This window comes from Drosophila subpulchrella, unplaced genomic scaffold (genome assembly GCF_014743375.2).
Source record: "Drosophila subpulchrella strain 33 F10 #4 breed RU33 unplaced genomic scaffold, RU_Dsub_v1.1 Primary Assembly Seq354, whole genome shotgun sequence".
Taxonomy (NCBI): Eukaryota; Metazoa; Arthropoda; class Insecta; order Diptera; family Drosophilidae; genus Drosophila; species Drosophila subpulchrella.
Genome location: NW_023665577.1, coordinates 9,499,808 through 9,627,849, shown reverse-complemented (window position 1 = coordinate 9,627,849; position 128,042 = coordinate 9,499,808). Strand labels below are relative to the sequence as shown.

The following is a 128,042-nucleotide window of genomic DNA, read 5'->3' as shown; positions in this document are numbered from 1 at the left end:
AAAATAGTTTTGAAAATGATTTTATTTGTGGGACTTTCATTATATAGCGTGAGTGGTGTTAGAGTTAATGGTTCGGTGTGTTGTGATGAGAGTGAAAGTGATGGATCCTTAGGATTACGTACATATGCAGGGCGGTACACCTAGTACAAAATGTGCACATCCCATCCGACACGCGGGTCTTAATGTTAATGGTTAGTAATGGCTGATCTGATCTGGAGTCGGAGTCAACATGAAGCATAAAAAGCCAACCGAGCAACAAGTACTAAAGTATCCCTATATCCCTAGCTGCTGTGATTTGTAGCTTCGATCTGTACATTGAGTGTAAATATACAAATATGCCGTTTTGCCTGTGTATATATAAAGACGCAAAATATATCTATTTATGATCTGTAGTTTGTGTGTGTTCTCTGTGTTCCCCTCGCTTCGTAATCGTACTGACTTCCTCTATTTTTTGTATGTCTAAAAATGTTCGCGCGTAAAACGTTTTCCGTTAGTTTAGTTGCTTTGCAAAAAATATAGTCGCCCCACACGCACACTAGCCCGCCGCAGGATGTGCAGGATGTGTGTGCGTGTGTGCGCACTTTCTCTATCTTTCAGTTTTGTAGGTACTCGATTCTCACCAATGTTTAATTGAAGTGTTAAACATCTCTGCTGCTCTGTATTTTGGATATTTGTTATGTTTTTTTAAAGTGGTAGGGGTCACCAAGTTAGGTTTAGGGGTCACCAGTGATTGGGTTGTTTTTGGATCCTCGAGTTTTTCGCTGCTACTACATTAGTTTCGGTGTGGACTTAAGCTTGTTTCACATTGAGACAACGGTACGTATGATTAATGCACACCTATGTATGTTTGGTTTCCTAGGGCATATGAACAATCTTTGCCGTCAGAAGGGAGTTCTTGTTCTTGCTCTCGTTTTCGTTCGCTATTCATAATTTCGGTTAGATATATGTATGCATATGGTTATATATATTATCTGTATTTAAATATATACTGTATACATGTATAATTATATGCTTATTTAGCACCTGCTGCTGCTGTATTTTTAACATGGAATATACACGACACTTAGTTGCTGGTTATTTACTTGGTTTTCTCATATGGTTTTTCGTTTGGAAATGCAAAACTCCGTTACGCTATCTCGTAATTTAAGTATTATCTGTATCTGTATCTGCTTCTGCCTTCTGTATCTTTATCTTTTTCTGTGTCTGTGTGCTCCTCTGCTCAATTTTCACCTGCTCCAGGCCTTAATTTCGCCTCTGGCTAATGGGCGTGGCAGGGGGTGGGCGGTTGCCGCCCCAATTGCGCCTCTTTTGTACCTTGTTATGTGGTGATCAGTGGCCGCACGGCGATCCTTGCGACCGCCGCCTGCCTTTAAAGTATGCTCTAGCCTAACTTCGCCGACTTCGACTTCGACTTCGACGACAACCAGTTCAACTAGTTGGCTAGTCCAAGCAGAACCGAGATAAGTACACAGTGGGGGTAATAGAATCATAATAGATCATTTTGTAACAGCAAACAAGTCAACAAGGTGAAAACAAAACAAGGATGAATCGATCTGATTGGGTAAGTTACTTCTATTATAGAAGTTCTATAGATGTAGACACAACAACAAGTATATATCATATATCATGGATTCATCTCGTTATTACGATCTTACGAACTACACATAAAAACACGTAAAGTTTGAAGGTGATAATGAGTGGTTTTTGGTGGTGGCTGTGTGTGTGTGTGTGCTGGGGGATGCCCCTAATGCTAGACATACAAATACAAATACAAATGTGGTGGGAAGTTGGGGTGTGGGAGCGTCTAATTTTAATCAAGTCGAGTCAAGTCATTCAACGTATCTCTCATATCTCACATCGCCTAGATCCTAATAAAGTCCTCAGTTAGCCCAACTAAACCGATTATTGTTACATATTAATTGTTAAGTGTTAAGTTATAAATTGTAATTTGTAATTTTTTAATTTTAGGATTTTCTTGACGCCCGGCTCCGTTCCGATTTTTCCATGGGCACTACTGAGTTCGCCCCGAACAAAAAGTCTTTTGAAATTAAGGATGCATTTAGACAATTTTGAAGACATCTAGTGGTTTCAGTTGCCAGCCAATCAATGCAAAATAATTGAATACAATTTCGGCCGAATAGCTCTCTCATTCTCACGCTCACACTCGCGTCCTTTTCAGTTTCAGTTTCAGTTATCAAATCAATTGTCAATTGCCAATTATCGTAAATTTAAATTGTAAAAAAGTTACAACAATTCTTGGGTAGAAAAACTTATTTAAAACCTATTATTGAAATTATGCCTTCGCCTAACTTCGGCAGAGGCCTAAGTAAGATGATTTCACGAGTGATATTCGTGATATTCACTACACATAATCTCGCTTCGTATTTTGGTTTTGGTTTGAAGTATCAGTCAGTTCACAAGAATGCTCTAATGTGTTGTGCATGATGCATGATGTACTTGATTGTATAAACAGCTTATTGCTTTCCTCGAATTTGTGTCTTGTTTTTTGTTTCTAAGCAGAATGTGATGAGTGAATGCGAATGTGAATGCGGTTGTGGTATTTGTTGCTGGCAGTGTAGAGCTTTCGATTTCCAACAACTTTTTCCCCAACTCCCAGGGGTATGCTACGAAAGTCGGCACCCCCAGGATATCCTATTTTCCCGCTCTTCTGTTCGATTCTCATCGATGAAATGGTTTGATGCGAATGGGGGGGGGGGTTTCCATGGGATTCATGAAAACGCAGCCAAATAAACGATGCGCAAGTCTTTTGCTGGATACTCACTAAACTAATCGACTTAATGCACTTAATCTTAAATGGAATTCAATGTCTAGCACCGTTAGCTGCCTGGCTGATATGCGTGGGTGTGCGTGTGTGCCGTGTGTGTGTGTGGGTGTATGTGTGTCTGAGTGTATATATCAAAATGAACAAGTCAAATAAATCAGCCTTATATTGAATGCAATTTTGTTTTAAAACTAATTTCGCTTTCCAATTATCCAAAAAATGAACACCAACACACACACAAAGACGCCCAGGCCGCAGCCACGGTCGCAGAGCTCCGATTCTAGCAAGGATTCGGAATGGGAATCGGAACCATATAGATAACATATCCATAAGGAGTTCCGCTCCAAAGTCCACAATAATCGCTCAGACACTTTGCCCCTAGCTACACACCTAAATGTACTGTATATATGTATATAATGTATCAAGTATAATTACTTAGTTATCGTTTAGTGGATGCAACATACCGCGCTGAACCAGCATTCGCTGCGTCGGATCTGAATTCCATTTCGAAGTCCAAATCCAACCGCCAGCTGCCGTGAGATTTCTAATTTAAACCGAACTCGATCCGATCCTCCTTAAGGGACTACTCCGAATCCATCTTAGCTTAGTGTTAATGCTATGTTTACACATCAATAACGACGATAAATATCAGAAGAAATATCATAAGTATCCATCTACATGCATATTCTGCTTACACGTACACGGGGGCAAATAAGCCCGATAATATCTGTATGTATAGCTAGTTTTAGAGATAAACACACATCGATCTGTTGCTGCTGTAGCAGTGTTATGTAAGCACCTCCTTGTCTGTACAACTGTCTTAGGATCGGCTTAGATCAGCGGAAAGGACAACAAAAAAAAATCGAACTACCAAGAGAAGCGGTAGAAAGTTGTACATTTGTATTCCCATGCGATCTGTTCTACGTCTGAGACCCTGGGAGAAACCGTGTCTGTTCGAGAAATGCAATCTTCTTCTTTCGAGGGAGAAGTGTCCGTAATTTCGTAATTCCGGAAACCGTTCTTTCCAAAACAAGGTATAAGTGAAGCAACTGAAAAGTCAAATCATAATAAAAACAAAGTGGTTGGTTTTTGTTTTGTTTAATTATAAATAACAATTGTATATTTTTTAATAAAATGGGTGTTCTTGTTGTTGTTGTGTTGTATTCTTTTCAAGAAAAAAAAATTAAAAAGAAATATTATTTTCGCTATTGAATGAATCTAGCATTCATGTTCGATGGATTAGAGCTTTGACCTTTACTGATATTTGCTGTTGATTTCCCTCCGTTTATCATTAATCTTCGTTAAGCATTAGTTTTCTGCTTCATCCGTTGTCACTTTGCGTTTGTTTTTCAGGTCAGGTCAGATCCCCGATCGGGGTTTTGAGGATCCCCGAGGATCGAGGAGGTTTAGCTTGCCCTGCATTTCTTGCTCTTTTCGTGATTATGGTAATCGTACACATAAAATAGTAAGAAATATTAGCGATAATTATATAATAATGGATAGTTTTCTTTCTTTCTTTCTTGGTTTTTGTTTGTTTAAAAATATCACTTAAGTTTAAATAATTTCCAGAACGCAACGAAATAGATCGAGTGTACGTACTTAACTACGCTTGTGTGGGGTGTTTGTTGTGTGTGTTTGTGTGTGGTGCACGAAAATTAGCAAGAAAAACAATAATAATGATGACAATAATCATACTCGTAATCATAATTGTAATAAAGAATAGACGCCCCGACGGGCGACAGACAAAGGTAAGTAAAATGTATTGCATTTTCTCCGTTTTCAGTTGCATTTTACTCGGTTCGTTTACAATCGTTCATGTTGTTCTTGGTTTGATTAAACTTATAGTTAATAAAAACGAAATACAAGTGTAAAAAATGTTGTTAAACTTTTTCGCATTACACAAAAATGGCCACCATTATGAATTTCATTCAAATCACGGCAAACAGTTTCAATGAAATGTTCGTTTGCGTGTTTTACTCCTTCGTCCTTCAACTATTCATTTTCCCTAACTTTCCGTAACTTTCCCATTTTCATTTTCAAAAACTTTTTAAAGCTGCTGCCGCTTAAGCTCAATTTTCACATCTCTCATCTCCTCTCGTTTCCCATCCACTTTACAAGGATTGCTTATCCCATTGCACTGCTCTCCCTCGTCCTTTTCGTCCTTTTTTCTTTCAGTGTGGTATGGGGGTTCTATATTTACATATTCTAGACTTTAGTTTGTACTTCCAATTTGGTTAAGAATTCCTTGTGTATTTTCATTTCTTCTTCCGTAAATTCTCCTGCTCCTTAATCTCATCTCTCTCTGGCCATCTATCGATAGACTCCATATATCATATATAATATATCATATATCTCCTTATACCCTCGCAAACCTCGCTGGGTCCTTTGTGACGTCATTGTTTGTATATGTATACCGTAATTTGAACAATTCACAACAGTTGCACAACGCAAAAAGTTTTTCTTTTTTGTTTAAAAATCTTAGTTTTTAGTCATAAGTTCATTACAAATTAATCAATAGACGAATTTAGCTCGTTTTTCGTTTATGTGTGTTTTAGAAAATATCAACTTAACAATGTATTAAAAATTTGAACATGTTCGAAAGTGTTTTCCTTCTGGCTCCAATAGAAAATTTTGACGGTTCCCTTTAATTCTCGATAAGGATTTTAGATCTATCTCACAATCCATCTGTCTGTTTGTCTGTCGGCCTGTCTGTCTGTTTGTTTGTTTGTTTGTTTGTTTGTTTGTTTGCTTGGTTTGTTTGTTTTAAAAATTCACTACATTTAAGTTTAAGTTGCTCGTATGTCTATATGTTACATTAGCGTGGTTTTTGGGTTCGGATTTGGGTTCGGGGTAATTGTTCTATAGAAGTTTGAGAGTTTTTGGGCTGGGGTCTTGGCTGTGTGGTGGTGGGTGGTGGTTTGTGGGTGGTGTCTGGGTGCTTAATTAACTAGATTATTTAGCTGTGTGTCCATCTATTGCCGCTCGTATGCATAAAGTCGATTAATACTTAACTCTTAGCGCTTAACACACACTTACAAATTGGTTTTAAACGGTTCTTGGATTTGAGTTACACATGATTATGCAGTAATTTAACTATTTTTTGTTTATGTCTATTTAATGTGTAGATGTAACGCCTTGAATATTTAATATGCATATTAGGTTTTTCGTTTTGAATATTCTGCTTTATAGTTTCATTTTTCATTTTGATTTGTTTGTTTGAGTTGGTTTACTTCGTTTTCTATCATTTCATTTCATATCGTTTTGTTTTATTTTCTTCGTTTTAGAGCGAGAAGTAGAACAGAAATTGCACTTAATACTAGGAAAAAATTTACTAGAGTTCTTACAACTAAAAAAAATCAAATGTATATTTGCTTTAAATATTGATGTTTGTTTGTTTGTTGGTTGTTGTTTATGCTTGAATTGTTTTTTGCTGTTTTTTCTTTTGCATTTTTTTGTTATGTTTTATGTAAAACAGCTGGCATACGTATTTTATCTGTTTTCTTTCACTTTTCTCATTTTTGTGTGTAAATATAAAAATCTGCCAACTGCTTGCTTGCTTGCTTGCTCTCTAACATAAGAATTAACAAAGTCATTTTAGAAATAAATATGTATATGTATATTTACGCACTGCAATAATAGTTATAGTAATAATAATAATAATAATGATAATAATTAGATTATTGTAGATTGCAAATGTTGCCCGGGCGCAAATGTCAGCAACATTTGCACGGCAGTTGGCAAACACCTGCACAACAACAAAAGAGATACCGTTACGTGTTTAAGGTGCACAATTCAATGCAGAGTAAATAAGAAGAGACCATTTTTCATTTGCATTTTTGCGTGTTTTTGCGATTTTCGTCGTCGGCTGGCAACAAACAGCGGGGCAGGACCAACTGGGGGTCAGAGGTTAACAGTAGTCGGGTGGTTCCAGTGGTTCCAGTGGTTCTCGGCGGGCTCAACCCTGCATCAGCACGGCCTGCGCCTGCTGCTGACTGGCGGCTGCCCGGCTCCAGGCCAGCAGGCCGTTGGCAGCAGCCACCTGCGCCTCCTCCTGATCCTCCAGAGCCTCCCGCTCCTGCTGCTGCTGCAACTCCATCTCCATCTGCATCTCCTCCCCAGCTTGCTCCTCCTCCTCCTCCTCCTCCATTTTGGCGGAGGCCATGGGCGCCACAATCACCGAGGTGGCCACACTGCGTATACGCACTGGCCTGTTGCTGATTGTGTTGCTGTTGGCGCTCACCGCATAGGGATGTTGCTGCTGCTGCTGCACCTGTCCTCCATACCGCTTATTGGTTTTGATGGTCAGCGAGGAGGGCAGCTGCTTGCCAGCAGCCACCTCGGCCGCCAATCGCACCACCGTGGTGGTCATCTTGGAGGAGGATGTTGCTGCCGCTGGACTGGGAGTTGCTGCTTGGTTGGGAGTGGTTGTTGCTGCTGCTGCTGCTGCTGCTGTTGCTGCCGCCTTGGACTGCTGCGCCGACGCCTGGTTTGCCGCCTCCGTCGACGACTTCTGTCGCTTTCAGTCCCCAAAGCGAGTGCACGCCTTCTTCCACCGGCACTGGGTGCACCACTGGTCGCGCTTCTCCATGCCATAGACCTTGCGACACTTCTTGTTCTCCCCACGCGTCCTCTTGCCTGGCGAATGGGGCGTTTGCTTGGCCACCGCCGGTTGCGCCAAGTGTTGCTGCTGCAGCGGATTGCTGCTGTTGTTTTGGGCAACCAGGTTGCCGGCAGTTGTCTGTGGATGTTGCCGCATCGGCTGGTGGTGTTGCTGCTGCTGCTGATGTTGCTGCTGCGCCGGATGGTAGTTGGGCGTGATCGTCACACTGGACAGGAGGTGCTGCTGCTGTTGCTGCTGCTGGTGGCTGTGTTGCTGTTGCTGTTGGTGGTGATGTTGCTGCTGCTGCTGCTGCAACTGTTGTTGCTGCTGCTGCTGCTGCTGCTGTTGGCTGTGGTGTGCCGTCACCGTGACATTCTGCTGTGAGAGCTGCTGCAGCATGTTGTTGGCACTGCTGTTGCTGTGGATCACCGGACTGCTGCTGCTGCTGCTGCTGTGGCTGCTGTTGCTGCTGCTGCCGGCGTAGTTGTGGTGTTGCGTGTGGTGGTTGTTGCTGTGGTGCTGCTGCTGCTGGACGTATGTCGGCGATGGATATGGCGCTACCGAGTGGGACGGACGGGTGGACGACGAGCGAGCGTGCTTGCCCAGCGGCGAGGATGACAAACTGGAGCTGGATCCGGATGCCACGAGCCCCGTCCCCGTGGATGAGGAGATGCCGCCGCCGCCACCGCCCACCGCCGCCGCCGCTGGCCAGGTGTAGTTGTGGTGGGCCAGGTGCGAAGTGGGGATGCAGCTGGTGTTGTTGTTCTGCAGCTGCTGCTGGTGGGTGCTCGGGATGTTGCTGCCACTGATGCTGCGTCCATGGGGCTGCGTTAGGTGGTTATAGTGGCTGCCTGCCCGTCCTTGCCTGTTAAAAAGAATGGATAAGGGTTAGTGGTGAAATCCACAGCCTGGATTAAGGGAAACCCACTTGAAGTTGCCCACAATCTGCTTCTGGTACTCCGGATCCTCGTGCGGCGGACGCGCCATGTCCCGGTGACTCAGCGTCGGCTCGGAGGCCAGGCTGGGCTTCACCTGCTCGTCGTCGTCGTCCACATCCGTGTAGTAGAAGTCCTCCTCGTTCTCCTCGTTGTCATCTGCCGAACGACGGGCCTTCTTCCTGCAAAGTGGCGAGTTGATTAGAAGGATGTCTCGGAGTAGAGATGCTGTCTTAAGTACCTAAAAGGACTGCTACTACTCTTTAACTACAAAGTTTATTTTTTTTAAATTATGTTTCTTTCCTATTCATGTATATGCCTACAATTGTGGATAATAAAGCAATATCGCCCATTTTATATTTATTAAAATCTAGGTACAAGAATTCCGTACTCAACATCAATTTTGAAATACCGTTTCTTAGTTCTTGGCTTTATGTATCGCGTTGCCAACTAAATAGCAGGTACTAAGGCCCCGGCACAGCGGAGACACCACCCTTAAATACCAATAATAAACCACCGCTTAATCTTCCCGCTATCTCCTATTTTTGGTTTATTTGAATACTGAAAACTAGGGATAAAAGCCATCCACGGCCACATTGAAGCAAAAAATACGCACGTTCCGTTGTTCATCGTTCCGTTCGGAGAGCAGAGAGCACATCTTGCATCTCATTTTTACTGACACTTACGCTGAGGCTATCTCCCTTTTTTACTGACACTTACGGTGGCTTATGTTACGTACTAAAGCCCCGGCACAGCGGAGACACCACCCTTAAATACCAATAATATACCACCGCTTAATCTTCCCGCTATCTCCTATTTTCGGTATATTTGAATACTGAAAACTAGGGATAAAAGCCATCCACGGCCACACTGCAGCTCGAACACTACTTTCTGCAAAAAAAATACGCACGGAACGTGGAAATCAATACGAAATCAACAAGAGCGATCGATTTTGAGCAGCCGTCCCAGTCGCAGAGCAGCGCGCCTTGAAAGCCAGCGCGCCAATTACCCCAGCTGCCCCATTCACGAGCCATTTTCCGGTGTGGTGGAAAATTCGCATATCGCAGAGAGAAAAAATTTGCGCGTCTGTCTGTCTGCATCTCCTTGCCTGCGTGTGTGTGTGTGCGTGTCGGTGTGTGTGTGTGTATAGCACGGCCTACATTGTCAATTAAGAAGGGAAAAAAAAGAAAAAGCCAGAGGTCCTTTTGATCCTTTGCTTGTTTGCCCTCCAACAAAGCCAGCCAAAATGTCCAGCCTGCGACCCGAGGAGCCCCGGAAACTGGCCACCGCCGCCTCCGTTTCCCCGCTGAGCAATTGCCAGTTCAGCGGCGTGGTAATCAGCGCGATTGCCGACGAGCAAAAACTGGAGTTTGCCAACAAATACAAGGGCAGCTGTACGCTGCTCTGCAGCTACGATTCCCAGGGAGTCGTGCTCCGCGTGGTGGCAGGTGAGGATGCCCCTTGGAGTAGTCCCTAGTAACCATTTAACCCATTTAATCTCCCTTCCCAGATGAGGACCACGGCCACGTGCTCAAGGAGTACATGATAGCCGCCGACACGGATGCCGCCCAAATGGGCAGACGCAGCTATGCCGTCTCCCTGGACGCCGATAATCTTGTCCTGCGCTTCGCCAGCGACCAGGACCAGCAGCTCTTCCGAAAGGTGGTGGAGAATGTGAAGCATCTGAGGCCCAAGTCTGTGTTCTCCCAGCGCACCGAGGAGTCGTCCGCCTCGCAGTACTTCCAGTTCTACGGCTACCTTAGCCAGCAGCAGAATATGATGCAGGACTATGTGCGGACGAGCACCTACCAGCGGGCCATACTGGGCAATGCGGTGGATTTTCAGGACAAGATCGTCCTGGATGTGGGCGCTGGCTCGGGCATTCTGTCCTTCTTTGCCGTGCAGGCGGGTGCCGCCAAGGTCTATGCCATTGAGGCCTCTAACATGGCCCAGTATGCCCAGCAGCTGGTCGAGTCCAACAATATGCAGAACAAGATCTCTGTGATACCGGGCAAGATCGAGGAGATCGAGCTGCCCGAAAAGGTGGACGTAATCATATCGGAGCCCATGGGCTACATGCTTTACAACGAGCGCATGCTTGAGACGTATCTGCACGCCAGGAAGTGGCTGAAGCCGCACGGCAAGATGTACCCAACGCACGGCGACCTGCACATCGCCCCCTTCTCGGATGAGTCCCTGTACTCAGAGCAATACAACAAGGCCAACTTCTGGTACCAGTCGGCCTTCCACGGCGTCGACCTGACCACGCTGCACAAGGAAGGCATGAAGGAGTACTTCCGCCAGCCCATCGTGGACACCTTCGACATCCGCATCTGCATGGCCAAGTCGGTGCGGCACGTGTGCGACTTCCTCAACGACAAGGAGGACGACCTGCATTTGATTGGTGAGTATTTATACTTGTGCAGGGTCAAATGAGACAGCAGCTAACTGCTGACCTTTCACAGACATCCCCCTGGAGTTCCACATCCTGCAGACTGGCATCTGCCATGGACTGGCCTTCTGGTTCGACGTGGAGTTCAGCGGCAGCAGCCAGAACGTGTGGCTCTCCACGTCGCCCACGGCGCCGCTAACGCATTGGTATCAGGTGCGCTGCCTACTGCCCATGCCCATCTTTATCAAGCAGGGCCAGACGCTAACCGGTCGCGTCCTGCTGGAGGCCAACCGGCGGCAGTCGTACGACGTGACCATCGACCTGCACATCGAGGGGACGCTGATCTCGTCAAGCAACACCCTGGACCTGAAGAATCCGTATTTTCGGTACACGGGGGCGCCGGTCCAAGCGCCGCCGGGGACTAGTACCCAGAGTCCATCTGAACAGTACTGGACGCAAGTGGACACGCAAGGATCGCGCAATTGTAAGGTCAGCCTAGATATTTAAAAGCATCTTTACTTATACAATGTTTTCCCACAGCTTCTAGCATGCTAAACGGCGGGCTCAGCGTGAATGGAATGGGCGATGGCATGGACATCACCCACGGACTTATGCATCCGCACTAGGACGGCTGCGAATCGAATAACAATACATCTTTCTGGGAATTCTCTTCGCTCCAAGTCCGCTCAACTTTAACGATTGATTCTTTTTTGTCAACTCTTGTTTTGTTACAGTTTATGTTTAGTTATTTATTGAAAAGTGTAAATTATTTCCCCTACTCTCGAAACTCAGTTGCGTTTACGTTATGCACACCTTTTGCACCGGCAGTTCTACCTTCTTTTCATACGACCTCCCAACTTTTTTAACCCTTTTATTTGATCGGACAAATCGGAGGAAACCCAGCATCCCAGCAAGCAACCAACAAACAAACAATCAACAAATCAAGGCAGACTAATGTAGTTGTTTAGAACACGCAGCATATTAATAAGCCTAAGCTAATTTTAGCCCATAGTAATAGTGTTTTTAACGTATGTGAAAAGTAATAACGATATTTAACCCATGCGGGACTGCGCTTCAGGAAGTTTCTTAGTTAATATGCCGATTGCCAATTGCAGTTTTTGCCGAAAGCTTTGAACAAACCAACAAATTCAGATTGTACTGTATCTATTATGTGTGTTATTATATTATATTGAGTGTACCTCCAGCTAGTTTCAATTTTTGTACTTGTCGGCCGTGTTTATGTTTAGTTCGTTTCAAAATGTAAGAAATTTGCTCATAGGATTTAGTGCTAAGTTACGATACCACATACTAAAGGCCGGCCCGCGCCGAGAGATTATACATATACCCGCATACGATTACGATTAATTCAGTAGTAGTTCTGTTCGGTCCTAAGTTTCGCACCCCAGATCCGGTCATAGATCCTACTGTATCGCTGCCAGCAAGCCGAGCGCCCTATAAGCATATACACCTAGATATACACCTAGTAGCGTTCACCAGTCAACCTATACACACAACCCAACATTCTCGCGTTCGGTGGGCTTGTATCCTGTATGCCGACTGTACTTTATAGAGCAACAAATAAAAACACTCCAACACACAATACACTGCAAACATAAATATAAAGCATATACATTTATATATATATACGAATAGATATACCGCATATATGCAGAAGAGAGAACAATGTCAAAGCAAAAGCAACAAAAAACAAAGCCCCAAAGCGTCTTTTATTTACGAAACCCCCTGCGAAAGCCCCTTGATTTACATAGGAAACGAGATTGGCAAGTGTCAAAGCTCAGCGCGGATCGTGTGTGGGCGATTGAAATCGGAATTGGAATTGGACCTTGGCCTCAAAAGCGCACCGCTGCACCACCGCACCACCTGCTCCTCCAACTCCCACCAGCCACCAGCTGGCCTGCAGGTGCGCACAGCAAAGTAATCTGCGTGATGGAGAGGGGCTCTTTATAGCTATACTCGTGCTCGTGTGACCTGCTTACTGGGCTCGAGTGCTCCACTTTTGAGCTGCCCCCCTTTGGGGGAGGTCCCAAAGAAGGTCGGTGGCTAAGTCAAGGCCCCACCCACTTGCTGCTCACCACTTAATCCTCTGATAGTAGTGCAATTTCTTGTTCACTTACCCCAAATGTGTTTTCCTAATGTGACGAACGATTTTATTCTGGTCGGGTTCCACATAGTGACAGCCCCGATAAGTGCAGCGGAACTTTTTGGACTGCAAAGAGAGGAGAAAACGGGGTTATTAGATGGTATATAGGGTTATTGATAGGGAAAAGTTATATAGGGTGTTTGGAGACTTAAAACTATTTTAATATATTTAGGATCAGGAAGTAAAATCTCTTTAGTTCTTGGGAATTAGGGTTTTATATGGTATGTGAGAGTTATATAGGTTTTTATAAGAAATTTAAACTATTTAATTTTATTTAGGATTTCAGATCAAGGAGTAAGATCTCTTTCGTACTTGTCGGAAACTTCACATTGAGAAGACAAAATGGGGTAACTAGAAGGTATATAGGGTTAGTGATTTTAGGATTTTAAACTATTTAAATTTATTTAGGATCCCAAGAGGGTATGAAATCTCGTGCGTACTTGGCGGGAATACGGCGGCATCAGGGAATCCTCGGAAGACGACGAAGAGGAGCGCGAGGAGCAGTCCCCCGAGGGACTGTGGCTGCCAAAGCTTTCGTAGTCACTGCGCTCCACATAGTAATTGAGTGCCATGGTATTCATGGTGGCGATACGAACGCGACGGGGTTCTGTTCTGCAGGAGCAGTTGTACTTTGCGGTTTCACTAGCGAATGCAGGAGCAGGAGCTGGAGCGATTCGAACCGGTGCCGGCCCGGTGCCAAGTGCGACTGTGTGGGTGCGGACAATGCAACTGGCTGGCTGGCTGGCTGGCTGAAAGCCAGATCCAGAGTCCTTGGACTCTCGCCCGAGCGGCAAACGATGCCGCCCGAACGAGCTGGCCATGCTCGATGCCGCCTGCACTGATAACAGAGCCCGGGTCCGGTCCGCGTCCTTGCCAGCTCCGCCTGCAACCCGGCCACCCAGCCACCCAGCCACCCAGCCACCCCCTTATTTACTGGGTCACCTTGCGGTCGCTTTGCTTCGTTTGGCGCTCGCCTTGACACGCTTTCGCCGCCCTTATCGCCCAGCTCCTCCTCGCTTTTTATGCGCCTGCATTTATGCTGCGTTTTTATGCTGAAGGTTAGGAGAGCGCTGCAGCAGCGACGCCGGCAATTGACCCAGTTTAAATATGCTGGCTCACTGCATGTACCCATATGCATGTACCGTATATAACACAGATACACTTGCTGCACAGTTTTGGGGGCACTGCAAACAACTGATTGCGTCCTTGTGCCCGCAATTGTTGTCCTTGTGCGACTGCCGAACAAATTGAAAACTCAGCTTTCGCTTTCTCGTTTTTGGCCTTGTGCCCCAAGTGATTAACGATTTGTTTACAACTTTGTGGTTTGAGCTCGCCAACGGAACTTTATTTGCCATGGATTGCAGTTGTGTGTTCGGCACTCTGGCATTTTGGCCCACTTAGGCTGGATTCACGGAGGGCGCACACGGCGTATGTGTAATTTGAGATGTGTGAGAGGGAAAACGTTAAGAGGCGTTCTTAAGGGAGGAGTCTGCGAACCGCAACGTAATCATAAACATAAATATCCCGCGCTACTTAAGCTGCGTAAATTGTTAACGCACGTGGTGGGCACGCATCTACACAAATGTGTGCACAGAGAGAAATAATTAAATATTTATTATATGATATAGCAAATACCATTTTGGGATAAATTCAACTGAATAATCTGATGTTCTATATAATTGTATTTAAAATAGAGTTTATAAAGTTAGGAACTCATATCCAATTGACTATTTCTCTATTTCCGGTGTAGTCTTAACTGCAGGGAAGCGAAAACGTCCTGCCTAATTAAATATTCTATCATATTAATGTGATTTTCTAAGGTTAAAATGATATAAGATTATAAAACACAGAGATCATTGAGCTAGGAACGCATATTAAATTGATTTATTCTTTATTTCCGGTGTAGCCTTAACTACCAGACTGAGGAAAGCGGAAACGGCTACACACTTTTCGTTTTAACTTGCTGCAATTAGTGGGCGGCCGTAATTCGTTTGATGCCAGACTTCTGGGGCCAGGATATGCCGCATATCCTGCCTCATAAATAAGGCCCTGCGAATACACACGCCATTGTTGCCAGATGTGTATTGTGTATACTGTGTGTGTGTGTTTGCCAACCAAGTGTTTTCCTGCCGATTTCGCCATTTGCAGTTTTTCGGAGTTGGTAGCCTGCGTGACTGGCATCTTTAATGTCTAAATGTCTGAAAAGGGGTTTATTAATGCCTCGATTTGGTTCCACTGGCAGATAAGCACGGCAGCCCGTTTGTCAAACGCTGCGTATGCGTAATTTTCAATTCCCCAGCTGATGGACCGCCATTTGCCTTGCAATTATATTCAATTAACGCCGAAACGAGTTGGAAATCATTTTGGGCTATCAATTCAGGGTGTTTCTATTTGGTATTTCCAGCCCCCGCCACCTGCCAAGTCCCTCGAATCCGAAAGTAAATTAAAGCAGCTTGAGTTATGTCCTTTGCCTTCAAAGTGTAGTGGTGCGTGTTAATTATCCTGCTCTAATGAGGGACTCCCATCTCCCGGGGTAAACGCCTGTTTGCTAATGAAAGAAAACTCCAGCTGGAAAACTTTCCGGCCAGATGAGAAAATAAAATTCCACCCCGGTCCAGGAGTGCGTATGACTACCGCACTGAGTCCTGATTTGGCAGGAAAACAGCGGGTCCGGGAAAACATAAATATAAATAGCCGGTGAGTGAGTGGGGCGGCGGCCCAACATGAATCTTCTTAAAGGGAATCTTCTTTGAGGGAAAATGCCAGGGAATTCCAGGCTCCTTCCCCATCTCGTCTTATATATACACTCCAGTATTTACTCGGGGGCGTACTTCATGCTAATCCCTGCGCATATTTACTCAAGACTTTGGCCGGAACAGATATATTTTGCGATTTCGAATGGAAGTTGATCAGCTTTGCCAGCACATCCTTATTAATTTCGACGACTTAATAATTCCCCCTAACTGCAATCGATTTATTTGACGTTATCAGTGGAAGTCCTTCGTTGCCATGCAATTTCCCACTGCCTTAGCCTTCAATGAGAATTTACTTGACATCTTCCGGGAAAACTCACCCACCCACGCAGCCAGTCGGGCTCAATACGTGCGTGGGGTAAATAAAATAAAAGTTTTCCTGTTTTCGTGCGCTCTCTGTTCATCTTGGAGTTTTCCGCCTTTCCCGCCTTCCCACTTTCCCGCTTTCCCCATTTTCCGGGCAGCATAAACAACCCCAAACCCCAGAGAGTCGGACCGAAAATACACAAAGCGGAAATGCGAACCGAAATCGAAACCGAAATCAGAACAGCTGTGGAAGGACGGCCGCGAAATTGGGTCAACTGTATATAGGTAGTGGTGTGTATACAACAACCCCCTTCCGAGTTTTCCCTTTCCCGGATGGGGGTGGGGGTGGCCATGCCCCTGTGCTTTCCGCTCTCTCGCTCTCTTTCTCTCTCTCCTTGTCCGTGCAACATGAAACGTCACTCGCAGAGAGCCATTTTGCCAATGTTAACTGCCCCGAAAAGTAGGCCAAAAAGAGCGGCCACATAACATAACAGTGAAAGAGAGAAAAACCAGGGGAAAAGAGAGCTACAAAGAGAGTGCTTTTGGTTTGGGGGACCTCTGTTACCGAAATTGGGTCAATGGAAGGCCAACATAATGCCCCCCGCTGTAGGAAAAACATAGCGAAGGCATAAATTATTGACTCCACTGGGGCGACCGAAAATAGAACAATTTGCCTATATCCATAGCGATGTGGGAATGAGGCATTATGGCCCCGAAAAATATGTGTGCCAGGCGTTAGAGGCATCTGGCGTCTTTTCGCCTTGTGGCTAATAACACTGACTTGAAAGGTTCGCTCCCTAATAGGTCTTAATACCCGTCGCAAACCGAATTGCACTCGCGGCGCCGTTTACATCCCAACGCCCTCAAAAGTAGGCAACGCAAATTATGTTTGCGCCCAAAGGCACAGGAAGCTCTTCTTTTACCACCCTCCAAATCCTCCTTTTTCGTCATGGCAATTTCTGCAATTTGCATTGGCTGTACATATATCGTATAAATATTTTTTATACCACTTGCCGCAAATCGAATTCGTAGCACTTTGCATGTGAGCGGTTAAATTTTAAAGTCTTATCGCCGTGTCTACAGACAGCGAGAAAATTGGGTCACATCGGATAAGGGTGAAGCTTTCAACAAACTTTTCGTTGACTTTATCAACCTCATCAGTGGCACCCACAGCCCACCCACTCACAGTAAATTTACTCGGGAAATGCTATTTTTGTAACAAGTTGCAAAGCAAATTGGGTTTTCTTTTCAGGGGTTGTATAGTTGTGTTTTGTAATTCGTATTTTGTTTTGGACTTTAACCTTTTGAAGGGAATTTGAAAACTTGATTACCTACTGTGCTGATGGCCTTGCCAATTGGCTAGGCCCTTAATTTGATGGCGTTTAAATAAAAAACACACGCACATACGCATTCGCATTCGCAGACAGTGACAGAGTGGAGTGTCATAAATATATGAAAACTCAAACACACATGCATAACTGATGTGACAAACACACGCGAAATTGTCATTGCCGCTGGGAAATCGCAGGGGGTTGGGGGAAAAGGCAGGGAAAAACCAGGGGAAAAGCTGGAAAAAGGCTGACAACGATGGAAGCTGAAATTGAGGTTGAGTGCTCACTCATTCAGCAAATATGACAATGGCGTTGATTTTGATATTTTGAGCGGGCAGACAGAAGCACAATAAGCGACTCGTTCTTGACATGGCCCAAACGGCTAGATATCGCGGCTCAAGGGTTGAGCTCAGCCTGGAAATGCACGGAGAAAAATGTAATCATCATTATGGGATCCTTGATAAAACATTTCCTATAAATATTACATGCCTTTCCCATCCCTTTGTCTATTAAAATTCTTAAATGGCCTTGTCAATTTTGTAATATCCAGCCCCATTTGATCTTAGAAATTATTAATATTTTCTTACTGTGCAGATGCTGACACGTTTTGTGTGTAAAATTTATGCGAAAAGTTCGTGAAACACTGAAGGCGACTTTATGTTCGCTTGAGAGGAAATATGTTGCCAAAAATGAAACCAACTTGAATGTGTGTAACTCGTGCTGACTTAAAATTGTATGTGCGCCAAATTAGATCAAATGAAATGCAGTAAACAGGAAAATGCTTGGGGAAATTGCAGGACAGCCTGAGAGTATGCAACACTAGATCCTGAAAGCCATAAATTTGTTGCCCTTTTACAATTGATTTAGTTAGTGGACGTAACAGGAAGTGGCAATGAGTTTAGTGGGGTCCAACTTCCTGCCCATCTCGTTTTACTATACTTTATGTGTGTATATATTTACTATATGTGCCACGCTCAATTTACCACAACGTAGAGCAGGACACCCTCGGGGCATTAAAGTCCTTATCAGTGAAAACGCTCGAGTTACAGGAGCGGCGTCCTCGGGCCAAGTTAATGGCCACCGCAGACGATTCAACCCCTACTTTAAGTCCCCCTTTTCCTGCCACTTTCACCACCCGTTATCACTGTTCATTGTCACATCTCTCTGGGAGAAAGGCAGCACAATGGGCCCACAGAATCCAATTATGACATAAAAATTTTCGTAAATTGTAAAATGTAAATTTTCAACAGCTCCAGCTCGAGTCGAAAAGGGATTTTCACTTGGCCCGAAGATAAGCGGCCAGGACAACGAAATTATTATTTGACACACGTAAATTGCACAAGGGCTGCTAATAAAATGTGTGGCTGGCTGCATTTGCCGTTGACTTTTATTGCTGCGGTAATTGCCAAATGGAGCTTGAATGGGTTGCTCTCGCCCATTCCCCCGCCCCACCCCTCTGGAAACGGTCCTAATCAACACGGACTTTAACAAGATGTGTGGTTGCCCTCTGGATGGATAGTGGGTAGTGGCTAGTGAACAGGGCCTGAAAGACTGAATGTCGGTCCTTAAAAGTATGGGGGATGTGTCAAGCCTTGTGACAGGCGAAAGCATACCACTCAGTTTAACTGTACCTTCATCAAGTATACCTAAATATGCGTTATAAAGAACAGTGAAGGATCCACTTGGGGTTTTGAGCCATCAATCCACTTTAATTTTTAATTTTCAATTATATCAAACACACAAAAAAAATGTATGTGTTGGATAAATTTACCAATAGGGATAGTTATCTAACTATATAAATTTAATTAAAACTAGTAATATATATTAACTATCATAAAAATAATCATAATCATAGTCAACTTGACCAATATAACTAGACAGTTATAGTTATACAAAATATAATAATTACAAAATTTCTTAAAAATAGCAGCAAGTCAACTTGACAATTCATTGGATTGTTATCAAATGAAATGAAACTATTGATTTGGTAAATTTGAACAATACATTTTTTTGTTTTGTTTAATTTTAATATTATTTTTTTTGTGTGTAGCTTTTTATTTGATCTTCAGTTGAACATATAATAATAGCAATGCAATTTATTTAAAAGGTTCTAGCCCCTCACACAAAAATCCCCAAAAATAACAGAAATATTTATTTTCCCTCCGTGTAATTGAACCATATTTATGGGGCCAGCTGGGGCAGCAGCTCATCTATTTTCATTTGGGCCCGACTGGCTGCCATTTGGCCGAGTGGAAACTGCGTTTGTCTCCGGCTTAAACTGTACTGCGATGCGATGGCTGACCCAGAATCTCTTGGCCGGAATGCAGGCCCAGTAAGCCAGGGGTCCCAGTAACTGGGTCACAGAGCATCTGATATATACACATAGAGGGGGGTTCACTTGCGCCTGGGTGACCTTGCGAAATTGCAACTGCCAGGCTGCCGAAACAAAAACGATGCCAACAACAATGGCATCAAGGCCTGCGAGCATACATTCATGGCAGTAACTGTACTTGCCGCAATTTATGTATGCTGCAAAGAAGGGGGAAAATAGACGGAAAAGCGAGGAAAACCCTGCCATTTGCCATTTGAGTTGGGGATGCAGAACTAAACCAGGTCAAGCGTATTCGACTCTATATACGCCACTCGAGATGCCTGGATATATAGAGCAGGCCTTATGTGCCCCCAGCGATGTCGTACTGTATCTGGTATCTTATGCTGCAGTTTGCGACTCTAAGATCTATGTAAATTGGGAAATATCTCAATTTAAACCGACCGTGTCGCGTTTTTCCTCAATGGCGGGCTCATAATTCAGGCCCTTCGAAGTGCGATTTGCGTCTCCCGAGGAACATTTCAATTTGGCCCCCAAAGGCAATCGCCTCGTAAAATGGCCCTGACAAAAAACACACTCAATGGCTGGAGGGGCACGTGCCGGAAAAATGTCCATCTAATAATTTTCGAGCAGAAGGAGCAAACTGACAGCAAAAAACTGCGCAAAACGGCAGAAGAACACTCCAAATGACCAAAAAGGGAAAATACAGAGTATAATCAACTTGGCGGGACCGAAAAAGGCAGTTTTTTCCAGGCTTTTCGGGTTGGTGGGTCTATCATTTCCCCAAGGACAGCCGATATCGGTTCGTATAGAGGGGGTCACATTACTTTTCAGGTATTATGCGCCACTCAAAAGTTGTCGCTGTCGTTTAGGCAGCAAAAAAATAGGTAAGGGAAGGTCTGAGAACCTTGTGTGTTTAAAATGCCGTTTTAATATGTCCAGAAGGGGCGTAGAAAGTTGGTAAGCTGCTTATGGCCAACAAATTAGACATGGCGGCAATCGGCTTTCGAGTGTCGAGTGTGGAGTGCCGAAAGCGGAGGCAGATGGCTCTTGGATTCATACGGAGTGTGCAACATGTTGGAGTCCTAATCCCCGCCGAGGTAAGGCAACAACTTATGCATTCGGCCCAAAAATGGGTTAATACAGACTTAGGCAAATGCTGAAGGCTGCCAGGCTAACAAAGTGCTCGCAAAAGTCCTTCGAATCGAATTGTGGACTTGGCATACTTTCGGCCTGGGTTCCAGATGTTCGGCTGGCTGGGGAAGCAATCAAATCGAAGGATAAACTTTGGACCCCAGTGATTATTTATATATGAGGGGGGTACTATCTATCTCTATATGCCCCTGGCAGCTGCTGCTCCAAAGTTTTGATTTAGACTGGAAATTGTGCAAGACCCGCAAATCCAATTGCCAATTGCAGGTTACATAAACAGCGACAACAGCCGCAACAAAGTAGAAACCAAAACCGAGACCAAAAACTCAACTTCGGTGGCAGACAGAGAGGGGAAAGAGACGGATAGAGGGGCAGAGAAAGAGACAGAAATAGAGACAGAAACAGAGACAGAAATACCCGCAGGCAGGGTGAATTTCAATTTCACTTCCATTGCACTTGCAAATTGAACACGCACGCAGGCCAAGAAAATAAAACGAGAGAAACAGCAACAGAGTGGAGTTGGAAAAATAAAAAATGTAAGCAAATTTGAAAGCAATTTCTATGTCCCAAAAAAAAAGGGGGAAAAACATAGAAAAGCGCTGCATTAAACATAATTTTGTTTCCATTCTATTTTCTTTGCATATTTTATGCGGCATGTGCGGGGCAACCCTTTTCAATTTGCGGCATGCAAGGATTTGAGTGCGGGATTTAAATATTCAATTTGCAGCACATAGACGCCCACAGATGCTACCATCCAATTTGCCAGGGACCAGAACTCCAGAACTCTAGAACTCCAGATAACCCACTGAACTTTCCACTTTTCACCGACTGGCCTGCTGGAAAACTTAACAAGTGTCGACGCTTCTAATTGCGAATGATAACGGCAGCAGCAGCTTTAAGCTGAAGTTTTTCGCCCCCTCAACTTTTCCTTTTGTTTTTTCCCCCAGATTCCGGGGTGGCTTTTTAATTTCTTGCCTGACCCAATTCGAAAGTCTTTCCATTGTGCAGCAAGGACTCGGGCGAAAGTGTCGCCTGTTCTTCGCCTCCGGGATTTTCTTTGCCAGCTTCCTGTTTAGATAAAATGCCAAATGCCGGAAGATTTTTAATTAGAATTCTCCTTCTCTCACCTCTTATCCTTTGCTATTGACTCGAACAATAACCCCGAAACTAAAAGTTAAGGCGGGGAAACTCCAGTCACCAGGAAAAAAAAGGAAAAGAAAGTATTGCTCAAGAAATTTGGCTGCTTAAATCATTTTAATAATTCTGTCTGGCTTAGCGGGGCTTTAATTGCGACCTGAGCTTAGCTTTTTCCCTTCTTTCTCCTGATTAATTCGGCTTTATCATCTGGTTGCCCCTTCTTTTTGGTAATATAATACACGCTTCTTAATCAATTCAATTTGCTTGCGGTTGAGTTTCTTCATCACCCCTCCTGTTATATTTTTTTGCGGCTTTCCAATGTCGAGCAATTGTTATTTGATATGCCGATGCGGGGTTCGTGACCCCTAGGAGTTAGCCGGAGTTGTCATAATTCGGTGGTGCGATGGCTAAATGCGTTTTATGGGGAATCAAGTTCCCCCAAATAATAGTATCCATTTATAAGGATGGGGAAACCCCAGAGCGACCCCTATTCGATACCAAATCTATCGGTCAAATCTATAAGCCCCACCATCGAACAGCGAAATTTAATTGAAATTCAACGCCGATAGAAGGAATATCCGCTGAAACATTTGCATTGACAAGTTGACAACTGCTGGACATGGAAACATGGTAACATGGCAGCTTGGAAACCGGCGGAATGCAAATGGTCTGGTCAAAATAAACGGCCAGCAGCTGCCGCTGGCTGTCCCATTCGAGGCAATTGGCAGGGAAAGTGAATACATGGCACATGGCAATTTTCATAAATTTTCCTCGGCCGAAAGGCAGTGCCGAAATTTCCGCATTTTTCCAGCCGTTCAATCTGGCTGATGTAATGGCCAGTTCAAGCAGTTCGCATGAATAACTTTCGTAATGACTGGGGACCCGTACTCCATCTCCATCTCCGACTTCAACTGCAACTCCAACTCCCATCTGGCTGGACTCAAAAAGTCTGGCCCTGCAGACGCGGCGTATACGCGATGTGCACAAAAGGCGCTTAAATTGCCTTTTTGGCTTCGCTCAATGGCTCGATTTTCGTTCGTTAACCGTTCAATGGTTTATTTTTTTTACGGCAAACTTTGTAAACCCCACTCTCTGCATATATATACCTACAATTTGTGTGTGTTTTTTAGCCCGGCTTTTTGTTTCTGTTATTGTAGCTTTGGGCATTCGAAAGCGGTTTAAAAGTTAACTTACAGTTTGGCTGGTTTTCGGGCTAATATACTTCATGGCACTCACCTAAAAAGAGAGAAAACGTATAAAATTAATTAAAATTTGTGCTAAAACTTTTTGCTAAACGAAATCAATATATATTTTTTAGGGGAAAAACCAGTTAAAGCCCTATGAGTGCGACATTTTTCAGGTATTTCTACTGCCCGCTGTTTTCTGGTTTTCCTGGTATGCTGGCATTGAACACTGAGGCCAGGGAAAAATGTCAGAAACTGGCACACCACCCCAAAAACCGACCCATTCGCATGTGGCAAGGACAGAGGAGCCACAGAGATATAGCCTCGTGTTCCCATTTCCAAGTTTACCATGTCGGGGTCAAATTGTTAGCCGACTTTCGTGAGCAAACAAATTGAGACCAGCACTGCGGTGGATCGCCCGAAAATGCAATGCATTTTCTTTTCGATTCCTATCGCCGGGGTTTTCCTCTTTTACCAATTTTCATGTTGGCCAGCCAGCCGTTGATTAACGATAAGTGCGAGGCATTGACATGATTTCACGAACTGCCGACTGGCAGCCCTAATTGGCCGTGTTAACTGCGGCTAATTACGGGCCTCTTGCAGGAGTTTTCAGCAATGTCGGCCTCCATTTCTGGGAAATCGGACGGGTTTTAATTGAGAGCCGGGAGCGCCCAAATGCATGACTAAGATGCCGGGGTCCGAGTTATAAATTTAGTTAATTGAATGACTGGCGGAGATGGCGGGCAAAAACAATTACAAGTGCAGTGAGCGTCAGCCATTTGTCATGCATGCGCCGTCATTAATCAAAAGTTGAATAACCCATTCGAAACGTCGGAAAAAACCCCCTCGCCCTTCGATCTACCTCCCCTTACGAGCCGACAAAATAAAGGCTTGCGATTAAATCAGCTGGCTACTTTAGCCAATTGTTATTAAAGATGCTCGTGGTGGCCCACCGACTGAAAATCAACCCAAATTACTCATCATTAGGGGAAGGTGAGTGGGCAGTCGCCCACTGGAAAGCATTGCATACGCACGGGCGTTGGCCAATGATGGATTGCCTTGGCCATTGCCATTGCCCCGGCTGAGATAATTGACCTCTAAATATACTTGGGCGCCCCCGCATGTCAGCGGGGTCAGCGCCGCAAAGTAGGCTAAAAATATGGCACAGCATGGGGCCGCCAAAAAAACTAGAGAGGGACGAGTACTAGGGGTCCAACAGCCTCGATTCGCCAGTGCCATTGACACTGGGCCAAGGAGGCTGGGGCCCCGAAGCCAGGAGACCCAGAAGACCGAGCAAACCCAGAACCCAGCTGGGCCAGTCGGCCAAAACAAAAATAATAAGAGATACACACAGGAGAGACCAGGCCAAAGTCATTGAATGAGTCCAACTCACGCACTTTAGAATCTTATGAAGAAGCTGGAAAAGTATGCGACTGGTTGTTCATTTGGTAAAAAATTCCCTAAAGAAATTATATAGCGTTAAAATACTTAAGCCTTTAAATTTAAAGAGCTCTTGAAATGGGAAATGTTTTACCTGCTTATATAATCGTACTTTAAGAATCCTTAATTTGTGAGTCCTTTAATCTTATGTTCATATTAAGTGCCTAATTTTGTTAGGCTGAACACAAAAAATATATGATATGAACTTGAATAGTATTTATGAATAATATTAAGTATTTTGCGTTATTTATGTGGAATATACTTTATTAATATGGATTTTTGTATATCAAAATTACTGACTAAGTGATTAAAAAAAATGTTGCTAAAGATCCTTTTTTTCAGATATACATAAAAAAAGAGCATTTTTTGGTTTTCAAAAGAAGGTCAAAGTTTTTGTTAGCCAAGAAGAAGGTATCTCTGAGTCGTGCCTATTTTTTTGGAGTCTGCCAACCACAGTTTCCTTTTGTTTTTCTTCTCTCAAGCAAGTTTTTGCCTGTGCTCCCGATTATCCCACCCAAAACCCATTCAACAAACCCCGCTCCCCATCCGCACCCGTTTTATGGCCCGAAGGCAGGCGGGGATGGCAAGGTGCGTAGGCGTCTAGGACTCAGGACCTGCGTGCTAGTGGCTCGTTTCAAGGATTCCTAGCCCGCCGCCGGGGAAGTTGCCTGAGGCAACTTTTATTGTGTCATTGGCACGCATCGAGGGCAAAAAGTTAAATCTTAAATCATAAAAAGCCTCGCAGGCAGGCTGGGCAAACATTAACACCGCTGCAGGTGGCGGGGGGGCTAGAAAAAGGATTTGCCTGTTTATTGTTTTGTTTTGGGGAAGTTTAAGTTTTAACTCTGGGTGCGCAGGGCTTAGTTTTGGCTAGCTGGCGGCGTTATGAGCACGGGCGTTATAAACATCCGATGTTTCATGGCTGCGGCCGGGTAATTCCCTTATCTGACTGCCACTAATTGCTGCCACCGATAAAAGTGAAACTGGCGGGGTCGTGTCCTTGCCACGCTCGTAAATTCAACCACCCAAAACCCACCCACTCCCACCCACTGGGTGGCAAGTTGAATAAACCCTATGAGTTTTCAACAGAATCACGCATTATTTGTGTCTGAGTATCTGTGTGTGTTTTTTGAGTGTGCGCCTGTATTTTGTGTTTTGTCAAATACGTCTAGACATCGAAGGTCATTTGCAGCTAACGGTTTGGGTTCCAGTTCGAAAAAAAAAACATTGAAAATAGAAGAACAAGCACGTATCAGCAATGACCTCTATAAGGAAATTCTTTGGGTTCCGATTTCATTCCATATTCTATGCCATTTGCCTTGCAAATTGCCATTTTTGTGTCATTTGATTTGATTTGTTTCTGTCCCATTTCGTTTGCTCAGTTTTTTGTCGCCTTGCTCTTTTTTGTAGCTATACTATACCATACTATACTACACTATACTATATGTTTTATTGGCTTGTTGTTGTTTTTGCAGCCTTGTTTGCCGGTCAGTCGAATCAAGTGAACTCTGGACAACGTCTGCTGCAAAAACGTGACTAACAAGCGGCTCGTAAATAATCTTCAGCCGATCGTACCTCTCTTTCGCACATCACTCTAACTGTCTCTTTCTCTCGCTTTTTTCGCATTTTAATTGCAGTGTTTGCCTAAGCGAGTCAATGAAACCCTGATTAAACCCACTTAAACGGGGATTTTTGGGGGTATCAAGAGGTTAGGCAGAGGGTTCAGAGAGCGAGAGGAAGAGAGAGATATCGATATGTCAAATGAAAGAGATAGCAGTATGACTGTAGAAAGAGACAGCCGCCTCGATCGCCACGCGTTTCAATCTCATTCCGTAGCGAATCGCTTTGTTTTATTTTCACCGCTGTTTGTTTTGCCTTAAATTAAATTTCTTTGGACGGCAGGTGCATTGACTCCTCGCTTTGTGATTTGAATGTTTATAATTTAATTAAACTAAATTTAATTTGCATGCTAACGCAGTTAATTGTAGTGTAAACTGCACATGTCCAGTGCAATGAACTCAATGCGATTTGTTGTTTTTTGTATTCGTCTGGTTCCAGTTCATTATTTTTGCCGTTCTGGATGAGCTTATCAAAGTTCGTCTGGCGAGAGGCGACTTCTAAGTCTAAGTAGCGATTTTCACACTCGACTGGTGAAAAAGCGCCCAAACGACCTTGGCGACAATGAACTCAACCCACCCCATTGCCAGCGCCATTTCCTTTTCCATTTCCATTTCCATTCCCATTCAACATTTCCATTCAACAACAAGGTATAAATATAAACATTCTGTCATGCGATTGTGCGAGTTTTTCAGTGCATATAAAAACATCTACTTTATGGCAGGCCACTGATAAGACGGTCCCCAAACAATTTGCATCGTAAGGCGAAGAGCAAATATAACTATTCCGATTGTTTACCCACTGTTTGCCCGGCTGCCAAGAAGTCTGCCAAAGGTCTTCCGCTCTGTGTAGGACCATCCCACCCCCTATATAATCGGATTTGCGATAAGTTTCTTTGTTTGATTGGCTCTGCTTTTGTCAATTTCGAAGATATTGTATCTTTAGAAAAGTTGGCTTACTTTCATTTCCAACGTATTTCAGCACAAAAGGCGAAAGCCGGTGCAGAAACGCAGTTCTTCCCAAACCAAAGGTCAAAATCAGATAAGAGCGCAGTAAACTTCGCTTCATTCGTTCTTATCACTGCCAGTAATATGTTTTTTTTTAGCAGTTCAATGTCTGATTAGAAAACTTTGGGTCTTGCCAGTTATAGAAAGGAGATATAGGTAGGGGCATGGCTGATTGCAGGTGGGTGCTCCCCATATATAATTAAAATTAATAATCAGCTCCCACCCATTGACAGGCGAAATGTGAAATGGAAACACAAACTAACAAAAAAATAGAGGAAAATCGGAGAAATCCTCCTCCTGGCAGGCATGTCAGTTAATAACAGCGTACAAATTGTGGCAGATGACAACAGCAGGCGGGCGGTTAGGTGGAAATGATTGCTGCAACGGGGAATGGGGAGCACTGTGCCATAATACTAGAATGGAGTACGAATACGTATAGGAGTACGAGTATAAATGCATGGAGGCGACTCGGCACCCTGGCACCTGGCTCCTATTACATGCGCACTGCATTATTACAAAAGGCTCCGGCCAGCACACAAAAACACAGAAATTGCAAATAAAAGGTAATATTAAAAGCGGCAATTTTCCGCGGCAACAGTAACAATTGCTCCGGGGCACCAAACCCAAACTACGAAAAAAAAAAAAATACAAATACATTGTACGATGGAAAAGCTGCCTTCGTTTTGCGTGCCATATGCGAGTTGGAAAGGATTTCCGGTTTTGTGCCGTGGCCTTTTGTAAATTGTTTTGTTATGAAAATGCAGCGAGCGTCGATCTCAACTAATGGCCGGCTCAATATATTATTTAATATGCAGCGGTAATGGTCATGTTTTATTTAAGCCTTGCCAGTGGGTGGTAGCAGAAAAAAAAACACTGGACTGAAGTCTGGTGCCTGGGGATCAGGACCCTACAAGTTGTCCTGGAACCCAAAAAGCATAGATGCAATAAGTCAAGGCGTTGGGATTGAAAAAGACGATGAAGCTTAGGTAAACAATAGCATCCCATGGTGGACTTTTCATTTTCATTGGCCCCCTGGTGTATGCTTTGCGATTCGCATTCATACATTTGAGATCAGAAACTCAGGACCTTATTGAACTCGATTCATATCGAAGGAATTTTAATAATCCGGCCAAGGCAAATGAAAACTGGGGGAGGTCCTGCCGCCGAAAAAGCGAAAAGAAAAGCCTGACTGCCATTCAACTCGAACATATGGGGGTTCCATTGGGGATGGGTATAGGAATAGGGATGGGGATGGCAAACAGGATGCCGACTGGAGTGGCAAATGGGCGGCGTGCATGTCGAGTATTTGTACACAGGTTTGCCCCGGCTCAACTCAGTTTGGTTCGGTTCGGTTTCTGGCTGCCTTTAACCTCAAGTGCAGCATGGATCTACTGCCACTTTGCCCCCTCCTGACCCATCCCTACCCATCATCATCATCCTACCATACCACCATCCCAACATTTCTGGCCTGCTCCTGCTTCTGGACGTTTTAGCCATGGCTTTGTTTTCGGGTTTGCCTTTGCTTGCCGCCTTTTTGCAACGTTTACGTTTTGTGCTCTTGCCCCAGCGAAGTTAATGCCGGTTGTTGTTGTTCTATATATACGTATAGGTATATATAGTACTATATGCTAGAGTGGTGGTGGATGGTAGGCTGCCCGATGTTGCTGTTGCTTATCCTGTATGTCATTGAACCCAGTTAAGAATCGGCAGGGAACTCTCCACATGTACCTGGGATTGCATGTCAACCTAGGCAAAAATAAAACAGGGGAAGTAAGCAGCAGGCTCACTGGCAGAAAAACATAAACGGTCTAAATACCAGAAAAGTAATCTGAAGTCATCTACACCTTGAAGTGCAAATGGGGGTTTATTATGATGTTATTAAACTAGGAATGGATAAAAGGGAATTTATTTAAAAAGTTTTAAAGTGTATCCTGTTCCAACATATTTTAGTTTGGAAATAGGAATTCCTAAGATTAAACAATATTTAAAATTTTACTTTAGCTAATTAAAAGTTTTAAAGACCCATAAAGTTCTTAAAATATTTGTTTCAAATCTAGTAATTTTAATTAAATTCCATTTAGAATGAACTTTTAACAAATATTTCTTTTATTTTTAAAAATAAACTAATTTAAGTATTGTCCATGCATAACAACTATAAAGAACATTCGCTTGAAGATTGTCATTCTTCTTCAAAGGAATACATACTAGTGTTTGATTTATGGATCCCTTAATCATAGGTTTAATTATTAAGTTAATAACCCTTTTTTTTCTAAGTGCTGGCACCGAAGGGCTGGATAGAAAAGTTGCTTTTCCCCTCTCCCGCCGCACTTGACTTTATGCGAGGTGCAAGCGAGGAGTTCGGGGGTTCGGAGGCGGAGGGCAGGACATGCCTTTGACAAGTTTTTCGCTTAATTTCCACAGCCAGAGCAACAACAACAACGAGGACGTGGAAAACAGGAGCAGGAGCTGAAGCATAAGCAGAAGCTTAAGCATAAATGCCAAAGTGGGGAAAAGTAACACAGCAGGAGAAATGTAAACAAAGTGCAGTTCCTAGTTGTTGCACATTCACCTCGATATTGTTTGCACCCGGCGCCATGGCAACACTTTTTCCTTCGGCACACACATGGCAACCCTGGCGGGGCATGAAAACTTTATTGGAATTACTTTTAGCCTTCTGTTGATAAAGGGCCGAAAGCAGAGGGCTCAATCATAACTACTAAACTTGCACTTGTGGGCCTTTCTTTCTGCAGCATTTGCATTGAGACCTTTTTGCTCTATTCAATATCGATATACGTTTTCCCTGGCACAAATTGCCGGCTAATAAGGATGGCAATGCATCTGCCAGATAAACGGAGCTGGGCTGGCAACTTTGTAGCCATAACCGGCGGCCAATTCGTGCTTTAATGCACACATCACGATGGAATTTGGCAAACCTCTTTGCGAAAGGGGTTTCATAATTTTATGGCCGAGCTGGTGGAGAATAAAAGCAGCATCTATTCAGCACTTGTCCCGGGGCAACGCACAGACACACTCGCCGAGAGTGAGGAGTATCTATGAGGTTGCAACTGCAACTGCAACCCATTCCCATTTGCCGACATGTAAAATGATGCGTAAACAATATTCTGACGCATCATTAAAAACGCCTGAACGAGGAGAAGGGGGCTGTGGAATTATGAGGCCGGAGCCATGGAGCTGATGATGCTGAATCTGAATCAGCAGCCGCTCCATGTCCACTTGGGAAATTGGGTGGGGGGGGTAGATTCGGGGGGATGTGTAATGATCATGTTTTTTCCACACGGCGAACGCGATGATGATGACGCATGTGGTCAAGGAACTGCCCTGCCTCAACAACAATAACAAATTCTATTTTGCGGCCCCAGAAGATCGGGAATGGTATGGGTATGGGTATAGGTATAGGTACATATATATGAAGAGAGAGGGGACTGGAGGAGGAACTGGAGCCAAGTGGAGAACGGGATCGTCATGTCCACCTTCACGCGCTGCAATCGAGTTCAATTGCCTCGGCGAGTACGCAAGCGTTCTGCCCTTTCTCCATCTGTGTCCCCATCTCACCCTGCCACCCATCCCCATGCCCCATAACCCATCCCAATCCCATGCCCCATTCTGTGCCCCATCTCTCTCTCTGTGGGGAATACACGAACATGGCTGAATGTATCGCTTAATCGCTCGTTCGTTCCTCCGGCTGTGGGCTGTTGTTGTCTGAATCTGCCCCAGCGTCATCCACTGCCTCTTCCTCTCGATGATGTTGCAGTTGCAGTCGGAGATGGAGATGGAGCTGAAGCTGGAGCTAGAGCTGGAGATGCTATAGAAGCTGGAGGAGCCGAGCTGGTGGTGCGGCGTGCTCACTGCTTATTTATGCTGATCTCTGTAATGAGATATAATGCCGGCCGGCCGGTCAAAAAAGACAGCAACAATGGTGGAGAAACAACAGCCTGGCCAAGATTAAGACCGAGCCGGGGCAGCCGGAAAATGGCTAGCTGGGAGCTCCCAAAAGGCACAGCCACCTGACCAAAGGACAGCGAACCCAAAAAACCAGGGAAGGGAAAGGGTTGACTATGCTAGAAAAAGAGAGGGGTTCCTTAGAGATTATCTGCTTTTAAATTAGCTTCATATGTGTATAGAATTATTAATATTAGAGATATATTAACCGATTTCCTAAGCGCAGTCAGCTTGAAAAGATAGTAAGCCATATGAAATAATGCTATATAGGTACAGATCCATTGTGCTTGCCCTGGAACATCATTATCAGCATTTGGGACACAGCAACAGCCACAGTCGCACCATCGTCATCATTACCAGTGTCATTATCGAGCTGCATTCGTGATTGTTGTCGCATCGGCTGGAGGAAAAGAACCTCTGGCAAGTAGCTATAGCAACAGAAACCGAGTTGATAAGTCGTGCTCCGCGGAATCGGCGACACAAACGTAGCAGCCCCTTGAGTTCTGGATCTCAAAAGGTATAGCCACTCACGTATGCCAGCAGCAACATCACAACAGCAGCAGCAACATCACAACGGCAACAGCAATAGCAACAGCAACAGCAACAGCAACCTCACAACAGCAGCAACATCTGCCCATATTTTGTTGGAACTGACCTGGACAAGAATCGCTGAAGAAGACGACGCTGGAGTGACGAAGCGGATCCGAATCCGATCCTCAAGACGCTGACAGAATCAGCAAACAACAAATATTATGCATACAGCTGATTCAGATTGGAACGAATCTCTGGGAGGGGATAAGATGGGTTGGGATGGGCTGGAGTGGCTGTGGATGTGGATGTGGGTGGAACGACGAGGGACGTGCTCCACCGAACTGAAGTGAACTCCATGCGTGGATATTAATGACCGGCCTCGACCCCGAACAACAACAAAAAACAACGAACGTGCCCAAGTAATAAAGAAATCTTTGCAATGTGGCGCGGGGGCGGTTGGTTGACTAGATGGCTGGATGCCGGCTGCTTCTTGGAAAAAAAAAGAAAAAAAAGAGGGTAAAAAAAAAACGAAAATAAAGAAAACGCAGCGCGAGGAAGCAATTGGCAAGCGCGTCGAAGATTCGCATAAATTACGGATACAAAACCACGTTCACATCGAAGTTGAAACAGTGGCGCTTTCCGGGGGTGGAAATCAAAACAAGCAAAGTGCATTAAAATGTAGATAGGAAAAAATATCATTTCATTTATTATCAAAAGCACAAGCCCTAAGTTAAATTTAAAATATAGAGTAGTACAAAACGGAATACTTTTGAAAATAAACTACTTTGTTAAGATCATAATATTTAAAACTCTATCATAAATTACTATCTTTGTAAGAAAGACATTTATAATTAAACTTTTGTTTTAATCAGAAAAATATTGTTATTAAAAGTGTAAAATCAATCATAAGGTACTTCAAGATAATAAGATCAATCAAATTTGAGGAATAACATAAACAAATTATTTTTACGGTCTCTAATCTTAATACATACAAATATCTTTGTAGAACTGTTAAAATAATCCACTCTAGACAAGCCCCCTTCAGTAATAATTTTTGAACCCGCCCCTGTTTTAAATCACCAGTTGAGGGAGGGAGATTCTTGGGCAGGAAATGCTGCGGCTTCTTCTGCTTCTTCTTCTGCCTGGTTGACATTGCCCCGAACTCTTGGCGAAAACACTCCCATCAGCTGATGCAGAAATTTTGCTTAATTTTTTAATTGCCCCAGCGGTGTTTTGTTCTTTATTTATTCCCTTTTGTTTTTGTCTGGCAGCGCCAAGTTGGCAATTAAAAATGCGTAACGCGGTTTCTCCCAAGCCGCCTTTGTTCCTGCTTGCTTTTTTTTTTTTGCATTTTGCGACCTAAGCTAATGAGTTGATTGCCAGTGCAATTTTCGCAACAACAACAAAAATGAAGCAATAAAGTACCTGGTTGAACAATTTTTACGCTCCTTGTTTCCTGTCTCATTGAGAATTGTGATTTCCACAAAAAACAAAAAATATATAAGGGGGCGCACCCAGAAATTCAGAATTATGAGGGAGTGGGCAATCATATAATTTACGACTTACGGTTAACCAGATTTTCAAGCATCAGAGGGAAACTCACCTGAAATTATAAGAAAAGAAAATGGTATCAATTAGTATGGAAAATATAGTAGGATGGGGATAATATGTACAATATACCCCGGTTGAGAAAAAGAAACCCTTTAACTAAGCTGCTCTCATATGTGTCCATGCATATATATGCATATATAACTTTTGTTTATCTTATGAAAGTTTCTTTTCATGGCTTTGGCCATGTTTACCAGCAGCAGGAAAAACAAAAACAAAAACTGTTCGAGATGCATCTAAATTAAAGCAACAACAACCACAATGACAAGAGCCTTAACCAAAGGCAACAACTGAAATAAGCAGCTATGGACAATAGTTGTTGGCCGGATTGAAGGCAGGAGAATTGTCCAGACCAAAACCAGATGATAATAATGACGATGGTCGAGTGGAGTGCAGAGGAGTTCTGGGGAGCACAGAGGAGTACAGGGGAGTACGGAGCCCATTGGAGGAACCTAGCCCAACATTGTTTTTGTTCTCGCTATCCCCAATCCACAATCCCCAATCCGCGATGTTGCTGCTTTTCAGGTCGCTTTTCAGTTGCTGCTGCTGTTGTTTTTCGGTTTTATATCTGCGCCTCAGAATCATGTCGCGGAGCCAGTGAGCAACATGTTTGTGCAACTTGCGAGTGCTTCGGCACTCGGCACAGCAGCCATATCAGTCCCTACTCAGAGAAAAAAGTGCACGTCTTCTATAATATAAATAAAGAATCCCGTTGAACTCCCAAGACATCTGCATTAAAAATCATATTTATGTAAACTATAATGCGACAAAAAAGAAATAAAGTTATTGTATCTTATTTTCACATCAATCAATCAAAGCAAAAACAATTTTTTTTATGTATTTGTAGGTTTTTTGACTATAGTGACTACTAGGCTTACGTTGGAAAGTATTGCTTTCCTCTTATACATTTTTACAAAACTGGTCATAACATTCAAGAGCAAAGATCTTCTGCCCTAAATTGTTAAGAAACGGGTTCAACACCCACCGCCACCCTACACATTTTATTATATTTTATATTTTGATATAAAATTTAGATTTTATAATATTTAAATTGTTATAAAATATATTTTTTTAGTGTAGCCAGCTGCTGTTGCCCGTGTGCCACATACACTGCCCCGTGTTGTTGCCGCTGCAGATAAGTTGTTGCTGCTGCTGCCGCTGCCACTTGCCATTGAAGTTGCTCATCAACTTTAGCTTACCACCACAAGCGAATGCGAAAGTCGCCGCTTGTTGCATTTAGTCATCGCATAGTATACTATATAGTATCCCCCGGATACTCCTACCTCCCTTCGAAGCCCCCTTCCTCCAATCATCCTGCTCATTCGCTACGTTCCACTTCAACACCCGTCGACCCGGCACATTGCCTTTCCCACAGTGGCCGTTGAAAACCGTAGAGTGCAACAGAGTTCGTTCCACTCGGTGGTGCCCCTCTTGCCGATGCTTTGTTTTGATTTCGTGCAGTTTGTTTTGCTTTTCATATTTCTCCGGGATTTTGTATTTTGCTCATCGTTCGCGATGCACTCGGGGCCCCGATAATTGCAGTCAGGCGAGAAACGAGAAATGGGAAATGAGGATTGAGAAATGGGGATTGGGGATTGAGAAAAACTGGAACTGGATTGCACTCGTGACGTCACCGCGAGGGCATTCACTTTTATGGCAAAAGCAACTGCAGCAGCAACATCAGCAACTGCAACAGCAGCAGCAGCAGCAACAGCAACAGCAACAGCAGCAACATGTTGCCGACAACAATCTGTGGCTGCCACATTTGTCTTTCACCGCCGCCTCCATTGTCCGCTTTATGAGCCACGAAATTCAAATTTACACATCGATAGCGAAGCTCGGGAGCTGCACTCATTGTCACGATAAATCAATTGGCCTCTTTGCCCCCTTGCAACTGCAACATCGGCCTTACGGTAGCAACATGCAGCTGACACTTACGTATGTTAATGCTGACAAAAGAGTCAAGACGAGAGCAACACAATGGCCCCATCAATTCGTGGGGGAAAGTGCAGCAGATTGGCCATATACATGGCCACATACATATATGTGCAACTCTACATTTCTATTTTTTTCTTTTCTTGGAACATCAAACTTGTTTCGGCCGCTTGACCCCTTTAAGTTGAAAAAAAGAACCCCCTCCGCTCCTTAAATACAGATTTATATGCGGGTCGCATGCAAAGCGCCATGTCAACACACACATGCCACGCCCCCCGCCCTCCGCACTACGCCCCCTTCGTGACGCGTCAGTAATGCAATTATTTTGATTTTTGTTAAACATATTTCGCAGTAACCTCCTGCCAAAGACAGGCAAACTTAAACATGGCATGGCTAGAGCAAATAAAAAGCACCTCGGCTGACATTTTCATTGGAGCGAACTCCTGGCCATTTGCTGTTAGCCGTTTTCCGTTTGTGGGGATCATTAGGCGCACCCCGTGGGCCATTAATTTGAGCCAGGCCGAAAAGTGTTTGCCAATATACGAAAACACGAAGCTAAAAAGGCCAGAAATGTGAGGTTAGCAGAGGGGGGGAAGACAGCCAAGTAAACGCAGCATTTAAGATAAATCCGCGTCGATAGCTGAAGTTGGCTAAAAGGAGTAAGAACAGGGGAAGCAGCAAGGGCCTAGAGCCCAGCAAAATGGCCATCAAGTTCAATGTAACGAAAAACAAGAACTGGAATGAGAACGAAAACGAGAACTTGGCCAAGTCTTCTACTTTTTATACCCCTCTTCAAGTGGGCATTACAAACAATGTATAGGTGCAGTGTGCATAGGGGTTTTGAAAGGGTATACCGCATTATCTTAGCAAGTTCAATGCTCCATTTAGTCGGTGGACAGTTGCACTGGGCGGTAAATCAGAAAAATCAACACATAAAAACTAAACAATCGCCTCATTAATTACAATTAGAAGTGTTTATTGCACAAGCGCGGCCATAAAACGGGGCGAAGCGAGCTTCTCTTCAAGGGGCTTGCGTCATCATCAATCTTTCGCGGAGAGAGAGAGTTCGAGGAGAAGATCGTAGAGCCAGTCTTCGGGCAGAAGACTGGACCTCGAAGACGGCGACACCCGTGGGGCAGCCTCGGGGGCAGGCTGTAGGATTCATCAATCAACAGCTGTCACAGCCGCCGGCAGCCGGCCGGTTCTCTATGTCTCCGTTTCTGTCCCGGGATCGGAGCTGTCTTCTGTCCGTTGTCCTCTGTCTTCAGTCTGCAGTCTGCAGTCTTCTGTCTTCTGTCCGCAGTCTTCTGTCCAAACTGGGCTGTCACTCGGCGCGGCGCATGCGCAGCAGTTTCAGCTCCCCAGTGAATCTGCGAAAGAGTCTTGGCCAACTCAGCTTCAACTTCGGCTTCCTGTTGACCAAGTCAAGCGACCAGCTCTCTTCTGAGTGGAAAATTGCACTCGAACGGCTGACGGGCGTCCGCTTTTTATGCAAATGCCTCGCGGTAATTGTTGCACGAATATTGCATAATCATGACACATTACAAATGATCCGCCGATTTTCCAGCATGCCCGAGTCATCATCAATGTCACGCCTCATTAGCAACTGAAATCGCACAATCGGAAAAATCAGAAGCTCGCTTCTGTCACAAGCGATTTGTGTGTGTTGCAAGTATTGTTCAGTGTTCGAGAGGGAGTCTAGTACAATTTAATCTTAAAGTTAGGACCATTTCCAGGCCATTTGGCTTTGTGTCACGCCCAACATTCTATTTTCAGGCCTTCTATTTTCCTGTCTTTTTCATCCCACGAGTTCGTATCCTGCCTTCCATTAACCGGGACATCATTTATTTTTACCTTTTGACCAACACCTAACAGCAACTGGGCATTGGCTTTTTAAATATTTAAGCACCTGTCGCTTTGACAAAACGCTTTTCCATGGCAACGCCCCTGTAAGGGGGCGTGGCATGGGTTCAGGAAAAACGTGAATAAGAAAAAAGGGCAGCTGACCAGGAGGATTTGGCTTTCTGGCTATTCCACATGTAAGCTGCGGAGAAAACTCACCATATATATTTGGGATGTCTGTATCAAATGACAGGGGTTCCGGAAGGCTGAAAATGTCAGCGAGTCCCTTTCCTCACGGAAAAAAGAGAGAGCATCCTTTGTGCCGTGTCAGCAAACTAGATTCGCAATACACAGCCATTTGTATCTGTGGCCCTGCCACCGTTTTGATGCCTTATTTCCGTTTCCGGTCCTGCGAGCGGCATTTTGTTTAGCCATCGAGCGAAAGATAGAGGGGCACTTTAATGTAATTGCGAATCTATGTGAAATATTCCTATTCCCTGCTGTCGCTCCAATCGAAAACTTGGTCAAGAGCTCGTTTCTTCCCCTTTTAGCGATTGCATTTGTGTATTACTCAGTATCAGAGTTGTGAAATTGCATTGTATGAGAGCGGGGGTTCACTATATATATGTGTAGTTATTTCCCCCGATTCCGAGCCAACCGGTTCTAGATTATAATGATCCCTCGCCGCCGCCGCTTGGCACATTTCACTCATCTAATTGGCCAAAAGAACAGCCTCGAGGGGCTCGTGTGCGACATGTCAAAGTAACATTTAACGGCTTTGATGTTTGTCAAATGGCATTTTAAACAAATGCAACTGGCACAGGGCAATAAAACCAGGGAGCACCAGTGGCAGCATAAATAAATAGCGCTATAATTTACGCTTTTCAGGTGGAAATGGCACGCAATGTCCCCGTTTACCCGCTTTTCCCCGCGTTTTCTTCACATTTTCTGTAATTATTTACTGCACTAGTTTGGGTGGGATTTACGAGTTCTGGGTTCCGACTCATAAAGCAATAATTAGCTGGCTCACTGGTAAGCGAGATAAGAGCTAGAAAAAGAAAACCTAACTCTGGTTATATTGGCAAGACCAAAAAAATGGATATGCTTAAGTTAATTATGGCACATGTTGTAAATAATTAGATGCAAATGCAGATACAGATACAGATACAGATACATGGCTAAAACCGAGCTGTTATTGTCGAGTGGAAATGCATGCGAGTGAATAGTGAATGGCTGGAAAAGCCGTTCGACTCAGACAGCTTGACGCCAATGGCGGGCAAAAAGCTGCAAAAAAAAAGCGCTAGTGTAATGATGATGAAGCTTTTTGCAATGGCTACAATGGCAATTACAGAGTGCAGTGGAAATTCCCGTTGTCTGGGCAAAAGTTTAAACAAAGGGGGTAGCACTCGAAATTGCTGCGGTTGAATTTCACAAAGGCGTCTAATAAAATCATGGATGGGGAAGTGGAAATGGAAACGCAAAATGCACATGACAATGACTAAGAAACCGCAGATCAGGTTGAAGCCAAACATTTTGGCAAGCGGCTTACGGGATTCAAAGGCCAATGGCAGGTGCCAACTCATTCGCCATCAATCTCCAGCGTTGTTGTTGCTGTTGACTTGTCAAAAACGTTGACACGCCATCTAGCGTGCGGTCGAGCCAACAGCAACAGCAACAACAATTTGTAATCCTATTAACCCCTTGACTGCAATTAATCAATATTTTGGCCGCAGCCACTTGACCGTTCAAAACACGATTAAAAAACCATAATTAGGAGATCGGATTGTATGCAATTTGCCAGAGTTAATTATTATAATACTTGAATAATATATTTAGGGCTTTATTGCAAATCAATCAGCTTATGAAACGCTATATGCTCATCGGGCCGATGCAAATTGCCAGTTAATCCCCGATACTATTCACATTTTATGCATTTAATGGCTGCTTTTTCTGGCAAATTAGTGGCTTTCATTATAATCTTTTTTTAATTTTATTTGCCAATTTTGTTTTGTGTGAATATTTTTATGATATTCACTGTGTGGTGTGTTATTCGTTGTTTTTTTTTTGGTTGTTTTGCAGCCAAATCTTCAAGGCCATGCACATTGAGTGTTTTCGCTTGGCGATTTTGTATAATTTTTTCCCCTTTTTGCTGGCTTGCTGTTTTGTTTGTCGGCTATTGCAACCTGTCGCAAATATTTCGACGCATTTGTTATGCTTAGCTTATTTCATTATGATATATTTATAAATGCTGCAGTCATTCATCATGCCTTACCAGCCGAGCACCTGAGCACCCGAGCAGTTGAACACCTGAGCTTCTAGGCAGCGGCGCCCACATGCAGGTTAAACCGAACAGGAAGTGGGCCTTGAGCACCGCTGGCCAAATACCATGAGCCATTAGCCATAAGCACTCTAAGCCAAATCACATTGCAAGGCCAAAAAATGAAATGTAGGTACCCCCACTTGAGTCGTATTTTTGGTCTGACCGATTGCACACGGCGTCAAGGTTGCTCGCTTATCTTTCGGAGAAAGCGGTTCTACGGGCCATAAAATACTTAATTCCTCCAGCTACCGAGCCCCATCATCAATTGCAACCTGTTCCGAAGATGACGTGATCCCAAACACACACTAAGTGGTAATTTATCATTCGATGCTGGCTAGTCAAAAAAAAAAATGTTTAAAAAAACAGGAAACATAAACAGGTGAAAGGAGGGCCCCAGTTTAATTGGAAATTATATACTAATGTGAGTTAGGTACTGACTGCAGTTTGTAATATGGCAAAAGCGAATGAACCCGCTCGCACTTAGCATTTGCCATCGGTTGAATGCACTGTGCCCTGGAAACAGCAGTCAGAATTCGAATCTGAATTATTTATGTCTGGGGGGCAGCGCCGAAGGATCTGGGGATCTGGGATCTTGGGCTGTGAGTTTTTCGATTTTTTTAAGTTTTTGGAAGGGGTTGTCGGTTGTTGGCTGGTTGTCGGTCGGCCTGACACTTGTTATGCAAATGCCATTCAAAGGTAAACCGGCGAAGAGCGGATCTCGTGTGTTATTTTTGTTTTGAAATGTATCCAAAAGATACTGAGCGAACTCAACTGAACGGCTGTCGTCATTGGCAGGCGGATTGCTTGGTTGGCGTCACAACGCCGCTCTGACGACGTTTGCTATTGCTTTCCGGCATTGCAAGTCGCGCACGGGCAGCAGAATCTACAGCTACCGACACAGAGATACAGATAAATACTACTCACAGATACAGATAGAGCACCGAGAGATACACCTACAGCTACAGATACTCTGGCCAGGCAAGCGCATTTTATAAATAGTTGCTGCTGTTGTTGATTTTCGAAATGTATGAGAGCAACAACAAGTTGTTTGCTGGCTTCTCCGCCGATATTTTTCTTTTGTCGTTGCAAAATACGAAAATACAAATAAATACAAATTTTTAATACGGAATACAGAGGCAAAATGTAAAAAAAAAGAGAGAGAGATTCGGAATTAAACGCAACGGGAAAGAGATAGCCGCTGAGCGATCGTTTTCACGACGCCGGCGGCGGCATTGACCGCTAGAATGCAATCAACCTAGTCCAAGGCCAAGTGGCCAGCGGTTTTTATTTTATTATTATGATTATTATTAGGCCCCGGAGGTGGGTGAGTGTGTGAGTGAGTGTATGCGTGAGTTATTCGCGAATTTCACGCCGCTGAAAAATATTCAGCTCGCAATGGGAGGTACTTTCTGCCCCATGACTAATTGTTTCGGGCATTGATTAAAAATTCCAGGAACTGCACTCGCAATTCGGTTGCCAGGCGGTAAATAAAACGGGGAAATTTCTCCAGTCTTTTTTCACCCATTAGATAACCAAAGTTTGTGCTTGCTAAGCAAATAGATTTTATTGCATTGTTTGCACAAATTTTTGGTGGCCAAACATTAGTGATTTATGCTCTTTGCTTAATTGAAAAGCAGCAGCAAAAAGCATTTTCGCACCGGAATCGACTACCCTGATTTATGTATCTCTATATACTTTTCGCTTTAAGTACTAAGACTCGTATTTCATGACAACTGAAGTAGGGCGTTTAAACCGAGAATTAAACTGGGATTCAGCGGACTCTGTCTGTCTAGACACAGCCAAGTATCATTATGCTAATTGAAACAATCGAGGCGGGCTGGCTGAAGGATCAAGCATACTTTTGGGAGCGTGAACCCCATAGATGGGGGCAACTTTCCAATCCGGTCGAATGGCTGGGATTGAGACACCACCATTCGTTTGCAAAACTCGACGCTGACATGTCAAGGTTTTGCTGCCCACACGGATATGTTCAATAATAAAGTGGATAAATGCAGATAAGTGGCTTTTGGTATACGCGTTTCGCTTTTGCATTCTGTTTCACAGAAGTCAATTAACGACATTAGCCTGTCCAAAGCGACAAATTACTCGCCTGCAATTAGAAGAGCTAAAAGGAGCTGTGAGATGGTAATGCGGCATGGCAATTTGAATAAGAAATCTATTTGCATTTTGCATTGGAAATGCCGCTTTCAATAATTATGATAATAACTGGTTTGCAAGGCCCGGGCCTTTGTGCTGGCAAAAATCAATATATAAATCAAATATTGCTCATACGCCACGACAGCCAGTCGCCATTTTAATACAAACAATCACCATAATGATGATGGCGCACGCAACGCAGAGGTTTTTTACTTTATTTCTTTTCCTTGGCCTTACTTAGCGCGTTACTTTGGGGTGCATCCGGCGGGTCGACAAGTTTTCCAATTACCCGAAAAATACATTGTGGCCGGGGGAAATGTCACGCAAGCTAACCTTGAAACCCTATCGATTTGCTGGCAAACTCAATTTGCAATTCGCTGTTGTTGCTGCTGCGTTTAATTGGCCGGTCTTAATTACATGCGAAAGTCTAGAGAGTTGGAGAGCGTGGGCCGGGCTATAATTAAAAGCATTCCCGATTTAAAATCCGCCTGGCCAAGAAAAGAAAAGGCTGGGAAAGGAGTTTCTCAGAGAGAGAAAAAGGGACAGAGAGAAACATGCGCAGGGTTTTCTCTCTCTCTGCGGGAGAGTGGAAAATGCGCGGGAAACCCGAAGCGTTATTTATGACGACCCACTGAACCACTCTGATGACGTTACTGCTCCTCTTCTCCGATTTTCGCTAGGGGAAAACCAGGAAGGGGATAGAAGGGAAAGGGCTGCGTGGGTTTTTCGCCGCAACCCTTAAAAGTGTTGCCCATATTGATTTTCCCGGGTGTGTGTGTGTGTGTGAGTGGGTGGCCCTCTGTCGCTGCCTCTGCCGCTGCCTCAGTCGGCTTTTCTCGTTTTTCATGTCTGCCCTGACCTTGAATACATTTGCAATTCCTTCATGCGCTGCCAACTAATGTGTGTGTGTGTGTTTCGGTTTGTGTGTTTGTTTGTCGGTATTTTGCCGCTGACTTTGCCCAACTTTTCCATTTTCACCCCCTTTCTCCCTCTGTTGGCCACTTTGCCTTTGGTCAGGGCCCCATTGATGGAGCCTTCTTCGGCAGCTGTGTATTTGTTGTCATGACAAATTTGGTATGCAAAGAATAAGCAAACAAAAAACGCAAAGAATGGGATATTCTGTCATGTTTGCCTGCTTAGGTGGAAATGAATTGGCTGTGACTTGTTGCAAACATTGTGGAGAATAATTTGTTTGGCAAGATGTACCGAAATGTGTTGATTTGCGTGGTGAATGAGCTTTAAAAATATAAATTATGACCGCACTGCCTTTGGCTATATGTGTATGGGTATGTCTCATGCAGTCTCGTGATTTATGGCGAGCGAGAAACATATATCTTGACATTTTTCTCCCTCACAGCCCAAAGTGTATTTGTTGAGCTTGACTTTTCCCCCGTTGGCCATTACATTAAGCCAAGTGCTCCGCACTTTCTGCCCTGACATTGCCGGCATTTGAATTTTAATGCAGTTCTGCTGCTTCCCGCCCACAATTGCCTCGCTTCAGCGAATGGGGGTGGCACTGGTGGGGGGGTAGGGGTTATATATATGGGTATATGTATATATCCAGAATACGCAGAGCACATGCTCGATGTAACGACGCCGAGAATTTTAAGCTCTGAGGCGTGCCAACGTCGTTGCTCTGCTTTAATTAAGCCGGCCTCCCACTTTGCCGCCCCTTCTGATCCACCCCCTCTGATCCGCCCCCCCTGACCCGCCCCCAAATGCAAATGTCAACGAGCTGTTGCTGCCTTTTCCGCCCACGACTCATAGCGCTTGTTGCGCACACGATAAAAAGATCCATCACAAATAAAAATCATATATCAAATTTGCACTCTGCTTTGCATTTTAATTGTCTTACAACTCTCTGGATTGTGTTGTTTTTCCTAGAAATGGGTTTTATATTAAACATATTATAATACTGTAAACAAATATAATATATGTATATTCTGTAAGAAGGATGCTTAAGGTGTTGTGTAAACTAAATTATTATTAAGAATTTAAGGCTTAAAGGCTTTATTGTATGGTATGAATTCTCTTTATTTTTAATAAAGTAATAAATGCCACGTGCCCTGAAACCCTGCCATAATCTATCACTTGCTAAAGCCACAGATGAAACAAAGTGCACAGGTGTATGTTATATAGATCATTTGTTTGGCAAACCCCCGCTCGCCAATCGCTGTTCACCTGAGTGATGTAAGCAGGGCACTTGGCGCTCCATTGTTTGCCGGCTGCATTTGTTTTCCCACTCGACAAACACCCACAGCCCACTGCCACCCCCCCAGCGGTGCTATAAGGTAGTTACAATAACACCCCGCCCCGATCAGTCAACTAAGCGTATAATTAACGAAGATTGCCATATCAAAAGGCAAAACAGAAAGCAACAAAACTGCGCCCGAGAGCGACTTGCAAATGAAATCACCTGGCGGCCTGAAGTCGCTGCTGCTGCTGCCGCTTGTTTGGCTTTTAATTATGGCGACTGCGGCGACGCCAACAATAAATTTTCGATATATTCATATTATATATATATGAACATACTGGTATGCCAAGATATGTATGTTTGCGGGAGGCGGGTTGCCAGGGGGGGGGGAGGGGTTGGCAAACTCGCACGTTTGCATATTCATGGCATTTCGCGTTATTAATTCATTTTGCGCAATGCGAAAATTAATTAGCCATGAAAAGTGAATCGACCGCAAAACAATTCCAACGGCGATGCATTCACATTTCCAAATTGTTTATTATACAATTAAGAGAAGGAAAACCCAGTACCAAGAGTCTTCACTTTTGCCAAAGTGAAACGTTTAGATTTATGGTCGATACATACATGTATCTTCAATGGTTTGTTTGCGAATGTCTCACTGAAAATAAATGGAAATTTAAGTATGAGCGAAAATACATGTGTTGTCATTAGCCAATGATTTAGCCACCGAATAAATCTCATAAATATTATTTGCTCTACCTCGGTGAATGCAGCTCATTATGAAGAGGTTATTTCGATGGGGGAATAAATTAAGACATTTGAAATTAAGTGGTTTTCGGAAATCGATGGCTTTGAGATAAAAGACCGGTGGGAAGTGGGCTCTAATTGGGCTTGATAAGGAGTGACATCAGCGGGAGGGGGGGGGGCAGGAAATTTCATATAAATAGCTGTGGACCCATACAATTTGTGGCCAGAATTGCCGTACACCATTTGCCATTTTCCGTTTCCCGCTATTGACGACGTCAGAGAAGCAAAAGCAAAACGAAAATCAAATGCAAAACCAAACTGCATTGGTGTGCGAACACGTGCCGTTGCACCTCCCACCCCCCAACCCCTTTTTTCCGACAATTCTGCGTCATCCCCACTTATCTCCCTGTGTGTGTGTGTGAGTGCGGCGATTTGAGCGGAAGTTAGTGAACTAAGCAACTGCGCATGGCGAAAACAAGAGAGCACAAGAGAGGGAGAGAGGGAGAGCGAGCGAAATGCACTTTCATGGCTAACGGTTGTTGCGCAACATTCGCTTTTTGCCGGCCGGCGCAATGTATTCGCTGCAACAGTGTGGCATCCGCGTCCACATCCGCATTCGTTGCCTCTGTGTGCGTGTAACCTAGAAAACCGTTGCAGCGCGCCTGTATGGGTGAAAAAGTACAGCCACGACAACAGTTGCAAGGGCCGCCATTTTGTTGTGTACCGTGCCCCGAAACTAGGCCAATTCGCCGGGCTGCTGCCCTCTTTCGGCTCCTTGCACTCCCATTATTTTGCTGATCTAATTGTGACCCCTCGGAAAAGTCTTTTGTGGGAAAAGCGCAAAAGTGGGGGGGGAAAGTGCTGTTGTTGCTCGCCTCTGGCAAAGTGAAATCGAAATTAAAGTGCAGTGTTTGTGAGTGTGTTTTCCCCTGGCTCGTGGCAAACAGTTTGCCAAAAGATGTTTCGCAAACATTTCGATTGCATGCCTTTTGACCACAATGTAATTCGCTCAGAACAATTTGTACTTGTCGGTGGCTGAAAATGGGGACATGGTATTTAAATATGGCACATAAGGCATGTTCTATAACATAGGTGGTGGGCATAAAGATGTTTCAAATGCCAAAACAAATTAGAAATGAGTAATATTTAACAAGATATATATAAAAATGATTTTATTTTGAAAATCAAATCTAAAGTACTAATATATTTATTTAAATTAGTCTTATTATGAACAATTATTATACACATTTTATAAAAGAACCTAAGATCTAGATCAGTGGCACATTTTCTTGGGGGACTGCCACAATTTTCAAATGGCAAAACAAATAAGAAATGAGTAATACTTAACAAGATATACATAAAAATGATTTTATTTTAAAAATCAAAATTAAAATAATAATATATTTATTTAAATTAGCCCTACTATGAACAATTATTATAAAAATGTAATAAAACAACCCAAAATCTAGATCACTGGCACATTTTCTTGGCGGACTGCACTGCTCTTCCCTGTTGATATTTATATTGTATCATGCAAGTGCACATATTGAATCTGGCCATAAGCAGAAGGCTGGCAAAGTGTGTCAGAGGCGCGGGCCCCGAGCCCAATGCCAAATTCCGCATTCGGCGAAGCGTTTTTCTTTTTCTTAATATATTTTTTTTTCATTTTCGGGCTCTGCCAATGCGGATGACAGCGGTACAGCGGCACTTACACACGCCAAAGCAGCGCTAGGGAAAACTTTACTTTGAGGTGGTCTTTCCCTGATTTTCCCTCTTTTTCCCACCCATGCTGCGCCGAAGTGATGACAAATATAGCATGAAATGGCCAGGTTAAAACTGCAGCAAGCCAGAAACAGAAGCAGAAACACTGGCACAAACACAGGCACACAAAAGCCAAACGGAAACGAGGCCAAACGATGAGCTGAAGCTTTTGGCTCGAGTGTCCGCTTCGTTTTGTTTCGCTCGTTTTTGTCACCTTGAACATGAAAATTGGCGCTGCATTTGTTGCTCTGCCCGTTTTCCGCTTTTCAGCTTTTCCGTTCGCCGTTTGCATTTGCACTTGGCACAGATCTCGACCCGTGGAAAAGCCAACTACTGAATATTCATTTTTCCAATATCGCCGCTAACTGCGTATGTTGAGATATTTTTATTGCATTTCTGTTTTGCTCCCCCACATTGCCATTTTCCATTTGCCATTTGGCTTAGTCACATTTGTGCAATTATGACAAATTTATGAGTTCGTTTCTCCCACACGCACGAGTGCTTAATGGTATGTGTGCGGATCTCTGGGCACTCCTGCAACTGACTTTTGACGGATTGCCCAAACCATTTCCTTAGCTTGTTGAATGCAACAGACGTGAGACATTTGTCAATTTAAGCGATAAGTGTAAATGGTTTAGTTTTAAAAATACCCAACTATTTTTACAGTATAATTTTTCGATAGACCATAGTCACATTCTTTTAACCTTTGTCATTTTTGAGTTTTTAGTAATTTGCTTGGGCGCTTAATGGCTTTTCGTTGTCTACCGATGGAATTCCAATATATATCGTGCTTATAGTAAAGGCTAAACTTATGATTCATCCTCTATTCCTCGCTAGCTAATCGGTTACTAATTTTACAAGAACAAAGATAAGACTGACCATGATTTTTTGCTCTGTAACCCTTTGTTTTTCCCCGGCCCTTCCATCGATTGCAGTTTCTTGAGCTTCGAGGTGTAGGCTGCCCTGCTGTCAGTCAGTTGCTCTGTCATTTATTCTGCTTAAGGTGTAATTACATTTGTGCCCAGCTGGTTCGCCTCTCAGTCATTACTCATACGCCCCGTGCCCGTGCCCGTGCCCCCAGCCGAGTTTACCTAATCTACCAACGCAGCCAAGATGTCGACACTTTGGCCAAGTCATTTGCAATTGTTAATGCCCCACAAATTGCAAATCGAGGGAGGAGATGGTGGAAACTGCGAAGGGGGGAGGGGGCATCCAAATGGCTTTTAGCAGCACAATTAACTTTTAATAATAACTCAATAAAGGCGAGCGGCAAATGCGAACGAAAGGCGAGTGCCAAAGCGAAGAAAAATGACTTGTAGATAAATTTAAATCGCTTCCTAATCAGAATTCAAGGTTAACAGCCATATGAGTGAAATTAATACACACGACTGCGATGCTGACGTCGATCTATGGTCTTTGTACAAAGTGCCAAAGGCAGCAATTGCTGCCTGTTTTCAGTGCTCAGTGTTCAGTGTACAGTTTTCTGCTTTCAGATTTCGGATTTCTGTTTTCTGAGACTGTGAAACTGAGGTGCTCGAGTGTGTGGTGTTTTGTGGTGAGTGAATGTTGACTCAAGGTTGCTGCAGAGCCCCTCAAAGGCACTTGTACCGATTTTAATTAAATTCTGCCATATTTCTGCGCTGTTCTCCTCTGGTTTTCGGTTTAAAAATAAATATAATTTGCAGAAAGTTAAGCGAAGACACGCGAAGGAAATAAGGCAAAGCCAAAGCGCAGGTGAGGTGTAAGTGAAAATCATAAATAATACAATTTAAACTTGTTAAAGAGCGGCAGCTGTTTAAAAATAAATGCAAATGCAAATGCTGCTGTTTGCTGCACTCGTAAAAAATTATGCCCAAACATTAGAAAAGTTACATAAAAATTGTAAAACTTAGATCCAAAAAAATATATTTGTTTTAGGTATTTTCTATTGGAAGCAAAATATACAAAAACATTTTTCTTAAGTAATCTGTATTAATATTATCAAATTTACCTCTATATATACAGAAGTATTTAATATTAACTAAAATAAATGTAATTAGTGGTTTTTCCTATTTTAAATATATTTAAATACAAATTGCAGGCCTAAAATATATTTCTAACTGGTTATGAGTAATACCCTTCTTGTGTTAGTGAAACTCTACTTTTGAAGGCAACATGTAAACGCAAAGAAATATTCTAAATCGTTATAAATGATATCACTCTAATATGTTTGGTACTCTGCTTTTGAAGGCTTGACTCTAACGTATTTCTTAACTTTTGGGTTTCGTTTTTCGAAGAGTGTGCCCCTTCAGCTGCCAGCTGCAAAACGCGCGCACATTTGTCAAAAAAAGGCCAAAGCAGCTAAGCCAAGGCTCACACAGACACGTGTGCCGCGCCATGTTGGCTGGCCGCGAATGCAGTTCCGCCGCCCTCCCGCTCCCCCTCCTACCCCTGCCACCGTTTTTGTTTGTGTTTCAACTGTCAGGCATTGCGAAAGCTTAATGCCAGCTAACCGCAACGCCAGCCGCTCATCCGTCCCCTCCTCAGCCGCCCAGAATGAAAACCCCCCTCCATCGCCGCCCCTGAATCACCCGCCGCGCTGTCTGCTCGGTGCACTATAATTTGCCTGTTTGCTTGGGCTTTGCCGTTTTTGTTGCCTTTTGATATTATAAAACAAATTAGTTGGAAAAAAAACGCAGCAAAATTATAAACTATGCCATACTGTGAGTTGGAATTTGAAAAGTTTATACTAGAGTGGAGAGAACATGGCGTGTGCAATTAGCCGCATCTACAAAGTGAATGCTGTTGCTGATGCGGCTGAAGCTCTCAAAGGGTTGGCCCCCCAATTAAGTTGGAAAATTTGAAAATTCAGGGGAAATTCTATGAGATCTAGTCGAGTGGAGTTTGTCACCGCGAATTGCCGGTTCTGATTGCACTTTTAATTTCCCCTCCAGGATTGACTTGTGGCCTTCCCACTCGAGCTTTCCCTTGGCGGCCATCGCGAACTCCATATGTGTGTGTGCGCTTGGGAATTAATGGGAGAGGGTTTAACCACCCATTGCGGTTGGGGGTTGGCTTTGCCTTGGGCTCGCCTTAATGGAAGTGCAATTGCAAAAGGGCCTTGATTAAAAGGCAGGCTCCGTTGGCCCTGATTGTCACGGCTGGCGGTAAATGGTAAATGGCGAATGCACATAAATCTGCATTTTAAATAATAACCCGCACGACTGGTGACGATCTGCAGTGAGTCGACCCTCTTGGTGTTTCACTACAGTTTAAGTCTATATAATATCATTCCATTTGAGTTGCATGACGATGGGGCTTGAGCAACGAAGGTTAATCATCGATGCATCTGGCAACACGCGCCACGGTGCGTATGAGTAATGTCAGCTGGATGCCATTACGTATGCGCCACGTGGCCGCCTTGAAGATCTCCACCGCCCGGCTGCTAAATTCGAGTGCATTCTGATGCGGCACATCACACAGCTGACAACTGACAATAATTGCGCACAATTAGACATTAATTGCATTCGTTCTCAGCAATCGTACTTCTATCCATCTATCTATATCTATTCATCCATCCAGCTGGCTTGTGTTTTCGCTGGCCAGCGAGATTCGAGATGCAAGATGCGGAAATGCGGCATATATCTTTTCAATTAACCAGCCACGCCTTGGCAAAATAAACTTTTCCATTGTGCTCGCTTGTGCATTTGTTTGTTTGTCTGCCCAGCCCCCGAAAAACGGTGGGCGTGGTCGCCTGACTCTGACATAAATTCAAATGCGCATTCCCAGTCGCAGACATTTTTTCATTTTTCTTTTTTTTCTGTAAGACTGACGGAGCAGGAAGTTTGACGTTTTGGTCAGCTTTTTCGGCTCGGTTGTGCAACAGGTATGGAAAGTGAAAGTGCAACTGCTGGCAGCGAAGACTCGAAAGCGTTTGACTAATTGTAATGAATGGAAAATTGATTGGACTGGGGCGAGAAGTCAAGACGGTTTGAAGATTCCGGCAGTTTCCCTAGCCAGCATTTATCAATTTGGAAGATGAGTCATTTCGATTGAACAAGGGATCATTAGGTATTCTAAACAGAGCTCATATAATTTCAAAAAATCAAAGCGTAGTCTTTCTGATTTGAATATGGTTTTGTCAGTGAAACCACACTTTGAAAAGTAATTAATTGTAGGAAGAAAAGCAATGATAATAAATAATATTAACAGGATTTTTAATCAAATCATGCTGATCAAAATAATACGTAACAAATTTTATTTTTGATATTCATTAAAGTTTTATTTAAATAATTTAAATTAATTTAATTCAAACGCATTAAGTTCCATTATTAAATTTTAGAGTATTTTCTTAGAGTATTTCTTAATTTAAAAAAAACATTTACTTGAAGTTCAAACTTTAGATGTCAAATTTAATAAATCGATGTTTTTAAATCAACAGTAATAAATGAAAATCAAACCGAAGCTTAAGGATTTGTATAAAATCATTTTAAAAATTTGTATTAGCGCATATGTGGATGTATGCAGTAAGGATTGGAAAAAATAATATTTTTAAAATTTGTATGTACCGTATTTTTTCAGTGTACTTGGGGCTTGACGGCGTGTAAATAAAACATATAACCACCATATGAAAATCTAATCAGACTTTCAAGGTTAGCATATTCTGCCGCGGCTGCTGCTCACTTCGATATTTGTTCTTGCCGCTGCTCGTTGTTTTTAGGTTTTGTGTGTTTGCTGTTAAGAGCCCTTAAAAGCTCTAAACGAAATAGCCAAACACACGAGCGGGCGAAAAAGCGTAACTAGTTGGGCAAACAAACGGCAGAAGTTTTTTGTGTGATAGGTGGGGGCAGTTCGTTTTGGTTGGTTTTCAGTTGCGTAAGTTTTGTGTCGGTTCTCGATTTCGATTTTCGGGCTTCGGCCCTTAAAGTTCAAACATAATTAATTAAAGAGCCAACTCTGTGGGTACACATGTCTGCAGAGCGGAGTGGTAACAAAGGGAGGGGGCCTATTGATTTTCTTCCTGATGTGAGTTTGTGTGTGTTTGCCAAGTTAACGAGCTGCTGACATTGCCCTTTTGTGTGATTGATGCGTTGGCATTCTGCTGGGCGAGAATCATTCTCGACATTTATTTGAGTTTTTATACCTATATTTCTTTCGCAGCATTGCGTATGAGTAATGGGCAATGGGTAATGGGCAATGGGGAAGGGGCATCGAGCATACGCCGTGTGGCCGTGCCAAGAACCGACCGACATTTACATAATTATGGCAATTAAAATCTATACACAAAGTTGCAATTAAAATGCAACAAACTGTCACGCTCCACCGCCGCCAACCCAGATTCCTCTGACCGCATTCCTGTATCTAGATTTCCTTTGGCAATATCTAGATCTTAGATTCTAGAGGAGGGTATCGAAGGTACTGAGTCACTCACCTTTTTCTTGCGCTCCTCCTTGAAGTCGATGACAATGCCCTCGTCGGATGTGGACACCGATGTTGTGCGTATGCGTGCGTTGGCCGCATCGTGGGGCGACATTATGTTGTGTGGACTGTGGTGGGCGTGGCCGTCGTCGCTCAGGGGCGGCGAGGCGGAACCGGAGCTCCAGGAAGCCGACGAGCTGCTGCCGGGACTCGAGCACTTGTCGGCCATTGCTGGGGAATTGGCAAAAATTAATGAGAGAGTCAAAAGGGGCGGGTTCGGGGTCAGGGGGATGACCTACAGCCATGCGGACTCTGCAGCTTCATCGATGACAGAATCTCGGCGGCACGGCATGTCTCCTCGTAGCTGTCCTGCGGATCGCTGGGCGGACGTTTCCGTTGACTGAAAGATAGGATGGGAAAAATATAGGGATTAGTCAAGTTTGTAAGAGGATATAAATTTAAGTTATAATAATATTAGTTCTTAAAGGAACTGAGTTATTCGAATAATGATTTGTTCTTATCCTAGCAAATAAAAAATGTTTATGATATGTCATTTAATCATGAGCTGCCTGATGACCAACTTTACCATTTACTGCTAATATCATTGTTATCATGACCTACATATAATATTTGATTCGGAAATCGCAGTAATTGATTACACTTTTAACCTTGTTCTAACAAATACAAAATAAATCTTCATTATCCATAGAAAATACTAGCATGCCAAATATTATAATCATGTTGACCTACTTATACACAACAAAGTTTGTAAGAAACCCCCCCACATCGTTGGCAAATCAATTCCAGCTCTGAGCATTGACCCAGTTTTGATTCTTGATTTTATCAGCCACCCCCACAAGCGCTCATCTACATATAGAAGCTAGAAACTGGCCGATAAAGATATAGACACGCAGGCAGCGGCTGCTTTGGCTTGGCCCACCAACATCAAAGCCAACCGCCCATCGTTGTAATTTCCACAACAACAATGCCCCGAGGTCTTTTCAGCGATAATCGCCTCGGGCGGCATTTCAATGCAAAACATCGCTAAACTATTTTTCCATTTAACTAATTTCTGTGGCCACTAAATTCCGCTGAACTGCCGCCCATTGTGTGTGTGTGTTATTGTTTCGTCATTAATTGGCCTCCTTCCGATGGCCTCACATATTTGAAGCGACGTCAGTCAGCCAGTGAGTCGGTAGATTTCCCAGATCTGATGGGTTTTCCAACCAAGCGAACTTTAAGTTAACCTTGGTGCAACCTTCGCTGGCTAAATCGGCGAAAATCCTTATGAACTTGGCGTTGTTTGTGAGCTCAAGTGAATTGAACAAAGGCAGCCGACAAGAATGGCAAAGGGGGATGACCATAAAGACGCGACACTCTCATAAATTCAAAACATTTGAAACGGAAAAACTGATTTGGCATACCAGCCATAATCAAGCTGAGTGTGCTCCCCTCCCTCCAGGCCAAGATCAATGAGTTAGGAGCGTGGTATTATAGCTATTGAGACGTCGTCATGGCCACAACCACTTGTCGTCGTTCAAAGGGACAACACGGTGCAACACTTGCTGCGTGCCAGGATTAACTGGGTTCCTTGGAGTTCTGCTTCTCCATGGATAGAACTCCATCTTCTAGATGCACCGATGCAATTATTGATGCTTAGACTTAAGCGGCTTACTGGCAGCATTCTCTCCTGCAATTCTGCAGCTCTGTTATCTCCCGGCCATCTGCTTTGGGCCAAGAAGCACTAAACACTGAACACAGCCCGTACTCTCCACCGCTCCATTGTGCAATGTGAAGAGCCGCGGGCCTTTGTGGCCAAGACTGCACTTGGCCGAATGCAGGCTCCTTGGCCAGAGTTCCAGAGAGCTGGGCCATAAAACTTTATTACTCGGCTACCTGGTTTTAGTCTTTTGTCTAATGCTCTGGCACCTTTTGCCTGGATTTCCGTCCCAATTAAATTTACTAAACTCGACGATAAATTTCTGCCGCAGATCGTTGCTAATCGCATAAAAGTAAATTCGCGCATAAATCGACATTTCCCCGAGAAGCCGTGGAGAATCAGTGCTGTTTTGCTGTCATTTTGCACTGATAAAAAATAGGTAGTAAGTACAATGTTTTATGGAAAAATTAAATTTAACAATAATAGTTAATTTAAGAAATTTAAACTTTAATTTTAATCTTAATGAAATAAAATGTTTAATGTCAATATGACATAAAGTAAATAATATTTTCTAAATTGATTTAAATACCTATTCTTAAATTAAGCAATGCAAATTAATATTATATATTTTTTTATTAAATTAAAATCTTTTATAAGATACTTAGAATAGAATAGGCAGATAAACGGTTAAAGTAAATAAAGTAAGTAAATAAAATCGTTTCCAATGTTGTCTACCTTGATTTTTTCGATAATTATGTTTTTGTACCTACTTAATAAGCAGATATTTGTTTTTGCTATTCAAATTTCTCCCAGTGTGATGTCTTTCCCCCTCTTTTTAAGCTTTGCCGGCCGGCAAAAGGCGCGTGCCTGCCGGAAAATGAAGGGGGTTTTGGCCATCACGATGTGGCCATTTAATGCGCACAATCCGTACCGTTAGGCCGTTTGCTTTCCGCCCCATTGCGCCGCGTTGGAGCTGTGGCTGGAAAAACTTTAATAAACTGCAGTTGATGTTGCATTGTTGATGCTGCATTTTGCTGGCTGTGGCTGCCTTTTGACCAGGTCTCCGGCTGCCTTTTCGGCCTACTCGCTGCGTGGCCGCACGTAAATTGCCCCAGAGCGCGTGATTGAAATGCGATATATTCGCGCCCGATTTCGGCTCTTGAGCCTGGGAAATGTCTTGCTGTTTTGCTGCTTTTCTATTTGGCCATTATTTGGCCACGTTGGCCTGGCCGCAATCAACAGTCGAGGAAAAGAGGTGTTGAAAGCAAAATTACATTGCAGTGTCAGGAAGTAAGAGATGCGATATGATATGCCCCGGACTCAGTTGGTTGTTGGGTTGTTCGGTTGTTCGGTTGTTTGGTTGTTTGTTTGTTGCATGTGGCGGCGAAATTAGTAGAAAATTGCATGAAATTCGCTGGCTGCAGCTCCATTTCAACTTGATTTGCAGTGCGGTTTGAAGTTTGCATTTTGCAGTTTGCAGTTTGTATCTTGAAGTTTACAGTTTTGTAGCCTGCAATTAAAGCTTATTGAATTAGCCACGTGCTCGAGATTCGCTTTTGTTTTCGGCCTGGGTTCGGCAAACTTTCACCAAATTGCCCAGGGAAAGCGCAAGTGCGAGTTGGCCGGGGAGACAATGCGACGACTTGGTGGCCCGCAATCTGCCAGCCATAAAAAAAGGCCCCACAGATATCGCCAATCAAAATCTACACAATTTTCAAGTGTAATTTATACGCAGGCAAAAATATAAAAGCCCCTTCGAACAAAACACAAAAAACGAACAAAAAGAACCAAAGTCGTTGGCTGATTTCTGTGATTAGAGTGGAGGGTTTTTCGTTGCCCCAGAACTTCATTGAGGTTTTTGTGTGTGCCTGGCGAAAGAGCTTTTAGCTTATCAGTTTGCACGATAAGGGCCAAGATTCTATGGCCCATATCTACGCTTATTCAAGCCAATGTCAACAGCAACAACAAAAGCGGAAATGTTCGCACGAAAAAGAAAAGTAAGTACGAAACCAAAGCGAAGGTAAATACAATTTGGACAAAAGGAAATCGTGTAATGACAAGTGTTTTGGCCCCAAAATGGATCGATGGATGGGTGTATCTATGATATCTTTGGCATTCACACGGGAAGTGCTCTGGATTTCACTATTTAACCAGTTTGCAAACGGCCACGGTGCGTATGCGCAATATGTATTTAAAATCTTCCATTTACCATAAGCGCAATGAAATCATAACAAATCATCAAGCTCACACACTCATACGCATTTTTATTATTCAATATTTTTGTGTCTACATTTTTGTTTCGTTTTTTACGATTTGTTTTCGATTTTTTTTTGTTATTTAGTTTATACTATATTTTGCCCATGACGTTGCCAGACGACCTTTATGCGTGTGAGTGTGTTTTTTATTTTGGTTTTATTTTTGGACAGTCCGAAAAAATCAGACAAGTGCCTGGGATTGTTGTTAGCTGTTGTTGTTCAAGGTGGTAGTTTCTGTTTCTGTTTTTTTTGCCCATTTTTTAGTTGTTTTTTTCGCATTGCGTGAGGTGAGTCAATTTCTGCCCCCTTCCGCCTCTTTTGGAGGCTTTTTCTCACATGGCAAAAAACATTTTGAATTCACCTTTTGTTGCTGCCTCTTTATTTGTTTATTTTGTTTAAACAAGGCGACCTCTTTTCTTGTTGTTGTCCCTGTTAATTTGGAGGTTTCATTTTCGCAGCCCTGCCCGCCGCTGACACACATAATTTTTGCTGTTTTTTCGCTTCAATCTTCCCCGCCCCCCCGCTGTTTTTTTTTTTTGCAAAACGGAACAATAAAATTGAGTTAAGCAAACAAAAGCCCGACTTTTGGGGATGTGGCCTCTAAGCCAAGTAGCGCCAGCAGGCCAGACGGAAATTTGTGGGGGTAAACAAAAAAACAAACTGCGAAATTCCGGCATTTTTGCAGGTGAAATACGCGGCACTAAATTGAAAACAAGCGCTATGCGTAACAGTAAAATGTGTGCGTATTTTTTGGGATGATGTTTTCGGGGGTTTTGGGGGGTTTTTCGGGCGACCAACTCAATGGCGCAGGCCTATTTTTTACCGGCTGCTTTATCACCCCATTTATGGCGTTGCGCGTGAGTTTTTTTCCCTCTAATGTTTACTTTCGGTTTATTTTGATTCTGGTCTCTACTAATTTTTCGCAGATAACGACGAAAAAACGTCAGAGTAGGCGTAGTAAATAGTTATGCTGAAATGGAGGTTTCTTCTTTTTGTTATTTTGTTTTCGTTGGGCGGCTGTTGTTTATCTGTTTTCTGGTTTTTTTTGACAGAGCACGTGCTTTTGCTGATTAATTTGAATGGAGCTGTGTGATTCGTTTAGTAAATGGATTTCTGTTGCTTTAAATCTAAGGATTGGCTTGGTTGTCGGCAACTCAATTAACATTTAAAGCCAACGGTATTATCATTTATTTTTACTGCCTGGAAAGCAAGAAAAAAAAAAGGAAACCATCTGAACTATGGCAAAAATCTGAAAACGAAGCACTGGAAAATGGAGGGAAAAACATTTAACAGCTTTCCTTTCTTGTTGTTCGTTTTCGGCGGGACCCACATCGTTTACATAGCCGAATGGCGCTTTAAACATTTTTTGTCTATTTCGGTTTTTTCCTTAATAGCCCCCCTCTTTGGTTTTCCGATTTCCCCGGTTCACGTCCCAAAGGCTCCACGCCTTTTTAGAGGCTCATTTGCACAAATTACTAGCATTGCGACAACGGCCAAGGAGGCAGCAACAACAATGCAATTGTCTGTGGCAACAAAACAACAAAAAAGCAAAACAAACACAAGCTGGAGGCCAGAAGGAAAAGCTGGAGCTAAAGCTGAGGCCTAAGCCAAAAGGTAGAGGCGGAGAAAAGCCCAAGAAGACATTGTCACCACATTCCGGCAACGGAAGCCAGCCGGCGGCCAAAGCAGATTGGCTATCGCCCCATGGGTCTAGTACCCCTCACCCCACCCATCCCTTCTTTAAAGTCTCTGGCCCCTGTCCTGTGCACTGTAAAAAAAAACCACACAAATATCTACACTGGTGGAAAAAATAATAGAAACGATTTTCACTTCTGCACTTCTTATTAAATAGCAAAGTAAGTACGAAAGTTCTGGGCTTCATACCAATAACCTTTTTGTTCCTTAGTAAAAAACATACATAAGTATTTGTTTAAAAAAAATATATATGAAATATATCAACTTTGTTTTTTATGAAATAAAAAAAAATAAGAAAGCGAGTAAGCCGTTTCTATTATTTTTTCCACCAGTGTATATATATGGCATATCCTCGATACATTGTAATTTATCTAAAGTGTTTCATTTTTTAGTTCTACAAAAAATATCACCCAAATTTAAAATATATTATTGGAATAGTTATTAAAATTCAGTCGAAGAAGAAAATCTTTATAATAAAGCGATTCATCTAAAGTCATTTTTAAATTTTAGGGCTATGTGTATAACCAACTTTTTTAAAGAAATTTATTTAAAAGTTTAATGACAAACAAGAATCTGATATGATATAATACTATGAATCTTTTTTACAACGGAATTTAACCAAATCGGTATCCCATCCCAATCCCAGAGAAATGGGATTTCAAATATGCACATTAATATACATCAGTGCTGTAATTGGATTTGAACACCATGTAAGCCCTATGTAAACCTTAAAACAATAGAAAAAATAATCTGTTAAATTAGTTTTTCTCTGTGCAGAAGTCATGAATAAAAATCGTATTAATTCCGCGCCAATGTCGATTCTGTTTCATCCATTTGGCGTTTGTTTTTTCCATTTTCCGATTTCCCTCCCTTTTGCGACGTCGGCGACAGGAGGCCTCAACTTGAACTTGAGCGGCTGGCTGAACCGAACCAACCCAAACTGAACCGAACCGAGCCGGGCTGAGCTGAACTGAGGTGAGGTGTGCCCCGTGGGCTTATTAGAAATGCGCGGACATGAGCGGCTTTCCTTCGGCTTTTCAGGGGGCAGAAAGCGGAAGGCTCTCTCTCGACAAGGCAGCGAGGAAACTTCAAAGTGGCCTGGGGCTGGGCTTTTCCCCCGGGCACTGCACCTTGCCATCGGGGGCCTACTGTACTTGTACTTGTGCTCCTCGTACCTGGCCCAAAATGTCATTAGCCATGGTCGATGTTGTAGCTCCCGGCAGCAACATTTCCATCCATTTTCCATTGCCATTTCCACTTTCTATTGTTTGTGTTTTTTGGGGGAAATTGATAAATCGGCGAAATTCAATTTGAAAAGTTGCCTGAGCGGGGATTTTCCTTCCGCCAGGCGGGCAGGCAGGCGACCCACTCAAAAGTGACAACACCAACAGGCAACTACCAACAACCAACAACCAACAACCAAACAACGAACAACCAGAAACGAACAACCAGCAGTCAGTGACAAGAGCAATAAGCGTGTGACAGTCGAAAGGGCGTAACAAGCTGCCAGTTGTCACCGTTTTCCATGGACATTGGTCTAGACAGGAGAAAGGGGGGTGCATATGGGATTGAGGGGTGCTTGACACACCTGCCACTGGTAAAGCACTCTGAATGTGGGCCGCTGCTGCCGTTTGCCGCTCTTGTGTCGCCGGCATCGCCTCCAGCTGATTAGCATGCAGAGCGCCAAGCGTCAGGAAGCGTCTCTGCTGCACTTACTGCATCTACTGCATTTGCCGCATTTGCTGCATCGCCGCAGTTGCTGCTGAAACAATTTAGCGGTACTTGACTGACCAGCCAGCCACAAGACCATGGGAATTGCCCACTGTGGCCGGCGAGGCACAGTGGGCTACATAATGCTAGGTAGCAATAAAAAACCTATAAAACAATCTTAAGCTATGGTCACCATTATTTATAGCTTTAATGAACACTACAAAAAGAATTTATGGTGAAAATATGGAGCTCTTAGCTTTGCTGGTTGGAAATCTGTATTGATTCTTTAAAAAGGAAACTATAGTTTTATATATATAGAAGAAGTTATTACAGCTCCATTACCATTTTACCTAGAGCTTAAACAGGATAAATCAGCATATAGGTATGCACTTATTTAATTAAAATACATTTTGTGATATTTCTAGTAGAAATTTGTACCCTTTCCATAAAACAAATTTAAAATCCTAGTCATAAAATTATTTGACAATGACAACGTTTGCTAATGAAACATGTGAAATCCAGTGGGACAACTTAAATTAATGTTAGCCAGAATAATAGCTTTCTTTTGTTCAAAATGCTTTTAGCCTTCTAATGAATTAACAATGTCAATTTCAAATAAAATCTTCGTTATTGACCCCACCATGCGAACACGTTGTTTTTGGCCCAATGGTAGCCGCAAAAGCTGGCGGTTGTCGTCAGCGGTACGTGTGCGTTTGCCTTTACAGTTAAGTGGCCACTGCAGCACAGTGCACTCTGGCTAAATGGGCTGCACACACACGCCAGACCAGTCCCAGTGCCCCCATCAATGTGCGGAGTCGTCTCCTGCATTTTGATGACCCGCTCGCATGGCTTGGCCAACATTCAGCATTGAACATTCAATTCAATTAACAAATCGCGACAGCCAAACAAGCGGACACTTTAATTATCCAAAGAGAAAAAGCGCGGTGTGGTAAAAAAAAACCCGGGAAAAACTCTGCTTAACCCTTGGTTACTTGATTACCCGATTTGAGGGCCAAGTCAAGGTGAAGGCGTGGCGTGGCACAGCTCATTGCCATTCAAATTAGCCAAAGCCAACGTGACACGACAATTTGACGGAATCTTGTGGGTCACCGAGTGGAAATGGAATGACAGCGCTCCAGGGCTCAGGACACCAGAGCCCCAGAACCCCAGAACCCCAGAACTCCAGAACCCCCAACCCAAACCCGAAACTCTAATTGACACAACCCAAAGAACCGCTTCAACTTTGCAGTCCAAGTTGAAGATGAAGGAACTGCAATGCAATTGCTATCCCCATTCCCATTCCCATTTCCATTCCCATTCCGGCCACCGCAGGCCCGGCGAAATAAGCCAAATCACTGCTCGGCTGGCTAGAAGGCTAGAAATCTGTAACTGTAACTGAAAATTACAGAGGTTCGGACTGCGGTTGCGACTGCCTTTTGCCTTCGTCGACTTGGCCAAATGACTTTTGTCTCGGCCCGGACTCAAACTACGATTTGCTGTCAGACATCAGTGCCAACACCCGCAGCGTTTTTGCCATTTCAATTGGAAACAACTCAATCAAATTGCCTAGACCAGGTCGGTCATTACAGCCCCCCCCCCCCCCCCCCTCTTAAAAAACCCCCTCCTAATTTCTTGAATTTTAGCCTGCAATTGCCGCAGAAGGAGAAACAATTCAATCTAATTTTTGTTCTTCGAAATTTGCGTTTTGGCCGCAGTGCAAATGTTGCGTGCAGCACTATGCAGTATAGTGTGGAGTATACTATATAGTTGGTACTCCACCGATCTGCAGCCCCGCCCCCTTCCGCCGGCCTCCTTTTCTCGGTCGGTCGTTCAGTCATAAGTGTGCAACGTTAAATTTTATTGCCTGCGATTCGAAAATCGGCACACCAAACGATGGCGAACTTTAATTTATGAGCAACTGTTGATCATGTTGCTGTTTCGGACACCATTGTCGGTATGTTTTCGCGCCCCAGCCGCGATCTGCACTTATTATTTATTTGCCATCCAGCCAGCCAGGCAGCCAGCTAGTTGTGTGCCCATTTCCCAGTGGACACACAGTAGCCGGAGAGCCACTAAAAATTTACTAGCTGACGAAAATGGTACGAATATGCGCCCATTGGCCCCCTTTTCCCATCCGCCACTCGGTGTGTTTTTCAACAGATTGTTTCGCCCATCAACGTCAACACATCACTATCTCTATGCCTATATCTTTCTGTATCACCTAAGGTGTGGGGTGATGAAGTGGAGCTCTTTTGGCACAGCCTATTAATGCATTTGCCGGGAAATTCATTTTAAATGGAGCTCAAATTTAAGTAAAAGCAAGTATATGTGGATATGTATTTTCGAACTGCATGAAATTCGCATTATTTGCTTTACAAATTACCATGCTATCCCTATTGACCACAAGATAGTGCCTCTTTTTGGCCTAAACCTCCACTTTTCAAGGGAATTCATGACCCTTCCGCCAAACCGCATCGATTCGGATTCCTTCTTGGCACGAAACTCATTCTTTTGGCCAAATCATAAGCAGCAAACAAGGAGTAAAGACAGGCCCAAATGGAAAGTACAAAGAACACTGAAAGAAATGAGCATTGGTCCTTGATCCTTAATTATAATATTAAGGAAGCTAGAATTTCACAAGAGATATAACAATTTTTAAAGATTTAAGTTGAATTAACTAAAAAGTGAAAATATTCCTTAGTATATTTTAAATAGAGTTTATTTTCCCTCAGTGTACAAACCATCTATATTATCATTATTATAATATTTTAAGGAAACTACAATTCTACAAGAGTATTAACGATCTAAAAAGATTGGATAACTAAAAAGGGATATTTGTAATACCTTAAAATACCTATATAAGATCGCATTCATTTCCCTCAGTGTACGAACCCACCAACTGCACTGGCATTTTGATTTTTTCCGCGCTCTTCGCTCTTTTTTGCATTTTGTTTAGCGCTGCGATTTGAATGCAGAAATAAAATTTTACGATCAAACAAACTATTCGTGCAGAACATTGGGAAATTGTGTTTACGTTCATTGGAACGGTGCCTGGGCAATGGATATGGATACCCCTGCTTTCCAAAGGGGGGAAATTCTGGGAAAGAGGGGTGCTCTACGGAGGGGTATATGGTTTATATAGGTTATATGGTACCCGGTATTGGAGTGTCTCTCCTGACCGGGTGAATGCGAAATGCGAATGCATTTCAATAATTTGCCGTCGAGGGGCCGTCGCTTAGAAAATTATTATAAATTTCGTTGCTGTTGTTGTTGTTCTGCCCCCCTTGAAACCACCAACCCCCCCCTTGCGAGTTTTGTTGTTGCTGCATTGCCATTATCGTTGCCTTGCTGCTGGCTTTGTTTTTGTTCTGCTTCAATAATAATTTTGACCCACTTTTGCGCTCGACTTGACTTTTTATTGTACTGAAATTAAGTATTATTTTTTTCGTTTTTCTTCTTTTTGCCAGCGGTTCTGCTCGCTTCTCGGTTCTCGGCGTATTTTTGAGGGCAAGACAAACAGTCGCTCATAATAATATTTGTACACAGTCTCTAGCCAGCAGCCACAGTGAAAAACAAAGCTAAATAAAAGTGGTTAAAAAAAAATGGCAAATATTCTTGAAGTCTTGGCTAATTTCCGCTGCTAGCCAACTTGGATTTGAATTCGGGTTTTCCCCCTTTTAGCCCGACCCTAGACATTTTGTTGAGCGCTTTTCCTAAGTTGTTATTGCTAATTCCTTGACGTCATTGTTTGTGCAGCCTTCGTCACTGGAATTTTCCGCCAAAGGGTAGCTAAAATGCTTCTCAGCCAATTTACATTGGAAATCGGCCATCAAATCGATACCATGACTAATGCATTAGTTAAAGCCCCAAGTCAATTTGGTTAATTGACTGTAAGACATATATTTCTTATAGAGTTTTTCCCTGTCGCGAAAACTTGTTGAATAATTATTTACATCTTGTTATCGTTGTTCTGAATTTGTTGTGTATTTTTTCGTTGATTGCGTTCTTTATTAATTTTTTGTTTTTTTTTGTTTTTGTGCAACGGTAAACTTGTTTTTAAATTATTTTTAATGTTATTGCTGTTTTTGTGCTGTTCTTTTGCTTTTCTTTGCTCGCTGCCAGTTTCCCATATTGTTTGTTTTTGCAATAAACAACAGAGGCAGCTGAATGCAACTGCAAGGGGGTGGGGTGCCATGAGGGGGGTACTTTTCCCCCCGACGGCGGTTGCTGTTGTTAATCATTGCAATTACAACAGCAGCGGTGGAAACAACAACAACATAGTTAACTATAACTGAGTAACCTGGCCAATTGACGCTTACACGCTTTCATTAGACGAACGACCCCAGCGGGTTTCGGTGGGGTGTTTTCCTATATGGTGTATACAGCCGTATAGATGGGGTCTGTCGTCCACTCGAGCGTTATAAATTAGCACTGACGCAACGCATTCGCCGCGTAAATTGACATTTACGCGATAATTACGCGCTTATTATATTTATTACCACTTTTTTTCCGCATTTAATTCGCTTCCATTTTTCCCCCCCACGGTTCTAGTTTTTTATGATTTTCTTGTTTTCTGCCATATCATTATGCCTTCTTTGTCTGTCGACTGCAATTGCAGTTGTTACAGAATGTCTGGTAATGAAAGGTTGCGGATGGTCTGTCTACTTGGGAATCAAAGATGATTTGCAGTGGGATTTTCCCCACTAAAAGGTAAATATTATTTAACCCACGACGCTTGTTTACCCGGCGAATTAACGCGTCAGGAAAATGGTCAGAAAAATTAAGAATTGTTTACTCAAACTATCAGATTGGTTGCTAAACTATGTAAATTAATAGCAATAAAACAGGAACGCATTAAAAAGAAGCGCGCGCACACGTAAGCGAGAAAATCACATTTTAGATTAGCAAAGTTAGGGAGGGGTTTTATAGAGAGGGGGGCTTTGATATTACGTCGCATTACGGGAGAAGCGCGTGTCACTCGGTGGGCGGCCGGGGGAGGGGCGTGGCAGGGGAGCGGTTCCGTGCAAGGTGAGCGAGTTGTTATCATTACACGTGTGTGCGAGTGCCGTCTCGCTCGCTCTCGCTCTCCAGATGGCATATCAAAACATAAAGAATATGGCGACGATAGACACTCGCACACACAGATACTCGAAAACGCGAGAGCTTTGTGCTTACAGCTTATTTGCGTATCTGTGTGGGAGCGAGAAAAAATACTTCCGCATTCGCAGGCGGGCATCGAAACAATAACAAAATAAAATGAAAAGAAATACAAGTAAAACCGTAGGGGCACCGAGCAATGATAAACTAACTGAAATTGCGGCAAGCCACCGGCAATATTCGTTTTCGTTTTCGGTTTCGGTTTCACAACTACAGGGTGTCCCCCCTAAGTGCCACATGCCACATCTCGCGCTCTACGGCATTGTAATTAATTAAATTAAACTGGCCCAGCAACTTGCGCTGAACTCAATTGAATTTTATTTGAATTTTATTACAGCCAGCGGTCACAATGAACTTTTGTTTTCTTGGCCAGCGACAGCAGCAACAGGAGCCACAGCTACAACAGCAACATCCCAAGAAGCAACAGCAGCAACAGTTGCAACACTAGCTGCAGCAGCAACAACAGTTGCAAGAACAGCAGCAACATTGCCGCCCGGCTTTGTTTTTAGTTTTTCCAGCTGTTTTTAGTTTCGACTTTGGATGGGTCGGCTGGCATTTGCGACGCAATTACAAGTGCCCCTCTGTGCCGGCAAACCCCCTCCCCATTCGAACCCCTCCCCCTAACCCCACACCCCTGGCTGGACATGACGAACCATATTTTGCCGCCTGCCTGCGCTTTTTGTTTTCAGCTCCCAGTTCCCTCTTTTCCATTTTTCCTCTTTTTTTTCTGCTTGCTTTATTTTGATTATTATTGTTATTATTTTTATTATCAATTGAGAACGTGGCCGGCATTCAGCGTTGCCGCGATGTTGCTGCCTTTTTGCACACTTGACTAATAGTTTCGACTGCGGCGCGCGAAGCTTATCAATTGAAATTGAAATGGAATACGCAACCATCAGTGGCGAGTGACAATCGCTTCAATTGCAAGTCGGAAATTTAATGCCCTACACTTGCCGAGATATTAATGGGGCCAAGTGACCAGCTGAAATATCTAGCTCACTCATGGATACTCGTGTGTTCTGTCAACCTGATTTGGCATACACTTTGATTGAAATCATTTAAGCAAAAGTATCTTATTTTGACCTAAATTCCTGCTGCATGGTAACACTAAGCCGCATATCCCTATCATCACCATACTCCACGGAGCATGGTCACACTGATTTCTTAAACTGTCTGAAGTACACTGTGTGCTATTCCAAATAAAGACCCCCCTTTTGATTAGAGCATTCACTTAGACTATGACACCCCGCCCGACTGTTTGCCTTCGTAATCAAATGTTAGTATTTCGTATTTTGTATTTTTTGTCGTCGCCGCCGTCTTTAAGTTCGACGTAGTCGTCGCGACGTCTGAGCTGGTAGTAATTGAAAATTTGAATTATTTTGCAATCAGCTGTCGTCCCGACGGAATGGGGCACTGTGAATGCCCAGCTGAAGGGGGTCGCAAGTCGACAGTGGGTGGGGCGGGGTTGGTGAGAACTCTTTATGTAAGTGCAGTTAAAGCGGCGTCTATGCTAAATAGCCTGGGCGTGGCCGGCTGAGGGCGCAGCTGGCCGACAAGACGGAGACACAATTTTATTATAGATATTATACATGGATCGGGCGATGTCCGTGACTTGGTGGCCGGTTCCGCTAATTTGTCGCCACTTATAAATTATTGATATGGCCCAGTCTCCACAGACGCCAATCGTTGCATATTTATGCAAAAGCCAAGCCAAAGTGGAAAAAACAAAACGAACGAATAAAATGCGAATGAAAACCGGGTACGACCGGCGAAAAATAGTGGGGGACAAACGGTTTTTTACCTCTACGTGAACGTAAGAAAATGTTCCAAAGGTAAACAACAAGTTAAGTTAGGTAACTCGATAGTTTTTGAAAAGTAAGATTGGTTTAGGACCAGGACATGGGCTTAAAGGGTGTAGCACAAGGAATATCTGATCTATTTTGGGTATATCTATGTATCTTTTCAATATATGCGGTACTCACTTCTGCATCGTCGGCACCTCAATACTGTTTTGGATGGTCCTGCGGCGTTCGCCACTCATGTCGGCGAGCCTGGCGAAGTCGGTGTCGCGATCCTGGTCTGCCAGACGGGCGGAGCGTCGCGATTCCAGCAGACGCACTTCGTCCAGGCGCTTCTTCAGCTCAATGGGTTCCTGCGGAGAGATAGATTGAAGACTCGGGTTAGTCTGGGCATTGCCTTCTTATCGCCGCAGTGCACTGTGCTCGTCGTGAGTCACCACGCTTAAACAATTAAAGCGTACAACTTTATTGAGCATCCCATTAAAACTTAATGACCCAGTGTGGGCACTTTAGAGCGATTCCTAATTGAGAAAATGGCGACATGGAACACATATTCCTGGGGGTATCTGCATCTAACATTGTTGCATTGCATCTGTCACGCAAGGCAAGTGTTTCTAAATAATAGTATCTATTCGGCGGCAGGTTCCCCGGAAATCTGATTTGATTAAAGGCAAAAAAAAATGGTTCTGTAACTGTTTCCGAGAAGTGAAAACCAATTAAGTTATAGTTCACAGGGCACAGAAAAAAATGGGTGGAATTATAATGGATGATTCAAGGTTAATTACAGACCACCGTAAGCCCTCCTTATATATCTACATTCACCAGGTGAGCATGCAAAAAATCGAATAATAAAATGAAAAAAACTTTCGAGGCGCGTGGGCGCTAATTGAGAAACCAAGTAAACTGCAATATCTATGGGATTTTAAGGGGCAACCTTGAGTGAGGTCACTTGGTAACAATTGCGATATAGCCATATCCTTATGCAATCACCTTTTCGCGTATTTTCAAGATCTCGCCGCTCAGCAATTGATTGTGACACTTATTATGCCAAACATCTGCATTCAGTTATTTGTATATTGTATATTTATTTATAAACTTTTCTCTATTGCACTGCACCAGAACACGAACCGCAGCGAAATTAAATGAGACGAAAGGTGAGTATATTATTTTTTAGGGTTTTATATTTGTTTTTTTTTCTTGTTTTGTATCTTTTGTTACGTATTATTCCGTCCAACAAACTGGGCTTAATTCCGATATTATTCCGATGTCACTCGTAACAATTTGTTTTTCGCGTCTGGCAATTTGTTGAATGTGCGTTAATTGGGCACAAAAAGCCGGCCGGCAGCGTTGGCGGCTCTATAACGGTATTCGGGTGAAAATACGTCAGCGGTTTGGATTGGAATGGGTTCGCTATGCGTATCTGACGGATACGCCGCACGCACACGCACTCTCACACTAACACTCTCTCGCACGGCACGGCGCGTGTTTATTTTTAATTATTCAAATTTTCGCTTGATCTTCTTTGCTTTCTTTGCCTTCTGAATTTGGGCCACTAGGCCTCGTTCCTAATTTGTTTTTATAAGCTTTAAGAACTCCACTCGGCTCCTCTCACTCGCTGTCTTCTCACTTCACTTGCACTTTTCGGCGCTTTTTGCCAGGGCTTAGCTTTGCTTTTCCTCTCGGCTTGCCTTTGCCTTGCCTTTCCTACTTTTGCGATTTTCGGTCTTGCGAATTTGTATCTTGCGAATTTGTATCTTTGTATCTGCGGTCTGCTGGTGCGAAAGGTTCGCGCGCGCTTTCAAGAATGATTCTGTGCGCTGAAATCGCCGCACTCGTTCGCCGGGCTTCGTGCTTCGTTTTTCGCTCGGCTCTTGCACTCGGCTCGGCTTCGCTCTTTTTCGCGACTGCGCTCTCGCTCTCTTTTCGCGCTCTCGCGGCCATTTGGCATTGGCCATTTTCCGGTTCCTCGCTGCACGACGTTTGTTTTTGTTTCTCTGCTTTGTGCTGGCTTTTCGCATGCTTCGCCGTTTTGTTTATGTATCTTAATCTCTGCCACACTGCGCCGACGCGCTCTCTTTCACTCGAAAGCAGAGGGGGAAAAGCACTCACGGTCTCTCTCTCTCTCTCCGCTCCCCCGCAAAAGAGCGGATTTACGTAACGTAACTCAAAGATACAAGTGATATCGCCCCGTATCTTTGAGCTTTTCCGCAGGTATCTAAAAAAAAACAGGCTTTGTAAAAACTATTTTCTTTCTGTTGCCGATCTCGCTTTGATTTAAGAGCTATTAACTTAGAGTTAAGAGAAATATATTTTGCTTTATGACGTCGGGATGACGAAAGCGCTTCTTTTAACCCTCTATTTCGCCGGGTTTTTACTGTTTTCTCTGTTTGCTGGCTTGCGCTTTTTGAGCCCAGCTCATGCTGGGATTTTTACACTTCGCCGGGGATTTTCGTTGGGTTTAGGACTTAATACCATCATCTTTATGCGGTGTTTATGGCGGACATACTAAAACTTGATGAAGCACTTGCACATGTAGTTCAATGGGGCGGGGGAGGGGCTTGTCTTACTCGAAACACTATCCGCTGCATAAAACATTTACTGAGGGGCAACCACTCTGCACATATAAAAACATTTTATTTTTTGTTTTTTTCTAAAACCGGATATCCCGTAAACACACTTTTGGAGTTGCAAACATCAAATAAAAAATGTGGTTTTTATAATTTACCTATAACGTGTACATAAATAACTTTATAAATAAAAAATGTTTAAGGCGTTGTATATCTTTACTAACAATTCTTTTAAGAATAATACAAAAATGTAAAAAAGAGATTTATTATCTTCTGCAATGAATCATTATTTTTTGTGAAATTACTGTCCCTTTCAAAATATTCAACTTATAATCTTCAACAAAATTGTTTGAAAGAGTAAATAATGAAAACATGTACACAATCAAGTTCCATTGAAACTAAGTCCCAATCTAGAGTTCTGAAAGCTTTACTGTAGAGAAGCTAAGATGATTCTGAGGAAAAGTTATCGCAGTGGGTTGAGTCTGATTCTCCGTTATTGGGTAAGGTCTTGCCTTATCAAAGGAAAGCTATGGCAAAAATTCCACAGAACAATATGTTTGGTCAGCGGTCTGGCAGACGAAACCCTATCGACAACAACAATGTGTGGTTCCCACAACCAGTTCTGGGTTATCGGGTCTTCTGCCAAGCTCCATGCCCAATGCTCAAGTGAAAGTGGAAACTTGTTTGTCATTCGCTTCAAGACGGGGATTAAGTAGCGAGACCCCAATTTTAATTTTAAGCGAAACCAAAATATTTGGTCAGAGTGTGAAATGCGGTTCAGGTCGTCCGATTATGCTGACCAACAGCGCTGATAGCCGATGGATGATAGCCGGCTATCTGGGACACCCTCTGGCCTTGCTACCTCGCCGCAAAAACAGAAACAAAAACAACGAAAGTGGGCAAAACCGCGCCTGGGAATACCGCTCGGGGTATGGTAACGATTACGATTCCGCAGACAGAGTCATACAAATGTATGTGCACTGATAAGGGGTCGAGATAAGGATGACCAGACCGCAGGGGCGGGACACAAAAGGGGTGGACGGTGGTGAACTGCGCTCGGTAAACAACAGCGATCGGACGATGCAGTACGTGTATCTGTCAGATACTTAAAATATACTTTTATCGCCTGCGCGCATGCGCTGAAAATTTGTCACTTCCCATCCGACCAGCCTCTCATTATGTTGTTTATCAGGCAAACATGTCCAACTTCCCCACGCCCATCCCATCCTGCCTTCTGATCATTGGTGATCACTTTGAAATGCGTGAACGCGTGCCGGAAACCTGAGACGCATGCGAATTCGTCAGATAGTCGTAAATATTCTCCGTTTGCCTTCGGTGGCGAAATGAGTTGAAATGAGCTCAATTTTTGGCAAAGCGAGCGAACCGTGTTTTGGATTTCGTATTGGTGTCTTGTCTGGTAGACAAAAATGTGTCGGAAGTGGGGCTAATTATGGCATATCGATTGCGGGAAAGACAAATATTTGCTTGGTAATGGAGTTTCACAAATATTTGCATAAAAAGAAATTGGTTAGGTTGCTTAATTGTGTCAGAACAGAGTTAGATAAAGTTAGATCTTAGAGTCTATTAAAACTGATTCCCTTTTTCTGAAACCATTAAAGATATAGCTACTACTAATTTCCGCATTTCTAAACCCATTCAGCGCAAGGACAATGATATTGAAAGATAAAATCGAATACCCGCTTGTTTCGTCTTAATTTATGGTTTTCAATAGAGGCACCCCTGCTGGAAAAGCATCTCCAGCCCATAACGTTGATCACTCATTGCCCCGATGATCGTGTGCACCCTCTGGCTGCTTTAATGTCGAAGTGCACCCCCCGTGGCAGTAAGCACCGCAGCCCACCCCCCGGCCAGCTGGCTACCGCCATTGACAGCCAGTTAAACCCAATTAAAGGCTATCTATATCTGTATCTGTAGCTGTTGCTGTGGCTGTATCTGCGAGTATTCTGCGACTGGCCAGCAAATTGCCGTATCCATGACAGGCGCACTCCACTCCGGAGACCGAAGTTTGTTTTCCGCTTGCCTCATTTGTTTGACTAGCCCATGTTGGCCCAGAAGGTTGCTGCAGCTAATTGCCCATTACCTTGGGCCGAGGCAGTTTTTATTTGAGCTAACTGCAGCAAGTCAAAGACTTTCAAATGTCAGTCGACCGTTATTGTTGTTGTCTGTTGCCAGCTGCCGCCAATGACGACGTCGTCTTGTGCAATTATCCCTCCTGCACTGCAAAGTATTTCGATAACTTGGCTAATGAGGAGCCAATTTAATTGCTCTTTTTTGTTGAAAGAAATAAATATAATGTGACCTTTACAACTCTCAGAAAAGCATTACTTTAAATGAAAATCAATCAGAAGGTGATGTGACAATCCTTCGAGTTTCGAATAACTGACTAGATTTGTTTTAAGAGCTCATTGCAACCTATAGGATATCTATAAACATGTACCATATAATTCCACATATAACAACTTATAGAAATTGAGCTGTGAATTATGACATACCTTTTTAAAATAAATCAAATACGTAAGTTGGAAGATAAGCAGTGTCATAAGGCCATAATCATAGCTCTATTAATGTTCGCATTGATATGGTGTACCAATAAGTGCTATTTTTAGTGCATGATTTGGTTTTCGAGTTACTAATTTTGAATATAATTAAAATATTAAATATTAGTGATATCTTATGATCCAGAGGGTGCACAATGCTTTGTTATATGACTAAGAATTGTTCGATCGACAGAAAGTGATCAGCACTTTGTTTCCAGTGTGATCCCGGCTGCTGCAATTTTCGCAAGAATATGCGAGAGTTACCCACGTGCCAAAACGGCTTGGGCAGCGCAATTTGGGTTAATTGTCTGCGGATTAGGCAGCGTCCATTGTTGCATTGGGGCGCAAAAAGCCGCTTAACGCCTGGCATTTCTGACACCGACACTCGCCTGGGAAATGTGGGGAAATAAGGAGTGCAGCACCCGCTCGGATCGTGTATATATGGCATATGGCATATAGCCATCGATCGACCATCGAACGGCTGGCTGAGTCAGCTGTGGAGCGCTGAACGATAATAAATTCTGCCATTGTCATTTGACGCGTTTCGAAAACGGAACATTCGCCTTCCGTCTGGCGTTGTTTTTATTATATGGTGTGTTTACCTTTGAAAAGGGAATATCGGAATTTACGTAACCTGCCATGTCTCCCGATCATGCAACTTCTGCCATTGCAATTGCGCTTCAACTTGAAATGGGAAAATGGAAATCACAGTGAAATGGTATGGAAAACTAAAAAATTGAATGACACATTGTCTTTGGATCGCACATCGCATTTGAGCATGTGAGTGACTCAATATCGATGGGTTACTTATGTATATATTTGCTCTGCCGGAAGCTTGTTTTTGTTCACAAGGGCGTGGTTGAAACGCCCCAAACTCCCCCTACCCCTCCGCCACAGCCCCCACCAACCTCTTCAACCTCATTGACTCATTCAGCAAGTCAGGGCAAATGGAATTGAATATTGTTCGCATTTTTGTGTGTTCGCTGTGTCTAAATTGAAAGCCACTTAACCCATTTCGAGCATAATGCGAAACAGTTTGAGCTGTCTAATGGCGAATGGCTGCGGAGACTCGGTTATGCTTTATTAGATCACAGATGCGACTGAAGTTGGAAAAGAGAGAAAAACAAGCGCAGACGCAGCCAGAAAAGTCATTAAGGAAACTTTTATTTTTATTGGCAGCCGCCTCATTTTGTGGGTCATTATATAAGAGCGATCGTCGAATTTTAACCCAAACAAAAATACCTATACCTGCGAAGATTTTCAATATGCTTCGCTTTTGCAATAATTGTTGGCCTGGTCAGGTTTAAAAAATGATGCAAGTTGCAGACAGGTAACAAAAAAACTCTAAGAAATATCTTAAACTTGGTTTGGAGGTAAAAATAATATAAACATATACAAAAAGAATTTTTATGCATTAAAATCTAAATCTTACTTTTTAAATAAAAAACAATTATTTTTTTTTACAAACACTTTAATGAAATTTAACCCATTTGTTAAATTTACGACCTAAAAGAGGAAGTTAAACCAAATATATCAAACTTTTTTAAATATTTGCTAAAGGTAAGTGTGTTTCCTAGCCAATTTTTTTTAACATTTTGAATCTTTTTGTGTTTTTCAAAATATCAACGTATTTTAATATCGATTGATAGCTACGAAAACTTCAAAACCCTCTCAATTTCTCCCCGTGCATGGAGCGTTGATCACCTATCGTAAATCTGAGATCTCTGTTCGGTGGGTGGTGTTAGTAATATAATACCGCCCGCTGATTGGGGCTCAGTTCAAGTTGAGCACCGTGAGCGTTATGCAAACGGGGGGCGCGGGAATTGACACATGACCAAGATCTGTACGTGCGCAGAAATAAAAGCTCAATTAAGCGATTGCTGCACAATTCGTTTTCCCCGCCAACAGACGACTTTCCCGACAGCGAAATGAAAATGTTGCCAGCGGAAAAAAGCACTTGAAACTTCACTCTTTTTTGAAGTTTCTAAGTAGCACGTACGTAACATGGCTAACGGTTAAATTCGCTGGCAATTTAAGTTTAGGTTGGATTTTCTCGTTTTTTTTTTCGTTAGCTGGCGAGACAGCTGAAAATTCAAAACATAAACATAACTATAATTGCGGCGTAATTGCAGCGGATAGAAGCGGAAAACGAAAGTGCAGCGAATAGAGAAACCGGCGGGGAAATCCGAGGAATCGTACATAATTGTGACCCAAAACAATTTTAAATGCTTCACTCAATTCAATTTCAATCAAGCCGAATCGAATTTGTAGCATTTTAAAATTTTAGAAAGCCCCCTGCTTTTTTTTTTCGTTTAAGGGGTGGCTGCAACAATGAAATTGAATTTGATTTCTTGATCGTCGAGCTCTCCACGAAATCTGACCAAAGAGTCAGTCTTTTGGGCCACAAGAAAATGAAACAGAAAAAAAAACACACAAGAAACTGGCAAGTGAAAGTAAAAAACCGAAAAAGTGAAACAAAAACCAAGGCAACAGCGTCTCGGCTTTCATGGGTATTATGAAACGCAAGTCGGTGGAGCATTTGGAGTTGCAAATAGAAGAAGGGGGTTTGGTGGGGGCGGGGCGGGTGGAGCGGCCAGGTGAGCAGACAAGCTGGCAAGTCATCCAAGTGAGTTGCGCAGGTGCGAGAAACTTTCGGCGAGAAACGCCAGCGGCATCGACTCGATCGACTCCACCATCAACGCCACCATCAAAATCGCAATGAAATTCAAATTTAAATTCAAAATCAAATTCAAATCCCACTCGATGGTGTTGTTCGCACATTTTCGGCCTGGAGAGCGTGTCTTGAGGCCCATAGACGCATTCGCATTCGCATTAACGGTTAATTGCCAAAGTGGTAGTCGCCTGATGGAGCACTCGACTGCAACTCGAGGCCAGGCGATTGACTTGTCAAGACCCCAAATTGATAATCTATTCCAAGACAGGCGAAACAGTGGGTTCTCTAAGTATAGGGTTGTAAAATAGATAATGACGGTAGATCATATGGAAAATATCTCAACTTAACAAATGTGGAAATGAGGTTTACGTAGGTATCATAATAACAGAGTGGATAGTCTATTATTAATGATATATTAAATATATATACTTTTAAAGAATAATATTGTCTCAAGGTTTGTTATATATGGTTTAAAACAAAGGAATTATAGCACTGTAACGCTAAAATATAGGTAGAAACAATGTGAATCCCAAGAATTCGCGTTATATTATATTAAGTTAAATTATGTCAAATATCTTGATACCAGAAATTGTTATAATACTTATTTCTGGAATTTATGTATATTGGTATGAAAAAGGTAAACCTCATTTAAATGTTTTCATATTTTAGAAATTACCATATAATCAAAACCCCTTTGGATATAGTTCCAAAGTTCAATGGGCTATATGATTTGGCCATCTCTAATACCCGCAAATCGCTGGCGTTCAAAGGCCTCAAAGAAAACCCCATTTGAAGTGGCAGATTGATGTTCGTCGGTGGCTTGGCGGCTAGAAATCGAATGTGGTAGCTGCAAATGCTGGGGGCATGCCACACAATGTGCCGGCTTTGCTACTGTGTTGTTGTTGAACCACCCAAGCCCCCTCCCCCTCCTCACAATTACCGTTATGTCTGAGCTGCGACTGTCTGTGTGTCTTTGCTTGCCGGCTACCTGCTGATTTCAAAACATTAACTTAATTTTTTCCCATTTTTCCACCACCATCGCTGGCACTGTGGAATTAATTATGCGTTTGCGCTCAATTTGTAGCCCAGGTAATTTGCCGTCGGGGGCGGGGGCGGAGGCGGTGGTGGGCTAGTGGGCGTGGCTAGACGAAGTTGTAGCAGGTGAAAGATTTGCGGGTGGCTCCCCATTCGCGTTGGTTTTTGGCCACGGCTTCATGGAGTTTCACAACGGCTTGAAATACGCGCTTGGGGCTCTTTGGAAATATCTCAACTTTTAGGCTGGCTAACAGCAAAAAATAAAAGATTTTAATTAACCGATTGGCTATCCAAACTCAAATCGATGGGTAGAACAAGCGATTCCAGCTGGTTGCACTCGAGTGTTTGACTAATGGCAATATGTACTTGGATAATTATTTTCCCAGTGGGGCTTTAGAGAAAGTAGTAAAGTGGGAAAACGCCAGGTAAGGGCTGGGAAATTAACTTTAACTGAAACTCATACGCCTCGTTGTCATTGGCGGCCACTGGGCGTATGAGTAACTCCATGGCCTGCAGCAATTTGCTCCCCTTTTTTCGAAATCAATCTTCCACTAGCCATTAGCCAGTTCTTGATTTTTCAATTTCCCGCTGCTTTATGGCCTTTACTGCTTTATTGCGCTGCTCACTTTTCACCACCCGTTCGATGGCTCGTTCGTTTGCATTTGTTAATGCCAAGGTGGCAAAGTATCTATTAGATGCCGTTAACCATAACTGCAGTCTTTTTATTCGCTGCCAACACGCAGCCGAGTTGGCTTTTCAAAAAGGCACAATTACGCGGCAGGAAACGGCGAATTAGAAGCGGTGACGATGCTTTCGGGATCCAGTTGCATTATCCTGCGGCAAGCGAATGTAATAATTTACCCCTTTTATAGTTTTTAGACATATGCAGAGCACGCCATAGCCTGGCTTTGTTTGTGTGTTCCTTTCATTCGAATATAGAGCCATTAAACTTGATGATTTCCAAATTGGCCATTTGATAAGGCCCAAATGCACAGGGACATGACAAATTCAGAGCCCGCGTAGACCTGTCATTATCGTGTATGCCCAGATACAGATAGTTGGTGGCAACGGCGGAGTAATGAGACCCAATGTGGGCCAACTCATGGGGCTGTGCAATTATGTTTGAGAAGCAGAAGGAGAACGAGAACTGTGCCAAGGCGGTCCGAAGTCTTGGCCAACTCATATGGATAGATGGATGGATGGATGGAAAAGCCAGCCTTATAATTACGTGGCTTCACTTTTGACATTTCGCCTGCATCTGCATCTGCATCCGCTATCTCCGCTGGGCAATTGCATCTGTGGCCAGAACAATGGGAACAACAATGGGGCTCGGCACTGAATTAGCATTAGCATTAACCCGGAAACTTACGCAGCTGCACGGGTTCTGAAAACTGACTCATGTTGCAAATACCATAGAGCATATAGCATTCAGCACATATAGCGCATGGCCATGTTGCACGTTGCACTTTTCGCAGGTGTGGCCTGTCCCAGTTGGCTGCCGGCGGAGTTGCAAATTAACTTGTTTGCCATGCGATTAGATGCCGCAAATTTATGGTTTATATGATTTTGGTCAACCAAGCGGCAAGTGGGTCAGGCACATTGTACGTACATATGCTGAGAAGATTTTCCCGGCATTCTTCTTCTATATGTGCGTCTCGTCTCGCTGTGACCCACTTGCCAAGCGGAAAGTGAAAACATGGCTATAGCTTTGGCCTTAATTGATATTTGGGCCATTCATTCGCGCTGGCTGCTGCTGCTGGAAAAAAACTTATAAAATTCGCAAACTACCAAAGCCACATGGCACAAAGTTCGCCTTTTTCGATTGGGAATGGGAATTTTGGCATGCCAAACGAGTTGGAAAGTGCGAATTTTTGCACGTCTCGGTATTAGCATAAAACGCAAAACCAAATGCAAAAATATAAAATGAGCAGAAGCCAAAAAGTACCAAAAAACCTTAGAGACTAAAGTGGAAGAAACAGAGTTTTATGCGCCAAAGTTGCCACAGATATTAAAGCCAGCTATTTATACATTTAAACAGCTTCATTAAAGTTGCAGACGGGGATCGTTTAAACTGCATAATTTTTGGTTGCTAGCAAAAATAAATAAATCATTTTTGAACTGTGAGAAGAAGTTGTCAGGAATGGTATAATTGTAAACAGCATACGTTTAAGGACGGAAAAATTATTTCTATATTTAGCAAACATATTTTGTTATTGGGAAATAAGCAATTAATTTCCTAAATTCTGTTTAATGAATAAGATTTTCTAAGTTTGATTTACTCAATATCGGGAGTCACTAAATCCTATAAATTGCTTTAAATCATAAACACTGATAAGTTAAACTACTTTCTGGAATTCCTCTTATTATCGTTTTAAAACCCCGACTTATTCAAGAGTTTCATGCTTGTATAACTTGATTAATGATATGTTTGGGCCAGGAAATCATAATCAAGTTTTTGCATCAGTAAATAAATAACGCCAGTGCCCGCGGATAAACAGATATTCCTCCCTATTAACGTGGCTATATCTCAACTGAAGCTCGGACTTCACACTAGTCTAACACTTTCCAGTGGCTATATGTGTGGCTAAGTAGCCAAGTGGCGGCGATAGCAAACAAAGTGAAACAAAATAAAGTAAAACAAAAGTATCTCATGGATGCGGCCTATCTGCGCCTGTGCAGCCAGCAAACAGCTGCTGATGAGCTACGCCAACAATGATTGGCATTTGTTATCTCTTTTTTTGCCTTGTCGAAGTATTTGCACTCTTTGAAAATTGCCAAGATGCGAAGGAGGCAGCCGCGTCGGGCGTCTTTGAAAACTTTTGAAATTGTTGCCCATTTGCCATGATATGCCGGGTGGCATGCGGCATGGGGCACAGAGCACTGGCACTTGTTGGAAATAACTTAAAGCCGGCTGGTGGAAACTAAAGTTTAATTAAGGAGTCCACCCGATCCCCACTCCCAACAAAATAAACGAACAGAAAAGCCAATCAAATGGCAAAACCCACATAAAACAATAAGGAAGTACCACTCGGATTTCATTCACTTACCCACCAGCCTTCCAGAGCTATATAGTTAAACAAACTTACTAAGTATCTATTGGCTTTTTACCCAATCATCGAGCACTTTGCAATACGCACCTGCAACGAAAGAGGGCAGAAGGCAAAAAAAGTGGGTTAAAACGCTGTTTAACTGTTCAATAAAGCGTGGCAACAAAATGCTGCATTTAAATTGCCACAGCAGGAATCCCGGCGATTGTAAATTCGAGCCAGACTTTTTCCCAACAGCTGTTGCCGGCTGTTTTGCTTTTATTTGTTGTTTTTCTTGTTGCTAATGTTGCCGGTAAACACCTGTAGACCACAAATCGCAAGTCGCGGCCCGCAAACTACTGGCAACAATTGCCGCCATAAAGCAGTTGGATTGTTTAAGTTGTTGCATAAAAGCCGAGTTGCTCCCACTTTTTTAGCCAAGAAGTGGGAGAAGAAATCGCCGGCTTTTGTTGCCGTGCGAAAAAAGTGAAAGTAATGCAACAAAGTTGCACACCAACAACAATGGCCAAAACGGTAGCCAATAAGCCATAAACAACTGGCAGAAAAAAACAGAGAAGTTGGAGAAAACATAAGTTTCCACAGGTGAATGAATCTAAAATAAAAACCACAACAACTTTTCATTCGAGAATCTGTTTGCAAATAGCTAGATAAAGATGCAAAAACACAAAGTTTAGTTGTCAAAACTAACGAGCAATCAGAAATCGAGAAAATGCGAAGGCTGCGTTTGCATTTCGAATGCGGAAATATTTGCGTTTGGTGGAGGGTACGAGTAAATATAGGCAAACATGGCCAAGTATCTGTATCTCAGGGATGTGTGTGTGGGCTTTGTGGTCAAAACAGAGGTGGATTTGCGGCTGTGTATTTGCTCAAACTGTTAGCGCTTGTTCGAACATGTCTCGGCCGGCCTTCCGCTATTTATCTTGCAGATACGCCTTGACAATTGAGCAAAATGCAGAATAAATAACTGGCAAGTGGAGCGAGACACTGCCAGAGATTCACGACATTGATCGGGACAAAAGAATCGAGCCAAAAAGGCAATATTTACCAATATGTTTCAAGTGCAGAAAACTAGAAGGGGCAACCAAATCAATAAATGATCAACCAATTCGATTTGAATACGTCCATAAGAAGACCAACCAATTTTGTGATATATATTTTGACCTAACTGCGATATCCTAAAACCAAAGACGGTTCGGCAAAGGAATCTAAAATACAACTGAAATTGGGATATATTACATAAATAAGTTTTGTAAACTCCGTTTTTTGAGAAAGAAAAAACCATCTGCTTTTTAGATTTTTCAAAGCAGATGGTTGTTTTCTGGAAGCAAACTAGTTGTGTACCATTGACCTTTGACCCGGGGTAGATTATTTAACCAAACACTTGCCTCACATAGATACACAAAGGTATCTGCGGCCATGTTTAGGTATTTTACCCAGCCGCTCAACACCTTTTCCCCGGAATTCTCAAACATTCTGACCGCAGTCGATGATTACGATCCTCTCCTCTTTGCCGCTGCCTCTGCCACTTTGCCACCTTGCCACTTTGCCACTCGACCACTCGAATTTACTGGGCTTTATCTTTGTCGTCTCCGCGGAGGCATAATATTTTACACAGGTTCAGGTGCTGCGAGCGGCCTAATTAGAGAGCCCCTCACACAGGCCGAGATAGCCACTTAATTTCGAGACAACTGCGTGTAATTAAAGGCGAATACTTGAGACCGAACCACATCGAGGCTGTTAATTTATTCAAACTCGTTGAAGCCGCCGAAATAAAAATGGGAGAAGATAGCATACCTAAAAATAGTCACGTGTTTGAATGTAGAATGCACCCAAGAGAGTTTCCCTTTTGGCTGGCGGAGTTTTGTGTGCGTTGGTTTTCCCCGGCAGGTTTTCCCCCCGCTTTTCCCAGCATTTTCCTACGCGTGGAAATGTTAATGGGGTCATTTGCCCGGCGGCACAGCGAAGAAAGGCTGCTCTCGAAGGCCTCAAGTGCATTTATTTAAATTTCACGCTTTGGTCCCGACATCGTGTGTGGAGTCGAGTTGCCTTAGCATACATCTATAATGCCCTTTTGTTTATGGAAATTTGAAATTAAGTGCGTTTTTACTTTTGGGAAAATATGAAATTAATTAGGGGTATTAAGGCGCGCCAGAAGAGGAATTTCGTATGATACACTGATCAAATTGGAATGGGAAAAATACCTATCTGAATATTTAATTCAAAATTTTGTAGGTAATACTTGAGTAAAATACTAAAACATATAAAACTGCAAGATTAAATTTGAATCAATGTAAAATATATTAGATGCAATGCTAATCTTATGTAGCATTATCATTTTTTTATTTCAAGAAAAAGAATGTAACTATATTTTAAATCCATAAATTAACTATAATTAGTCCACTTTCATTTCCGTATGTAAAATAATTTTAAATCCCAATTGATAAAAATCAGAAAACATTATTTAAGTTGTCCATAAAATAAATAAATATATTTACTTGGATTTTTATTATTGAAGTAAAGTATGTTTTATTTAAATCGTTAAAAACATAAATAATATATCATTAAATTGAGTTGATATTAATTGTGAAATACCTATTAATAATAACAAAAAACACTTTAGTATTGACATTCGTTTTGCAACCTGGCAATTGCATCACTCTGCACCTGCATATCTCTGGCCGGCAGAAAGTTTTGCTCAATTGGCAGTGCGCTGGCCAACAACAACTGTTTGTTAACAAAGTTAACAACTGAAGCGGTTATCAGACGAGTCGAGTGTTTCGTAATATTTTTGGCCCGCTCTTATCGAAGAACCGGCGAGTGCAAGCCACCTAGCCACCAACAAAGGCCAAAAAACAGGCACAACTTCCGTTGGCAGTTTGGTTATCGGGCCTCACGTGCTTGTTGCATTGAAAATACAGAAAACTCAGTTCGCCGTTTGCTTTTTGGCCCGATTAGCCAGCGGGCTATCTTTATCTGCTGCCATTTAGCGGAACGCATTCAGCTGCGTTCCCCTTTTCTTGGCCCCAACTTGCGTGGCTTTGTTTGGCCAACTGTATAGTAGCTGTGCGATGGCCATATCAACGCACACGTGTCATTCGCAAATCGCGACTTTGGCACGTCCCACATTTAGCGAAGCCCCTCGATCTTGGAGCCTGACATTAATCTCAATTTTTGCATTTTTCGCACAGCTGCGTGCACTTGAAGTGGCAAATCGCTGGCAATCTGTTTGCACTTTTTTCACTCTTTGTGTTTATATTTTTTGCGCAGAATCACAGACAATAGTTCGTGTCTTTTGTGCTTTATTTCTAATTAGCTCATTATACGCGACTTAATTGCTCATTGTCGTCGACGTTACTCGCTTCTCTAATCGTCGACTGGCATTCGATTGCAGATGCATCGCCGGCGCATCTAAGTGCGCAGTTAGCAATCGCCCTCGCGGATTTCGATTGCGACAACTCGAACGGATTGCCAATAATCGCCCGTGTTCCCATTTCCGATTTCGATCAAATGGGGGTGAACCATATATAAAGAACAAACTCAAGTTAAGGAGCTATAAATGTAAAATGATGTCTAATGGCCATATGACACTGGCTTTAATTTCAACTAACTATCTGGGTTTATTCAAAAAAGTCTTGGTAATCTAAATATATCTGTGTTTTGATAAAATATACAAGTTCACATAATATTGCTAAGCTGCAAAACCTTTTCTTCTAATCCAGTGGAAAACATCCACTCAATTATAGTCTTATGACACTAACTTAGACTTCGACTAACTGACTAGATATACTGAAAAAAGTCATATCATATTGCATGATTAATTTCCTAGGCTACCTTAACTTTATCAAATAAATCCTGTAAGTTTCTCAAAATGTAAGCATGTCCCCTAGGTCCATATGCAAATCTAGGTTGATAGAAGATATTTTTATAGTTCTAGGATATTATCACTTAGAATGTGTATTGTTTATACTTCCTATTTAGCTGAAGAAGGCTACTTAAAACTGAAAAACCTGTTGGCTGTTATAAAACGAAATAGAGAACACGAGGCAACCAAAAAATGCATAAAATTATATATTTTTGAAAGTAAATGCCCATGTCGAGTGGCACACATTTCGCGCAGATTTTATTTCCCCCATCCCCAGCCCCTCGTTGGGAGGTGAAAATTCCTTGAGTGCTTTTTATGCACACGTTCAACAATGAGGAAATCTTTACGAGCACATCTGCCGCATAAAGTGTCCGACTTTTGGACCGGTGGCAAAGAGTTAAGACCCGGCTGCAATGGAAGTTCCAGTCTCGGTCGCAGTCGCAGTCAACTTGTTGTAGCCGGCAATTAATTACGCCGGTTGACAGTTAACTTGGGCTGCCGTTTCGCTTGCGGTCGCTTTACTATTTGATCTTTGCACTTCGATGGGAGGGGGAAAGGGGAAGGGGAACCGGGAAGTATATGGCCTAGCCACGCCCACTTTGTCTTTCTAAAAAATAATAAGAGGGAAAACCAAGTTGACATTTGTAAGCCCTGCTAATTGGTTTGGAAATCCAAGACAACCGACGACCCCAAATCATATTTATAAGTCATTAGCTCCAGGTCTACACTAATTTACCTTCCCCTATTTACGTTTCTATTATTTTATTTTTGCTTTTTTTTTTTGGGAATGAGGTCAACTTGGCCCGAATGCAAGAGGAAAACTGTCGAAGCGTTAAGCAACTAACTGCGAGGCAGGTTGAAGCAGTTGGGGCAATAATCAGCCAGCCAACCACAGCAGCAAAACAATAAAAATAACAATAACAGCGGGCCCTCTTGTTTATGCAACTCACGCATCAGAAGGAACGGCGTCGGAAAAGTCGGCAAAGTGTATAGAAATTTTCCACTTTTCCGCTGTCAGTTTGGCGTTTTGTTTTACATCTCACTGGAGGGGGGTTGGGGGAGTGGGTTAATGGAAAAACTTTGGATTCAATTAGAGAAGAGAAGCGGTGAGCAGGGGGCCAAAGGGCAGGCGACACAGACAGAGATACAACAGCTACTAAAAGATACAAAGATACAGTTGAGGCACTCGACTGTGAAGTTCAAATTACAAATTGGGTAACAATTGGAGAACTCGCAACTAATAAACGATATTTCTGAACTCTTGACTCGCGCTCCATTCCGATTCCAATTTCATTTTCAATTCCAATTTCAATTCCAATTCAATCAAGCCACCAGGGCCGCAATTATGTAATGCTCGAGACTAGAGTGTGTATAGCATATCTCTCGAAGAATCGAGTGAGCGGGACAAGGTCTCGCCTTAGCCATCTATTTGGCTGTCAGCATTTGGGTCTTTAAGCCCCAGCCACAAAATGTAAAATGAAAAATGAGCAAAAAATGAAAACTAAAAACTGAAACAACGAAAATTGTTTACAAAACGATACGCTTGGCCTCAGCGACACCCGGAGACCCAAAAAGTCGGGCCAAATGGGCGCCACTCCCAGAACCCCGACTTCCAAATTCAAATCCAGTTTAAACAGCAGACAAAAATGAAAAAAAAAAACCTCTATGAGCTTAAAAACCGAAAATCAAAAACCGCGCAGGCGCGGCAGTTTTACTTTTTCGTTTACCGTTTTGCCAGCTTGCCACATAAATTTTGCAGCACATTTTATGCAAGCCGCAAAGTAAAATAAAAACAATGAGGGGAAATCCAGCTTTGCATATTTGCAACGCCTGATTAACTTATAAGGTTTGACATTTAAGTACTCATGTATGCTATTAAATTCCATCTGGGCATTATTCTATTTTAATTCCTCCCGAACATGTGTTCGCACCCTTGTCGTTGAATATATCTGAGTATTAACTATTAACATTAAGCAACACTTGCCAACATGGAACACGGAATGGGGAAAATGTGGAAAAAGTGTCCGAAACATCGTTTTGCGGGGAGCATGAGCATGCAATTTTCCAATTTGCTTAATTGCCTCACTTTTTGCAAGCAGCCGGCAATTTTATTGTGGTACAACTAATGGGAAATTGGTCTTGAGACGGGGTTTTTCTCGTCTGCGACACAACACAAATCATTTTTGGAATTCTAATTGAGTAATTAGCTGACTTTGTTGCCCTGAACTACTTTCGAATGAGTTTTCCATTTTACATTTTCCATTTTCCGTTTTACGTGCATAAAATGTATCTCTAAATGTGTCACATATTTTCGGCATTCTGCGTGGGCCACTCTGGCTATTAAATTTACATATTCCAATCGAATATGCAGCTGCATTTGTGTGTGTGAGTGTTTGATGTTGCCCCACGAATGCCGACACCCACACATTAACCTTCTCTTGAATCACTTTGAGCCATTTAATTAGCCATGAAGGCCTCCCACCGGACGAGTGAATAAGTGAATGAATGAATCACTTGGCCAAATAGCGCCTGTTAATAACTTTCAAAGCCGATTTCATGGCTGGATTTATTCCCCTTCCTTTCGCTGGTCAGAAATGCGCTTTGATGCAAAAGCCAGTGGCCTAATGGAGGCAACTTAATAAGCTCATGACTAAATAATTTCCTTTCAGGCCCAGTTGTCTCAAGGCCTTGACAAATTCGATGACAAATTCGCCCTAAATGATTGCCCGTAGCCGCCGCTCAAAAATGTCTCAAGATGCCTCAACAAGAGCCGAGTACCGAAATCTCAAGATTGATTCACTCGAGTGCCGAGGGCCACTTGAAAGATGCCCGATTCGGGTTATTCAAAGTGCATGTTAAATTAATTATGCGCTGAAAATAAAAAGCGGCACGGGTAAAACAAAACGAAAATTAACCCAAATGCGGCATTTACTCAAACAAAAAGGAACAAAAGCCGCTCAAGTAGCTGCTCAAGTCATTTTTATTTCTTCGCTTTTGCAGCAGTCGAGGGAAAAAATCTTTTAACACTTTAAGCAGACGACAAGCCGATAAGCAGCTACCAAAAAAATAAAGGAAACATGTGTATGGAAAAGGCTACTTTAGGGCCGAAAATGGAAATACCCTTCAATATGGATTTAAATATTGGCTGGAAAAATAATAGTTTCTTTTGATTTTAAAATTCTTTCTTCAACAATATACCTACAATGAAAGGATAGGATCCTAGTAACATTAAATTGAGTTTATTTAAACATAAAAAAAATATTTTATTATATCTATCTGTCTTATAAAAGTAATAAAATATAAACTTGCATTACTAATTGGCACATGTATTCCCAAACCGGTGCTCAATAATCCCAGTAATCCCACTAGGGTATAAAATCAAATCAAGTGAGGAAAAATAAGCGAATCCAGGAACAATCGGCCCACATGGGGATCGCACATCAATTTATTAAAAGTTGAATGCCATCCGCAGTACGAGTATTTGAGTATCTGAGTATATATGAGTGTATCTGAGTATTTGCCGGACTTATCGCGATCGGAACGGACGTTGTCTTGGCCTGGTCATTTGCCTAAATGAGTTGGCAAATAAATAAAAAGACGGCTTACATACCTGCAGTCTGCAGCCAAGGCGGATTACAGGTAAAGTGGGTGTGGCCAAAGGTGAAAGAGCCAACGTATTAAATTTAATTTTATGACACTCACTTCTTGCTGAATGCACTTGATGTGATTTTCGTCTTTATTTGTATTTCCCCACCTGAATGTGAATTAGTTGCCGTCATAATAAAACCGTTTAACTTGCCCGCTGTGACATTTTAGTGGCAATTAAGTGGATAGCATAGGCGACTTTGTTGCATGCAACAAATCGAGCCCGAGTTGTTGGCCAATTTTGGTCTGTTGGCCAGCCAACAAGCCGGCCGGTCTGGGTTTTAGCCGGGCCATAAAGCAAAACCAGCTGTCTCGCAAGCAAAACTCGGCTTGCATTTTCCACTTGGCAGCTCCAAATTTGGCCATTCCTCGTTTGTTGTTAGCTGTTTGTTGTTCGCAGTAGGCCGGGCCAGACAATTTGGCATTTTATGCAACAGAAACTGCCTGCTGCAATCGGCTGCAACTCTTTCGATTTTGTTGTCATAAGTCCGCTGATTCCGCTGAGTGTCGGCTCGAGTTGTCCGAGAGTTGAGAGTCGAGGCATAGTCATCAGGACAGACAGAAAGACAGATGGACAGACAGACACATCGGGCATTAACGCACTCCAATTTGGTCAGCGACCAGGCCAGAAAGCCGAAAACAGGCGCCTCTGTTTTAGCCGCCGAGTAAAAGGCTAATTGAAGTGGAAACAATGACCTTTCGCTGTGTAAATTAGTCACAAACAATTTGTGTGGCACTCGCTTTGATCGCCTGTGCCCAAATAAGGTTAACTCTGTTTAATATTTATTAAGTGCGAATTAAGTGACTCGAATTAAAAGTGATGGATTTGGGATGCGATGGGGCCGTTCACTTGGCCAAAGAGTTCGTGGCTGACAGGGGAGTTCTCTTATAAAAACTATATAAATTTGCGAAAATTATTAAATATTTTAATATGTATGTGCTTTTTACATTAATAATTCGGTTTTAAGGAAATTTTATGACAATTGGAAATTTTTTGGATTTAATTATAATGAGATTGATTCTTTTTTGAATAAAAATAACTATAAAAAAATATTAGATTGAAAACATTATAGAATTTAAATGAAAATAATGTAATTAATTAAAATACTTAAACAGAAACAAAAATCATCCATAATAATCAAGGCTCTAATATTTCTATGGTCGACAACCATTGAAGCACTATCAATTCCAAAACAAGTTTTAGTTTTTAAGGCTTATTGCCTTTTAAGTAAGCGAAAGAATTAAATCTCTTCCTTACACCTCACTCCAAATACAATAACTGATGGAGATTATATTGATTGAAACCACATAATAATACATTCCTTATGCAAAACTAAAAGATAAGCTAATGACGAACATCGTTTGGAATAAAAATCGATTGAGTAGGTAATGGATTTTAAGATCAGCTGAGTGATCATCGAGGTAATTGCAGGCCGCAGGTGAAGATCAGATCACTATTGGATCAGAGTGATCTCCCCAATCGATCTGAGCTTAGACATCCACATTTCCTTGTTGCGATCACTGCATTGCCAATTGTGTTGCCACATCGTGATATAATCGACAAGCTGGCTGCCATATTTGTGGTATCCTCGGCGTGTTCGAGGCTAATCAGCCGCTTGTCGATCGCGAATAACATGCAAACTAAGTACGAGGAGTGGGGTATGATATTGAGATGCAGTATATGAGATATACATATATATGGTTGCCACATCAAAGTCAATGCCACCAGGCAGCTAAGTTAAGTAGCCACGCAGCTCATTAATCAATGCCTCGCAAAACAAAGAAACCAAAGGCGGGCGAATAAAAAGCCAACAAGCGACACTTCCTCAACCCCAGCGACTCACGCCCCCAGTTAACTGAAACAATAAAGATGACGCCGCCTTCAGAGGAACTTCTAATTACTCGTTAATTTTCTGCTTAGTCGCTCTTTCAGCCCCTGTGAATGAATCACTTGTCGATTTCGTAAATTATTACCTCATGCCCGCTGTTGTCCGACTGCTGAGCGGTAAAAACATGGTAAAAAATTATAAAAAAAAATAAAAAACAAAGGGGAAAAATGGCAAGGAGACAGCAAGAAAAATGCATTTGCAGTCAAGGCAGGGGAGGGCCAAATGGAAACAAAAGCGAATCAAGTTAATTGCCGTTAATTTCGCCATGGCACATTGGTAACAAGGAAGGTCGCCATTGCCATCGCCGATGGCCAACAACAATGGCAAAGTCAACTGAAACAACTTCAACAACGACATCGACAGCGTTGCAATGTCTGAAATCAAATGAAATGCGTAAATTGCTCGAGAGCTGGCTTCACTTGGGATGTCGAAGCAAAGTAAAGCCAATGCCAATGGCATTACCAATGCAATTGCCACACAGAAAGAAATTGCAGTTACCTACATCAGCAGCAGGAAAAATATCTAAATATATCCATATCATAAAAAAGGGAAAGGAATTACGAATACACTGGTATATAGTAATTCCATTATGGGTGATTAATCAAAAAAGATTATAAAACCAACCTCAAAAGAAAAATGATAGGGATTGCTTCTATTGAAATTATTTTTAATATACTCACATCATATATGATAAATGTACTTTTTTGGTTATGAGATGAAACCGTATTATTAATCATGTTAAAATTAATCACCATCAGTAGGCATAGATTGTACTAAATTTGTGATTTACATTTTGATTTTACAAATTGTTAAATACATCCAATCATTTTAAACTAGTTTCCGGGGTGAAATATATTTCAAAGGTGATTGTGTTTACTTTTGGGAGAATTCCGAACTATTATCCACATCCAAAGATCACGATAAGGTGAACGGCTGATTTTTTATCACATCTTTGATGGATGCTTCGTTACAAAATCATTTACTATAACCAAAGATCCCGAAGATCACTGGCAATCGCTCGCTTCCAATGTTGATCAATGAGTTCGATTAATCTGTGAACTTTTGGCAAGACAAACAACGGATCATGAGATCGTTCGAGAGATCATGATTGCAGGCCAGCCAGCATATAAATTGCCACATGGCTAATGGTGGCTTATGGCTGCGGAACCATCGATCAAGTGCCATGGAGGGATCGGCTAATAAAGCCAACAAGCTAACTTCTAATGACTCGCACAGCACACATTGCGCATACGCCCCGTGAGCCAGAGTTTCGCTCGACATTTCGGGGCCGCACAACCCACATTTAATGCTCATAAACAATCGGCAGCAGCACTTATTAGCAGCTCAATGAAATTGTATCATTAACTCGGCGGAATCGCGCCGAGGGGCGCAGCTTTTATTTCTTGCAATAACGAATCGAATGCCACTTAACCTTGAGATGCAAAAAAATCAAACTAAAAGCCACAGCCAAGCTCAGTGGAACCAATTTTGAAAATCCGCTCACGAAAACAATTGCAAAAAGTCATTAAATAAACCAGAAACCAAAAGTGCGACACACAAAACCGATTCAGCAATCGACGAGTTGCATTCAAAAGTGGCCTCAAAAGCCGAGCAGAACACAGAAAAATACAGAAAAAAACACATAAAACTAGACAGAACCTCAAACAACGAAAAGAGCAAACTGCATTGCAAATTAGCTAAGCGGAAACCGCGCCATGGAAAAACTAAAATACTGAAAAAACTGAAAAGCTTGAAAATGGCAAGGACAAAGGCTGCTTGGCTGGCTGCCTGCCTGGTTGGTTGGAAAAACACATACTCTGCACACGGCAGTGCCAATTAATATGTTTTATGATTTTACGAGGCGGGCTCGGCCCACCAAAGACAAGCGGCCAAATGCCAGCCAAGGAAAATTCGCATGTAGCCGGCAGCACAAACTGGCAGCTCAAATGGCACTAAAATGTTTTCCTACTCCATGGACCTCAAGCTGGCAATGAAGATGGAGTTTGGATGCGTTTGGGAGCCCGGCTAGGAACGAAAGACTAAAGACTGGAGACTGAAGACTGGAGACCCAAGACCCCAGCCGAAGGCAGGTCTCTCCATCTTGGCATCGAGATACATTAGGAACGCCCCTTAATGGCCAGTTAACCGCCTCCAAATGCCTTTGGAGCAGCTGAAGCCACAGCCAAAGTAGAATGCAATAAAAATCGGTTAATAATGTTTTTCACAACGCCATTTCAGCCATGCAGAGAGCCAAAATATAGGTTAGCTGCATTTATCAAGGGGAAAAGGGGGCCAAAAGCGAAAAGCAAAAGCAAAGAGCCATGGGCCAGGCACTTGGCTTTAATGTTGATGATCAGGCATCATGTTGTTGCCGGCAAACGCAGCGTTTAACCTCTGCCAACTTGGCTTGTAAAAGAAATGGGGATTGGTCTCTGAAAAAAGAACTAGAAAACTACGAAATACTTATACCTATACATACATCTTCATTCAACAAGTTTTGGGGAACAAACTTTTATTTCTGGCATTGGAAATCAATTTCCTTTGGCCAAACAAATGCCACAGAAATCGTTCTCAATTATTTCGCCACCATTCTCACGTTTGAGGGAAATTCTTCGGCCTCCCTGGCCATTTTCCGCACTCTAACTCCAACTCTAAGGCTAAGTAATGTGGCAAGACTTACGAGCATCATCATCGGCCGCCGAGCCAATGGTACAAATAGCACAAAAAAGCAGCACAAGTAATTTCAAGTTGAATTTTTAACGCTTCGCTTTTGGTTCGGCGCTGCTTTTCTTGGGGCTGTGGCAAAGCTTTGGAAAATCATTTTAAAGTGCATCACCTGGTGGGGCTAAAAATGGGGAAAACGGGCAAAAGGGGTGGGGCCTGCAACCACAAAAACAATGCACAGAACCATTAGCTGCCGACTGAGAAAAGAAGAGAAAAAAAGGGGGAACCACAACATTAACCATGATTTTTATTTTCCCATTTTGCTTTTCTCGAATTTTGTAGGCCAACATACGAGCAGCGAGCAATTTCTGTTATCTTTTGTAAATCATTTTGTTGCCACTCCGAGCAGTTGCAACTTGCAACTTGCAGCGTGGAGAAGGAAAGAAGCTTACAGCTCCACTCCACTCGACTCAACTGGCAATTATTATTGTTGCCTAGATACCTGAATATGAGAGTACGAGCGACGTCCCTGGTGATGTGATGCACGGATTGGAATTAAACCTACTTGATAGGTAGATCACCCAACTAAAAGTGTCTATTCTTGTTTTTCCTTTACCGTTTCAAGTTGCCACCATGTACTGCCATCAAAACATACCTGCAAAAAAGAGAGAAAAGTATTGGTTATTTACTTGAAATCACAAGTCACAACAGTTTGTAAATGTGTTTTAGAAATGGAATATATATATATAAAGTGTGACAAAATTTCTTTAAAAATCATTTTAAAAGTAAAATAAATTGCAAATTTTTCTTAAATGAAAAATATTTTAACAAAATAAACTTCTTATAAAAATGTAAGACTCTTAAATACCCCTAAAGTCTTAAACTAAAATAAAATATTAACGAGCCAAAAAATCTGTTAAAAAACATCAGTTATAAATCTAAAGTGTAAACAAAATATTTATATATTTCTAACTTGATAATAATATACTTATAATCCATTTAGATCATTAACATAATCTTCTTACAATCATATATTATTTCTAATGCCCATCAAGAACGCTTCAGCTTATGATAATTACTATTTTTTTGAGCATCCAGTGGATTGGAGTTTATCAAGTAGCCCCCAGCATTCCACTAGTTTTTCATCCACCCGATTAAAATGCCATAATCAAAACTTCATGCCTGAACATGGCCTGATAAACATAGAAGTATACAGTTCTCAAAAGGCGGACAGTTGATGGGGCAGTCAGTCGGTTGATGTTGCAAATGCATCTGCTGCTGAATAACTGAATGCAGAATGCTGGGTGCTAACAAATTGATATCTCTTACATGATGATGATATTTTTTGCTCGCTGCTAAAACTATTTACACATTGTTCACATGCAATCCGCTTACGTGGGCGGCCTGGGGCGGGTGGTCGAGTGGGCGTGGCCGGGGGATGGTCGACAGCATGTGCAAACATGTATCTGCATCTGTATCTCGAAGTGCACAAGTATTTGTATCTGTATGCCTTTATGTATGCCCAAACGATTTCAGTTTTTGCCATTTTCGCTTCTATGGAAATCATTAAAAATGCAACTGAAACTGTTGGTGTTGATGCCGGCGATAATGTTGTTGTTATGGGTCTCTTATTGTTGATATCGTTTGTTGAATGATAATTTCCATTATGACTTTACTTGGAGGGGCAGTAAAAATGAAAACTCCCGTCTCGGCGGATTTGTTACGCTCGGTTGCGTTGCATCTTTTTTGTTTTTTGTTCAGCTACAGATACTTTTTTCAGAGATACAAAGATACAGAGATACCGAGTGTGTGCGTTCAATCATTTGTCTGCCTCTTTCATGTCGGTTTCTCTATTAATTAATTCAAATTGACATTGAAACCCGGCAACAATAGCAGGCAGCAACAAATTGGAAAACAAGCTTCTAATGATTAGTTGCATGCCTCTTTCAGCCCGCTAACAATGTGCAAAATGCTGTTTGCGTTGGCAATTCCGATGCCTCCTCTTCGTTTTCCACAGAAGCACTGTGCTGTCGTTTTCACACCGTCTTTTTATTAACATTTTCCCTGTTTGCCATTGCCACTTTATAGCCACTGCACCGTGGCTTCCTCTTCCAATTGCCCAAGGCCGAAGCTTTGAGGAAGTCGAAAATGAAGTGGCTAATTCGCAGTGAGCGATTGCAATGTCATTGATCAAACAAGGGGATTTTTTCGGTGGTCTTGAGAAAGCAATTAAGTCAATGACTCCATTTGGAAAAAAATTATTTCTAGGCTATAGACCTTTAATACAGAAAATGCTGACTTTCTTTTGGTATATCTCTCTTATACGTTGAAAAAATAATACATATTTGTTTATAAAAAAGGAATACTAAAATAAAATGCATATTTAAATATTGATTTCATTTGAAAATCTATTTAGGAATTTATAGTTAAAGTTTAGTTTTTTATGGGAGCATAGGCTCACCTTAAGTGCATTTAATACAAGTTAAAAAAACAATAAAAGTGAAACTTTTGCTTATTAAAATTGCTTTAAATATTTTAACTTTATTTTCTTCTAAAATTTTTTTTTGAAATTTAACACATTTTTATACATTTTAAAATATTAATTTATGCAGATAACCCAATTACAAATTGATAGCAATAGGTTACTTTTTTATGGGCCATCAGCTAACCTTAATTGCCTTTAATGCAACATTATGGCCACCTCAAAAGGTAAAAAACACTCAAACTGAAAGCTCGCCCAAAGAGAATTAAGCACTCGCCAAGCTATAAAATGTTTATATAGAAATTCAGACGGCGTAATCAATAAATAAATTTTCTATTTATGCAACAGCCTCGGCAGCGTTGCTCTGTCTCTTTCTTTTTAGTATTCCTATCTCTGTCTTTCTGGTGCGGCAGCAACATCAATGCAACAACAGCAACTGGCAACATAACGGGCCCAGAGCGACCGACCGGCAACTTGTCATGAATACGAATACATATAGATAATACAATATGGTATGGTATGGTTTGGTATGGGGCTGTGGTTGGGGATCGGAGGGTCTGGGGACTTACATAGTTGCATGTGGAGAACACACGTATAGAGATACACATTTATTTTTTATTTTTCTCGCTTGTTTTCCTTTTTCTGTATTTTAATTTATGCAAATAAATTTCCACTTTGCACTGAAATCAAAGCGAATTAAGTGCGAGTGATAGAAAAGTTGTCGTGTTGCAACAGTGTGTGTCTGCTTGTGTGGGTACCGTTGTTTGTGCCACTTTGAACGGGTTGAGATTTTCGATTTTAATGCATTTATTTTTCATTATGTATAGAGATTCGTACATATTGTGCATATATCTTGGCCGGCCGGCGTCGATTGCTGTTGACATCTATGGCTATTGGATTTTATGGGTGTCGTGTTGTTCGAATTGTTGTAGGTGTCGGCGTCGCGATCGCGAGACTTGGCAAGTGCGTGTGTTGCATGTTGTGTATGTCTTGGGTGCCGCGTTAGCTGGGAAACTTGTTTGGCCCGCTGACCGATGACAACGCCTCTAAGTAGTCCAAGGTGCGTGAAATAAATTTTCCGAGTCGCCTGTCCAACTAATTTGATTCCACTTTGGCCTCGTCGCGATTTTCCTTTTCGGTGATTTTTTTGTGGTATATGCACTCGGAAAAAATCTCGAAATAAATATAAAAATAACATTTAAATGCTACTGATTTCCCTCAACACATCTAACATCTTTTTAAAATTGATTTATATAGTTTAAAAGATCACATAAAAAGATATTGCATGTTATGTCAGTAAAGTATAAATTAATTTGTTATTTAAGTGACAATTTAGATTTAGGGTGACCATACTTTAAAAACAAGTATTAACTGTAGGTGCTATGCAAGCATTATAATAATTATTATATCATTATTATTTTCACGTTAAAATAGCCCATTAAAATCAAACATAAATGTTGACTGCAACACAACATTATGAGCAATATCCCAAATTGAAAGCACCTTTTACCGCCTGCTGCCTTTTGCCCAACCCCCATAATTTGCCACTTTTGCATGACAATTTCGCTTACACTGTTGCAGTGCGAATAATCTGCTCGATATATGGCAAATATATATATGCGACACGACACGTCACGCCATTGCCGGCCACGCCCCTTTAGACTGAGTCAGAAAAAAAGGCTGAGGCGGAGTTGCTGCCTCGGATATGTAAGGAAAATTGCGTAAATTAGCATAAATTACGGGATAGGTTAAGTGGAAGTTGAAAAGCGTGTACGCAATCGCCTTGAAAAATGTGCAGCGGAAATTTAAGCATAAATTGCTGACCATGACGGTCAGGTGAGGACGTTGAGGGGGTAACCCCGGCTGACCGCTAATTAAGTGGAAATTTATGGAATGAAATTACACTGCGCCTGCTGCCCGACAGCATAAAAATATGATTTTCACTGAACATGTATGCATGCTGCCCTGTTGCTCCGGTGTCGGCAATTTTCCGACAGCAATTTGAATAAAATTGAATTAAATTTAACTTTAAAACACACGAATACACACACACACCCACACGGGCAGCTCAATTATTTTGATGGCCCAAAATCTGAGGGATTATGTAACGATGGACAGGGTGGGCCCTGGCTTAAGTTAATTTGGGGCCTTTAGTCCTGACCGCAAAGTAATTTACTGGCTGCAATCGAAGTGTAGAGCTGGGCAGTTTTCAATTTCCGCAAGAAAATTGTAAATATTGGTCGGGGGTAAAATGGAATAATGAAAACTAAAATTGTATTACGCCAGTCATGTTCACTGGCCAATAAAGTTGTTTCCTTTTTTTTTCATCGTTTATTGAACTACCCGTGTAAACATCAAAGTTAATGAAATTGCGATCAACACTTTGTTTCGCTGGTAGACAGGTGTAAACCATATAAAACAGGCATGCAAATGAGGAGCCTGCGTGGCCAGAGATTGTTCGACATGTAATTAAGTTGGGGGAAATTAACGCTTGATTTCATTTAACATCCATTGGTTCAGAAGCGACCTGCCTGCCATTGATATAATTAGTAGATACGAATTCGAAATTCATAGTCAAGGCATTATGAATTTAAGTGGATAAGTAGAGGGAGACTTCCATAATTTAACTCAAAACTACTAAGTGAGTAACAATGGATTTAAATATACCTTTGTCCTAGGACCTTAGGGTTATTTAAACCTTAATATCATCCGTTCAGCATTGGATGTCATTCAACTTGGGGCCAGCTTTTGTTTACTTCGAAATTGTATATAAAGGTTTTGCTATTAATAAATAATCCATTATTTAATAACCACCTGTTGGGATATTATTAAAGGTAAGGAGATATTTATAAAACCTTTTCAAGCATTGTTGAAAATGCTGTATTTAAAGGTTGTCGACATGAAAATATATCAAGTTCCCTGGGCCATTGAAAGCGAAAGGGGGCCATTAACATTTGTAGATTAAATTAAAATTTATAACAAATCGAAACTTGAATACCGCCGGATGAGACATTTCAGGCGATTTGCATACGGGGCTGCATAATTCATACCAAAATGCCACAGCGAAATCAATCTGTGTAGCATTTAACATTTTATCGCAGCTCGTAGATCTCTCTTGGAAGTCGAGAGTCGGTGGCAAACGAGGCCTCTGGGCCTTTTGGCTTAACTGCAAACTGGTTTTGGCCTTACGGCCACCCCGAGAAAAACAAAAATACAGAAAACACGTTGCACGTTACAAATGAATTACGGTTTTCGGCTTTCGGCTTTTGGCCGGTTCTCCGGCGATCTGCCAGGCAAACCAGTTGGCGGCTCAAATTAATAAACTTGTGCGGGAAAATATGTGGCACGGCTGCAGCTCGGCATGTGGGTTATGTTATGGCGAGATGGCTAAAAATAACTCCATCTCAATGACAACGCGGCGTATGCTTGATATGCACTTTGCGATAACTTCTTGGCCGCCCAAGTGAATGGATATGGGTTTTCCTTCGCTATTCACCTTTTACTGCCTGCCTGCCTGCAAAAAGCGTTGGTTTTCCACTGTTTTGATTGAATTATGCTTTGTATTTTTTGCGATTACGGCACACTTTGCAGTTGGCCTCGTGGCGCCGGCAATTGCACAACAAATGAAAAACCGAAAGTGAACTTGCGACTTTCATTTTTTTGTTCAGCCTTTTGACTGCCACCGTCTTAAGCCGCTTAATTGTGTTCGCGTCAAAAATTGTTTGGCTTAATTTACCCTGACAGCTCATCGGAGGAGCCGAGGGCCCTAGAGACTCCAGCTACAGTAGAGCCTCATCTGTGAGAGATACACTTCCCCCTCATTTCTGCATCATTTTTCCCGCCAACCAAGTGAAAGTCGAAATACTTTATGTTTCAAGTTCGTTCGCTTTTGTATGCGGAAGTTGGTTCACTCAAAATGATTTGATTACGATCCCAACGCAAGTGGTTGGGGGAGAAAAGCTGAAACTGAAAAAACTGAAAAACAAAAACATGAATGCATCAAATTGTGAAAATGCTTTAAATGCTTTTCCTTTCTGTCTTTCTCTCGTGCACTGCAATCAGTCAGTTGGCCACGGGCTGTGAAAAATCGTTTGGATTTGCTGACCCGAGTTGCCAACATCCAATTATCCTCAACTGCAGTCGCTTATTGGCTGCATATTAAAAAACATTTAAATCGAAGAGAGGGAAGTTAACCACGAAACCGCTTTGATCCGCAAGCAAACAAAAATATCGATATATTACAAAAATACTACGCTGAAGGGGAAGAAAATATTTCAGTATACCAAAGTTTACATATAACAATTTTACCATTAACGCTACTTAATGGTAAATAAACTGTGTATGTAAAGTTTCTGACACCTTAACAACACTTTTCAATGCTTATAATTTCTTTAAGTCTATTTTTTATTTATTTTTTGTTTGGTAGATTTTTTCTTGAAATGCAAGAAAAGAAAATACTTGAGTACACAGAAGTCCGCATATTAAAATGCAATCATGAATACATTTGGATATTATAACAATGTAATATGTTTTCCTTCTTTGTAAAATGTAATCTAATATTTGTTGACGCTTTGAGTAATACTTGACTAAGCTGTTAACTTCTACATAAATATTTCTGACATTTAATATGGTAGATTTATATCTGGAAACTTATCCCTAATTATGCTGTTTTTCTCAATCTTCAAGGGGGAGGGCATTTAAAATTCCGGCACAAGTTAACCGGAAGTTGGGAGCGCAATAAATGTGACTGAATTATGATATTTGTTGCCACCGCTGTTCCCGTTCTGGATGAGTGCCATGGGGACAAAAGGGTGAGCCCTTTTCCGGGCGGAGGGCGGGGGAAAACCTACATAGTAAGTAGGTAAGGGAAAAGGGCAGGTGTGGGGTGGGTCATGTCATTAAGCCCTGCGTTGCGGTTTGCGTGGAAAAAAATAAGAGAAAATTCCCGTTTCGGAAACTTTTGTGTCGACTTTTTCCCAATTCAAATAAATTAACATAAAAATACGGCAAATGGGAATGCAAGCACATGAAATATGCGGAAATCCATGTGTGACACTTTGAACCCAGTGCCCCGCCATACGAATAATGAGACAGTGCGATATGAGAGCAAGTTATTGACAAAAGTCACGCAAATTGTGTGCAGCAAAATCGCATAAAATTTATGGCTGTGGAAAATGTGAGAAATTGAAATGTTGAGCAGTAAAATGACACCCTTGCGTATGCGTAATGATTATGATTACTTGCTCTCTGCGCATGAGATTATGCAATTGGATTCGTTAACTTTTATGGTTTCGATTCCACAGACTGATCAAAGTTCTCCAGGAAGTCGGTTTCGAATCTCTCATATTCCAAATAAGCGTTTCTCACCTGAAAAAACATTTATAATACATGCCTTTTGTAATAATCGTATGACCAACAAAAAGCAAAAACTAGCTATGCAATTTATGATTCGTTATTATGCAAATGAATGTGGCAAGAGCTCGAAAAAAACTGCACCAAACAAGACTTGGCCATGAAACCATTGCCGGCAACAATTAAATTCAAATTTCCAACTTCGCCTTTCGGTTTTTAACTTTGTTTGGTTTTTGTTCACTGACTGAAAGTTACACAAACACATAGTTGCGGTTGTTCTGATGGTTGAACACGCAACAGATTTGTGACTCGCTGCAGCTCTTGACATTTTTTAATTATCTGCAATTTTTGCGTGGTGTTTGCATACGAAAAATACTTCTTAATTGAATGAAAAGTGCGCACAGTGGCTGCAAAAAGCGAAACCGCGGCTGCATACTAGTAAAAAATGAAAAAAAAATCCTCCCACATGCAGTGGTCGGTGCATGATTATGATGGCAATTAATTAAAAAACACCGTGGCCGCATGGTTCGAGTTGTTGCCTTGGTGGTTAAGGCCTGATGCAACAAGTTGGCTTAAAGGGGCGGGGGGGCGTGGCCGAACGGCAGTTGTTCGAGCGGCTTTCCGCAGGTCGCAATAATTAATTTTGCACTTTACAAAGGAGCACAATGTTGATCAAAGCCAATAGCGCTAACCGATACTTTCAAATGTCAACTTTAAGTATAGTTTTTAAATGTCAGCAGCTATTAATTTTGATATTTTTTAAAGAACCAAGGTAAGGTTAATAATTGGAGTACAAAATGTTATGTTTGTATAGCTGATTACTCATTTTCTTTGCGTCATTTAATGACGTCTTCATTTTTCTCTTATAATTTACTTTAATTTTTTTACAAAACGTGTCAAATTGATTTAAATTAAATTTATTTTTTAGCTGCGAATATCAGTCACGTAATTTCCCGACAAGCTGACAAACGTGCAAGACTTTCAGTTTCCTCTGACAAGTGGGACCGAAAATGAGAGCAAAATTCAAAGGACCTAAAAACCGGCAACAAACTCAAATGTGCATACGAAAATTCAAAATGAGACAGAGCTGTGAAGTTATAGATATCATTTCAGGGCACTTTTAACCACTGACACTTTACGAGTTCTCGTAAAGAATTCTCACAGAGAATTGTCATAAACTTCAAAAAACCGAATGATAACAATAAAATGAAGAGAAGCATGTTTAAAGTGACTTGTTTCTAACGACATCATTTGTGATACTCTTTTTAGAAATTAAGCTTAACAAATAGCTGAAATAAGAAATAGTAAGTAAGGAATTGAAGCAATAGTGAAATGTTTAATATTTTATAAAAAATCTATGTGAGTTAAGGACCCATATGAATAAAATTAAAATACATTTTTTTAAATATGTAAAGTCCCATGTTCTTTTTAAAGTAACCTTGGTTTTTTTCTTACCAAAAAAATATGTACATGTAACATATATGTAATAAAATATATTATGTTATAAATAAGTTTAAGAAGCTGAAGTCGACAATAAAAATATTAAGTAAATAAAGCTATTGTTGCCTAACGTAGGTGATCATAAAAAGTAATTGAATTTGGGCGCTAATTTAGCATGTCTGCAGGCGGTTGAAAACTTTATGAGTGTGCGGAACTTAATGGCTTTAAGGTGGACCCAGTGCGTCCCGAGAACAGCCCCCCGAGAAGTGCTTTCCAGGTTGGAGCTCTGGAACTCGGCTGTCCTTTGTTGTCGTGTGTCGATTGTCGCTTTTCGCTTTTCGCCCGTTGCCAATGCCAACGTCGATGTCAAAACTGGATGCTGTCCAGTTGGCCAGCTGGCCAGCCCTTTGTGCGGCATATCTGAATGGGAAAGGGTATGGGTATGTGAATTGGGAGCTGAGGACTGGGGATGGGTAAACCGCAGACCGGTTGCCCGGATCGAAGGCCCGAACTCGAACTGGAATCACCGAAAGCCCGGTAGCTGGCCAACTGATTTATGCCCGGAGTTTCGCTTTGACGGCAGCAGGGAGCCGAATGCAATGCGTTGGCCAAACAAAGAAGCTGCAAAGGCAAATATGTTTCAATCTCCCTGAGTGCCAGCCTTTCAGCCTTCCGAAAGCCCGGTCATAAATCAATGGCCAAAACTTCTTTCGCATACTTTCCTGTGGGGTTTATGGGATGCGGTTTGGGTCTGCGAGGTGGTGGCTTAATTATGTCTTGCCCCAACCATCGGCTCAATCAATTCTCACCCAACCAGCGGCAGTGCACTCAATTTTGCAATAGATTGAGAGATGCAGCGCCGCAAATCAATTTGCCCCATCAATCTGCCGCTCTCGCAATATGAGCTCAATATTTATGGAGCGCGATTCGCGATTTGCCCGGCGATTGGGCTTAAATGGTCATAACCGACTGGCCAGCGGGGTTGGCCAATTTGTTAGTGCGTGTTTCTCTGTTTTTCTTGCTTTGTTTATGCGGGATCAGATACGGCCAGCAGCGATTGATAGATCCGATCGTCCGGTGGTCTGGCATTAGTCACCCGGCGATCTCACCTCAAATTGGCGGCCGCGGGGCGTTTTTTGCAGACCTGGTTCAACGGACCCATTTGCTAATGACGGTGGCAATAAACGAAATTGGGGCAACAAATTGGAACAACTGGGAGATAAGCCAAGGAAAATAAACAGTTAAAATAGGGTTATCCCAGGGACTGCAAATAATACTTATCATAAGAAATACCCTATAGTATATACAAAGTATTTATTATATCGGAATATTAATATACAGGATGTGGTATATCACATCATATGAAATGATTCGAAGAACAAAAGAGATTTATCAATTTTTTTGAGCGTCCGCGTGAATTTTAATATGATTTTTGTATATACCAAAAACAATTATATATGTGTTATTCCTAATGTTTGAGTCTTTAAATATGTTGAGATTAGTAAGTCTCACATTATAAACCACAACGGTTACAATAAAAGAATAGTTTCTCCTCAGAAACTGAATGTTAAGACATATAATATATTTAAATCATCAAAACAATAGCCAGTGGAATTCGCACATTGAAATTCCTTGGCCAGAGGTCGATGCGTTTTTGACCGAGGCGAGGACCCTTGACTCAACTCAACTTCCTGCTGACCGCAACTATAAGCCCCTGACAGCTTAATTAAATTGCAGTCTCTGCTGCTGACAATTGCATTTAAATTAACCGCAGCCACTGAGAAATATAAATACGGGTCGCAGGCTCACACCACCGCACTCAAATAGTAATAACATTCGGAGTCCTGTGCCAGCCAATTGGTAACTTAATTACAGAAGCCACAGATTGTGGCACTCACCGCAAATGTTGCACTACCTTTTGGGGTTTCGGTCTCCGAGGGACAAGTCCGATGTGTGTGGACAAGTTGTCAAAAAAATAGTAGAGGGTGTAACGATGCGATGTGCATACGAAATGTTTCCCAGCAAACACTTCTTCGAAGGTCTCTCGGATCCTGATGCATTTTGCCATTTTTCGCGTGAAACGAAATTTGAAATTCCAATTGCGAATACATTTTCCGTGCGTTTCGCCTCACCTTCAATTATTCAAACCAAAAGGCGGAGAAAAAGCGAAGAAAACTACAAATTCAGCACACAGACACCAAAATGTTGGCGTGCCATTTTAGCATTTTTGCGTATTTGGAAATTTAGACATCGCCTTGCCTTCTCGTTTGCCTTTGGATTTTTGCATATTGCTATTGCTGTTTTTTGTTTTTTAGTTTGTTTTTTATTTTTCTGTTTCGGTGGCTGCAACACAGTGTTGCCTGTAAAAGGAGCTGTTTGCTGTAACTCGAAACGCCTGCCAAATGACAACGGCAACAGCATTGTTTAACATTTCGTTTCGATTCGGTTTGGGTTCGGGATTGGGTTTGGGTTTGCTTTTGGATTCGACCGAACCTCTGACCCACTTGTTCCCGACTTGAATGAATCATTTCTTTTTCCAGTCTTATCTGCCAGCGGTACGCAGTCGCTAATCACATAAATTAGGGTCGTGGCCCCACAGAAAAGTCTCGACGGCCAAGGGGCAAGGTATACCATCATATCTCCACTTTCAAATCTGTGACGCAGAAAAAAATAAAAGGGAAAAGCGGAGAGTGCACATTTGACCCATAAATTAAGCGTAATAACTTTCGAATTTCGGCATTGCATTGGCATTCTCGGTTTTCACTTCAATTACGAAACTCCAAAGTACAAAAAAAAAGGCCAGTTGCCCTTCAAAGGCAGCCAGAATCGCCGGAATATATCTATATGCCCTTCTGACTCCTCCCTTTTTCCCCAAAAAACCGATTCATCCCGACCCAAAAAAGCGGCTGAGAAGCGGGAGAATTAAACCGGTTGGGTGTTATAAATTCGGGGATTGCTTTTGACTCACAGTTTACCGTTAAAGTCCAGGGAGTGCAGGCCCTGGCTATAAATCTGATATCAGGCCATTATATTCCACTGAAGTTCATTGATTTAATGCCTTCAACCCACAGCGCAATAAACCCAAATGAATAAGGTAACAGGAATTTGGGTTTAATATTTCACTGTCCCCCAAATATTTTAAGCAATCTTGAAATTCAATTATGGGCTGCTAAACAATCAGTCACTGAACATCCCATAAAATTTTTATGTTTCATTAATTTTTGATAGTTTTATATATGTAAGTTAGATCAACCCCCACAAAAAAGCTTTGTAAAAAGTTGTGTTATATTAATTAATTGCTGCGAAATAAAGAACACACTTTGTCTGTTAAATTGCCAACAAAAACAAAGGGACAAAACGCATAGAGCCATGAATTTGTTAACTGTCGAGTGATTGATGGCCGCGTGTTGGGTTAATTGCACACCCATGCCCATTACAAAATATAACCATAGAGGGCCATGGCAATTGATTGACATATCGCTCGGCAGTTATCGCATTGGGAAATATAGAAGTGCACACGCCAACTTGTTGCGACTGCAATTTGGTGGCAACAATGGCGAAAGGCGGGGGCAGGGTTGCCAGGGCTGCCGATGTGCACGCACAGCTGGCCAGGGTTTCCGTTTATGGTGCGAGTTCAAATACGGCTATCACACTCTATGAAATTTATCTACTGCGTTTTCATCACAACGACAAGGATTGTAAGGAGGGGACTTGAACTGAGATGATACCCATTAATTAGGTCTTTCAATTAGTATTGTCCATTATATTAATATTGCATTCAAAATGAATAGATATTTTTGGAATTTTTTTTTATCTACAAGACACTTTTTTTTAACTCTCTTACTAATCTGATTCTAAAAACTGAGCTTAGCTTAGCATATTATATTTTTGGTTCTTTTTTTTATCTCCAAGTCACATATTGTTTTGCTCTCTTACTGTTTTGATTCTAAGACCTGCTCTTAGTTGAACATACCCTTTTTGACCATCTTTTCTTTGGTGAATCGGTCCAAGGAACGCAGGCAAATTTCAGTTGAAATAATGAGCGAGAGCGAAACTCACGTTTTCCCATTAGCATTTCTGCAACTTACTGCAGTTGGCCGTTTTTCCTCGATTTTCCCCGTTTTTCCAGCCAACTGGCCATTGTGTTTTGGCCATTTGGTGGCTGCGTTTGCCGTTAGGCTAGGCCCATATTGCATTGTTTTTATGATTTCTTGTCCGATGCTTGGTTAATCATATTGCAATCGGAAGCCGAGTAGGCTCGTATGTATATATGTTGGCCTATGTGGCTGACCATCACGTGCGTAAGATCAATAAAAATCCAATTAAAATGCAAAAAGTTTCATAATTGCGCCAAAAGCTATTGAATGGGTTGAGCAGATGTAGTGGGGTGATAGGGAGAAAATGGTGAAAAAGTGAAAACCCCCCGGGGTAATAGAGAGAAATGGCCAATTGCAAATGCGATGCAATAAAACAAGTTGAAGCGAGACAAAATGGGGTGTAGGGGAGTTGGAATGGGGTAACAACTCGAAGCTGAATTTTCGCACACTTTGTTGCCAGATATTGTAGTTGTTGTACTGGCTGCACCGACTTTACACGCAATTCTGTTTTTAAACTTAGTGGCTGCCTCTGCTGCTTTTAACAACTGTTTTATGCTGTCGATTGCACTTAAAATTAAAATGGAAATGGCTTGTAAACGACGCGCTAAAAGACATTTCGCATTTTGCACAATTTTCGCTTTTTTTTTGGTTTGTTTGCTTTCTTGCGCTTTTTGTCTTCTGTGCTTTTGCATAAGACAAGCTAAGAAGCAGCCAAAAAATATCTGCTTTAATAACCTTTTAAGAAATTTACATTTACGGCTTTTTAAATGGCAACATAGTTTATGGATGGAGTTTTTGCCTCTCATGTTAATTACACTACTTTCCATTTCCAGAATTAAGTTCAAAGCGTTTCTAAACTCCAAAAGTCGTTTCACTGACCCCCAGGTTTTCCTCCATGAAAGGAATGGACCGACGACCCACCAGAAACTTCTCACTTTGGCTTCGGCTAATTAATATAAATTTCTTTCCTGGCCCCGAGATTGACGGCACTACAAAGGAGGGATAAACAAAGCCTGCTTTCAGCTGAAATTTGATACGATTTCAAAGGCACAAACGGCCCTGCAACGGAAGCAACTGCAATCCTGCCGCCGCCAACTTGTCAAGTGCACAAGCTCGCCAAGTGGCCAAGTAGCTCCCTTTTAGCCAACTGGCTGGATGTTGTCATAAAGAGCGGTTAAATAGCAAAGCGAAATGCGAGCCCCACAAGAGAGCCGGGGTAAATAAACTCGATGAAGACTTACGGGGAAATGAACTCGGAGCTGGGAACTTGGAACCCCAAAGATAATGGTCATCAGATGTGTAAAAGTCCCAACCAAAAGGAATCCAGCATCCTTTGATACAAGCCCAAAATCAAAACCTTCACCAAAGGAATCTGAATCTCTATAAATACTCGGAACTGGAAACTTGGATCTAGGAACTTGAAATCCCAAGGAAGATGGTCATAAAATGGGTGAAAGTCCCAATTAAAAGGAATACTGCATCCTTTGATACAAACCCTAAATCAATATCTTAGCCGAAGGAACTTCAATCTCTATAAATACAAATGAAACGAACTCGGAACTTGAAACCCCAAAGAAGATGGTCATCAGATGGCTGTAAGTCCCAACCCAAAGGATACTAACCCAAAATCAAAATCAAAACTAAAGGAACCTCAATCTCTATTAATTTGAAATAGAAACTGACTTCAACTGTCAAATTAAATGCAAATTACATATTTGGCATTTATGGCAGCGTCTTCGTCTTTGTCTTCTTCTTCTTGTTCGACTCTAATAGTAACTTCCATTGCCAACTGAACCCATTAAAATGCCATTAAAATTGACGTCACTTTGCTGATTGTTCCTGCACTCGAACACCGACACTAATTTCCCTCATCAGGGTTAAGTAAGTCAGTGACTGAACCAATTTTAGGGTCTTTTGAAAAATGTTCGTTTAATTGATTTATGTCTCCAAGTCTTAGGTTTCGAAACTGTGCCTCTAAAATGGGACAAAAATAGATTCAGCTTGAAATGGGAGCTTGTAAATTACTTGAATACAGCGATAAGAAACTGAAGCTAGTTCTGGGAACTAGGCCCACTTATAGTTGCAAATGGTATTTTAATAAGCTAGCCAGTTATCACTTGGAATACCTCAAAACTTATAAATAAACATAGAGAATATACCTATAAATACGATGCTAATTTTAGAAACTTTCAGCTTTTTTGGTTTCTGGTGGATATTTGTAAGCATAAACATATTGTGAACATACTATAAATCGTGTAAAATATCTTGGAAATTTACCTTCAAAGAGTTTTTTTTAATTAAGAAAAGTTCATTGCAAAAACAGCTGAGAGCAGCAGAAACAGTTAAAATTAAAGTACGTAAAAAACAAGAACAGCGTTAAATTGCGAACAACAATAAAATCGCACGAATTTCCACATATGACGACAGCGACATAGCGTTTATTTATGTAAAGGTCAATTTGCAATATTTGCGCAAGGTTAGGCACACGTTTATGTGCGAATGTGTGGGGCGATCGAGCTAAATGAACGATGATTGCGGGAAGCTTTATGCAACTGTGGAGCGTAAAAACCGCAATCAGCGAGGGGAAGTGAGATTAAAGTTTTCACTGCAATCCGGCCGCCAGTTATCCGTGTCCCCAGAGCTCGGAAAAGCACCTTACCTTACCTACTTTTAACCACTTTTTTTTTTGGTCTGAGGAGCAGGTGCCATTAGACGTCCATTTGGAAATGGCAACTGCGAAATGACATTAAAACGAATTTCAGCTGACAATGTCAATCGGATTAGCAGGGTGCGCAAAAAAATGCACTCAAGCCGCATGCCTTCCGCCCCCTCGTTTTCTATGGGCGGGGTTTTTCTTAGGGGAAGGGGAAGGCGGAGTGGGAGGTCGGAGGTCACCGTGCTCATCATCCTTGGCCAAAACGAAACAAAACAAAACACCGGCTTTCGCAAACTTGGGCAAAAACGTGCCAAAATCGGTCTGAATGGCAAATGCTGAATCGGAAAATGTGGGCAGATCGAAAAGTTGGTTTAATATTGAGTACTTTCTTTTGAGCTTCTTTTAAATTAATTTACTTATATGTAAAAACTAAAGTAAAATTGAAATTGTTAATCATTTTTAATATTAAATTCATTTATTTAATTAAATAAAATTAATAATTTTATTTTTTATTTTACATTACGTTTTATTTCTACTAGAAGGCATCCCTACAATATCTTTTTAATATGTCTTGTTAGATTTTTAAAAATAAAATAAGTAAAAGAAATACTATTTTATTTTTTCAAAAAAGTATCTCTTAAATTACTGTTTAAAATATATAAATACATTTTTCTCTCACTAATTACAATATTACTTGGTAACTAATAATATTAATACAAAAACTAAATATTTTAAATTGCATATTAAAACTGGCATTAATAATTGGAAAACAATTCAAACTATAAAAAGTAAGGACATTTTTTAAAATTTTTCAATTTAGGGATTCAATAAATGGTGCTATTTTTAATTTAGATAGCATAAACTGCTCGATCGCCCCTCTCGCATGCTTAGATGCATTTGCATAGCCAATGTCAGTTCCATTTATGCCATTGGCTCGCCTTCGCTTCGCATTGCCGTCTGTTGTTGCCCCCAAGGTTGCATTTACCATATTATGGGGGTGCGATGTTGCCGCTGTTTTCGCCTCTAATGCCGCCTGATAACCGCAAGCCATCGACTAATGAGGGTCGAATACATATGGCAACCTATATATCAATCTACAAATGATATTTGCCAGCTAATCGCCGAACTCCTGAGACATTTGCAACCGTAGCGGAAATCTTGAGAGTCAGGCGATCGCGTTGCATCACCCAAAAACCAGCTAAAACATGACAAACAATTAAAAATTCAGCTTTTGTGGCCGGCGTTGTTGTTCTGGTTTGCGCAGGTATTTTTACACACTTACACAACTGCAGTGGGTAGACGTAAAAAACAAACGCCGGCAATAGTTGTTAATTTTACTTGTTAAAAGTTAATAGTTTTATTTTTGTTATCATGACAGTTGAACGCAAATAGCGCAGACACAACGCTTGTTGCACAACTTTTATACATACGAACAACCTGCGCGTGTTGTTTTCGTTTTCACATTTTTACATTTTTGCATTTCTCAATTGAAAACAACTCTTGACCAACTGCAATTCAATCGGGTTTCGAAAAGTACAGGGACTTTACCTTTACGAGTGCCAAAATAAACATCAAATAAACCGGACGGAGCAAGTTTAACCTCGGCAGCTTACCTGAAAGTAAAAGAAACCGAGAATGAAACATTTATTTTGATTTCCATCTATAGTGGGTAAATATTTTACTAAGGCCATCATCTCGAATGGAATTCATCTTGTACACCCACTAAAAAAATCTGTTTATTTATAATTTCCTCTTACGAAATTTGGCTGCCATGTAAACGATAAAGAACTTTGACTAAAAATCACCCGACATTGTTTGTACTTCCAAGTTTCCGCAGCCCATTTACAGCTATCTAAACAGAAACGAGAACTTTACTAAATTCTTTTTAATATAATTCACCTTGAACAGCAATAGAAACGAAGGGGGAAAACCAACACAACTTACAAAAACTGATAAAGAGCCGAAAAAAAATACGGCTGAAATTAAACAAGTATTCAAAGAGTTGTTGAGGGCTGCGATTGATAAATAAATTGAAATCAAGTCGCAGAGATATTTCTGAATGACACAATCAACAGTGTTTACATGGACCGCAAGTGGGGAAATATTTCACATGTTATTTATTATTTTCATTCTACCAGCAGTTGGAACTAAAACCATACTATGCCATAGCATATCATACCACATATACCCCCTGCCCTTAGCATTATGCCAATCAACTATACACACACACGCAGGCAGTCAGCATACAATGGCAGCTTAATTTATGAAATTAACAAACGCACAACGGCCGCGATAAAAAACAGGCTAACCAGCCACATAAATAAATAATAAAATAAACCACAACCACCGACGAAATAAGTAAAATAGAACATATAGCATAGAGCATGTAGCTTTTGGGCCCTTATTTATTTACAGTAAATGCTGGCAGGCCGCGAGAATTTTTCATTTGTCGTCCAAATCAGCAACTCACGAAGGTGATAGTGTGTGCTATATGTCGGTGGGCGGTGGGCTGAGGGGGCGGGGCCGATCGGGGGAAAGGGACGCACACGAGTGCCGATGTCGGTAATCAACCTTGAATTCGTTTTATAAGCGCCTACACAAAACAAAAAGTTCGACGAAGCCAAACGAAACGGAAACTATGTAAAAGAGAATTAGAATCGCGAGATACTTTAGGTCGAAAAGGGGTCTAAAACTCAAATAGTGGAAGGCAGCTTCCAATCCCAAGTTATATATATATTTTCAAATTAACATTTTACCCCCATACCTTCTGATATTCGAAGTGTGATGTCGTAACAAACTCGTTTCCTTGTTCGGTTTTTTTTTGTATTTTTGTAGTGCCTTGCCACTCAGGTAAAATCAGACGTCACTCGTATCGAGTTTTTTATTTTTTTGGCTGCTCAAAAATGAAACCATTTACTCTGTTGTATCGCGGAATACATAAAATCAACATAATTCAAACATAATTCTCTAGCTCAGGCGACAGCACGTGATGGCAGCATGCAAAGTGAGCTAAATATATTTATCTGTTTTTTGTTTATTTACTTTTCAACTGGCTAGCCAGTTGAACCCAAACTTTGGCTCTATGTTTTCCCATTGTGCTCCGCTCGAAATGGAAAAGTTATAAGCCAGCAGTTTTGTTTGATTGTCCAAGGCTGTGCATTAAAATTCAAGGCGTGCCGCCACTCATTCAAATTTATCTACGTCATAAATTCCCCAAAAGAGCCCACCAAAAAATATGTATGTTCGACCATTTGCATGGCCATTGTAAATATTGGGAAACGGTGCGTATGGGCGATACCTGGTCTACGTTGAGCGTTGTAAACCAAAAATGAAATAAAATGCACCCTAATTGGACTGTCAGATAAATTAAACCTATTTTAATTGCACATTTCAACTGGCTCTTTGGATTAGCATCAACGATTGTAGCTCTATGTAAATTGAATTCGCAACTTTTCGGAATTAAGCCATCGCAAATAACACAAAGTGTTAAATACAGATTGCCAGGGCTTCAGTTTTCCTTCGCTTTTCCGGGCTAAATCCCTGCATTTTCCATGTCATTGCACTGAATTGTAATTCGAGTCGCTGGCAGTTAAATTAATAAATATTTTGATGGGCCGAAAGACAGATTGCCACAATAGCCGAGTGACTGATTGACATATTTGCATTCATTTATTTGATTTGCAGTTGTTATTGCCTGCAGTCTCAAAGTTCAAAGCAAGTGCCAAAATCTGACTTGAGGTCTAATTAATAGCTGGGGAAAGAAGAGAGCTCTTGAAATGTAAATATGTAAACACAGCTGTGTTTAAATTAATGGGAGTACATATTTACAGGTTCTTAGAAGGCAAACAAAAATAGTTTTTGAATTTTTGGAATAATAATGGAAAACATAGACAGATTAATTAACGTTTAATTGTAATATCTTATGAATACAGCGCACTTTTAAATGTGTTCTTATTGAGTTATTTTTAATTCTTAAAAAGCAAAAACAAAATGAGATCATAATGGAAAAAAGGGGATTTTAAAAAAGGATTTACCACTTAATTATATGATTAATTTAATTTTTGAATGTTTGAAACCATCTTAAAATACTTTATATTTATTCTCCCTCTGTAAGTTAACAAAACTTAGTTTTTAAGCTCTCCACAAACACGCTCTACTATTATTTGAAATTCAGTTGTATACATTTATACATTTATTTTATTTGAATTCAGTAAACAGAAACAGCAAAAGGCATTGGGCAAGTTAACTAAAAATAAGCTTATTTATTGCTGCTTTGCCTCGGTGTTGCTTTTATTTTATTTTGTTGTTGTTTCTCTGTTTATGTGCTTTGTCTTCCGTTGCACTGCTAAAAACCAAAAACTGAAAACTAAAAACGAGTGCGAATGCGAATGCAGTGGCGATTCGCCGTTCACCTTCCGCAGGAGGGGGCAAATCCCCGCCCCCTTAAAGCCATCTCAATGCCAACGGCTTAAAGCTCAAAGCCTATCCGAGTTTTGTTGCTATTGTATAGCTTTTTGTTGCTGTTGTTGTCGTATTTCGTATCTGAGCGATACATTTTGTTGTCGTTGTTGCTATTGCTGTTGCTTTTGCTATGGCCACTTGCAGTTGTCATTGCGGTTGCCGCTTGCGCTTGGAAAATTGGGTTATTGGGTCATGATTCAGTTCGAAGCAATAGCAGCCGCAACACAACATCACAACAATCGCCTCGATTTGTTGCTCGTTTTGCCAAAGCGAACGCGAGTGCGCCCACTGGCTGTCAACAGAGCGAACTTGTGGATACATTTTCAGCTACTGTTTGCCGGCTGCAATTTAAGCACGAACGGGGACCCAGAGACTCCAACTCATCGAAATCCCAAGCCCAAACCCAATCCCAATTCCAATTCCAATCCAATACCATCCCAAAGCAGCCAGAGTTTTGTGTGCCTCGCTTTGTATCTTTCTAATTGACTTCCCTCTTTTGTCTGGCCATTGTCAGCGATGTTGTCGTTTTCATTGAAGTTGCTGCTGCTGCTGCTGCTGCTGATGTTGCTGCTGTCGTCGTTGTTGGGGCAACACTTGACACTAATTAGGCCACTCTTTGTGCGCCGGAGCTGAAGCTTGCCTTGCATTATCTGCAGCTGAGCTGCCGAGCTGCAGCTCTATGCAAATGTTTTCCTCCGTTCGCCTTTCAATTAGCTGCCGTCTAAATATGTATCAGAGCATATTTACTCGGCACTTGGGTCAGATAAGCGGGGGTAGCTATAAGCACTGCGCTGCATGTGCATATATTGCATATAGGAAGAGAATCGAAATAGTTCTCCTCGAGTGCGAGGTGCAAACAAACTGCGCAGCTAAAAATACGCCCCAGATACAGATACAGTATCTCAATCAATTCTATTATGCTCGACTCGCAGTAAATCACTCCAAGACAAATTGATATTGTAATTTCCTCAATTCGGAGCATCCAAACATTCCTGTACACTGGAGGGAAAACTTCTAAGGCTGGCAGATTAACTGGCAATTCTCAATCAAATGAGAAGATACTTTTACAAAATAAATAGCATTTTTAGATTGGTTACATTCCATTTTACAAGATCATAAATAGATTTCAGCTTTAGTTTTTTCAAAAAATCTTTTTCATATTTTCCATTACCTTAAATAATATTATTTCTAACCTTTTAAAAGAATGTTTGTGCACAGATATTTATTTTTGTTTATGCCATTTTTTCCTTGTGCATTCAGTGTGCCATTGACCAACATTCTGCCGCCTTCACGGCTAACATGTAAAATCGCACAAGTCTACAGATGAAAATAATAAGAAATGAGCAGGAAAACGGAGGACAACATGGGCCATAAATTTCAATCAAAAAGTCTGCCAGCAGCAATTAAATTGCGCAATTTTCGCCTTGCTTTTTTATGAGCAAAGAGAATTTTTGGCTGCAATGAGAATTTGATTTTCTGGCTGAAAGATTGAATGCCAGCAATATGTACTAATTCAAATTATATGGCTGATGGATGGAGCCGATGGGACTTGGAAATAATTCATCTGGGAAAAGCAAGGCAGGTTATTATTCACTTCACACCAGAAAATTCACACCGACTTGCCCAACTAGCCAAGTGCATATAGATATTCAGATGTTCAGATATTCAGATATTCATGGTGTAAACACATCGCAGGTACGCATTGAACGACTGACAATTGCATAATGACTTTGGCAATTGCCGCATTAGCATATCAAATATTTCAGTGGGCGTTTCTTCTTGACTTGAAAAACAAAAACATCACTGTAACACTGACACCAAATACATTTTGGACTTGGCTTTAATTTAGTTTCGGTTTTAGTGTGACAAGGCAAGGCGCTAAGTTTGTTTACCGACTCCCAAAAGAGACTGAAACTAAATAAAACTAAAACTAAAACCGGGGAGAAGCCGATGCAAAGTAGCACACAGCGATTTTTGTTTGCTTTTCGAGCTATTTCGTGTGATGCAAACGAAATGTGAAAAAACCTCAGCGAATGCAGCCAGCAGTAGTGACACACTTAACTCTCAAGTTGGTCACCCTGTCGGCTACGCAATATTCGTGATTCGTGCTGCATTCGGAATTTAAAGAGATACCTAGATACCTTCAAAGGAAGCACTCCAATGCCACTCCCCTTCCAAACACACACACACACACACACGAGCCCAATCAGCCACAATCCGTTGGATTCGTATTTGGATTCCATGTTTTGATGATATCTGGGTTCCCCATTCCCTCGGTCTTCAGTCCCAAAATGTATGTCATAATTTGCCTGGTTGGTTTGTTTGTTCACCCCGTGTTTTGTTGGCGTGTTTACTCGGGGAATTTGCATGCAGCGCCTCCGTTTTTAGCCATAACAACAAGTTTGCCCTGCCGGCATCGAGTGTTTGACCCATTTTCCTCCTGCCAACGAGGCGAGTGAAATATTTTGTTTTGTCTGGCAGGAGGAGGTTGCCACTGCAACTGGGTCAAATGGGGCCAAAGGGCCATCTCCCATCTCCACCCCGAAAAACTTTGATTAATCCCCTGGTTTTTGTAAACAAAAAGCCAATAGATGATGGAGTTCCAGCTCACCGGCAGCCGACAGCTTCCCAAGAACCAGCCAGCTATTTCGTCATTGGCCAAAACAGATGGATGGATAGATGGATGGATGGATAGATGGATGGTCAACAAACCTGGGAAGCGCCCAGCAACCAGACTAAAATTGCTTCCCAGTAGAGTCATTGTCTCATAGTTATTTATTTGTTTTTATTCTTCTTCTCTTCTCAGAGTTTTTTCGACCGACAACCGGCATATTTTGGGACCTATGACGAAATCAGCTTTGCCTATGGCTTACAGTTAAATTAAATCTGACACGCATCTGGGCCCGAGTTTTTATGACGACTTTACCATTTAATGGACTTCTTCTTAGTCGTACACTCGTATGGTTTCTGTTTTGATAGCGGGCTACTCGCTTTCGGAATTTTCGTTTTGAATGGTATTCTTCAAGAGAATTCCCCAACACAAGATTGGATTCAAATTACGATTTTTAGGCTTCGTTGGACGCCACCGCCACCAAAAAAAAAGGAACATAAACCCTCAGACAGAGAGAGACAGGGTGATTGGGCTAGAGGGAGAGGGGGCATAAGGAGCGAGTTCGTTTGCCTCACGTTCAGCAGCCACCACCAAGTTTGTTGACCTTCATCAAAATCTGGCGAGGGCAACAGGCAGACACAACACTGCGGCAGACTCAAAAAAATGAAATAAAACAACGCAAAGGATCACCTGTTGCCGCAGCTGCTCAGTGAAAGAGATGGAGAGATGACGCGAGAGAGGGACGGGGGTACATTATTAACCTTCACAGGGTAGGTTATTAACACAAAGGCAGCCAGAGGCATGCATGTTCTTATGAAATTTGTCAGTAATATATACTAAACAAACTAAACTAAAAAACCTTTCCAAAAACATTATAAAAAGCTGAGACTTTTTATATTCGTTAAAGGATTTTGAGATCCAGAAAAGTACAAATCTATAAAACAAATATTTTATAAAATTTGTAGTTGTGTAATTTGATTTTGATTTATATTTAAAGGATTTTGAAATCCAAAAAAGTACACATGTATAAAACAAATATTTTATAATATATTGGAGACCCACTAAAGCACAAAACTCTACAAAAAAACGTGGTTCATATTTTATTTTTGAAGTTTTAAGTCCTTTTAAATTAATTTAAAACAAAATACGACTTTTTTATAAAAAACTAAATGCAATTTTATATTTCCTCATTAAATATTCCTTTCAGTGGAAATGAAATTCCGAAAAAGCTGCCAAATCAAAACACAAACGAATACAAACCACTTAAGGCTCAACGTTGCAATCGTATTATTTGGCTCACAAATTATTACATAATAATCATAATCGTCAAAAGCAAAACGCAGAGGAGAGCAAACGAGACAAGTGTCAAAGATTGCAGCTGAAATTCCGAATCCAAGTACAATTACCGGCGATTTAAAGCGCACTCGGAGGGGCAGGGAAGAGACAGCGGAATCGATAATATGTAAATGCGTTTGTTCCCCTGCCGAAATGAACCGAGAACCGAAAACAGAAACACAAACAAAAAATCCAGAGACCCAAACAGTTGGAAGACTCGAACGGGATCAACGGCTCTCGTTCCCGAAAGTTGAATAACCCAAATGGGCGTATAAACAAAACGGAGAAGAAAAATTCAGAGCCCAGTAGAAACGAAATCGGACGGGGAGGTATATCATTATTATTATTATTATAATACGCATAAATCTACGACTTATTATGCAGAATTTTGACTCAGCATAAGATATTAGCATAATGGAACAGTGGGCGCCATGAGTAATATAGAGTTCTGTGTAAGATGATCACCAACCCGATGATAAAACCCTTGATGACTAAGCACAGCGATCGGTAATCGCAGCTATGCATATAAAACCCCCGACGAACAAATTGGGGACAATAAATGATATCACAGCTTGGGGATTACCCCAAATACTATCAGCTTCACATTTCAGCAGCCACTTGGTTCCCATTTCCCACTCCCTCTCCAGCCCCGATACTTAATATATTGAACATATCCAGTTGCATTTCCTATGTGTGTACATAAACTACCCTTCCCTTTCTATGCGCATTGCATTCAAAGGATTCCATTCCTTGTCGTCCCTTTATGTCATTCATGTCTCAATACGGATCTGGGAATTTATGCGAGAGTTTCCTGTTTCAATTAAATTTTATTCGGGGCGATAAAATTTTACGAGCCTTCATTGTAGCGCAGACAAAATTGTCAAGAAAATGCGAATGGAATCTCTGTCTGTTTTTCATTTGCCAAATCGCAATTGCCCTGCGTACTTCTTTAGTTTTCTCTTCCTTTTTTTGACCAAAAGTTGGGAAAAAAATGAGACTGTTATGGCAAGTGCTTAAGGAATTTCTGCATTGGTTCAATTAATATCTGGAATGGCAAACGAATCAACGACGCCGACGACGTCATCGAGAGCAACCCCAAGTGAGTGGGTGAGTAATGCCGCAGTGAGTGTGCTATATTTATCCTGTGACGTAGCTATAGGCAGTGTTTACGGCCCACACTCACTCGAACACCCACGCCCACGCCCATTGTTGCCGCCCACGGGTAAGTGAAAATGGAAAGTGGATGAGGATGGAGATGGGGATGGTCCACCCCCACAGCTAATGGCCAGGAGGCAGGGCCCCGGGACATTTGGCAACTAATCGCCTCGTAAATATGGCACTGCAATGGAAATTGCACGGATAATCCAGAGGGCTACAGAGGGCCACAATGGCAGGCAGGGCAAATAAAACAGGGTCAAATGAATCCGGCCTTTGCCAGCGCTCATCGAAAGTGTGATAAGCACTCGGCGCAAAAATGCTATGTAAGCAAACAAACAACAAAAAAAAAGAGCCAAACAAACTCGCTCCGCACCGACATTACGTATACGCAGTGGGCAACGATGACGACAGAAATTGCGTAGCAGTTTGCCAGTGAAACGGAAGCATTGTCATTGGCCAGGGGCGTACTCTATGCATGTAAAAGCATCGCTGGCTAGTGAGAATTTCCATTAGTGGGTCATCCCTTTTCTGCGGACGCCACTGTCAACGCTCCCCTGGAATTTATATGGCCGAAAGTGAAGAAGAAGTATGCCAGAGACACGCAGACAAAGCAAAGGCAAAAAAGCGAATTTGATTGTTATGTGAGGTGAAAACTGTTAAATCCCAAACAAGGGAGGAGTTACTGAAGTTGATGTAGTGATGGGAAAGTTAGTCTCTATAGAGAGTACTTATAGGTAATTAAATAATACAAAATTTATATATTTATTGTACATCGTAGAAAGTTTAATAACATAGTTATGGGTACTTTTGACCGGAATATATTTACTTATTCCATTTTTATATCATTTAAATTGCCAAATTTTCTAGTCTTTTCTTAAGATTGTTACAAAGATTGGTAAAATAAATCTGTATACGAGTTTTTTCTTTTATTGGGTACCTTATTCAAGATCTTAAGTTAGTGTCTTAGTTACCCCATGTAAATATTCAAATCATATTGAAAACATAAACATGCATAAACAAAATGTTTTAAGATTTTATTTTTAAAAATCATTTTAATTTTCCGTTAATATTTAAGCAAGAGCCCTTAAATTGTACCACCCAATCATACTTATTTCATTATAATTCTGATGTCCAATTTAGGTACAGGTTCCTTCCCAATTTTCGAGTGGGTGGCACGAGGCGAAATTATCGAGGAAGGGCGGAAAGGGCCGCCCCTATTTCGGTTGCTTTGCATGCTGCACGAAACTCATTCAAGTTAATTTAATCGCGTAATTTACGCATGATTGGCATCGAAAACGCGTGAAGACATCGGCCGTGTGTCGGCTCAAAAGCTTCTTTTTTCCTTTATTTTCCCCCCATTCGGCTGGCGGTGTAGCTTTCGAAATGTAAATAAACGAAAATAGAGCCCAAAACGGCGGAATTTTGGTGCGCGGAGTGGGGGGGGGGGGGGGTAATGGGCGGGATTGGGCGATGACGTAGCCAACGCGCCTACGCGGCCAAGGGAAAAATGAAAAGAAGAAGCCTCGAAATAAACAAAAAATACAACAAATCGAAATACACACATACAAGGGCAGCACAAGGGGAGGGGAAGAGGAAGAGCGCGAGGGAGAGGGAGCATAGGGCCAACATAACGGTGAAAAAACAAAATGGCGACCATATTGCGTTGTAGTTTTTCGGAGCTTGGGAGGCTGCCATTTTGTTTTTGGCGCCATCTCTCCCCCACTCCTCCTTCTCTGTCTCTTTCTCGCTCATGGGTGCGTAAGTTTGGTATTTTATTCAGCGTTTTTTATTTATTTTTTCTCGTTTTTTTTTTGGTAACTTTGGCGGTGCAGCCGGCCGGTGGCTAACCGACTGATTGACAGACCGACAGACTGATAAAAAAAAGTCTGGCCAAACGGACAAACGGACAAATGGCCAACTGGCAGACGCTGCATTCGAAATGCGGTAGAAAGTGGCCACAGCCGGCAGCTCAGCGGTAGAAAGTGTGAAGTTTTCGACTTTGTTTTTGCCAGCCACCGGTATTATGTTGGTATTTAGCTGAGATTTAGATATGGATTAAAGCACAGCCCAAAAATAATGCAATTTGTCGAAGAGAAAATTATAAAATTCAAGGCAGGGCATATAAAGTACTTTTTTAAATGATTGCTATAATCAAGGATTTAAGTAGATTTTGAATACTGTTATTTATATATTTTTATATACTGTGATCTCTCGTAATTATCTAAGTTATTTATAACAATAACAAATTGTTGCACTTTAAGTATTAAATAATTCTAATAATAATAAATATGATTTATTATGTATATAAATTACATGATATATGTCTATTAAAGTTAATAAACAAGTTAGTTAATAATTATCATCATCTTAATAACATGTTTCTTTATGAAATATAAAAGATACAATTAAACAGCTTTTCAGCAACAGCCACACAACTCAATTTTCCACACTCCTAATTATCCCCGAATTCAACTTTCATTATCGACTTGCAATGGATCTCCGCCTTCCAAACAGACCCCCTCCATTTACCACTCGGGGTTCAATTGACCGTCCGAAGAACTCGTCCGTCCGGCCGTGATAAGCCGTATACGATAAGCGTGCGAGATTTACTATCGCCTTGCTTTTCAGGGATTTCCAGCTTTGAAATGTGCCTGCCACTTGAGCTGCGACTTCAGCTCGGCAGCTGCCGCTGATTCCCCCCGGGTGCAAGTTGCTGCTGTCAATTGCACATCAGCGCCGAAGGGGTTAGGGAGGACGGATGGGGGCAGGATGAGCGAGTAGTGGCAATAAATTTGTGAAAATCAAGTCAACAGCTTGCCATTGCCACACAGAAACTAACAAACATATACACAGAAAGAGTGACGTGAAGATCAAAGACCCATTAAGACTTAAGTGTTTTATCATATCAAGTATTTTAAACATTATGACAGTCATTTTAGTTGCGTGTTGAGATATTACAAGTATTACAATCATTTTAGATAGATTTTTATACCCAAATTTAATTATTAAACCATTTATTATTGACTTCTAAGCTGCCATAAAAAATATTACCGAATCAAAAATCAATTTATTGTCACTATAGTGACCCATTTATACTTAATTGTTTTATCATATCAAGTATTTAATTGTATCTTTAGATATTATTTGTAACAACAATAATTTTAGATAGATTTTAATAAAGAAAACAATTGTTATTGACTTCTAAACTGCCATAAAAAATGTTACTGAATCAAAAATCAATATATTGTCACTAGAAACGTCAATAGGTAATGATTATTAAATGTTTTTTAATAAAATCAGTTCGACTCTCGTTTTTTGCCCCCATTTCTCACCGTGAACCCAATGTTTTCCTTCAAATTAGAATCAATTTGGCTGGCAACTCGATGGTGCAGGGGCAACTGTTGCAACTCAACAGCAATGGAATGCAATAAGGGGTGCCCCCAACCCCATAACTCACCCCCTTACTTTTCCGCAGAGAGAAGGAAATGCTTTTTTTCACTCTCTGTTCGGGTGGAAAAGGAAAGCCAGAAAATGCGACGAAACATTTTAATTTGATTAAATTTCATGTGACCCAAATACCGGAAACAGTTATTCTCAGTGCCCTAGACGAAAGTCGCCACCCACTGACAGCCGCCCACCGCCCACCGCCCACTTTGCCCCCCAGGAAGAGTGACAATGGCCTCGCATTACGAAGAGGGAAAAAAAACCAAAATAGGGAAAACGCAGAGAAGCGAAATGGGCGCAACACAAAATCAAAATTGTGATAAAAAGGGGGAAATGGAAAAGCGGTTAAGGGTGAATGCAGAGAGGGGTGCCAAATGGGGGGGGGGGGGGGGGGGTGTTTGGTGTTGTATGCCCCACGTAAACTGGTGACGTTGACATCTTCTTTTATTTTATTCATTTTTCGGCTGCGCTCTGCCACATGAAAAGCAATTTTCATGCGTGGCTTCTTCTTCTTTGTGTGGGCTGGCGGCTTGTGAGTGTGTGCGTGCGCTTCCGCTGGCAGAATCGAGTGGAAACCGAGCCCAAAGACCCAGAGCCGGTTTTTCTTCAAAGCAAAAAATGTATAATAATACTAACAAGAAAAAAGACTCTCTCAAACACACACACACACCTATACACCGGCGAACCGAGCGTGCGTAAAGTGCGTAACTGTTGTTAATAAGAAACGGGTTTGCCTAGCGCCATCCCGCTCTCTCGCTTTGACTGGTGTGTACAGCTGTTTTCTGTTTATCTCGCACTTTCCGCCTCCTCTTTACATTCGTATTTTTGTTTACGTTCTGTGGCACGCACACGAGACCACGACACGCACACGACTCCGACTCCCCCGCCCCCCCTATTGCCAAGCCCCACGCCCCACGCCCCACTCACCAACACCACTGCCTCTTTGTATCTGCAAGTTTCTCGCATCCGTATCTGTGTGTGTTACATTCTGTTGGCTTGGAAAAAACGATACATTTCGCTTTGGGTTACTTCTTTTTGTGGGGAAAACCGTCTTCCTCTATGCCTTACTTAATCACCGAAATTCAACTTCATCGCTTTCACTTTTAAATTAAGTCATAATAAAGCCAAACAAATAAAGCCTTATAACGCACATAAAGAAATACGCATAAAAAACTTAACCTACTTTCGTGTGAATAAGATACTGCGCAAAAAAAAATTGATTGGAGATCAATAATTAAAGCTCTCGCATATGGAAACTGGACTTTTATATATATACAGTAGCCCTTGGCGCAGTTCCGCAATCTCCAAGCCAACTCTATTTCGACAAATATTTTATGATGCTCATAATAGCAAAAAATAACTAAGTCTTCCGGGTGCTGATATAACTAAAAACTGCAGTCTTTGTTTCAAGTTTTATGCAAATAAAAGTTTATAATGGCTCGCAAATATGTGCGATATGATATCGTTTTATCTGAATGGCCGTGCCGCCAACTGCTTTTCCCACAAAACTTAAGCTTAAACACTTGGGACCCGATTATTTTTGTTATTTTCTTGCTGCTCGCTGTCTTTCTTTGAGCGTTAATCAAAACCCCATTTCAAACTGACCCACATACCAAGGTGGCATGTACCCAAAACGCCAGACTCACCCAGACATAGTCGAAAAATCAGGTGTTCAGGTGTGTGAGTAAATATCTGGTTGAGCTTGTGCTGAAAGGCCGCTTGAATAAGCTCAAAAAAATCAGCCAACATAAAGGCGCTGCTTTGAAATCACAAAAAGTTTAACTCAAACGAAACCGAAACAAGCTATATGCATTTTTTGAAAGTCGTTTCGATTTTGGTCTCTCACCTTCAGTTTTTTTTTGTCGGTTGGCAATCGCCAATGGTGGGTGATAGCTCCCTTTCGATTGGGCTGATCTGTGAGTCATGATACCCTTAAAGAAATTAACACTATGGCAGAGACGGAGACCGCTTGTAACCCAAAACCACCAGAGGATAAGTCGTTCAACCTGCAAAAAGGTCACCGAAGAGCACTAGGGACCCCAAAATAACACAAAGGCCAAGCGTCTCTTTGTCATATTTACTCCCCTGGATTTATTGCTTCCAATTGGAGTGCATTGTCGGGTATAAATTGCCAAAAAGCGGCCACTCTCTACCTGCTCTCTGATCTACGAGTATTCGGCAAGGTCGATTAGTCATTAGAGTGCAGCACCCAGGCCAATAGCATGCCATGTCCAGAGTTCCAAAACCCAAATACTGAAAACTTCAAACTGAAAACTAAAAACCCAAAAAGCCGGTCTCAAGTGGCCTGTTCCAAACACAACACGAAAAAACGGCATACAGGCAGAGAACAAAAAAGGGAATTTATGTTTTTGCCGGTATTGTAAAACCATAGCAATGCACAGAAACTGAAAAAAGGAGGGTTAGACGCAGAGTGAGAGGTTAGAGGATAGAGGATACCCTGGGCAGGTCGTTAGCCGATTCCGATATCCAGAAACCGGGTTGAACAGCGGGTAGTCGAAGTCCTCTGCGAACAAGGAGGATATGGGAAGTGGAAGCAGCAGCAAGAGCAGACAGGACTCGAAACAAGGCCTCATAAATGCTCAAATTCCTCAGCTGATCGGGGCCCCTGATTAACGATCTCTGAGGTAATGGATTTATAAAAAACATACATGGTATGGAAAGTTTTGAGTTAATCCAATTATCAGCTAACAGAAAAACACAAAACCTCTGATGGATTTCAGTTCGAAAGTGGCCGTAACAAATGAGCTGCCAACAAAAGTGCCACTGTCATTGCCATTCACCTGGTCAGCTGGCCAAAATGCACTTTTAGCCGGCCCAAAAATGGGTCGCAGCCAGAAAAGTGAGAGGCCAGAACTTGCTTAAATATATATATACACTTTTTTTGGGCCAGCAATGAAAGTAAAAAGCCAGCCAGCTGGAGAAATGGGAGCAGCAGCGGCAGCAGCGGTTGCGTGCGTACAAAAAATCACAAGGCAATGTCAATTTCAATGCCATTAAACTGAATTTCGTTTTAAATGCAAAACACAGGTAGGTAGAACGGGAGATAACGAGGGAGAAACTACAAATTACCCGGGTCTGGGCAGGGCGGAAGTGGCAGCAAATCGGAGTGGGCTACCCGTCTTGAGAGTCCGGAATCTTGACAAATTACACCCGACATTTTGGCCGGCAGTTGAGCTTAATTCTTTGGGCCCTCCATTAAATGAGCTTGCAAATTATATGCGCTGCTCCTGCTGGACGCTTGATTCATGGGCCCCAGCCATTATACGTCATCGTAATTGAAATGCGACTGGAAATGGACGTGGAAATGTAAATGAAAATGGAGATGGAGATGACGGTGGAAATGCGTGCAACAAGTTTCTCGTTTAAAATAACCTTAGAATTAATTGCCTCACGTTTCCGAGGCAAACAAAACAAGAGAGGAAAAACTTGTTTTGCGGCAAACAAAGGCAATTGCTCAAGTCGAACCGAAAATACAAATTTTGGGCTGGAGTCAAGCACACACACACACACACACGTGACCAGCGAGGACAACTATTGATAGATGTAACAAATTTCCCCGCCTCCCAACAGCCAGTTGAATTTTTCGATTACGAAACCAGCCAAAAAAAAGCAAACAAAAAACCAATTGTTGATTGACTTACAACAGCAGCGGCGAACTTGAGCTCTTCACTTTTCCAGTTTTTTTTTTTGTCGAATTTGTGGCTAATGATGAGGTCATAGAAGTTGGAGCTTGTAAGTCGCACGTTTTTGTGCGACTCACATTTCCATAGCTGATTATGCCGAAAGATTCCAATAACGAATACCCCCAGCCCCCTGAACGGATCGTAAAAGCCAGCGAACAAACAAGCTGCGATAGATACATTTTCAGTGTTTTCCCCTTTTGGGCAACACATCAAACTCGATCGGGTCACAGTCCGGGTATCTGTTCTGTATCTGCTGGATACTAGATACCACATACGACATACTGAATACCGAATGCTGAATACGGAATACTGAATACTGAATACTGGATACTGGGCACAATGGGCTGACATCGGGCTGTGGACAAGCCCACACATCTGGCTGCCAGCTAGCCAACTGACAAATTTATCGACTCGCCACACGGAAAAGATACGCGCAGCCGACTTGGCATTGGGGAGCGCGTATCTGTATCTGTATCTCGGAACTTACTGCTACACGGGAGGAAAAGCTGATCAATTTGATGATTTTACATCCAAAACCATTAAAATTGGGAACATGGATTCATAAAACTCATATATCGTTATAAGTTTTTTGAATCCGTGCTCCCATATATCATAACAAAACATTTAAAATATCAAAGTTGGGATCATGTTCCCAAAACAATTGGTTATCAACTGCTATATTCTAAAGACCAAAATATACATTTATATTCAGTGACAATATTATGTACTTAAGTTAATTTTCTCTCTTCATTTGAAAAATGTATAAAAAATCTTAAAAATTACCCAACTGATAGAACTCATATCTGTTATGATAGTATCAAAATACGAAATGTCAATAGAGCCTGTTTTTCTATGTGTATCTACGCTCGTGACGAGTATCTCGGCATTCGTATGCAACAATTTCAAATGTTTTAAGCGATTATTAGTAGAAAGAAAAAACCCCGAGCCGGCAAAAAACAAAAAAAAACAGTGAAGAAAAACAACAATCTGTGGAAACTGCAAGGGAAAGCCGAAGGTGCCGGGCAAAGTGCCACGCTGGAGGAACAGAGATGGCGAGAGGAAGAGAAAGGGACGGAGCACAGCTTGAAGCCGGCTATTGCATCTCTCTCCCGCCGCAGCGCAGTCAGCCGGCAAACCGCTTTGGTATTAGTTTTCGTATCTGTGCAGGCCTGTATCTCACAGATGCATGTGTTCCGCTCATGTATCTAACTATCTTTGTATCTTTGCCATCTATATGTCTGACTTATGACGCAATTCGAAAAGTTCATCTGATCTTGTCGCGCTCTCCCTCTCTCCGGGTATCGCTATCTCCTTCTCCCAGCCGGTTGTTGTTGTCAAGGCGCGGCCGCTGTCCGTAGAATTAATCTATATAATTAGCTGTAAAGCGTAGAAACCTCAAGCCATGTATCTCTATTTAGCCCTGAAATTGTAGCGCATTTATTGCAATTGTTTTTCCTCTAACCTCTCTTTATTGGCTTTTATTTTACTCTTCTCTTTTTTTTGTTGTTGTTGTGGGTGGGTGTTTTGGTTCCTCTAGCGGAATTCTTTCACGAAACCGAATTCTAAACAAATTTTCATTACGACACCATCATCATCAACATCATCGCGATCCGCAGAACAGCGTCGTCGTCATTGAGATTTGTTGGGTTCGCATTCGGCTGCGGGGCGATTCTAAAAATGCCCCATCCGATGATGTTTCACTACCGAATTATTTTTCGCCGCTTTTATTATTATTAATCTTGTTTGTGTTTGTTTAGCGAGCAGTTCAACGATTCGAGTGACGTAATGGCAAAGGGGCTGTGGCTGGAGGATTAGCTAGATCATGTGTGTGGGATCATGTGGGGAAAATTCACGACTGAGTGGCATTGCTCTATAATAAAAAGACCAATAAATTCCTTGAAACTGTTGCATTTTTCTAAAGATATTTATTATGGAATTTTATAGTTACATTGGAATAAAGTGACTTGAATAATTTTCCGGGTGTCCCTTTCCATCGAAGATAATTAAATCTGAAGAAGCTTCGGCTTTTGGCCAATCTAATCTCGGAGGGGGCTCGAACTGGCCCCTAAATCAAAGGGGGGGAGGGGGGATTCTATATCGGAGCGCACATACGCAAGAAGGCCAACCCAGAGCGTAACCCAATTACGTGCCAAAAAGCGGAATGCGACCCTCGACAAGTATTTTTTGTGCTTTTCTTCTTTTTTATTCGTTGCATAGTTGCACATAGAACGTGATTGCACATATACACACTATATCTCGAACGGTACTGTACACTGAACACCGAACACTGGGGTGCGAGTAAATATATGCTCTGAATAGCCGAGTACATAGGCGCATAGATACATATGTGCATGTGTATGCTGCGCCCCCGAAAAGGGGGTGGCCGAGGGGGAGGGGCTGGCTGTGGCCAAGCCAACCTTGACACAGTTTCCGCCGCCCCACAATGATGGCGATGATGATGATGTTGGCGATGATGACGACTGAAGCGTCGACAGAACAGCCAGCAGCCTTCCCCAGCTGCAGCGGTCAACCCCAAAAAAAGTATCTCAAAGCTGCATGGAACTCGTATTTCAGTTCCCTCCTTATCAAATTATAGTTAAAGTGACTAAAGAGCACAATTTTTAAACTTTTCTTAACAAATGAGAAGAGAAGTTAGAAAAATTTTACGAAAATAAATACAAGCTTGTGACTTTTTTAAGTTTATGCTTGGATTGATAACATTAAGGATGAGTGTCAAGTTTTGTTTTTAAGTATTAGAAAGATTTTAAGGCGAATCCATTGCCTTAAACCATAAAGATTTTTAGTCTATATACATAGAAATAAATTCATGAAAAGATTCTGAAAATGACAAATAAATATCTACTTTGGATTTTTAAGTATTTAAAGTTTAAAAACGTAAATACATAAATGGGAATTTAAAACATATTTAAAGGTTTAATGGTATTAATGAAAATCGTATCAAATTAAATCAAAATGTTTGTATCAAAATTAAAATTGTAGGTAAGTAATTAAGTATTGTATATCCTTCTGGTAAATCGTATCTTGTAAAATCTTAGTTATTTATATTTATACTGAATGTATCTCAAATATATCCAAACTTAATTTATTTTAATTTCCCCGTTTTTTGGTATTTGGTTTTCTAATGCTTAAACGTTCACTTCTAGTCGATAGCCACAAAAATCCAAATATTGAAAATGCTCAGCAATTTTAAAATAGCATTTAACTTTTGAAAGTCGTTATCTAGTAAGCGAAAACCCCTTCTTGTTCATAACTCTAATATTTTATATAGTTAGTTCTCCAAAGTTGAGAAACTTCCCCTTCTTGGGTATAGATGATAGCATAACCAGCCAACTCACCTCATTTCCAACTGTTGTGATCTTGACAATCACCTCGTCCTTGGTGGCGTCGTGCTTGACGACATCGCCGCTCTGCTCGCGCCCATTGTAGGTGAAGTAGACCCGCTGGCCGGGCTGCAGCTCGGTGTCCATGATGGAGCGGAAGCCGGGTCCGATGAGGTCCGACTCGCGGAACTCCTTGATCATGGCGCTGCGGCGGAGGGCCTGGGCGGGACTGATGTGGACGCTGGCAACGCGACGCGCCTCCACGATGACCGACGGATCTGTGGAGGATGTGGACGAGGATGACGAGGACGAGGACGATGACGAGGTCGAGGATGACGAGGAAGTGGACGTGGACGCGGCCGGGGACTCGACGGCGGTCTTGAAATCGAAGCGGACCAGGTAGCGCGTGTCGGCGTTCAGCTGGGCCTCGCCCGGCGCCAGGAAGGTGGGCGGCGGCGGTGGGGAGAGCGGTCCCATGTACGAGGGCGGCGTTTTCACGTCCGAGATGGTGCCGGAGTACCAGAGGCCGTCCGGACCCTTGGCGCACACCTTGGTGCCGATGATGGAGCGCTTGGCCAAACGGCGGCCGGTGGACATTTTTGTACCTTCGGTTTTACCAATTGGGGGTCTTGAAATTTGCGTTTCCAGCGTTTAGCAGCGCTGGTTCTCTAGTCTTCTATTTCGGTTTTACGTCTGTTTGTTTGAACTTAGCGCTTGAACTTGGCCTTAATGGTTGCCCACATTTTCTCGCACTGTAAACACTTTTGCTTTTTATTGCACTTTTGAGTATTTGATTTGCACACTTGATTTCCTTTTAATTATATTCACTTTTTAAACGCACTCTGTCTTTTTTTTTGTTGTTGTTGTTGAGTTTGCTATGGGTTATTGGGTGATATTTTGGGTGATTTAAGTCTGGCAGACGTTCTTGGTCAGCCTGAAGACGAGGGACTTGCCGAAACTGGGCACTTTCTTGACGATGTTTTTGTGATACAGCTCCAGAGAGAAGGTGAGGCGGTGCAGGAGCCACTGGGGCGGATGGAAGTGCGGCTTTAATTTCACATGCTCGGCGTCGCTGGGCGTCTGAATGGCGTGGCAGTTGCGTTTGTGCCTAAGCATAATCCAATTTTGACCGCTTGCAATGTCAGCTTGCAGTTTGAACTTCCTGCAAGTTGAAAGTATCTTTTTGTCGCCGTTGTTTTTCGCGCTTTCGCTGCCGGTCGTTTCACTTTTCTCTCAGTTTTCTTGCTAACACACACTCGCACACACACGGACACAGGGACACTGAACACAGAGATACAAACTCGCCGGAGAGCAATATGGGATGCAATTGGCGGCTGCTGCACTGATTTGTTTTGGCTTTGAAGTTTTGCTACTTTTTGCTTTGTTTGGCCGTTATTTTTTTTTTCAAAATTGGCCCAAGAAACTGAACGAAACACCAAAAAATGGGCCCGTTCGCCTTGGGTTTTTGGCTTTTACTTGGTTTGCTGCGCTTTTCACTTGGCTGTTTTGGCTAGTTTTCTGTTTTTCTGCTGTTTTGGTTTGGCGGAAAGGCCCGAAAAGCGCTTATCGGTCTGCTCCCGAGAGTTGGCTATCAGAGACTGAGGTCCGCCTGAGCGAACGAGAAACGAAACGAAACGCAAACGGCCAGTTACAGTTACCCACACAGATACACACATAGGCACTGGCAATCGCTCTCCGACTCTCTCTCCCTCTCCCTCGCTCTCTCTCTCTTATTTATATGTACATTCGAACATTCGTTGTTTCTATGGCATCTACCTGCGCTTGGAAAAGCAAAATAAAACACATGTGTGCGTGAGGTGAGGCCTCGGCCTCCCCGCAGCATAAAAATGTTAGGGGAAAACTGCAATTTCCACGGCTAACAGAGTGTCCGACATTGGGAAATCGGCGGAAAGGCCCCACATAATTATGCTATATGCGCAGTAGCCCATCAGCATAACAATGACGCCATCACTAAATTGGGGAAAACATAGTGGCCTGGCGTAGCATAGGAAAAAAGAGCAGCAAAACATACTACGCAGTTAACAAAAAAAACCAATCCATAGAGCACTTGTCAACGCATACCCGCATCATAATTCCCGTGCGAGTGTGTGCGTGTGTGTTTGTGACTCGCTCTGGTTTATCAACAACAACAGAGCGATAACAGCT

At 42.0% G+C, this 128,042-nt stretch overlaps 3 protein-coding genes across 3 annotated transcripts; 1 reads left to right on the top strand and 2 right to left on the bottom strand.

The window, feature by feature from the left end:
* Positions 1–7,154: 7,154 nt before the first annotated feature.
* On the bottom strand, positions 7,155–126,505 carry LOC119559901 (zinc finger protein 704). The gene is made up of 7 exons (XM_037873066.1): positions 125,892–126,505; positions 66,038–66,207; positions 51,878–51,978; positions 51,592–51,809; positions 12,845–12,936; positions 8,311–8,499; positions 7,155–8,247 (listed from the first exon to the last, which is right to left on the bottom strand). Exons 1-7 carry the CDS (start codon positions 126,471–126,473, stop codon positions 7,302–7,304), a joined length of 2,298 nt encoding a protein of 765 aa, XP_037728994.1. The 5' UTR covers positions 126,474–126,505; the 3' UTR covers positions 7,155–7,301.
* On the top strand, positions 9,179–12,309 carry LOC119559903 (histone-arginine methyltransferase CARMER). Its single transcript, XM_037873068.1, has 4 exons — positions 9,179–9,765; positions 9,828–10,721; positions 10,783–11,193; positions 11,250–12,309. The coding sequence occupies exons 1-4, from the start codon at positions 9,564–9,566 to the stop codon at positions 11,333–11,335; spliced, it is 1,593 nt and encodes a 530-aa protein (XP_037728996.1). The 5' UTR covers positions 9,179–9,563; the 3' UTR covers positions 11,336–12,309.
* Positions 126,506–126,757: 252 nt separating the features above from the next.
* On the bottom strand, positions 126,758–127,459 carry LOC119559905. Its single transcript, XM_037873074.1, has one exon. The coding sequence runs from the start codon at positions 126,990–126,992 to the stop codon at positions 126,783–126,785; it is 210 nt and encodes a 69-aa protein (XP_037729002.1). The 5' UTR covers positions 126,993–127,459; the 3' UTR covers positions 126,758–126,782.
* Positions 127,460–128,042: the final 583 nt, after the last annotated feature.

Bases quoted from the DNA above. Each gene is read 5' to 3' on its own strand.
- LOC119559903 (XM_037873068.1), top strand. From the start codon at position 9,564: ATGTCCAGCCTGCGACCCGAGGAGCCCCGGAAACTGGCCACCGCCGCC. The intron at 10,722-10,782 runs GTGAGTATTTAT...GACCTTTCACAG, and splicing joins GGACGACCTGCATTTGATTG to ACATCCCCCTGGAGTTCCAC. The intron at 11,194-11,249 runs GTAAGGTCAGCC...GTTTTCCCACAG, and splicing joins CACGCAAGGATCGCGCAATT to CTTCTAGCATGCTAAACGGC.
- LOC119559901 (XM_037873066.1), bottom strand. From the start codon at position 126,473: ATGTCCACCGGCCGCCGTTTGGCCAAGCGCTCCATCATCGGCACCAAG. The intron at 66,208-125,891 runs GTGAGTTGGCTG...ATCTCTCCGCAG, and splicing joins TCACAACAGTTGGAAATGAG to GAACCCATTGAGCTGAAGAA. The intron at 8,500-12,844 runs GTAAGTGAACAA...GCCACTTTGCAG, and splicing joins ATTAGGAAAACACATTTGGG to GAAGAAGGCCCGTCGTTCGG.
- LOC119559905 (XM_037873074.1), bottom strand. From the start codon at position 126,992: ATGCTTAGGCACAAACGCAACTGCCACGCCATTCAGACGCCCAGCGAC.